Genomic DNA, 144,179 nt, shown 5'->3' with positions numbered 1-144,179 from the left:
TGACATGTTGTTTAAAAGAAGCCAACGTTACAGTGAGATTCTTTACATAGTTTTAGTAGAGTGGAGATATCATCAGGAGAAACTGTCGGAAGATGAGGAGAGCAACTACAAAAAGACATTTACATTTTGAGCAAGCCATGTTTTAACCTCAGCCAAGCAGCTTACGGAGCACATTGACAAGTGTTAATTAGGGTTAGGTCGGGGCAAGAATGTTGTTGTCATTGATCCAAACATGAGCAGCAAAAGCTAATTTAGATTGTGACACATCTAAACATCCCTCTCTGTGACTCCACAACTACTGTACGTCACCAAGAATTTCTGACCGGATTTTATTTTTTCTTCAAACAAATAAAGCTGTCATTTTATCTTTGGGAGTGAGTCTCTACTGAAATGATGCATTCACTTGTTGCTGAGGCTAACACGCAGCAACAGTGTCTTCTAAACAGAGGACGGAATTCATCAGTTCAGCATTGTCTCAGTAGATAACTGGAAGAATCTGGAACAGATCTGACGTTGTACTTCTAAAAATACATCCATGTTCTGCTCATCGGTGCAGCCGCCTGACAAAATCAAAGTTTCCTCAGCGGTTGATATAAAGTTTTTGGACAGGTACATGAAGGAATGTGGAGAACTCTGACAAGCATAAAACAGTGTCTCCTTCTCTACAACACTTGCATATTATTTCATTTTTTTTCAAAGTGCTGTCGGCTGGATTCCTGTGAAGCGGATAAACGCTTGTCATATTTTTATTTCACTTTGGTTTCTCACTGTACACTTGCTTTCTTCCAGCTATCGCTTTTCTATAAAGCACAAACAGACATACCAATGAAACTGAAAAGTGCGTCTGAAAATGGCTGGCACTGAAAGAGTTAACAATGTTACCATTTAACAGATTGATTTTGCATGCCAGTGAAAGCCTCACTAGTTGCTCTTGGCTTATGCTCAAATTCCCAGTGGATCAAATGACAACTCCCTGCTGCAGACGCCTGTCTGCACCCAAATGGTTCCATGGAAGTAGATTAAAGAGGAAAAATAAGCCTGAACTTTAGACAGTCCCACGACTGCCTCAAATATGGCAAACATTTTCTGTCTGTTTACAGTTTGCTCCCCCCCCCCCCCCCCACACACACACAGTTCATCTTTCTCTGAGATTTAAATCCATGAAACAGCATTTGACACCACAGCACAGTGAGGCGTGTATTTCAGTTATCTCTTCTTTTAAAATGAGAAATTTTGAGGGATATTTCTACTCTGCTGTACCCAAGATTGTCCTGCAAACCTATATGTTACTGTCTGCACAAATGGAAGTGTTTCTTCTTTTTTTTTTTGCTTTCAGTATGTAGCAAATACTGTGTCTGTAACATGTCAGCACGGAGCTGATTGAGCTGCAAGGCCTGCAAAAATCCTGTGGAATTGAGACACTGGTAGTGGTGATGGTGGCTGATGAATCTGCTAAAACTGATAAAACCTCTGAATTTAGTGAATCAGCAGAATCTTTGAGTTGTGGAAAGGCATGCAGAACAAAAACCCACTGGACAATAATGCTATTCTCACCTAAATATTAGGACTGACAGAATTAGAAAGCATGTAGTTTATTCTACAGAAACCCTGCAGTTCCCTCACTGGCTATCTTTTAACAGGTTGAAACTTGGAGCAGATGGTGAAAGATGGATGGGTCTGTGCTTTGACTCATTTGATTTAAAGGCAGGGAGACAGAATGAGGGAGATATACTAAAAATAGATTTCATTATTGCAATACGTATATATAATAACCACTACAACAACTATAATAATAATAATAGCCATCATTATATTCGTCATAGCAACGTTTCCCCTAACAAATCAAGAGAAGAGCAGCAAAGCTCAAGGCAAGCAGCCCAGAGAATGACCGAAAAGTCACTTTTATCTGGAAGGCAAAAACCAAAATCTGTCTTAAACACCAGCTCAGAAGGGAACAACTAACTCACTGCATCCAGGAGATGAGCTAGCTGCACCGAAAACAAAGGAGACAAGACAGGTGCAAAGCCAAATATGCATTTCGATAATTGCTCTTGAGTTGCGTGGCCATGAGTGTGCACTTCTGTTTTGGGGAAATCAACGAATATGGAGACAGATGGTCTCAGTCAGCGTCCCGATCTTCCCACCACGCCTGCAACACAACCAGAGTCCGGGGAGAAAGGAAGGGCTTCTGAGGAGAGCACGCAGACCTAGATACCGCACTGCACATCATCGGCCAGTAATTAGGTACGGGTGAATTACCTGACAGGCGGGCTATGATTGGACCAAAAGGAAAAGACCCGTCCTGCTGCTCCAGGCATCATAGTTAGAACAATTGACCAGAATAATAATAATAAGATTTGTTACAGTAAGTGACCTGCTGTTCAGTCATTCTTTAGCCAGAAAGTGAGACAAACAAATGTGTTGAATGAATGTTTACAATTTCCCAACAGATTGCTGAGGGAAGCTGATAGATGAGAAGCAGTTGGTCGGGGTTAACTCAGCCTGCTAATCAATAATGCAGATTTTGTAAGCCTTCACGTTACATTTTCATTCTTTTGCATTATTCATGTTAAGAGAATGTCATTATCTTACTTTCGGTGTTCAAGTTTTTCCTTTTAAACCTGTGGTTGATATAATCGTATAAGATTAATGAATGTATAGCAACAATTTAAAACGTAAGATAAACGTGAAGTTGTGTCTCCCTTTGCTGCGTGTGTGTGTGTGAATTTAGCAGAAATCTAGGAATTGTGCTAACACAATACGACTGCTCATGCTCACCCAAAAGAAGATGAAACATGTATGCATGTGTGTGTGTGTGTGCACGCACGCATACACCCACACAAAGTCCCGCAATCCTCATCTACAGCCGTTTATCCACCTTGTTGGTCATGGGTCTGCAGGAGCCTATCCCAGCTGACTACGGGCAAGAGGCGGGGTACACTCTGGATGAGACACCAGCTCATTGAAAAACAGCCAGGCACACCCACACCTCTGTGACAGTTCAGAGGTAGGAGGAAGCTAGAGAACCCACAGAGACACACCCAGTTCAGGGAACTAATTCAAGCAATATCAGAGGGACTGTGACTTAGACGTAGACTGTACCATTGTGTTTTGACACAAAAAAGAATCACCTGTCCTAATCAATTACCACCCCCATTTCAATTTTCAATTCTTAATGATAATTCAGAAAAGACAAATTAGGTCCATTACGCTTTGTGCACACCCATGACGGAGTGTAAATGACGCTATTACCACAATGATCCACATGGTTACTGAGCAGAAAAAGTCATTTTGAAGCATATTCTTCTGAAGAAAGTGTGATTCTAAGGGAGCAGATAGTGAATCTGCAATCAGTCAGTATCCTGCAAAATAATATATTCAGTTAAAAATTACCAGGCCCCTCAAAAGAATATATTATAACAAGTGGCGGATAAAGTGGAACGAAATGGTCCGTAGCTGCACCAGCACCTCTCAATGATGAACCTGATTGGAAGTTTCAAACTTAATAAAGTCAAGTCTTTTGTCATTCATTGTTTTGTGTTTTGCCGCATCCTGTCATTCAGATCAGAAATTAATGGCACTCTAAGCCTCCGACTGGGAGAGGAGGAGGACCACCACCCGACCCCTCGTCCTGTGCAGGCTGCTGTGTCCTGTTTCTTTAGGGAATGGATGGGTACTGCTCATCTAGCCCCCCAGATGGTCCTTCAAATGAAGTGTTTTAGCTGCAGAATCAACATGGAGTGGCAGAAGAAAAATCCCAGACTGCTTTGTAAACAGAGGAAGTGTAAATGAAAGATGGCGAACAGGCCATGAAATGAAGTCTCTGTTTTGAGTCAAAAAGTGAGGGGCTCAGTTAAAAAAGAGGAAGTGGGATTGGACTATCTCACTGGTTCAGGCATTTTATTATTTGCTCTTATGGGAGGTCAACTTAGAAGCAACTTGTCTGCAACTGCTGTCTCAGATTAATATCAAGTCTCTCGCTACAATCCGTTTTTATGGATTTCCTGATCATCGTCTTCATTACTCCATGCTTTGCGGAGAATTGGACGAGCATTGCTGTTCAGCGTCTCTTCTTATCATTGCACTGATTTTCCCAGATTTTCTCAAATCAGCTTTCCTCCTTTCTCCTCATTATGTATCTGGCATTCTTAGTACAATCTTTAATTCTCCTTTCTTTGACATATTCTACTTCCTCGCCCTCCACCTCTGTCATCATAATTTTTATTTTCTCCTCAGTCCTGATCTCTCATTTCCTGCTCTTCCTTTTGTTCCTAAATCAGAAGCTTGGGTGAGTTCAGGCTGGTTGGTATCGTGTTTGAATAGTGTCAAGGTGTTTATAGCAGGGACAGCTTAGTGTGTATCATCTATACACAAGTTATTCTTCCATTAATTTTCAAATTGCCAAAAACGAGTTTGAGGGGAATCACCACCTGGAAGTGAGTTTCTAAATCATTCACACTTTCAAGGAATGGCACGCAAATGTCAAATATCCTGCAGCTGTCAGCAGCTGCCTTGTAGGGGATTAGCGATGTATGTACAGTGTTCTATGGCCCTGTGAGTTTAAACTGGTCATTAGTGTGGCAGAGATGCAGTAATTTAGCAGATAAAGCCCAGCTTCCTTTAGATATGTGAAAGGTGTGTGCAAATCCCTTTCCCATATCTCTCGTCTCCTCTGTCTCATTCCGTTTCCTTTACACATCTTGTTTGATCCTCCTCATTCATGTCAGCGTTTCCCCTCTCTCCCCTCTACCATTTCCAGCTCCTTCCTCCCTTCCTTCCTCCTTCATTTCTCTCCTGCTTGCTTGATTGTGTGACCAACTCCATGTCAAAACCTTTGCCCCTCTCTTCCTTTTTCCTTGTCCTCCTTTCAAATTCCATGTACTTTTAAAGATTTACAACTGACACAATTGTCGATCAGAACTTTCTCACCGTTGCTACGACTGCCCACATCTCCTGCAGAGGTTGCGAGGAAAAGCTGACAGTCCTGTTTGTGTGTATGCAAGTCCGGTGTTGCTACTGTACTGTAATGTTGCTGACAACATTACAGTACAGACAACTTTGACTGAAAATTAATAGCAGTAAATAATTATTTATTTATTTGCTGATAAGGGACTATGCAAATTAATGAATATTTTCCTTTAAGAAAAAGAAAATGTGAATGAACACAATTGCAACCATAGGCTGATTTCAATTGTCAGTCCCTCTGTCAGATGGTACAGGCGAGTTCCTAAAATAAAACAACTCAAAATTAAACATTACAAAATGAAATTAAAATAAAAAACACAACATAGTAAATACATAAAAACATTGAAACAATTCAAGCAAAGGCATCGACATGCAGTATTTTATTTAATTTTTTCAACCATCCTAGCACATAGCTTAAAAAGCTACCTTTTTAAGCTGTAATGAATCCAGGGTTATGATTTCAATCAACAGTTTAATATCCAAAGAACAAAATACAGAATTTTTATAGTTGTAAAATGTAGCATGTTTCTTTTACATCCAGGTCATGTGATATGAATCTAGGATGTATCTGAGACAAGTTTGTTCCACAGCCACATTTATGAAAATGTATTTACCGGGCATAAAAATCTGACTTTTTAAATAAAGGCTGCTAAGTATTTCATCAACCAGATGTTGATCCTGAACATTTAGTTTGATTCATGAGTCATGATGATTTTAGGTGAACACAGGCCACTAAGTGAATGTGGCTATAGGCGTATGAATGACGATCATATCTGACTCTACATGATGAAAAACTTTGCATGTGTTCGTGGCTTTTCAAAGCATGTGTGTTTCCTGTGGTCTTGCTTATGTGTCAGTGTACGTGGGCTGAGTGAAGGGTAATTTGGATACAACAGTAATTATAGCTGTCAGTCATCAGCTTGATCCCAGTCTAATCACATAATGGCTTAAAAGGCTTTCAAAGAGAGAGAGAGAGAGAGAGGATATCAGAGCTAGATGATTAATTGTTCCAAGAGGAAGACATTAACATGGTATCACTGTTCTATCTGGATCCCAAATAAACTCAGCCAGGCTTATGGAATACACGTCTTTGTTTCTTTCACAGGAATGTGCCAGTTGTCATGAATCATGATCTTAGTAATTAAACAGATCAAAACGGAATCAGGTTTCTTTTGTTTTTCTTCTGAATTTGATTAGCTAGTTATCTTCCATTTCACATGTTCACTCTTTATTTTAATTTTAATAAGAGGAATTGCAATATTGGACAATTTCTCTCAGCTCAAGAAAACTTTATTTCATTCATTCATCCTCTTCAAGATAAGACTACTGCGATCGTAGTCTCCAGCCGCTTATCGGAAGTGCGGCTTGCGGGCATTGCTGGAGCCTTTCCCAGCTGACTACGGGTCAGTGGTGGGGAACACCGTGAATGAGACACTGGCTCTTTGCAGGACGACACAAAATACAGACAACTAGGGAGCAGTTTGCCTAAGCTGCATATTTTTGGTGAGGGAGAACCTGGAGAAAACCCACACAAACACAGAGAGAACATACAAACTCAGACAATCCCCAGGTGGAACTGAACTCACACTGCACTGCACCACTGTGCTGCCTCAATTGTTTTACTAATGATCAATAACGTGCAGAGTGATATAACTTGCTAAGAACAGTTACCACTCCTGTGCATTCTGAATTTGAACTTAATTTAATGTTTGAACATTGATGAGGATGTAAATCATCTGGTATGAACATTATTCTGAGGGGTTCTTCAAATCCATTTCAGATGCTAAGATTGTTCAGCAAATGTATTGCAGGGCAAGAAAGTATTTTTGCATTGACTGAACCACCAGCACCTCCAGATCTGAGGTGAAGGGAGACGAAAGTCATTTTCATGTCCACTTTATCCGACTTACGGCTTACGGCTCGCGGGTGTTGCATGAGCCTATCCCAGCTTTTCTACACCCCAAAAGCATCACTAGCACACTGTGGGTCCACATAAAGGACAATCAACCGCTCACACACACATACACACACACACACATACCTACAGACAGTTTGCCCATTTCACCTAAATTGCGTGTTTTTGGAGGTGAGAGGAAATCAGAGAACCTGGAAAGAACTAGTGCTGACAGGAAATAACATTCAAAGTCCACACAGGTAGGACACAAACCCGGTACATTCTTACTGTGAGGCGACTGCGCTACTCACTACACCACTGTGCTCTTTCATGAAAATCTGAACATCTGATCATGGAAAATCTGTATAATTTAAAAAATATCAAACTTCCTCTGGAAAGACTCGACAGATCCCATCAGATCACACACAGCAGCTCAGCTGTTTGATCCGTTTTCTATTCAAAGCAATACCATGGTGTCTGACAAGCCCACACATTCACTAATGAGGTCATCAGATATCGCTGCCCACTATGGCCATCCAGGCAAATAAGGTCCTCTTCAGCATCTGAAAGTGACCTGCAAAACAATTCTGTAATGCAGCCTGGTTGGGGAAAAACAAACAATTGGTTTACAGAACATTACACATGTGTTAAACCTTATAGGGCTAAGGAAGCATTGATGCATTTTTCAAAGCTTCTTTTAATATCTCAGTGATAAAATGCCATAGAAATGTTAATGGTATCAGCAGACTCGCCAAAGCACAAGAAAGTTCTACATTAACTTCTAACAAATATTCAGTCATTATAGTCACTTCAAGTTTATCTAAATCCCTTTGACATATGGTGAAATAGGAAGGAAACTATTTTACAAAATATAATTTGATTTTTATTTTAAATGATATTCACAGTGCTTTTAAGAACCTTTGAAGACTGTGGCAAAACCAACTTCAAGCATGAAAATAATACATCCACACGAGTAAAAGGGTGCTTTTGAAAAATAGGTCAAAATTCCAGTTGCACTTTGTGCAGCAAATTGTGATACAACACACAAGATGATGCCATTAAAAATGAGAATAGATACTTTGTGTTATTGTGTTAAGTGTGATCAAACTGTTGACTTCCTGGGAATCGGGCTCAACACATTGTCATCACAGATCACATGTAATTGGCAATAGGAAGGAAGTTAGTGCTAGTTTCTGCATAAAAACCTAAATTACCTTGTAGTACATGATGATTTGCATAAAAAATAACTAACTAACAAGGACTAATTTACTAGAAATGTTTTTTTTGTTTTACTTGGCCATATCTTTAATAGCTTTAATAGCCTGTCTGCACTGTTTTGTAATTGCCCTTAATTAACCTTGAAAGCCAATCCTAATGGGAAAACAGAGCAACAATATAGATAACAATTAATGAGTAATCATGAACTTATGGAGTTTGGGAAAGTCACTATTTCCTCTGTGCTGGCTTGTAAGAGTTATTGTTATGAAAGACCAATATTCCAGGTTCCAGGAAACCTTGCCGTCACTTGAGGTGTTGCATGTTCTGCCTAAAGCCACTCACCTTGCTTCACGGATATTCATCTCCAGGCCCGTGACATCTTGAGACAACCAGTAATCCTCTGGGCCACATATCAATATTTCAGTACCGGATCTTGCTCACATTCATTTGTGTTTTGTGTTAAAGAGCGATTTATTTGCTTTATTGTACCATCTTTAGCATATTAAAATATACTCTGCGCTGCTGAGTACATCGGCACAAAGCCATTTTAAATATTATAAACCTAACAATTAATTTGTTGTTTGAGACAACATGTTTATCAGGTCACAGGAAAGCTAAGAATGTGTGCAACCTTGTGGCTCAATTGAAGGTTGGTGATATGTTCTTCTGAGAATTGAGTCTCGGCCAGTGTCCTTGAGCAGATAGTGAATGATGTATTATTTACGTGTGCTAATGTGTTTTCTGGACATCTCAGGGGAAACTGAATGGCCATTAAACTTTCCCCGAGTTGCTCCAAGGCACCGAGCTGAATACAAGCACACTGCAATCTTTGCAACATCTGTCCGAAATCATCCCATCTCTTACAGTCTATCGCCCAAAAACCAATAAAGCAGAAAGAGTAAGTTGATTTATTTTTGAAGAAGTCCAGGGACGATAAAGTTGATCCATTCTGATGTCAGTATCATGACATTTGTAACCACCGTGCTGTGCAGCTGGTGGTCACAAATTTCATATATCACACAGTACAACATCTGGATGGGCCGATTATATTTCCAGAAATTTATTGAATATCTTCGGGTGAGACAAAAATGAATGAAAAACGCATTTAGTATTTCTGCTGTAGCCTTCATTTCTGAGTGTAAAGACCTTTGAAATGGCTTTCCCACTTCATAATTTGCAGTGTGTGTGTGTGTGTGTGTCAGAAATGATGATGATGTAAGGGAAGACTGGAAAAGTAAATCCCTTCACCTGATGTCTTATGTGCACATTGTGTGTGATAGGTTATTTGACATATAGAAATATTTAAGAAAAAAATAAAATAACAATTTGGGTAAATCTAATCTTGTCATTTCAGTATGTTTAAAACCCTCCCATACATTTGTGTGATGTAAATACCTGTTTAGTATGCATGTCAATGACACTGTGACAGGGACAGGTGATGCAGACATGTCCCTGGCCCAAGGACGGTTTATCCTCACAAAATCAATCCTTTCACCTGGTCGTCATCATTTCTCCATCAGCAGCATTTGCGTCAATATTTGTGCTCTCTTCTGCATCCTTAATCTTTATTGTTCTTCATGTGCTTGACAGGACTATAATCATTTATTTCCTGTAACAGACGCAGGAAGTTCATTATTGTTGGAACATCCTCAGTGGAGGAAGCAATTATGGCTGGTGAGAAATGATTATTATTCAATATTGACATTGATGCTGCAAGTTTGTTAACCATGGACAGCATGAAATAGATCTCACTTAGTGAAAATACTCAGCTCATAGCCTCCTATCACACTGTCCGTGGTGTACAGCCATCTGCTCAAGTTTACCAGATTTAATGGGGGAAAATAATTTTAATGATTTTTAACTTAGCTTTTCACTAATGTTGCACAAGCACACTCATACATGTTTCCCCGTACTGTAAATCTAAATAAGTAACTATTTATTTATGTTGCATATAATGGGGTCTGTTGAGGCTCTAAAGGTGAATATCAGTTTAAGTGAAGAGGAGAGGCATCCTGTGTAGGGATTCCCCAATCCTATGCATTTGTGTCAAATTCCATAAACATCGGTCAATAATGAATCATGATATTGAGGAACAAATTTTGAAGCTCCTTTTACTGCGATGTTAAGGAACATGTTAATGTCTCCAGAATCCAGGATCTCTTCTGGATCATCACTAAAATGTAATAATCTGCTCCTGGTAACACTCCCAACATTTCCTGTAAGTGTCATCAAGATCTGTTTGTAACTTTTTGAGTTATGTTGCTAACAGACAGACAGCTAATACATAACCTCCTTGGCGGAGGCAATAAGAATAAGACGTGTCTTTTCGGGGCTAACATTGTCTATATTAGCCACTGAGGATGGCATGGAGACGTTTTCAGTGCCATGTTGCATTAATTTTTTTTTCTATCGTACTGCATTGAGAAGAGTGTAATCAAAGAAATAAAGGACTCCAAAATCAGAGCAGAGAGTTTTACACAGCAAAGGGAAAACTGAAAAGGATGGAATTATATGGTGGAAATTACTTTACAAACTGAACAAGGTTGAGTCCCAAAGAGGCCTTTTTCATTGTGTTATGATGTTCCATAAAAATTAACACTTTTAGAGAAGCACGAAAAAAGAGAAATCTGAAAAATGTAATAAAAATGTGTGTGTGTCTGCACCGTTTGCTTATTAATGACGAAAAAGCTTTTTAATGTTTTAGAGAATTCATCCATGTATTTATTGACTGGGACGTTCTGCTGACTATAGCTATCCTCATGTGGATTGGATATGAGAAAACCTTGAGCGGGTCATGCGGGTCATCGCAGCTATCGGCTCAACAGAAGCTTTTGTTTTCATAAATAAGTTCCAGCAGGGCGCATGTTCAGGTGGAGATATTCTCTGACTGCCTTCAGTCGTCCTGTCAGTTCCTCTCAACTCAGCTGGACAGGTCTGTCCTGAGCTGCAGATTGCTTCCATTCTATATTAGATAATAATTTGCTGGCTATAAAAAGTGAAGTTCACGTACTGTACTTACAGATCCTCTGATATTGTATTCATTTCTGACAAACACCAAAGGTAGGCAAACCGTTTTTTTTGCTTTCTATCATTCTATATCTGGTCTTCTGCTGGTTTTTCTACTGCTGTCGATACACCAGCGTCACCAAGGGACACTTGGCAGGTGAGGGAACGTAAAATTACAGAGTAGAGCGTGGGGATATGGTGCAACAGATCGTAGAAAGCTGAGATAAGTATGAGTTGCATTGTTTCGCTCCTCTTAACGGGATTCTAATCGGCAGTTCCATTTCTGAAAGCAGACCTCAGAGGAGAACTTGCTGTTGCGTGAAAGGTTCAGCCCTTGGATTGGGAGACAAGAAAGAGGATCCAGGCAAAGGAGGTGGAGCACATGTTGTGACTGAAGCTCTAACCTGCAGAATTATAGTCTCGATAGCTACTGAAATATAGTCCTAAATGCAATGAATAACTTCCTCAAGCTTTCTATTTTAGTTGAAATGAGATGCAAAATGTTGAAAACTCTCAGGGGATCCTTAAGACTCTGGACGAGTTCATCATCAATTAGCTCACAGTTGCTTTTAATTAAAGATCCCTCACATCTATTGATGATATTGGAATGTAGACCCAACCGAGAGTCTGGATTTCATCTAACATGCATTGGGGCAGTAACACACTGTTGTTGTGTTGTGTTGAGTCATGTTGCGTTTTTCCTTTCTGCTTTTAGTGTGTGTATATAAATGCATTATTTAATATTTACATGTCTAGAACAGCTGCTAAGTAGGATTGACAGCTCGCAATCCTGACACGAGAGGAGAGTGGAGAGACAGCATAGAGACACGTGATAAAGACAGTGAAGAGAGGAAAAAGGAAATAATCAGATTCAGGGTCAGGCAGGGTAGAAAAATACCGCAATCCACCGGGAAGATGAGCGCCCGCCAGCAGGAGTTCAGGAACAAGTGTGAGAATGTTTCACAATTAATGCTCATATCCAGCAGTGCAACAGCTGTGGTCAAAAAATATATATAATGCATGGCATGCTTCAGAACAAGAAGGGGTTAATGAACCTCGTAAAGGGTCGCTCCTTCCATACCTGTGGTCTATGGGATGAGAGGAAGTCAAAGTTCTTCACACAAGCTGCGGTCACTGTTGGAGTGCGCAAGGGGGTCTTTACCAAATCGTATGAGATGGGGTCGGGGATTTCTTTGTGCATAGTCTGTGTCTGTTGCCCACGTCTTTGAAAACCGCAGAAGGTCATCTGATCACATGGTTCCTCATTTCAAGACGCAAGGAAGCTTTTGGTTGTGCAAGAACAACTATTAAGGAGATATGTAGTGAAAATAGCATTTGTCTTTACTCAATGGGCCGCATGAAGAAAAGACTGCCGACGTTATGGAGGTTATGCAGATACAGAGAGGGGAAAAAAAGGAAGAGGTAAGGAGATGTATTGTGCATGGTGAGACGAGGTAGAAGGACCAGGTGATGGCACAGTTCAAGGAACAGTAGATTAGAGGAAGGGGAACAGGGTGCGGAAAAAAAGCAGAAATAGGTTTGAAGAGAAATGGAACAAGTGGGGGGATTGATCCCTGTGGAAATCTACGATAGAGGAACATTCCTTTCCCCCCTATTTACTGATGGGATGCCAGCTCTCGCTCTCCCTCTCTCTGTAACACACACCTGCACACTTTCAGTTAATAAGCACATTAACCAGGCTGTAGAGATAATTGCCTCTTGGGACAAAGAGAGCTTCGGTGCTGGATTGACAGGCAGACCAGTGCGCAGAGAAGCAGAGAATGATTTCGATAGCAAAGTGTAAATACACACAAACACTTTTACACAGCCACAACCAAACTCACACAAACATGTAAACGTCCATCATCAAACACATAAATGCAAGCAATTGAAGCGTAGTGGACATAATTGGCTCTTATGGGCGATAGATAAAGTAGATGAGTCGGTGCGCACATACACACACACACACACACACAATGGCAGCATAAATAGCCATGCACACACAAATACACACATGCACATGTGATCTCCGGTTGTCAGTGAGTGTGTGGAAACACAATCTAATCAAAGTGCCAGTGTGGGATATGTTATTAGTTTATAGTCAGATTATGAATTCAAGCGAGGCTGTAATTAAAGCTCCACATGAAACAACAAGCCACCTGCTCATTGGACATGTCTGATAGTCAGTAATCACACCCATCTTTTACTAAATAACTTTGTCTGACGCATCCCTGACAAAGAAGCAATTCAAATCCATTTACTTTCAAATTTGAAGTAAAAAGTAAATACTTGAGTTTTGCAATAAATTGGAACATTATGTTATACATTATGTTCTCATTTCTAAGCACTTTTATGCTTACAGTCAAGGTGGGGCCAAGGGAGTTGGGGAACAAATGAAACACCTGCCATCACAAAATGTAGGAATAAATTAGTCATCATCTCAGCTCGACTTTCTCTTTGAAGTCAGATTTTGGTAATTTACCAATTTCTTGGACCTTGTACTGTATGAAAGGTAAATGCAATATCTCTGATTTAAATTCCAGATGCTTCACCTTTGGAGTTAGCTCCAATTTATCACTGACAAAGAAGTGTTAATAACACCTCAGCAAACTTTTGCACATTTACATTTTTATTAATTTGTTATATCTTACATTCTTTCTGATGAATAGATACAGAAAAAAAATCATCACAACAGTTTCAGCTAGAATTTCATCTCAGTCTGAAGCATGGCAACACTGCAGATGTTGTGACCGCTGTCCAATGTCGCTGTCCATGTCATGGTCCAATTTCCCTCCTGCCCTGAAAGAGACCCCCATAACTGAGGCAACAATTCACCCCCAACCTGGAGGGACCAATCCACCGATGGCCATCAGAACCATACAAATGGAAAAGGTAATTCAAAACTCACCTTCTGTACTCAGAGCTGCTAAAAAATGTACTCTACTTGTCTTTAGCCCTGCACAAAATTTCAACATAATCCTCTAGAAGGTTCACGCAAAACGTCGATTTACCTGTTGATTCCATCAAGGAGGTGTCGTCACCACAGAAAGACACTGATACAATTTGAAAAAGCAATACGTCAGCTTTTCTCATGTTGAGCTCACAATGTGTTGAGACAGAATCCTGTTTGAATATTAAAACATCAATAGAAACATTATTATTAGTCTGACTCTGCACATGCATACATTACAGTATGCGTACTTGCATTGGAGGAGTGTGGGTGAACAAGGAGCCTTTTAAGATCCCATTTCTACCTGTCTGCGTCTATTTCCTTCTTTACTTCTGTTATGCTCTCTGTCTGTCCCTCAGCTTAGCAGTATGTTCCTCCAAAGGTTCTTCAGAGTCACTGATCAAATGTGTTTGCTTGAGGGACAGTTTTCTGTCACAGGGATATAGTATCTTGATCTGCTACCCACCTTAAACTCACCCTCCTGTTTGCTTTACTTGCTGCAGGGGCGTTGCACCTATTCTATATGATGGGCTCAGGTCTCACTGGGACAAATGGAAGCAAATGAAAGAAAGAAATATCCAGTGAAAGTAAAATCTAAAAACAAAATTACTCCAATGCGGCCTTGTGGTGAAAGTCATTACATTACTTTACTGTAGCTGAATATATTTTTTCCAATATTTTATCCAATATTGAGAGAAAATGTTTTCTAAATAATTGCAACTACTTTCTTTGTTGAATCTAATCAGTGAAAATAAAAAAGTAGCAGCATCAGAGAGCTGAGCAGAGAAGCCTATGCAACATTTACACGTCTGTGGATGAAAAGCCAAACTAAATTTCATTTAAGGTTTTTCTGAAAGCCATAATGCAGATTAATCACATCAACCTGTGCATTTCAAATCGCACAATGGTCATATTGCTTTATCCTGCTGCCATTTGTGTGAACCGTTGCTACACTGGTTCAGCGGTCAGCTGTTAGACTTCTGCAGCCATTACCAGCTGGTGACTGACGGATGCAGCATGGTGGCTAATGAGGATCGACTTCTCAGTGAAGAAATCCTTGCACTGAGTGCGGAGCGTGTCTGTGTTTTTGAGCTGGTGTCAGTGGCACAGTGAGCGGAAAGGTGTAAAGTTGTTCATTTTCCTGGTCAGTCAGAATGTGCAGCACTCCTGTAGAGAATTCAAACTCAAATGGCTGATTATGTTTAAAGGCATTATTCAGAAAATGTATCTGAACTTTGAACAAGTAAAAAAAAAAACCCACATACTTATTTCTGAAGATACTTTATCTATAACTGTGTGAAATGGACTTTCAACGGAAACAAGACCGCAAGGGCTTTTTTGAAATGCTCCTCTTAGACGGGATGTTTGACCTTATTTGTACTGTAATACATGCTACTGTGTGACTGTACTTGTACTCTAACATTCTATCTAATAAATATATTCATCATCAAATGTTGAATTGCAGAAACAAAGCGACACACAATAGGTTTGAAAGATTCCATTCTGTTTAGCAGAGCAGATGAAAACCCTTCAATGAACGCGAGGATGTGTTAAAATGAATTCTGAGCAGCACCATGTTGACTGGAATGTGAAGGTCACATTTACTCTGTAATTAAAGCAGCACCCGAACAGAAAACAGGGTGAAATTTCTTTATGCAAATAAAAAAGGGGCCTTCTTTTCAGCACAGAATGTGCTGTTTGAATGTTTTGCTGAGGAGAAATGGATTTGTTCAGCTCGCACATTGACGTCTAGAACCAGCTATTCCACGGCTCCCCCTCCTTGTGCTGCTCGTATTAAGTTTACACTCTGGAGTTGGGGCATAATGTGATGCTCAGAACTTTCCCTCTTTTTTGAATTGAAAAGAAATTACTCCATTCATGAAAACAACACCACCTGCATTAATGCTCCAATGTGCTCCTTTAGATCCTCAGGTTTGGACCAGCCAGTCCTGGACCAGAGAGGAAATGATCACGCCGGCTACCATATCCTAGGTTCGAGGGTAATCATGGCTTTATAAATTGTGTCCTCTTCTGCTGTTTTTCCTATTAAACTAACATCACTTGTGGTTTCTCCTCAGATGTTTGGTTTGTCAAGCATCATTTCCATCAGGCTTAAGTGTTCCGAAACAAAATCATCCCAAGGGCCCTCTGTGCCTTACTGGCTTTAATCCCACTGGGGAGTGTCTATAGATGCAAATGCAGTTGTTGTCATTGGAAACCAGGCCAGCGTCTGGTCTTCATTAAAGCAAAGTTTATAAACTGGCTGGTGCTGCCATCTAGGGGCGAATGTAGGAGTAAACGGGCGAGAGGCGGGGTACACCCTGGACAAGTCGCCAGTCATCCCAGAGCCACACATGGACAGACAATCATTCACACATACACTGTTAGGCAACAGCGCACGCCACTGCGCCACCGTGCTGCACAACATCTATTATATTACAGACAGTATATTGTATATTATTAGAACTATTATCTATTAAAATATACTCAGATTTCAATCTTTGTTCATTAGATGCTTCTTGAGTCATTGCAAATGTTAAAGAAAGGTATTTCTACATTATCACTCAGCCCCGCGACGTTCAGCATCCTGCTGCACTGAACAAGCGTCTTCATACCAGAGGGGGGTGCTAGCTTCCTACGCTTAACTCAGAGCGCCTCCGACTGACTGTATCTGGTTAGAGCGTTTATTCGTCTTTATTAATACAGGTAAGACATTTGGGACACAACTATATTTTTGTTCTTGAAGATGTTGTGCAATATTACACATTCTAAAATACATCATTTTCTGAATGACTGCAACGCAACACAAAAATGTTCCTTGAAGAAATTATTGGAACATAATATTAGAACTTTGTCGCAAATAAAATATATTTGGGCAATATAATAATAATGGCTCATAAGCCAATTTGTTCCATGTTAAGACACATGCTAAGAAATATTACAATTCTGATTTCATTCAGTTCACTTTCGCTGTTGTCAGAAGTATTTAAATGGAATACAAAGGTTTAGTGTTCTCATTCCCATTGTCATCTAAGTTCTATGAGTCACTCTGTTAAAGGTGGGGAGTGTCGGAAGTAAAATGTATTTTCTCTATTACAATTGATTGCGTGATTCCACAAATTAATCCAACAGTTCTATCCATCCTCATAGCAATCAACCTTTAATGCCGAAAAATAACCCTAATGTAATATACACTAATGAATCTCACTGGACTGAGCTAATTAATGGCTATAATTAGATATTATAGTTAAAAGCAGGTCAGTGGCTGATCTTATGAGCAGCCGCCGTGGACAATGATCCGTGTTGTATTAATAAGCAAGAGGTCTGTTCTTGTTACATTTTACTTCAGCTTGGTCATTAATCGTATTCCCAATAATGAATCTCAGAAAAGATCATTATTTGGCTCAATCTATTTTTTATTAGTGACACAAGTTTGGTTATGTAATGAAAACTGGCAATAAAAGGAACACAGGTTTGCGTTTTGTTTTCAAGCTGATCTGTGCGTGGCTCAACCTCCTGTTGCTGACTTTCACCCTCTGAAGTGTCTGAACTAAACAAGAACCTGCAGCCATCATGCTTTCCACTTGCAGTGAGACTGGGCTAAACGTTCACGTGTTTGCTAAATAAAAAGTTTCAATTAATAGCAAATTAAAAACACATTTTGTGTTTATCGATAACATCAGGGCTGTCAATGTTCGCTAAGATGTTTAACAAGCTGTACTGATAGTTGTGGCACTTTAAAGCTGGTTGGAGGATATTCATGGAATTACTACATTTGTAAATAATTAGACATCTGATTAGAAACTGACTCATCTAGTTTAGTGTGTTTGTGTGTGTGCATTATTTAAATGGCAGTCAAAAGGCTCAATAAAGAGCTCCATCTGGTTGTATGACATGAGTATTAGTTTCTCTCTCTCTCTGTCTCTGTCTCTGTCTCTCTCTCTCTCTGCACTGTTAAAATGTTAAAAACATGTTTACAAATATTGCAAGAATTGGGGTTTTATACATTGACATCTGTCTCTGTCCTCTGCAGCATTGATAATCAGAACAAGAAAACTAAAAATAAAACAGGCCACTCATCAGAGACACTGGATAGAGGACTGAGACTCAGCCGACCTCTGGAGACCTGAATGTGTGATATTTGAGGGAAAACCTGTTACAATATCTTTCTGTTAATGCACCTTGAATACGATCTGCTCCCACCTGCTCATCTGTCCGACTATCCTGGGGGGTTAGAAGATAATTACGCCTTTACGGATGGACAATGTGATTGGGGACCGGGGATCACATGTGATGGAAAGAATAGTAAGAGAGCCACAGAGAGAGAAACCCAACCCTTTGGGTAGCAGATCATTAATGACTGCTGGGGTCACTCGGATCCAGACGCTAATATAATGTATTCTACCTGGACATGGAAGCACTAATCAGACCATGGTCTCATCATCAGTTGATGAGGCTGTCAGTCTGAATTCTTAATGGCGTTGACCCAGAAATGCAGAAAACTTTGTGGAATATCATTACAAGTTGATGAACAAAGTTCCATACTTGCTTCGCACTGGGATGTGGCACATTGTTGGTGCTCATAAACCTGCAGTGCGGAACGTTTGTCTTCCTTCCCTGGTAATTAGGAGTAATTACACAGTTGCTCCTGATGCCACAGACCATAATGAGAGTTCCTGTGGCCGACTCCATTCTCACTCTCACCCTCAGCTGGCCTTCTGCAATAACAAAGGCCTCATGTCGGACAGATCAATAAGCATTTGTGGGTTAACTGAGACTTTTAAAAGTCAACCCCGGCTGTAATGTTAGCTCACCTGTCTGAGTGTTATTAGCTTGGCGAGCTCGTCTGTGCGTTCTGTTAGGTAGCATGACCATTCAAAAACACTAGCATTAGCTTCAAAATCCCAAGTAGCATAAACAAGAGAACGTTTGGTGGAGGTGAGATTTAGCTTCAGACGTTCTCATACCAATTTGAATTGGGTTCTTTATCATGAATTCAAAATAAAATTAAAATTTCTTTCAATCATAATTCACATTTCAGGTGTGGAAAAAGTACTAACATTTAAATTGTTCAAGGCATTCACATATATGATTCTGGACACACTGTCAGGTTACATCTAGGATTGTAACCCGACAGTTTACCTGCATGAAAAGTGCTAAATTATCCAAATGAAATAACCTTCCTTTCTCCCGATCACAATACAAATCTTGGTTATTCATTTTTTATTTTGCTTCTTCTTTGTCTTGACAAAGCAGGCTTTTCTCGACCAGCTGAAGAAATCCTCTTTTGTGCCTGACTTAAAGCGTTTTGCTGACTTAATGTGAAGAAAGCAAAAAATAATAATAATTGAAAAGTAATTAAGTGTGTGGACTCTTCAGGCTTTTATAGCCTCCTTAGAAAATAAAAGAATAAAGAACATGAAGTGCCACACAAAGAATGAGCATCTGCTGCAGTGAAAACAGGCCAATTTAACACTGATCAGTGTCCAGAAGCAATTAACGCTCTCTGGAAGTGAGATGGGAAGCCGAACAATGAAAAGAGAGGGGCAGCAGCCAAGCTCACAGAAGGAGACGGCGCTCACCTGAGACCGAGACCAGCGCACTGTACAGGAAATTCAGAGTTCACACTCTCAGATGACAGGAAATGAAGGAACCGGGGTAGATAAACAAAGGAATTCAAAAGATGAAACAGAAAGTGGACGGAGAGGCAAGGAGGGGGGAGAACAGAGTTACGAACCAAAGGGGGGAGAAAACATCCCAGATGGCAGAGCATACGGTGAGATGTGTGGTAGACAAAGCTGGAAGGCTGATGTGACTCATATATGAATAAAGGGACAGTGTGTGTGTGTGTGTGTGTGTGTGTGTGTGTGTGTGGGTGTGTGTGAGGAAGTCTTTGATCATCCCTACTCTCTTTGCCCCAATCTCAGAGCACTCAGAGAGCGCAGACCTCCGCCAAGCAGCGCCTTCCCCTCCAAATTGGATTGACACCGTCCACATGGTGATCTGGATCATCACCAAAAGGTTATAAATTGTTCTTGGTATCGTTATACACCAACCATGAAAGGTTTATTCAAGATTCAAGATACTTTATTATCATTATGCGAACATAATAAAATCGTGTGAAGGCCCACGGTACACATCGGAACATAATCAAAATAATAATCAAAAACAAAAACTAAATTCTCTCTCTTAACCCTTGTGTGATGTTCAATATACAATATATATATATATATACACAGAGAGTGAGAATCACAAGAAATATGTGAAAGTAAATCACAGTTGGATCCATAAATAGAGTTTTCAATGTTAAAATTGAATATATCTTTTCCTGACGTCATTCTGGATCAGATTCAGAAGACGTTTTGCATGATAGTGCTTTTTTTTTTATAGACCGACAGACAAACGGCGTCAAAAATATAACCTCCTTCACAGAGGTAGCTATAAAATAAAACAAAATTTATATACAGTTTAACGATAATGCACATACACCCTACCCTATCTGCAGTGTTATGTACTGTATTTAATGTCGTGTTCTTTCTATGAATAGTTTTATTAACCTGCAGAGGGCAATGAAAGACTACAATGTTTCTCATTCAATTTTCCCGCACAGGAAGAAACATGAATTTATTTATGTGAGAATCTGGATTTAAATTATTTGCATGTTGTATAGTTGCATTTGTGAGTATGCGTGTGGCTCCCACGAACGACACTGAGGATGCCCTGCCTCTGCTGCATCTTTCCATGATGATGTCATTTTCTTGATTGCTCTCTCGGGGATATTTAGCAGTTCTGTCTGCCTGCTATGCTGTAAAAACAGAAGGTTTGATTGATTTGTAACAATGGCGCTCCTGACTAATTAATAATGGATCAACTTGTGCTAAACGCTGATGTGATTTTATCACCTGAACTCCTATACTTGGGTAATGACAGATTTGTTTCCTGTATTAACTACAAATTTTCATGTTTTATTGGGTGCTGCAATTTCAGGGCTTTGTTGTAGTGTGATAATTGTAAATTTAATTTAGAGGATTTTCAGTTATCATTTTGTTTGGAAGGGCGGATATTAGCATAATACATTTATTGCCTAACTAGTCTTGCTGCTTACTTATTAAAGGTGCCCTTAAAATGTAGAATAAATAAATACTCTACAACTATTCATCTCATTATCAGTAGTTAACATGACAAATGAGGAATGTCACACCTTAACAAGTAAACACATAACTGGAGGTGATCAACAACAAAATAAATTTCCCCATTGACTCTTCTCCCACTCCTTCCCAATTTTATGCTCTTCCTCCTTGCCCCCTCTTCCTCTCTCCAAAACTGCCCTGCTCCTTTTCCCTAAAATGTATCCTTATCCTCCTCCTCTTCTTCCTCTCCCCCAAACCTCCTCCCCAGTCCTCCTAATTTCATCCTCTTCCTTCTCGACTTCCTTTTCACCTCTTGACCCTCCTCTTTCTATCCAGTTTTATCGTCCATCTCCTCCTCCTCTACATCCTCCCATCCTCCATCCTTTGAATCTTTAATTTGCGCCCCCACCCCGCCCCGCCCCGCCCCTCCCTCCTCCAAGCTCATAGTTATGGTCTCTTCTCTGCCTCCTCCCCTACATCCTCTTTTGTATTCTCCACTCTTTCTTAGCGTTTACCCTTTTTTAGATCCCCCCCCCCTCCCCCCCTCTTTCTCATCTTCTAACATTAGAGCGTGGTCTCCTTTCGTTCTCTTCCACCTCCATCTTTACCTACTCACTGTCCTGTATTCCTCCTGCATAGTCCATAGACAATACTACCGCTGCTACTATTACGCGCAATAAGCCATTATATTGTTTGTCATTTCTGATTTAAATTTGTTTTATTGATTTGGCCGGCATTTGAGCAGCTGCTATGCTGGCTAAAGCTCTGTAGTGTCGGCGCTATCACATTAGCACATACCAATTCCAAATATGATTTGCTAGTGTAAGTAAATACTAAATACTTTTTATCGATTTGTCCCTCGGAGGGCAATTTGATTTACAGCAGTTACACTTTCTTACTGTAGTCTTTTTCTGGTCGCCGCGTGCGCCCAGGCAATGTGGGTGAAGCATTCTGCCTAAGGACACAACGAGTGCCTGAGCCGGGAATCAAACCGCCAACCTCTTGACCATAGGATGACCTTCTACACCACCTGCGCCACCATCCAGTATGATTCGCTATTGTAAATGCTCAATAGCACTCGATAGTTTTGGTTAAATAATTAACCCAATAGCATTAGTACGAGAGCCATTTAGTGTTTTGTAGTTATCAAGTGCAGATAAGTCAATTAACTTTCTCCCATAGCCTAAAATTGTGAAGAAGAAGAAGAAGCAGGTCTGTGAATGGTGGATTTGATGACAGTATTTTTTAATCTTTGTTTGCAAAATCCAAAAGAAGAATCAAGGTCACACAAAAGGCCAAATGGTGTCAGGAAGTGGAAGTCATTTATTGATTAGTCCAGTGCATTGATACAGACACCCCAGACTGAGGACCAGCTGGTGTGTGACGCATGTAAAGACGAAACAGAGAATATTTCTTGTCCATTTCGTATCCCGTTATTTTGATTGTCTCTTTAGGATCGTGGGATTCTATTTGAGTGTGTATCTTTATTTCTTATAGCTGTGCACTCTATTCAATATAAGCGGCTGATGTTAAACGTCTTGTTTAATTTGTTATTGACTATTGTAATGTCAGCACTCCACACCAGATGAGAAGAATGCAGACTCAGATGCAGCTTTGTTGTTCAGGACGTGGAGACGTATCAGCTCAACCTCAATTTCCTGAAAATAAGCCAAGGAATGTGGAAGAATTCCCACCTAAAATTCCAACCTTTGTCTTTCAAGTTACAGAAATGCTGTGGAGATTCTGGGCATCAGTGCATCCATCCATCCATAAAACTCAGATTGATTTACAACAGGATGTTGTTTTATTATCACCCTTCAAAGTAAATTTGAGTCAACAGTATGTTTGAATTCTAATGTAAACAGTTCACAAATCAAAATGAAACGTTTCCTTTGCATCAAGGGGGAAATGACTACTTAATGTCAAGATAAGCAGCATGTTGCACATGTCATGCATCAAGTTGCTCATAGCATCATGCAACGATATTTAGGAATCAAAAAGAAGATCAGTATGTGAACAAACATGTTGTCTGGGGGGTTCAGGGGTGTGTTTGTGTGTTTCTGTTAAATTCAGGAGACATCTGGCATCCCATAACCCCGGTCCTCTATCCCAGCATAGACACACACAGGCACACACACACACACACACTCACAGATGTGAATAATGAGGTGTCATGCCTCTCTGACACCCTGGGACCTCCATTCATGCCTCATCCATTCATGCCATCTTCCACATCCATCTCTGGTGTTGCAGCTCTTCCTCTCGCCGTCACGCATAGAATGACACACAAACCTGCATATAATGACACAGAAGGAATTCACACAATGTCATGAAGGAGGTCAGGTCAGGGTGCTGAGAGATGACACTTCTGCTGTGAGTAATTACAGATGAGGATTGGCCACGCCTTGGTTTCATCAGTATAGGGGTTTCTAATTGGCTGGACTTTCTCCCCCTTGGCCTACCAGCTGCCCTGTTTGTCTCGGGTGGTGAAGGCGATTATTATGATTAATGAAGACATTATTTATCGTAGCTGATAATTTGACAGCGGAGTTGGCTCTTGCTGCTTTGTTACAAAGGCTGGCAATATTAATGTTCTCTACTTTGCATCTGTCTTGCATTCTCCTGTGTAAATGTCCATACACTGAGGTGAAATTAGAGTTATTGTTGAGACTAGCGTGGCATTGCCTTGTTGTCTTCGTTCTGACTTATTCAGTTTACAGTTTACATCTTCTATTTTTGCACCGTGAAATATCTTTATCGTGCTGTCTCTAAATGCTTGCCAGCTGGTTGCACGACAAAAACTGGCCAACTGTTTGTAGTTATTAAAAAAAAAATACCCAGAGTGCTCAGATAACAATAAAGTTGTATTTATTGTGCCTATATGCTCATATATAACAACCAAGTGTCCATGTTCTTGCAACTTAAAAGGAAGCAGCTGCCCTCTTTGGGTAAATCTACATTATTGATGATGTGTTTCTGTGTTCGTGTCTATTCTACGTTTATCTATCAATAACAGCATCCCTGCAAAATGTTGCATTCACACAACCGCTTCCACATCCAGCATGTCTATGTGTGTGTGTGTGTGAGAGAGAGAGAGAGCATTGCCACACACCCCCCCCCCCCCCCCCCCCCCTCTGGTTCTGTGTTGATGTATCCTTGTTCTCTCTATTGTGATGTTTTTATCTCTGCGTGATCGCTACAGTTCCCCTCAGCCAAAACACACAGCTCTCCAAAGGCACACAGTGCCAGCTTTAGCCGACCTCCAAGGAGTATACGTCAATAAAATATGAGCTCGGGCATACACACAGCCCAGCAAACACTAACCCTAACCACACATTAGCAGACACACTGAAGCCTGCCTCAGCCTTTGAGTTTACACTGCTGTGAACATGAACACTAAGTGGACATTTGCACGCAAACATGGCGGCCACAGGAGTTACCTCGGGCCAGTTGCTCCGTCATCCAAGACATCCCCGTTGTTCCCTGCCCATCATCGTTGAATCTGATTTGACCGTCGTGTGCGCCGCTTTTCCATTCATATCTTCGACTGGATCGTTCAAAATCAGAGTCAACGGTTAGTTCACTGTTCTATAACCAAGACCAAATCATCATGAATCCAATTGGTTGTAGCCTTTTTTCCAGCACCCAGGATATTACTGTTGTTTACTTGAGTTTGTGTTGCTTAATGATAGTTAGAAAAAAATAAAAAAGACATTTAGGTGGAGTTTTTTTTTTCTTCAGATTGAGTTCCCCCACTACACAATTACACAAACTCTGTATATGGTAGTCTAGTATAAATATAAATATGTATCATTTTGCTTAAGAAAACCACAACAAACATCTGCGCTCTCGGGTTCCCTGTTACAGTGTCGGCAACCTTTACAGATTACCATCAACAATGAGTTGGACTTTTTAATCAATATGCTGGCATGTACACACAATTGGAATCAAGGGCCATAACTCCTCCAAAACCTGTTTATCTATAGCAATTTTTTAAACATCCAGAGCACAGACTAAAGCTCATCCTACCTATTTGTTGCAGGTTCTGAGAAAACTTGTTCAGCCATTAAGTGTTATGCAAACACAGCTGGAAACCATTGCTATTCCCAACGACTTCATGGTGGAGGATAATAATCTCATCAGATGTGTTTGTTTATTGTCAGGAATTGAGCTGCGTTTAATGTGCGTCCTTTGATACATGTCTAAGGAGTCCAGAGGGAGACTCAAGAGAGGGGGGGGGGGGGGGGGGTTCTGCAATAATATACCTCCCAGAACAACTCTAGGGCCACTCAGTTCAACTTTATTTCAATTTACCAAATACATTGTGATATACAAGCTCTTTATGTAAAATTCTAACTCTAGTATTTTCCTGAGAAGACCATGTGTGAAAGATGCATCTCAAATAAGCTACAAACACACTCATTCAACGAACAGAACAACACAATGGCCTTATTTTAAGTTTGAAGCTCTGTGCCCTGTAGCAGTTCTGTCAAACTTTACTCATTAGTATTGACAATGAGAGTTGGACTTCTATTAATGAGTCCCTTATCACTTTAGATCCAGACTATTGGTCTGGCTGGGGGGGACATCATGCATGGATTGACGTTTGCAGACTTTTATAAGCTTGATGCTCAGACACAAATTAGGCCAGAGCTACTGAGCAACTTTTTTTTCTGGCCATAAGTAAAATGTATTCTGAAACTGTAATGTGCTTAAAATGACTAATGGTCATTACCATAACACAAATTGATGGTTGAGTTTGATGTCCTTCTGCTGACCACACGTAACAGCTGTTTGTTTCTTCTTTCATCTTCTTCTCGATACTTCGCTCCCTCTCTTTCTCACCTCACTCTGAGCGATGCTCATTAAGGCCATACTTTATCATTTAATGAAGCCTGTGGATTAGAGGCGATGCATTGACCGGTCAAAGGAGCGAGAGGAAAGTAGCAAGTAGGTGAAGGAAATGACCTGCTTGTATCGCCAAATACGTGTGTTTTATCAATATTAATTAGTCTGTACAAAATAAATTGTCAACAACGCCTTAATTTATTTCGGATTATTGATGATAAATAATTTATCACTTTCAAGAAAGAACTCGAAACCCATCTGTTCAACATTGCTTTTAATGTCTTAATTTTACTTTTTACATTTCATCTAATTTATTCTCATGCTCATATTTTATTGTCTGTTTTTATCTTATGTACTTTATGTAAAGCGACTTTGAGTGTCTAGAAAAGCGCTATATAAATATTTTTTATTATTATTATTAAATACCAAGCTGTATTGTTTCTATCCTCAAAACCAGACTACAGCTGTATGGGAAAATGCATGCATTATATCCAGCTGAATTCATGGTATCGTTTCACACAGCTGCGTATTCCATTGCTCTGCAGCAACACAGTAGATTGCAGGCTGCTGCAGCCATTGGCTTGCATTCAAATTTGGCATTCTTGCTGAAGGTGTTATCAGACTTCCACCTGAAGTCGAAAATAACGCTGAGGGGCTGCAGGAAAGGGCAGTAGTATAATAAACAGGCAGTGGGAGAAATGGGAAATTGCTGCAGCTTAATTACAACCTCAATTAGGGTACCGGTAGTTATGAGTGAAGACAAATGGGGATGATTGGGATTGTCGTATGTTCTGTATACAACACAGCGAGGCTGTATTTAAAATTTTTTTCAATTAAAAAGGCAATTATTTGTTCCATTCAATTCTTTTTTTTCATCTGCTGAAAACGTTTTAGACAGAGTATAGTACAATTCTAACCTATCCATGATCTACTATTGACCAAATAGTTTTATAGCATTAACAGATTGCTTATTTTTAAAATTAATTTCTCTTACTTCTTCTTTCCCTCTTCTTGACCCTCTTCTGCTTTTCTCTCCTTCCTCTCTTTCTCTGTTCTCTCTTTCTCCCGGCCCCCCCCACCCAATAGGGATACACTCAGTGGAATTACCATCCTCTTGATCTATAATTACAACACAACTTTCTTTACCCCGTGCTCCTTTTCTCGTGGATTCGGTCACAGCATGGCATACACAGGCGGTCTCAGATTGTACATAGTATACATACAGAACACAATATATTCTTTTCTTTTTTTTGTATAACAGTTATGAGTGAAAGAAGTGGACCACATACTGCTAAATAGTTACATGACAGCATGTTCTACACCCGGCGAGAGCCGTTACAGAAAGCACTCGGCTTGATTACCATCCAATAGCGAATGCACGCTTTCGCAAACATGATCTTTGCTCTTTCATGTAAATTTAACATCTAATCATGCTAAAGTCAACTCATAACCTTTTCCTATTCCTATTCCGATGCACAAAGCAAATATTTGCCCTTATACCCTCTTTTTCCAATTCTGATTTTAAGGCTCTGGGTGATGCAGTGTTTGGTTTGGCATGTATTATTTTCAAACTTTGCAACATTGCACTTCCTTGAATGTGTCATCTTTAGTTTTGCAGATGTTATATCTGTGATATCAACGTGGAGCTCCACAGATATTATACATTAATTAGCAAATAGTTATTTGAAAATGATTTTACTGTAAACCTACCTACTGTCTCAAACCTACTGTAAGAGTGCAAATGTTGGGGTTGAAGTAAAATCATATATATACCGGTGTGTATATATATATATATATATATATATATATATTGGTTTATGAAGTTAGACAGAAGTGCATTTAAATGAAACATCAATCAATATAATATATCTCCATCAAATTTGCACCAATGCAAAAGAGAGAACTTAAAAGTTTTCTTTTGAGTATCATATCACTGATTTAATTATCTTCTTTTTGGAGCAATAAATGCTCAACATAGAAGAGATGCTCAAATTACATAAGAAATCAAGTGGAATGAGAGATATGCAACTTTCCAATTACCATTGCCAAACCATTCGTATAAGTGTAACAACGGGGCGGGAGTTAGGGCGTGTTTGATAAAATACATTTCCAATAAAGATTGTTGTCTAAAAAGATGTGAGGCAGTGACCCAGTATAGATGCACTCCCATCTATACAGGTTAGGGGTCACGCCAGTTGCCTGTTTCTTGACAGCTTGTTACTTTATAAATTGAGTCAATCAGCCAGTTTAACTGTGATGAAATCAATAAGGCATTCGATGAGGTGCTGAGGGTAAACACAGTTTGTAACCTACACTTCCATTCTCCTCAACATCTATTATTCATTTGTGAAGATGACTCTTTCATGAGGCAAGCTAGTTGCACATAATTCATAACGCAGGCTGTGGAAACTAGGACAGAGTGAGATGCGGGGGGGAAGGGTGAGAGTGCTCGGTTAGAAACAGAGTGATGCAAAAGATGAAGACAGAGTGGATGACAGCATGAGGAGAGGATTTGAGCTTACGCAGACACAATCAAAAAATATTTGGGGGGGGGAAACATGCAGCACAGTTTGTTCAAGTTTGCCACAGAAGGAAAAATAAATAGAACTTGGGAAATTAAAGGCATGAGAAAAAGATGGTGCCAGTCAGAGAGGCAGAGAAAGCAGGGGAGGGGATAGACATCTCTATCAGGCAGTGGGAAGAGGGGTCTCTTGTGGAGACAGAAGTTTAACATGGGTCCTTTGTTTTACCAATGTAAGAGGAGAATACATTTTTTCAGGCTGCAGACTGGTATTTCTTTTTTCCTGCTGTAGCAATAAGCATCCATCTGAAAAATTGATGCTTATTGATAATGGGACTAAGGTTTGGGCTGCTTCTCTTTGGTCTGGTGCTGGTAGTGATCAGGATTTAAATGTGTGTGTGTGTGTGTGTGTGTGTTAACAGACAGACAGAGAGATAGAGCGAGTGATCGCAAAGAGTGTGTGCACTCTTTCCACAGCTATATAGCTCTGAGCTGTGTACAAAGCAGAAAGTCACGACCCCAAAGTACAGTACGTGGCTTGAATGCCAATGACGTTTTGGCAGAGATAGACCATATGTGAACGTGTGTGTGTGTGTGTGTGTGTGTGTGGACAGGATGATGTGTATACGTATATGGGCAGCAGTCCTATGGGAGCTGAGAGCAGAGAAACAGAATGCTGAATTGTGACAATGACACACGACCCTGGTACACACAAACATAAATAAACACACATACAATATTCAGCAGTCACTCTTTAAAAGAGGCGGGATGGCAGGTCAGGACAAGGTGACCGCAAATGAAGTTGGAGCAAAACCAACCATTTTGGCGACTGCCTCCTTGCAGCGATGCCAGTATGCTGAGAGCAAAATGCGGAAAGCACATTTTAAAATAGAGCGTTATCGCTGAAGGCTATTGTTTTATTTGTCATGCGGTGCCATTTAGTAGCGGCTCTGGGTACACAGACGCATAAACGGAGTTTCCCCAAATCGTTACTTTGGCCGTAGTTTTTTGAAACCATCGTTTTCAATGACAGAAATCTGTGACTTTGTGTGGATGATAGACCAACTCGTAGAACAATGTCTTTGTCTATTGAGGTACCCGGCTAGGTGAGTACATGGCCTTAGACTGAGTTTCTACTCATGACAAGGACTACCAAAAGGCTTCGCCAAAATCAGGTTGACATTATAAGCATTGTCTTCCTCGCGGGCTTGTTCTCTCTAACTTAGCCGACAGATTCAACATTCAAGATACTTTATTATCATTATGCGAACATAATAAAATCGTGAGATGATGAATGAAGGATGAATGAAGCAAGGAAATACCATGAGTGTGTTTTATTTACAGTGTGAGAAATGGAACAATGGAAAAGAGAGAGATTTGGGCGATGTCTTGTGGGTGGGAGATCGGGTAGGGGGAGGAGGCAGAGACAAGGACAAGTGACAGCCTGGAAAAGGGTCAAAGGTTAAAACCATTAATTATTTTGACAGAAGGTGGTTTTCTATATCTCTCACGTGGGAAAACATAATTTTGCATGATATAAATCATTTACATTTTGATACCCTTTAATGCACCTCTTGTATGACATCCTTCTGGTAAACAGGAGTTTTGTTAATATGTCCCCACCTAATTTTTATATTAAACATGGGGGAGACTTTATGGAACTTATCAAACTCTCTTGAGTTCTGCTTGTTTTGTAACATTCACAGGGGGGGGGGGAATTGGAAGGAAGCCTATGTCAAACCTCAAACCTACTGTAAGAATTCAAGAACCCACCTCACTTTGGTGAGTTAGGTGACAAAAGCATCCATTCCATTCTGTAAAAATAACAACAACAACAAACAACACAAACAAAAAAGCATATGGAAAAAACTTGCCTCAAAGAGATTTCTTTTGTATCTCTCTTTGGTAAAACAAACACAAACACGCAGTGAAAACTGGAAAACTCACGACGTCATGGTTTATTTCTTCCTCACTTTGAAACATTACACCATTTTTTATTTTGATCCGTTACTTCACCAGGATTTAGTAAGAGTCAATGGCATTATAAACCCCTATGCAAATTTTTGTGGATTTGAAAAGCGTCCTGATTGATTTTGGTTGATATTAGTTTCCTCTTCTCTCCATTTACTTTTCATTATATTTGAGTAAATGGATGTGTGCCAGTCTCTATGTATAAGCTAATTATTATATTCCCTGTCTTGCTTTTTGAATACACGCATATAGTATATTCAAATCTGCGCTTATGTGCTATAGTTATATGTAGATGCTGGCTTGGACAGTGCTGAAATATTTCTGCTCCTCTCTAACAACATTGGTCGAAAGCATTTGGGTGTCTGAGACACAGTGAACCATGGCGGTCTGGGTTTCTCATATTACAGTAGAATTTACTTGCAATGTAAACTCTTCTCTGGCTTCTCCGAATAAAATCCCATTTGAGCCTCGCAGAGATCAGATGTTCAAAAAAAGCCAACATTATTTATGTTGTAAATTTAACACGTCATGATTCCCAGCAACTTTTCAGTTTCTTAGAAACTATACTTTACTTAAAATAAGTGTGCAGCAGTGTGGTAGACAGTGATCAGTGCCACCGCACAGAATGTACAGCCTGTGGAGTTCTCCGGGTGATCTGGAGAACAGTGATACCCCCCCTCCCCCCCGGACAACCCCGGACACTATGGGTGATACGTCTATTAATTAAACTTACAGATAACGCTCCCTTATGCTGTGTCTGTCATTTTAATTTTAAAATCTTGCTGTGTTTGGACAAATGTACATTACAGTTGCTCATATGGGATCCGGAAAAAAATGTGGTCTCAAAGCGACGACTGAAATGTCTTTCCTCCTTCTTAAGGGTCTATTCTGTCAATTCATTTAAAAATCAAAACAAAACACACACCACAGCACAAGAATGAGTTACAGCGATGGCCGCCAAGGCTAATTTAGTTGTTATAAAGGTCACAGAGGGCGAGCACCTGAGGTCATAACTAAAAGTCTCATGTTATTTTAGAAGCATGGTTTCTTCCTTCATTTACTTAAAACCCTCAGCTTTGCACTCAGCTGAAACTTTAGAGGACCTTCTGGCCACTATTACACCCACTTAAAATCAATAGGTGGAGATACAGCTCCTTTAAAGAGATCAATAGTGGCACTTAATGGAGGGTTTTAGTGAGGTCTTCTTTTGTTCTACTTTGTCAAGATTTACAGAGAAAAAACATTGCAGTTTAAATTTTGCTCGATGAAAATAATCCAGTGACGTAATCCTGACCATAGCATATGTGCTACATGTATATGCTGTGCACTATATTTAAGTTAAATACCAGTTTTATATTAGCTCATTCACGGTTCTGTGTAAAAAGATGTTTCGACCAAATCAGAATTAACTGTCATATCAAATATACTGAACTGTTCGTCCAGGCATATTTGTTCATTGATTTATTGTGACGGGACAAACAAGGAAGTGCTGCGACAATCCAAAACAGTCAAATCTGTGAAAACAACAGAAGATTTATTTACTAATATTACTTGCTGTTTTAAATTAACAGTAAATTCTTCAGGGATTAATTTCTTCAGAATCCACCCTATTCAATTGAAACATTTGTAATATTGTAAAGATGAATCACAAGAAGTGTTGTAAAAGGAAATGTTGGAACAATGATATAATTATGTTTTTGTCTTCCTCATGTGACTCTACTTATACAACAGCTATTTAGTGGCAGCTTATATTCATCTGCACAACTTTGCCAATAAAAATCCAGAGTCTGTGAACCCTCATTGACAATGGCAATAAAGTACATCTGATTCTGATCAGAGACTTTGGACCCGGTGCTAACTATTTATCTCAATCTATTATCTCTTCCTCTCCGCTTCCATTTATTTTCTCTGATCCCAGTGTGAAAGTAGGTTGACACCCCCTCAGAGAAAACTGCATGTAGCATTTAAAACGATGACTCAGGCATCAGAATGATGTGTGTGTGTTCACTTTACTGCTTAATTCCTTCCTCTTCATGCTCTTAAAAGAAGTGATCTCTCCCTCCCCAATCACCAACCATGTCCTGTCCCATTTTTCCTTGTATCTTTTTTCTGTATCTTATTTATCCTATCCTATCCTAAAAACGCATAGCAGTCTGTTAGTGCGCATGCGCCTGAATTTCCTACTGGGATCAATAAAGTATTCTGATTCTGATTTGACATCGCAACTTGGTCTCCCCTTTTCATTTTTTTTCTAAATCTCCCCATTTATCCCCATTCCTCAACCGCAATTTGTTTTGGTTTGTCCTTTAATCTCACTTTCTCCCTTCCTCTCCACCCAGTATCTTTTTCAACATCCCATTCTGTTCTCTTTATCTCCATCACTTCTCTCTTCCTCTCTTTCCTTTAAAAATAGAGGGATTATGGAGATGAGAATGTGTTTTGTCTGGGAGAGGGCCAGCCTGTGATGGCCTGTAATAAATAAAAAAAATATCATTTCCCCTAACTGGTGGGACCTGCATCACCAGGATAAAAAGCATGTGGGTGTCAGACCCATGCAAACATGCATACTGACTAATATGCTGCTGAAAGAGTGACAATATATACACAAATGCATACCTCACGTACACAAACTGACAGTGAAATATATTCTAAAATAGACGTAAAACAAACATCTGCAGCTGCAGTATTAAGGCTGATTTAATGGTTATCCACCCGGGGTTATTATAGCATAGGAGCAGGGTTTCTATCCCTCCTTGTATTTATCTTAAAATTTCAATTTCCTTCTCCTCATGTTTGCTGGTGTTCTATGTAAAATAGGAGCAGAGAGAGAAAAAGCAGGCAGAGAATAAATATAATGTGAATCATTTGATTGCAGTTACAGGCTGCACTGATATAGAGGAGCATTTTATAATCCAATAAATTCTAGCATACAATATTTGCATAAATAAGTAATTGGGAAAAATGTGTATTATTTTTAATGAAGCATGGGACCATATTAAGAAACATGAAACAGACAGTGATAATAAATGATGCATTTTAATTCAGTGATGCCGCGTACATTTTAGCAACATGAAAGAAAATACAATGCAGTCTGCCAGAAAGTAAAAGGCACCACTTCATATTATGTGATGCATATAATATATATGCATCATGATCACTCATGTTCATGGTGACAGCAGTTCCTGCTTGTGCTGTTGTGTCTAAAAGAGACAATTACCGTAAGTATTTAGATGTAATAATTGTACAACACAGTCTAAACTTATAAAGACTCAATTTTTTGTTCACCATTCCACTCTCGATGGCTGGAGAACAGATATCCGATTAAAATGATATACAGTATATATATTTTGGACCAATATAGAATGAAAAAGGGCTGTATTAAATAGTTGGTGTTCCAGCTAGTTATTGATTGGCGAGCTAATCAGTGACTTATGCTTAATTAAACTGCCTCAACATTTTTCACATTTTTGACTCAGTGATAATTATTTTTTCATTGAAATTCTAATTCATTGATGAGTAGATAAACGGCATGTTCCATATATATTCACATTTATACACTGGTATTGAATGTTCTCAAGCCCCTCCTGCAGTATAATTCTCTCAGCGTGTTGAATATGTGCAGAAATATGCCACTTGTGCTTCTTGCATTTGAAGATTTGAGTAGTAAGCGAGCAAAAAGAAACTTCAAGAGCAAAAACTGTTTGTTATTTCTTCAAAGCACTCATCCATTTCTCAGTGTGTTACTCTTGGTTCGTGTGTCTGTGACGGTGGACAACTGGCAGCAAACGCACCTGTGCGTCATTATCCAATCGGCTCCATCTGTACTTGACCCCCGTCTCAGCCTAAACTTCTCATCATTCAGGCTATTCCTCCTGCAGTGTAGATTTCAGGGTCCTGTTGATCCAGATTTTTATTTAATTCCTACCAGGAATTTCCTAGTGATTGCTGCACTCATCTGTTTTTTGTTTTTTTTCCTTGAGCTTCAGATCTTGGAAGATACAAGTAAGACCATCTGCTTCCTATATCTAATGTTTCACCATGTACAAAACTCATTTGTACGTCGTCTCAGACCGTCTGAACCAAGCAACCACCCACAACCAGCCTTTTCCAGAAGCTTACTCCAGAGATGACTCGCATAATCTTCCTGATTCTACATCCTAAATATTAAGCTTGTCTGATTTTAATTAGGGCAGGATTGATGAATCGGTCTGAAGTATCCTCTTCAATAGCTTTCCAAAAAATATGATCCCTCGGTAAGGAATCCAACAACGGAGCGGACGCCCAGCGTTTGTTGCATTGTTTTAACAAACGGCAAAAGTCCTGCAAAAGTTTATTGTTGTGATTAACTAGATAAAAAAAAAAACATAATTTAATCAATACAGTCTTTATTGACATCTGGCATTCAGAATGTGTTTTTTTTATTATCTGTTCAGTGTTAGTTTAGCCTGTGTCATGCTTGTATCTTTGTTTTAGCTGGTTGCTCAGACAATATCAGATTTTAAACTGGAAGGTTAGTGGTCAGGGGCTTTTAATTTTTTTTATTCTTATTTTGATGAGGGGGGGGGGTTCTTAATGTGCAAAATTAATCGAATCATATAGGCTTTGATTAACATATTAACATTGGTGGTTTCAGCATATTTGCCTGCAGTGTCTCTGAGCACATGAAAAAAGAAAACATAAAGCATGAGGTCTCTTTATGTCTCTCTCCATCGCTGTCCTACGTCTAGATGCAAGCTGTCGTCCCCACACAACTGCAGTGTCACCAGCTGTGCCATTGCTCCCTTGGCAGGTAAATGATGAAGCCTGATGAGACGAGATAGCATCATAACGGCAGTTTGGTTTCAAGTAAAGAAAGATGTGGCTGCATTTACCATAAAATATGGGTAGTATAATATCTAATGACATATGGTTAATAGACGGGGTCACAAACATAAAAAAAAACTAAACATGACAATATTGACCTTCAGGAATCATTGGAAAGCGCAATAAACAAGCAATTCAAAGCAAGGTGTTTCACTGTTTTCCATTCAAAATGAAACTATTCAATTCAATTTGTCGTGCTAATACTAATGAGGTAGTGAGTTTCACATTGACCGCCGTCTTAAGTTAATCTTTTTGATGATGTTTTAGTCATTATTAAGCATCCGAATGCCACGTGGTGTAAATGTAAAAGCAATCATTTGATCCATTGAGCAAAACCGTCTTCATCGTTCAGCGATGCGCAGTGAAAGTCCACTGTGCCAGCAGACAAGCTGTTATCAGGGAGCCTCTACAGAGTCTTCCAGTTGTAACCGCTCTTCCTTGGCAGTCGCAAAAACCATCTGTGTCTGTGGGCAATCAGCCAGCAGCACCAGTACAGTTTAGGAAGCAACCACTGGTTCATCCACAGCTCCAATCACAGAGCAAATAATGTCACTCTGTTGAAAAAAAAAAATACAAGTTGGCTGCTATCGACTTACCCACTGTACATCTTTGACTTCTTTCTCTGTTTTTGTCCAAGATGATTTTATATTTTTGCATCACGTCGAATCAAGTGCAGTTAAGCCTGGATAAAATGCAGAGTTGGATGTTCCTCTTTTTTCTGGTGATGTAAGGAGAATTTATATAATAACACTGCAAGGCATGAAACCAGAAGAAATGCTTCAAAAGGAGCTTAAGAAAGAATTCTGCTGAAAAATGTAGCCCCTGACCCAGCTATTGTGGCCTTAATTATTGGCACATTTTTGCCATACAGTAGCATGATGAATCAATTTTGCATGGTACTGAAAAATATGGATCCCTTGTGGGAATGGCAGACAGTCCTGCATAAAAGACCACTGCAGACGGCCAGACTGTTGTACTCTGGAGGATCGCAACATGAAATAAACTGCACGTCCAACAAGCTCAGAAAATTCGCTTTTTGACGGAAATTTCATCGATTCGCCGTTTAAAATTCACTGTAATGTTGTGTACGATTTCAATTTGTCCTGTTTTAAAACCTTACATTTTGAGCGTTTTTTTTAACACTGTATTCATTTCCAAAATGAAAATCAATAACTTCATTTGAAATGTTTTGGTTAATTTGGCTGCCATCTTTCTCAAATGTCACAAACCACTGCAGATTCAAAATTGTCTGCCATTTATCTGCTGTGTCTGCATAGCCCTTGATATTAAATGAACAGTACGAGGAATCGTTTGCTCCCTCAATGATAAAGAAACAAATAGGAGTATGGTAGCACTCTGCTTTTCATATAGGGATAAATAGTGGGTGACTTTCGCCCTTGCATGTGAACTTCTCTACTTTCTCCTTGTCCTGTCAGGGGTGGCCACAGCAACCCAACATTCTCCACTTCACCCTGTCCTTTGCATCGTCCTCCCCAACACCAGCCACTCTCATGTCCTCCCTCACAACGTCCATGTATCTTCTCCTGGGTCGACCTCTAGCCCTGTTCCCTGGCAGTTCCATCCTCAGCATCCTTCTACCGATATAGTCCCTGTCTCTCCTCTGGACATGTCCAAACCATCAAAGTCTGTCCTCTCTGACCTCGTCTCCAAAACGTCTAACCTTCACTGTCCCTCTTATTGTCTCATTTCTAATCATATCCAACCTGGTCACTCCCAAGGAGAACCTCGGCATCTTCATCGCCGCCGCTTCTAGCTCCGGCTCCTGTCTTTTCCTCAGAGGTGATGATGATGAATATGTAATACATTAAAACCCAGTAGAGCCACTGTGAATGTGAAAATCAGCCTTATAATCCCGTAACAAAGGCAGACGCTACAAATAGTGTGATTTGTTGATGGTGGGACTTTCATCTGGAGTAATTAGGGTTGGGTGATAAATGCAGAATGGGTCTCTGAATGGCAAAAATAGAATGTAAATGGTGGGTGGAATTAATATGACATCTTGCTCAACTAGTAATGACAGCCGTTCAGCTCCACCGTGTTTCTCATCAAGTCCCGTCACCCCAAATTCAGACAAAATGGTCTCTCTCTCTCTCTAACGCACACACACACACACACACACCACTACTCGGTGGTGTACGTTACAATATAACTGTCTCTATTGTGTGTAACTGGAATGATGTATGTTTATTCCCCAGGGAACCACTAGCCCTACGCTCTCTCCATTAAACTCATCCACACACACACACACACACACACACACACACACACCATGCTCTTATTACTCTCCCAGGGCCCATTCATTTTCACGTTACATTCAAGGTAAGCCAGCAGGTGTAGGAAGTGGGTTGCTGGATGTATGTAGCTCAGGAATACTGATCGATTTCCTATGTGGAACTTTCATCTGTCAGCAAATACCTGCTGTGACTGACGCTCTGGTGAACACCAAACTCGTACTGAGATCGTACAAGTTTGGTGTTCACCAGAAAAATGTTGCTTTATGTCCACAAAGCAGTTTGCTTTGAAAGATTTGTCTTGGCTGTTACTCTGTAAGCGTTGGTTAAAATATAAAAAATTACAAAATACAATTATTAAATCTAGTAATTAGCATATGTGTTTGATGTTCCTATTTAACCCTCTACGGATGTATGGTAAAGGGTCACGTGTATCTTTTGTGTACTGTGTGTAGATGTGGTCACACAGTCCTTATGTGCTGAGCTGTTCGATAACGGAAGCCACTGAGCAAATACTGTAAGGCATCTTGAAGGGAAACCTTTTCTTTTCAACCAGTGGCTAATAATTGTTAACATAACTGTTCTTTAAAGGCTTCTCCTTCTTCATTTACCATGATGACATTTATTTGCAAATGATCTCCCAATTTTCTATATTATTACTATATTATTTGCTATCTTTTGATGAAAAATGCACATAAATTGCTGACATCATGTACGTGACAGACATTTCAATAGTTTTTTTTTCTTTTAAAATGTTTCTGCTGGTGAGGGCAGAGTGACTAATCCAAAGATCTGCTGACGGTGCCTCACTGGCTTATCATTGTGTCACTTGGTTCAGATGTCAGATCGATGCTATTGATTCTGTTATGCTGTCGTAAAGCAATATGTCTTTCTGCATTGTCCCTTTCATTCTTTTTCAAATAACGGAGTGGCGAAAACTGCTTAGAGATATTGTTAAAATAATGCAGGTTATTAATTATGATCAGCTTTAATGCTCACATGCGTGGTGATGCTACACTGTGTAAATCCTGTGTGTACTGTTTTTCCATTACGCAATAAGACAAATAAACCCAGTTGTGTTTCTCGAACAAATTGTATTTTGAACACAAGGTGACTTGTTGTTATTGCTTTTGCCCTGCGAGTGAGATGGAAAGATACAGATGGAGAGAAATTTAAAGAAGTACCAGCAATTTGTGACACCATTGAACTGGACAGGACAAACAGCTGATTGGATTGCCATGGACAACCAGTGTGTGTGTGTGTGTGCGTGTGTGTGTGTGTGTGTGTGTGTGTGTGTGTGTGTGTGTGTTAGTTAACCTACAACTTCCACATTATTGTGTCTAAGAAAAAGAGGAGGCTTTAAGGACGGGATGAGGTGTGTGACTGAAAGTGAATGGATAAAGACAAATATTAGATTTTTTCATGACTTTAAGGTACAAGTCTTTTTTAACTTTTTTTCAGAAACTCTCCAAACGCTAGAAGACACTATACAATGAAATTCTTTATACAATGCAATCCCAAATTAAGAGGAATTAGAAAGAAGTATAATTTCAAAGACCAAAGAAGATACAGAATGGAGGCAGAAAAGAAAGGTTAGCATCCATCTAAAGCTTTATTTAAAATACTAATGGGGAGAAAGTGACAAGAACATGTGGTGGAGGGTTTGGAGAAAGGTTGGAAAGACAAAGCCCCCCCCCCCCCACACACACACACACGCTGGAGGAATCAAATCAAAGCACTTTATTTGAATATATATATGTGACTCATATTGGCTCCGCGGGCATTGTTTTCTTCATGGATTACCTTGACGTTATCCCCCCTAGTCCCTGCTCACTTTTTCTTTTTTCTTTTTTTTTACATGAAGTATATATTCTGTAGGTCCTGAGTCGGGAGATAAAATGTATGAAAAGAGAGCAGTAGGATTTGGAGCAGCATGCAGAAGGGAGCAGCCAAAATAGAGCTAGAATATCAGCAGCACTGCCTGCCAGCCTCGCTGAGCTGCTAAGCAGGGCTTAACGATGCCCACGGGGTTGTGTATGCGTGTGTACGTGTCTGTCAGTGCGAGTGTGTATTCCTTTTTTCATGTATGCATGTGTGTGCTTTCCCTCTTTACAATCCCAGAACAAATACTCCATGTTTTGGGGTCAAATAAAGGCCAGCAACTAATACTGAACTTATTTTAGAGGAAGTAGTTAGTAGGCCATCAAAAATAGACGCAGGTTATGTTAATTGCAGTAAGATCATAGAAGGAATATTTCTTCTTGCATGTTCGTCGCCATTTAAGATTACATATCAGGCAACTTAACAGTCCTATACAGGTCGTATCTCCTTTACATGACCTTGTGTCTCTCCTCTATCAATCTCTTCTTGACTTGCCAGATGACAACGCAGACGTCACATCTTTTTGCCTCGAAAAAACATACGTAGGTGTCATTTCCAACACAAACGGAGGCTCTTTCACATCTAAGTGCGACGGTATTCCGTGCCAATGAGCCGTCATGCACAATAACAAAGCCCTGGAATTGGGACGTCTGAATGGAATGCAGCCATGTCTCCTGTTTGTAATTAGACACATGCTTTTGCCACTACGAGATGCTCAAACGTCTGCATCGAAAAGGGGCTATTATCCTTTCTCAGCTGGAACACCTCAAATCATGTCTGCCACTCAAATATAATTCATTCAGGCTCAAAGGGGCGAAGCATTCTGCTGCTTTCCAGTTAATTTAACTCAAACTGTGATTTCAAATATAAACTTTTCCTGAACACCGACAGCTTTCATTAAATTCTTCCTAGCCACCAAATTAAAAAATAATGGAGAAGAATGCGGATTAATAGTTACAGTTTCACACAGTGTTTGTGTGAACTGTGAAGAGCATCAAAAAGCATCTGAGTTACTGTAATAAAGCTGTCAGTGCTCTGGAGGCCTATTGTGCATTCTGCTATGAGGAGAATCCCCAGCCAGCTGGTCAGCCCCAAAGCTGATTATTATGGGTATAGGGGTGTGTGTGTGTGTGTGTGTGTGTGTCTATGTGTGTGTGCTCGTGCGTGTGCGCGTGAGTGGGGAATTCCTCGACTATCAATTTCACCTCGTGGTTGTTTGGCCTGGCCTGTCAGACATCGTTATGAAACGTATCAATTCTGTGTCACATTAATCACACAACCATTCCTGTTTCATAGAACAGGAGTCCAATTTAAATTTCAAGAGGTCAATTTAGTTACCCCCCCCCCCCTCCCCTGCTGAGGTTTGACCTTTCAGACACCAACAAATTTGGACTCGTGCTTTTTACCTGACTGAAGACGTTCGTTTTTATTTAAAGGATACTTAATGAGCAGTATAAGAAAACTACGAGTTGTACTTAACATCAACAAGACTGATGTAGATGGTTTCCTACTGGCATTTGAGCTCATTTATTTTCGTGTCCTTACCTCAGACTTATGCAAGTCAGTTTCCTCCAAATGCCCGTGTCTTATTTCATCATGCCTTTTTAATATTTCCGCATCTGACAACCACACGTGCCTTGTAAAGCTTGGTGCAGGAAGAATAAATGAATCGGCTTCTGTCCAGTCAAATTGGAAGACTCGGACTTCACTTTCAAGATATTTACATTTTGGTAATACAGTACCATCATTTATGAATCTGTGCTTGTGTGCCTCAGTTTGCTGAACATAGCAAAAGGCATATGTGGTAGCATATGTTAGCAGTCTTGCAGCAGCAGAAACCCAGATGGCTCTACATCTATCTATCTATATTTAGAATAGAAAAGAGTTCACATTTATGTAAAATACCCAGATTTTCAGTTTTATATATATTGTATAATGTTGTGCAATCTGTAAAATTAATCCCAGACATTTTACCAAATAAGAAAAAATACAAAATTTCTGCAGAAGTTCATGCCCTTATTATTTATAATAATATTTCCAGGTCAGTATTTATATGGTCTCCAGATATCATGTCACTAAACTCTGAGTTATTCATAGAATATTAAATTCTTTGGAGTTTATATGAGTTTAGTGATAAGGAGGAAGAGACAAACCATCATCGTGTATCTCCTTCTCAAACACCATGTGCAGATGGAAAATTGTGAACGCTTCATAATGTTTGTTTGTTTGTTTGTTAGTAAGTTTGTTTGTTTGAATTAGGACAGGGCATATTTATTAATCAATGTGTCAGCAAACAGCTTCAACTTGAACCCCACCCCCACCCCAAAGGAAAAACACATTGCCAATCAAATGTAACCATTACTGACTGCTGACTGGTTTAGAGACATATTGTACTTACCTTTCCTTCATTTTCATTTAATATAATTATGCAGACGACGCCTCCAGGAGACAACAACGGCTTCTGGCATCCCAGAACCACCTCCACACTCGCTGTCGGGGCTGATCAGCCCCTTGCATGTCTGTGATGCACCACGACCACTGCGTTGGCATTACACCAACAATTACAGTTGTGCATGGAAATCGTATTAATAGTTCAATGTAACAGAGGACTGCATTTGAGATTTGAAAAAACAATTAATTTGTGCAGAAAATAGGAGGCGGACATTTATGAGTTTTGCAGCAAAAGTCAGAGTGGGAACTCTGAAAATCCAGCGTCTCTAGCTTCCATGGGTACCTGAGGAATTAAACTACCGGTATGCATGCATGTATGAGTATGTATGTACACAAGGAGCGTAGGAGGTGTCAGCGCTTCAGCACAGGAATATCACCCTCAATCCCTCACTGATCAAAGAACAGAATTGAACCATAGGTGGTAACAGGAAAAATAGAAAGAATAGAATAGAATATAGAATAAAAAGCATAAATAGGTCACATAGGAAGGAATGAAGGAAACAATCAATATGCTATGAGTGAATGTTTTATGTTTTTTATGTTTTATGGGTCTTTAAATAAAAATTTGTTCAAGATTTCGCACTGGACAGTAATGACAACATAACTCATGGATTTAAATGGATAACTATGGGAGTAAATAAGTAAAACCATGCTTCAATAAGCACTTCAAAACAAGGATTAAAAAGTGGTTCATGGCGGCAGGTCAAATAAAGACTGATGGAAGGAAGATTGTAGCCGTGCCTGTATGGTTGGTTTACATATACCGGTAGTAAAAATCAGGACAGGGACATATGGTGTTAAGAAAAGGCAAATTGCCCAAAATATATATTTAAATATATTTAAAATTTCATCATGATGGTGAATAATTTCCGTGAGTGTTTCCTAACACTAACATTGTTTTTTTATATTAAAAAAAAACAATGAATAGCTGTCAGAATTATTTACAGAGTTCCACACTGGTAAATCTACATTAAACAAGTCTCGGCTACAGTTACTGATTGCAACACATTTAATGGCATTCACAATTTAATTAGGCTAACCTTAAATGTATTATCCCTATCTCTGTGATGCAGAACGCAGCAGCAAAAAAATAAAATAAAATATTGGTTGTAAATAACTGGTCATAATTAAGTTTGTAAAGGTACAAGCCTCGTTTATAATTCCGTACAGAAGAGCAGCTCGAACGACAGGGGGGGGCGCGCTCCAGAGATACGCGTTACATCTGGCGCAAGTAACGTGCGCGCAGGAATCGATTCCCGCTGCAAAGTGGTTCACCTGTGGAGGGTCTGTGATTGGAGAGACTCGAGCTACTCCCCCCCCCCCCCCCCCCCCCCCCCCCCCACGGCAAGGCGCGCTGCCCGCCTCTCCAAACCGAGAGCGCACCCGGCTCGTCGTCAGTCCCTTCCTCTCCCCGCAGCATAGCAGGAGCTGTCTCCACTCTCCACGCCGACCGGACGCGTTACGTTACAGATGGTCTCGTTAGGCTACCCGGCTCCAAGCTGACCCAAACCGCACTTTAGGAAACATTCTGCCCCTGCTTCCCGTTGTGTCTTTCGGATGCGCCATGCAGCCTCGCAGGTGGGCTACCGGCATTCGGCTGGCGGCGTGGACGTGGATTTGGAGTCTGGCATGTCTTGGAGCATATTGCATCCCCGCAAATGAAGGTAAAAGCCCGCAACGAGACGGCTCGGAGGTAATGACGCCGCCGGTGAGCGCGCACCTGGGCTTTAATTGGCGCTGACCAGTTGTCCGTCTCTTTGCGCGCCACTGAACGTGCAGTTCCGACTCCGTTTGATCGCCTGTAGAATTAGTTTCAGCTTTAAAAGTTCTTGGAACTCGGTTCCCTTGAACCTGCGTTGTCTGTGTGAAGCGAGGACTTTGCACTGCGTCTCTCTCCAGTCCTCTGGTTCACTTGGCAGACGCGCAGTGCGCTCCAGAATCATTGTCTGGATTTCAAGCGCTTTCCTCCATGCATGTGAAAGTGTTTTCAGTTGCCCGTGATTATTAATGTCATATAATAATATGGACTTTATTGATTTTTACCGCTGCTAATCCCTTTTAATTCATTTCAACTTCCAGTGTTGCCTGTAACTATATTTAAAGATGCGAATTTAGTCTTTTTATCCTCCGAATCGAGTTTGCCCCCCCCCCCCCCCCCCCCCCCCCCCCTGCAGCCGCTTGACACGGCAGCGCTAAGAAGTATATTGGAATTTGTCACCTCATAATTTCGTTCAAATATTTCCAGTGTTTACAGAGGGTTACAAATATTATTATTTTTAAATATGAATCATTGCACCTATACAGCCAAATGTCAAATGTGGACATTCTCCAATGATTTAAATATAAGTAAAAAAAGAAAAGAGAATGTATGAAACATGTCAGATATTGTTCCCACGCTATTGTACATGGACAATGCAGCATTTTAATGGCTTGGCATGAATGCCATTGTTTGGGCCTATTAGACGACATTATCCAGGAGAGAGAGGACATTCGTCAACCTGCTATTCTTCACGTGGCAGATTTATTTGGTCCGAGATTAGATTCACAAAAGTGTGACAGTGGGACACTTTCTGAGCATTTGTAAGGCATGCTGAGACGCTACAATACAATAGTCTACAATAGTCAAGGTTCACCTAGGTTACATATTTTGGCACTTTAAATGTCCTATGAATTCAATGAAGACAACAGGAGGTTGAGGTTTCGCGTTTGCTTCTTACTCGAAAGAAAAGTTCACTTCACCGAAACTCGTGCTGGTTCCTGTTTGACTTTGAATCCAATAAGATTAAGGCCGTGACTGAATGTTGATGATTGGATCATAAGTTTACTTTATTGATGCTCGAGAGACTTCAACATCCTCAACATCAAATTTTTATCCATTGTTTCTTTCCCATCTTCATTTTTCAAACTTGTCCTTTGAGTGATTTTCCTGTTCCTCCTCAAGTTGACCAAAAAAAAGTTTTATACGTCGCTAAATAAAACACATACTTCTACTTAGTAAGACACATACAATGGTTAAACACCTAACCTCTTAAGAATTTAGATTAATTTGGCATAAATTTGCATTGCAATGGCTCATTTTACATTTCATGCATAATTAGAGACCCCAGTGAAGCCCATAACCACTGAACTCTCATTGGGCTAATTTATTGTAATCGAATGAGTAACACGGAGCCATTTTTCTATTCACTCTTGAATGTCTTTCAGGAATCATTTGGGGCTTAATGCACTTCCTCATCTGCATTCTTGTCCCGACATCAGGCTATATATCGTTCAGTGTAAGGTGTCCTCACCTTTCATTTGCATCCATGTGCCAGGTTTGTACCCTGAAGTGATTTGGTATAAAAAAAACAAAAGAATAATGTAGAAAAGTTCTCATAGCTCTGTAATAAAATAGCATAACTTATACAGTGAGGACGGCCGTGCTGAATTGAAGCTCCATCACTGATGAATGATGCAGAGGAAAAACTACCCACAGTGCCATCTTGATTAATTTCCTCTCCGGGAGCCAATCCATTCTTATTTAAATTGCTCAATTTCTGAGAATACCTCCAGAGCCAGATGCCTCACATTTGTTCTCGTCATTTTTTTGTGTGTATTGATTAATAATAAAGTCTGACTAATGAGAATGATCTCAGGTGTGTGTGAGCCTGTGCTTTAGCGCTTTGGATCCCATCAATTTGCTTTTTGGCAGAATTATATTGCGTATTTATGATCACTGTGCTAAATGGTTTAACAGCAGCTGCTTTCCTCTGTGTCCATTTGTAAAAGATGAGACGATAAGTCTGGGAGTGATTCATTCCAACTTCCAAAATTAAACGTCAGTAAATGCAGATTGAACTAAAGGCTCAGATGTTGTGACTTGCTGTAATGTAAAGCCAAGCGAGCAGGAGATGAGATTGCATCACTGATTGTCACGTTGATACTTAAACGTATTACTTGTAGAGGAACTAAATTTGTGCAATTAAATATAAAACACCCCAGCAGCCCTTTGCTTCCCTGATCCGACACGTAATCTACCCACTTCAAGCAGAAGTATCAGTGTGTAACACTACCCCAAGCCGAACATCCACTTCAGCCTATTTGGATACTTCGAGTATCCTTGAGGTAATGTCACTGGAAGCTCTTAAATCACTCGGTTCACTCCATGGCGAGAGCTTTTAATAATACCTTCTGTAGATCATTGTCACGGCTGAGTTTGGTGGTTTGATCCTTATAGAGAGTGAAAGAGGTAACGTGTCCCTTATGATCTAGTTCAGCATCACTTATCTCTCTTTATGGCCTAATTACTCGTCTAATCTCCTCCTAAGGACATCTTTTATTATTCTCTGCAGAGCAGTTGAGACTGTAGGACTACAGTGTGTGTGTGTCAGTAAGAGTCACGGAACTAGTTCTGTTCCGCTTACCTCGTCTCGGTGCCAATCCTTTGTTGATGTTGAACACAGTGCATACGATTATCACCTGTTTTATGACGTCTTATCACGAATACATGGGACTGGAAATGTTGCACTCAGCACCTGGGTTGAATTTTATTTATGGGCTGAATCAACGGTCGATTCAAGCTATTGCGTACAGCGGTATTGTTTGCTCTGGTCTGTGCTCAAATGACTCTCGGGGTTATTTACAAATATGGGTTGCAATAGAAAGAAAATGTAATATTAATTCACCTGAAAGGTAGGGAACAAAAAAATATTATTTTTATAACGAGCATACCAATAGTCTGTGGCTTACGCACGGACACACACAATTTTAATTTGTGCTGTGTGAAAATGAGAAACCTCGAAGTGATGTCATGCAGTGACGCAGCTAGTTTGTGTGAAGATGCTCACCAGAGATGGACTAGATCACCTTTAAGGTATGTTAATCACAAATGACTAGCTTGGATTCACTGAAACGGGCTTAAATGAAGCAGCAGCCTTTGAGAATTTTATTTCCCTTTTATGCACAAATAACTGATTTATTTTTGGACTAGTTGCTCTTTGATTGTACAGGATAAATGAACATGCTTCTAGCTGGTGTCTATGTGGAAGTGTCACACACACACACACACACGACACATCACCATTCAATGTGTATCATGTTTAATTGTTCTGTAGTAATTCCGGGACACTGTTGCACTAATGATTGTAACTAGCGAACAGGCGCTGAACCAAACCTGAGGAAAATATAGGCTTCATGTCAAACATCTAGTTTGAGTTAACCTAACAAATGAGTCGTTGCTAAGACGATTCCATAAGGACCATTCAAGCTCACCTAAGTGGGCTGGTTGTCAAGCTTGGTTCGGCTAGTCAAGATAAGCTTGTGCTGCTCTAAAGCATGCTGAGAGGTTGAGCGTGGATCTGTTTGATCTGCCCGCTGTAGCAAGCAGCAGATATTTAAAGGGAAGGCGGTGATGCTCAGACCAGTTTAGATGCGTGTTAAATAAGAGAGCCTATCCTGGTGGGTCGATGGATAGACATGGATAAATGTGTGGAGAATAAAATGTATGTTTTAATTCATGCAGACAGGTAAAGACATATTCCATTATTAGAGGCCTATTCATATAATCTATCTCAGGCAGGTTAAATGTTTTAATTTATTGTTGAATTATTTAGTTCTGTTATATTTTTTTCAAAAGCGTGATTGTGGTTAATGGCAAATGATATCTATGGCGGCACACCAGAGTCGTCTCCTTTCTGTCCACAGTTTCAGGAACTCTGGTTATGAACTACTGACGCACAGCCTGGCAGTTAGCATAAGTTACCATGGTAACTGAGCTTTAACTATGTTGAACATGTGTTTCGGGACTTAATCAAGTGAACAAAGACAAACTAACCTGAAAAAGCCTGTTTTATTCCAATAAACATCATAGAACTGGCCGCGGGCCACGGCAACTGTCAGCTCAGCATATTATAAAGGGGACTAAAACTCAAAATTATGTTCTTTACATTTTGTCTGGGAGCAGATCAGAGAATTGACATTTATGCATATCAAAAGTCCCTTTATTATCCTTAATTTCTTAAGTACCATTGTGTCAATTATAATAACTGCCGTTTGAATGTGCACAGCCGTCAGCCGTTGTGATGCACCGGGAACAATTTATCCTTCAAAACCTGTTTTAAATTCTAATAAACATGATAACCTGACTAGAACTGATCCCAATGACACGTCTAAACAGAGATCAAACAACGATGGCGTTGGAAGCTGGTTTACGGGATGAGGATGTCAGCATTTTGTCATGTTAGTTTTTTTTCTGTTGGTAAGACTGTGTTTTGAATCTTTAACAGTGAACCTGCTGGATTCTCGCTCTGTGATGGGGGACCCAGGATGGGTGGCCTATCCCAAGAATGGGGTGAGTGTTTCTATACTAGTTAATTATGTAAAATGGCGATTAAGACATTAGAAACATGTACTGTGTGTGCTGAGGTGTTTTTGTGTTGGTACATGTATTTGTCATTGAGTCCCTTATGTGCTTTTTCTCCGTTTCCACTATGCAGTAATGGGTCTACCCACCTTTTTTTTTTTTTTTTGCATTTCATTAGGTAAACTGTACCTTAGTACTTCCTCTGTTACATTTCTCAGCAAGACACGCTGGTATTTAAAGGTCATGTGAAATGTTACAGGTCACTGCTCGGCATGTACGAGATATTGCACGGCACGAATTGATGGCCCCACGGCCAAGCTTGTTTGGTGGCGTGATCCTTTTAAAGTGCTGCTAAACTTGGGATGTGTGGACGGTCCTGTTCTACACAGACAATGCGGGGGGGTTATTGGAGGTGGACAAGATGGATCTCACGCTGCAGATTATTCTACAGCAGTTTGGCAAGGCATCATTTACCCTTAGATGGGAAAGTACCCAATGCCAAATGAGCTGAGCCCCTACTAAGCAGTGGACAAGTGGCTGAATATAAAGCCATTCTTATTCCCATTCTGAGGAGACTGAGACGGGTGGAGACGAGCTAAAATGTCCACACGTAGGTGTATAGTCATGTTATTTGTACATCTTCCCTTGCTAGAAATAAGTGTTGCACTTTACCTAACTGACCTTTTCCAGGGCTTTTCTGTGGTCCATTACGTTTCCCGGCACGAAGTTCCCACCCGAAATGTGTGGCTGAAGCTACGGAAGCTACATGCCACCAATTGGCATCAACCTTCCACTTTTTACTGACTAAAAAATGTTTATAACAAGTAACAAGAAATGAAATGAAAATCCCCACTTGCACAACTGGCTGTAGACGTTCCTGTGTCACTTCGGCAGAAGACACTGCATCCTCAATCATCACTCATCCATCAACATGCCTCCCAAGCTTTTTAAATAAATTCAAATTACATAATGTATTCTTTTTCGGAACAGCTATACAATGCCCAGACGTGATCGAATGGAAACGCTGCTGCCTGTAACCAGTTGTAAACCCTTATGCAAGGCTTTTCCTTGGTTTCGTCAACTTTAAAGGTGGTTTAATTTCTGAGAAGTTCCAGTTCATTATACATCATTGAATTTTTGAATAAAATATCAAAATTCCCAAGAACATATTAATTGCTAATTAGAGAATGACTTACAAGAATTAATAAAATGGTGGTTGCACAATATTATCTTTCATTTTAACGAAAAATGGAGTGGAGAAAATACTTGTATATTCCTGTTTTACCTCAACGCATGAGATAGTAGAAACACCTTTCCTTCAAAAAAACCAAAAATTACAAATCCCTCGCCTACATAGGATTGACAGTCGTATGATTGGTTTTAACAGGAATTCTTTTGTGCATCCATTTTATCTACAATGAAAATCTCTCGTACAATCACAATTCCTATTGGCAGACATGCAGCTATACACACCGGACCAGTAGTGCTGACCACAGTGTTTTCTCAGCTCTGGTTATTCAAATTGCAGCCCACTCTGTCGCTGTATGTAGATGGTGGGGAGAGATGGTGCTGACAAAAGCAGCTGTGTGCACAATCATATTAATGAAGATGTGATTATGGTGTGCGTTTTCTGCTGTGCAACTGCATAAATAACTGCATTCAGGTAGAGAATAAAAGATACCAGACAATGCATGGATTTTATGACATCCTTTCCTTATTCTTTCATCTCCAGTTTAAGGTGAATTTAATGTCTTCATCTCAATTTATGATGGCCTGTTTGGCATTTTAAATAATAGGCACTGTCTTTGTTGGTCATTATTATTCTTATTGTGGTCAATATTTGTATAACAGAATATACAGCATATTATTCAGTGCCTGAATAAGATGTTGAATTTATTTTGTTCTATCTCGTGTTCCAGATGGCTTGTTTCATCCCTCATTTTCTCCTCCTCCACCTCATCTCATTCTTCACTTTTTTTTATCTGCCTCAGGTCCCATCCTCGTCCCTCCCATCGCTTCTTGTCCCTAGACATTCATTTTACTCGTCATCCTCATTTTCCGCTTTCTCCTGTCATCTGCTGCTCTCTGTTATCGCGCCATCTTCCTGTTTCTGTTTGCCTCTTCCAAAGCTTCTCTGTCCTTTCAAAATTCTTGGCGCGTGTGTTTAAGCGGAAGGATGATGGGGTAAGATAGCTATTTGATGGATGACCTTGAAGACTTCCGGCATATTTCAGTAAACAGCGACACACAGACGCTACAGATTATAAAATGTGGCTTGATTTAAGATCTTAAGTGGTCAGTGAAAATGCTTCTCTCCTCCTCCTATGACAACAAACATGAACTTCAGTGATGAGTTAGAACTTCTCTTATAAACATTTTTTTTGTACAGAGGAATTTAATTTACTAATTAATTTAATTTAGATACTTTATTAATCTCACAAGGAGAAAATATTTATGCTTTTAATAAATCCCAAAAGGAACCTGGGTTTCAGCATCTTGCATCCGACCTTCTGATAAGTGCACAGCGTTCTTAGCACTGAAGCTATAGTGGCCTCAAACAATGAATAACAATTATACAGGTTGCTGAAGATTTACGGGTGCCATAAACACACGCACCCACCAGTAATGTGTCTGTAATCATTCAGTCTATCAAGCTAAAATTGATGCGAGGTGATCAGCTAATCACTTTTATCGATCGCCTCAGTTAATCGAGCGTGCTCAGTTGACCAAAACAAACTAGCATCATGGAAGGTGCTAAATATATCCTGGACAAATGTCATGTGTGGATGCTCATTGATGCCCTATTGATTGCTCACTGTTAACTTGTCAATCAGGGCCCCAAATGGGTGTTCCTAATGTAGAAGGGGAGGCACTGAACAGATGAAGGGCTTTCACGTATAAATTAATTGTGCTATAGCTCATGCACAATTTATCAGATTCCACCAGCATTGGAATGTTAGAGGATGGAGAGCTGAATGAGGAAAGGTGAATCAAAGGAGGAGAGGAGCAGGAATAGGGGACAAGGAATAAGTGGGCCAGATGAATGAGTAACCAGCGAAAGCAGCAAGGAGGGGACACGATGGCAGGTGTGGCTGAAATGAAAAGGCAGAGGATTGACTCACGAGGAGAGACAATGAGACACACATTTTGTAGAAAGAGATGGAGGGGATCTGTGGATCTTGTGTGGTTAAGGAGTGAGAGGCACGGTTCTGTAGTGTGTCATGACGGTCAACAGTAATCAGTGGTAATACGAAGATGGCGACAGCTTTATAGACTGAGAGCCAGGAGGGCACTCTGCACAGCCACAGGGGGGGGTCCTGCCGAAAGATGTGACAGGCACACACACACACACACACACACACACACAAGTCAACACACAAGTCAACAAAACAAACACACGCTAATGAGGAGCTAGAGGGATGCCAACAGGGACGGCTCAGTGTTTGGACTGAGGAGGAAAGTGTGTAGAAAGGTGAATGAAAGGTTAAGACTGCATAAGGCCATGCACACACGTAGCCGGCTGACATTTTAAACCAAATATCCTTCCCCCTGCATGTCGAAAAAGGAATTGCATCCATATGACCTCGTTTTTTCGGGGGGGGTTAACTCCACATTAAGCACATTCATAAGCATGCTAAACCAATCGGTGGCATAGTTAACCAACTCTTATCCAATCAGAACGCTCCGTCTCCCGTTGTCACTTTTGCAAAACATGGCGCCAGGCTCGTTCGTGTCGACCGACAAGGAGGCAGAATTTCTCCTAAATGTTGTTTCTGAATATAAAGTCGACAAGTAAGCGATATAACATAATATGACATAAATCTGCGGTTTTGTGTCGATGATTGGGCCAAACCGTAGAAAAATATATTTGTTTTTGGAGATAGAGACAGTGAACAACTCTTAGGATATTGATTGAAGTAAAGAAGGAGCAGAGATCCCGAGAGTATCTGTATGGTTAATACCATAAGGGTTGAGTGGGGAAATATCTTTTTCTCGGGCATTTAGGTGAAGTGACCCTTTAAAGAAGCTGTGTGAATTTCAGAGAGGTGTGTGCACTTTAAAGTCCAATAATTCTTCTCTAAAACATCTTGAAAGTGGATTTGTGATTAGTTTGAGGGACCATTGGTTAAGGCTGAAGTATAGCTGTACTGTAACATAAACATGAAGGCTTTAAGCCCTATTCCTGATTTTGTTAGCACATTACTTCACATTAACACAGCTACAGTGTTAGTGTGCTCTTTAAACCCAAAGGCCCTTATCCACCTTATACTATGCACAGTAAACTGTCAAGCTCCCATGAAATATGAACTTGACCCAACTGTTCTTGATTTTCCACTTTTCAACAACGTTCTGTGTCAAAAGGAAATGCATCAAATCAAGAAAAGGAGAATCCCATTATGGAAAGAGAAGATGTGGAACGCCCCTCCTCCCTGGATGTGCTCGTTTAATTTTTCATGGGAAATGACTCGTTTTAAATCGGTTTGATAAGTCAAATTTTTAGCTTTAGCGAGCGATGTGTCCCATTTACGTTAATATTGAAACAGTATTAATAAAGTAGAACAATGCAGACAGTCGGAGGACTTTCAGTGGCAGCAGCACCTCTGCCTGAAACGAAAAACCTGAACCAATTTGTTCTAGGAAAAACTAGACTTGTCAGTTTAACTCCCTGTTGGGTTACCAATAATGATGTGTGTGTGTGTGTGTGTGTTAAGCTGCATAAAGCTCAGAACGGCTGGTGGGTCTGTGTGATCTAACCAGTAAGAGGCTTAATGTCCGCACTGGGACTGACTGAAGCACAGTCTGGGAGATGTGTAAGGACTCAGTCACACACAAATGCATACAGACATGGCTTTGTATCTGCAGTGTTACCATCATGTAACATAATGCATTTCAATAAGGAGACGAGTGGCTGAAGTAAATAAGATTTTTTATTTTTTTTGCATCGTGATTTGTGATAAGTGTTGTATTAAGTAAAGAAACTTTTCATATCACAAAGCCTTTGGTGCTTAGACTCTCCAGGGAGATTGGAATCGAAGGACTGTGTCCTCAGCAGCAGCGAGAGACTGTATGTCCTCCATTGGAGTCCAGAAACTGGTGGCTGATGGGCCAGATGATTGGTAATGTTGGTGAATCTTTGATGACTGGACAGTGACAGAGAGGTGGAGGGTGTGCTAATCAGCAGCTTATGATTATGCCAGATGTGATCAGGTGATTAGAAACGGCAGATCCCACAATTGGCAGCCCCAGAGATTGCAGGAAAATGCAATTGAGCATGTGAAATGACTTAAATGTGACCCTAAACAAAACTTTTTTTTAACTTGAATTGAAAGTAATACTCTTAAGAGGAATAATAGTCACACACACACACACACACAAAAACCTGCATTTTATACATTTTACAGAAGAGCTATTTTTGAAGACAGAAAATACACCTGGTTTATTTCAACATATTCCAATGTTGCCCGCTTTTATTTTTGGTCTGTAAAGGATGCCCTCCTCCTACAGATTTATTGTGCATCATTGTTCTTTAGATTTTTCTTTCCCCAAGTGGTTTTTCACGCTGAAGGTAAAGCATCAAAATTATAATAGAACAGATCAACCACAGTTTCTGTTACTATAATTACTGCATATGCCACTTTAATGAAATGTATTACTGCTATTATTACTAACTAGTACTTCTACTAATGGTAATGTATTTACTAATACTGTGATGCAGAATTTATTTTTATTTATTTATTTTACCTTGACAGCATTTATATATACATTTTAAGATGATCAAATCCTGTCAGTCCAGTTTATGAATAGCAGTTACACTATTCTGTCAGTAGACTAATTTTGCTACACAGTTCTTACTACAATGATTGAACTACTGGAAATGGAACCGGCTGCTCATCAAATTTGTCTATTAATGTTGCCAGGCAATATGCATCCTGTCATAGTGCAATAAAAAAAAAATGGGAGTCGCTGGTGGAATTTTCATTCAGATCTTTAAGACTATTATTTATCAGCTCCAATTTGGGACACAACTTTGGTCCAATAGGTTGAGAATGCCTTCATTCACTCACAAAAGGTTCAGGTACTGAAGAACTACCAAACAAGTGAGGGAGTTGAAAGACACAAAAAAAAACAGATGGAGAAAAGACAAAGCCAGGAGGTTGTACACAATGGCTGCATCACTAATTTATTAATATGGGTTATTAAGCTATAACACCAGATGATAGTCGGGTCCCTCTGGCCATATTATGGTGACATGATGAAGTGCCTGTATTAGCCATGGGAGAGTGCTAGTGATGCAGATAATAGGCACCTCCTAGGAGACCTGCAGAGGGAATTAATGCTGCTGTCTGACACACACACAGGCATGGATGCAGACACAACTGTGCAAGCTAGAATGCTGAAAGAACACTTAAATAAACTTAGATATAATAGTTATTCCTCTGGAAGGCTTTGTGTTCTTGGTAGCATCCTTCTGTTTGAGGATTTATCGTCGCTCGTTCGTACTGTCGTGCGAAATCACTTACGCGGACACCACGGCCATGCTGATCTATAATTACATGCTTCATCTCCATCGTCACCATGCAGTTTTTTCTTCTCACTGCCATCCTTACCGCTTGATTTCTTTGGGCCCATCACTTACCTATAAGGATATTCACAGATAAATCAATGAAGCGCGCTTGGAGCGCTCGTCCATCGAGCATCAGCATCTGGAATCGTGCTCTTATCTCAAATGTATGCATCTCAAAGCAACATATGGCTCATAGGTGCTTGCTCGTATCGCTGAACACTCGTATGTAGAGGTGTTACTGTACTTCTTCCACCCCTGTCTTTCAGCTGGGGAAAAAAAAGAACAAAAGTTTTGTCTTATTCCAACCGTTGTGCTTTCTGTTTGTCAATGTCCCTCTTTTCCTTTTCCTTCAGTGGGAAGAGATTGGGGAAGTAGACGAGGACTATGCTCCCATCCACACCTATCAAGTCTGCCGGGTCATGGAGCAGAACCAGAACAACTGGCTCCACACTAACTGGATCCTGACTGAGGGTGCCCAACGAGTCTTTATTGAACTCAAGTTCACCCTGAGAGATTGCAACAGTCTGCCTGGGGGCGTCGGGACATGCAAGGAGACGTTCAATATGTATTACTATGAAACAAACGGCTATGAGGAGGACCTGGAGGAAGGAGAGATGAGTGATGGAACTGGTATGACGGAGGAGGAAGATAGGGTGATGAAGGAGAGCAGGTACATCAAAATCGACACCATAGCAGCTGATGAGAGCTTCACAGAGCTGGATTTGGGGGACCGAGTGATGAAGCTCAACACTGAAGTCCGTGATTTAGGTCCCTTGACCCAGAAGGGCTTCTACCTGGCATTTCAGGATTTGGGGGCCTGTATTGCTTTAGTGTCGGTGCGTGTTTTCTACAAACGCTGCCCGTTTCTGGTCAAGAGTTTAGCTGAGTTCCCTGGCACCATCCCGGGTTCAGAGGCCTCGCAGCTGGTGGAGGTAGTGGGCCATTGCATCAATAACTCCCTGCCTCTGTATGAGCCTCCCAGGATGCATTGCAGCACTGAGGGCGAGTGGCTGGTACCCATTGGGAAATGCGTGTGCCAGACTGGATTTGAGGAAATCAATGGATCCTGTCAAGGTAAGAATATGTAAAAGCAAACACAGTCCGATAGTTGAATATTACTTGGATCGAAATGTTGGTTTTTGATTTTTAAATTATGTCTGGTTTTAAACTGTCTAGTTATGTGAGGGCACATGCATGTGTGTTTCCTGTGGGCTCATTTTCACCCCGTTTGCTCCCGTTTCTAACCATGCATGTTTGTTTTTAGTATTGTGGGCTTAAGTGTTTGCATAGCTCTGTTTATTCTTATTCCAAGAGTGTTTCTTACTGGGCAAATGCCTGTCTGCTCCTCCTGAGCTGAGTGGAGGGTATTCCCCGGAGTCCTGCAGCACTTTGCAGTTCATGTACGACTGCTGTTCTGCTCCGACTCCAGCCCAAACATTTCCATCACCTACCTTTCCACGGGTGGCGGGGGCCTTTCTATTTTTCTCTTTTTGACTCATCTCCAATTTTCTTTTGTGCTATCTTTTGAATTGCTCAGTTTTTGTTTTTGCACACTAGACCCGAGTTGTGCAACCCACGGTGATCCTGAGTGGCAAATATTGGTCACAAAAGCTAAGCTGCACTAACAAAAAAGTCTTGAATGACTCGTACAGTGATTTACTTACTGAATTGTTTGTGTATATCATGCATGGGTGTGGGTGCATAGACTGTCTAGATATTTAATAGTATTCCACTGCCATTCTGCTCTTGTGATTGCATACAATGGAAGCTTGGCATGCATTGCAGCTGTGGTTTATGATAGCATCACCCCCCCCCCCCCCCCCCCCCAGATGCCAAAACCTCTCGTCTATGATCATGGAGTCCGTGTCGGACAGATGTGTGGATACATGACACTGGCCTGCCTGGATTCCTGTTCCCACTGACGAGGCAAAAAATAAAAACGGGCTGCTGCCACAAGGATAAACAAACAGCTAAAATATAACTAAATAAGTGAGGAAAAACAGGAGACATGTATGGAATAATGAACATATCTCACATAGGATTATTATATAACATTCTTATGACTGTACTTATGTATATAATATATATATTTCCATGGTCCATATGTACTAAAACACAAGATAAACAAACCTAAAAGTAAGAGTAGGAAACGCTCCCGGTAATTAATGAAGCTAAAGGGCTGTTTTGTTTTTCTTCAGAGTTTCATATGCAGATGAGGCTATTAAACTGCCAGCCTTTGAAATGGTCTACAGAGACAAACATGGCGGGGCTTCCTCTCTTTCAGCTTTGTTACCTTATGTCTTCAGTGCCTCAGCAAACACATTTTCATGTGGGCTTCAGTCAGTCGCGTCAGAGTGGGGAATGTGGAATCCTGGTTTTCAGACACTGAATGAATCCCTGGGCTGCGTACTGTGAGGAGTTGTGTAATCAGTGTATTGGGTGGATGGGTGGTGGTGGTGGGGGGTTGCCTTTCAGATGTGAACATCTGCTGATCTGATTTAGAGAAATTCATTTCCACTCTATTATGTTTAATTTCCCTTCCATTGAATATCAATGTGGTTCCCAGAAGAGTTGAGCTCCTTAATAGTTGACATTTATTTCAGCTTCTCTTCTCGTTCACTTTGTCAGATCGTGCTTAAACATGTTTGTACAGTGGGATATACAAGATAGTATATGTAATGCATATTACACATCATGTACTGTACTTGTAGATGGAACAGATGTTGGTCACTCCTGGAGGGTATAGTTTAATGCAGCCTTTGTGAATGCAGGACGGGACACGTGGACATGCTTTGTCCTACGTCCCTCTGTCTTACGCCTAGTCATTTTCTCATTTTCTGTTGCTCTTTATTGTTGCTCGTGAAATTGGCACCCCCCTTGTCTTTGACACTCCTCACTCCATTTACCACTCCCTCGTCTCTGAAAAGATTTCCATCAAAAGTCCAATTTTGTCTTTTACACACACACACATTCCTGTTTTAGCCTGTATGATCGACCATATTTTGTCACCTTTGCCAAAGAGTTTGTTTTTTATTCATAGGAAATGGTTTCCTGTACAGCACGGTGGCGTAGTGGTTAGCGCTGTCGCCTCACAGCAAGAAAGTACCGAGTTTGAATCCTATCTGAGCGCCGTTTGCATGTTCTCCCCGTGTCCGCATGGTTTTTCTGCAGGTTCTCCGGTTTCCTCCCACCTCCCAAAAACATTCAATTTAGGTGAATTGATTACCCCGAGTTGTGCGTAGTGTGCAGGTGCGTGCGTGGGCAGCTGTTTGTCTCTGCGTGGCCCCGTGATGCGCTGGCAATACATTCGGGGTGTACCCCGCCTCTCGCCCATAACAAGCTGGGTTAGGCCCCAGCAACTCCCGTGACCTGCAAGGAAGGGAGAAAATGGTTTCCTATGAATACAGCAGTCATGTAATATCTTCATAGCTTTGGTGTCGGTGCATCATAAGTCAAAGGTGTCCAGAGAGTAAATGTATTTACATACGTAAGTCAGGCTGCTGTCCTGTCTTGTTATCCCACTGATGCCACTGGGACAGTTGATATCTTTAGATGCTACATGTGTTTGTGTGACGTATACGCACACGACTTCAGCTGAGATAACTGGTGATGGCCAGCAGCACCGTCAAGCTGAAGAGAGCGAGGAGGGGAGAACAACCATTTGTAGATGGATGGATAGATGGGAGGATTACAGCGAGAAGTGATGGCGAAACAAAGGGACGCGAGATAAATTGAAGATTGCTCAGCACAGGCTCCGAGGGCAGAACGATGGATGAGTGTTGTTTCAGCGGTGCAGGCGGTGGGGGAAGGATAACTGAGGATGGGAGTGGACAGATGGATGGAGCGATAGACCGGGGTGGATATAGATTTAGCTCAGCCCACCCCAGATGTGACTTAGTCGAAATAAATGCTTGGAGTACTGAGGAAGTATTGCCTGAATTGAGCGATTTGGACTGAATGGTAAGTTCCTGACGTGAGAAGTGAAGACAGCGCTGAATGGTTTGGATCATATTCAAACAGGATGTTTGCTTGAGAGACATCAATATTTAAGTTATTTTATACATGAAAAGCAATTAAGGAAGAACCACTTTAAAGCCTCTGCACCTTCGAAATCACTTGGTAGTACAAAATAAGAATGAATACACTGACTAAATATTAATAATCATGCATATTTTTCATCGAAGGGCAAATCATATTCATTTGTTTGCTCTTAATATTCGTTTCTTGCTTGAGATTTATGTGATTTATATTATTGGAATCTCATCAATTGGCCACAACTAATCTTCTTAGCTTCCAAAGAAAATACCAAAGCAACATTTGTGTAACAGAACAGTCCAATAAATAGTTAAATGTTAGTAAATGGTTGATTGGAATGCTTGCTGGACTTCCACCCATCCATCCATTTTCTTGTCGATGAGACGACCACAATGATGTTGCCTACAGAGGCCTCCCCGCCGTACGGGTCACGGGTCTGCTGCAGCCTATCACAGCTTGCTACAGGTGAAAGACGGGGAACACCCCGGACAAGGTGACACCTCTTCGCAGGACAGTTTGCCGGACTTTCCTTGAATCATTGAATATGCATGATATAATTTACTGATAATCAAAGAGCTCAGTGGAGTGATGGAATACAAGTCAGGGAATAATTAATATGGGCTAAATTGAATGTTGGAGAAAGGTCTACAAGACAGTGGTGAGGCCAGCCGTGATGGACAGCTTAGAGACAGTGGCTCTGAGGAATAGACAGGAGGCGGAGCTCGAAGTGGCGGAGATGAAGATGCTGAGGTTCTCCTTGGGAGTGACCAGGGTTCGACGGTGAAGGTTAGATGTTTTGGAGACGAGGTCAGAGAGGACAGACTTTGATGGTTTGGACATGTCCAGAGGAGAGACGGGGACGACATCGGTAGAAGGATGCTGAGGATGGAACTGCCAGGGAAACGGGACTAGAGGTCGACCCAGGAGAAGATACATGGACGCAGTGAGGGAGGACATGAGAGTGGCTGGTGTTGGGGAGGACGATGCAAAGGACAGGGTGAAGTGGAGAATGTTGATTTGCTGCGGCGACACCTGATGGGGAAAAATTGAAAGAAGAAATTGAATGTTGCAAAGATGGAATAAGGAATGATTTATTGGAATAGCACTTTGACACAGTAAAAAAAAGAGCCGAATGGATGCCAGGATTGACAGCTTTGTGATATTGGGACTTAGGCAGCACTGCATTGACATAACAGAATAAGAACTTGGAAGACTTGGAAGCAACAGCAAGAGGCAGCATCGATGTGTGTGGAAAAGACAAGAAAAGAATGACAGATGAAAAAGACAGAGGAAACCAGGGCCGACTGTTCTGAAAAGATTTGCGTGGAATAACATGCTATTACTAGTGGAACAATAAAAGTGCAGAACATTTCATTCCGGGGGGTGTCTCCTAAGGGTCATTGGCAAAGCCGGATTTCCCCTGACAAGACGTTGCTCTTTCGATGTTACTCTTTGTTTGCCTGCCTGTCAGACGTCACTGCGGCATATGTCAAACTCGATCTGGTCATGGTGGTGGCACAGCCATCAGCCGTCATTGTGTTTCCCTGCCTTCCTGCACGGGGGAATGAGGGAGAACAAGCGGCTCACGCTTCCAGTGTGAGGCTTGTGGTTGGCGGTGTGGTGACAGGGGCATCAGTCAGAGCACATCAAAGCTGGTGCTTCTGTTATTTCAGTAAGGTTAGTCATATGTGCTTTCAATTTATCATATTATTTTCTAAGGTACAATTAGAAAGCAGGACATCAGGGCCCAAGGCTGCATAATTATTCACTTTGATTACAGATGTGTTTGTATGTGTTGGGTGAGTTACTCATCACCAGCTCTGTGAGCAGGCTGGTCATTTCTTTCTTTTTTCCGTCCTATCAAAAGAGGTATCGAGTATCATTTTCTATCCCAGGGTTGCTGAGGAGACAGAAGAACGTGATGAATCACGGATCGCTGCAAGAATGTGCTCGTGGCAGGAGGCCTTTTTAATCCCATCATTTCCTGAAATGTGAATCGACTGGATTTATTGCACAAAGCGTTGCCATTCATCTTTTAAGATCACATTCACTCAGAACCCTCTGCTGGTTTCTTTCACGCTGCTCCCTCTCTCTCTCTCTCTCTCTCTCTCTGGTCTCCAGCATCTCTTTCTCGCTCCCTCTTCCGTCTTTATGCCCGGCATCTCTCCATCATCTCAACATGGTGATACTGTCATGACAACTAAAGTGCTTCCTGAGTGCTTGTTGGGTAAACTGACTTTCCCAGAAGTGCTTCCTCTCTTTTATACCCTCCCCTCTGCTAACATGCACACGCATTGACATGCTTCTTCTACACTTGCAGCAGGGTGTTCTCACACCAGCCATATCTTGCCTATAACCTCCTTTGTCAGATCCTCAACCGAAATGTGATTCTAACCCTGCTTCTAAAATCAAGTCGACAATTTTGAACGGCTTGGAAGAAAGGTTTCCCGGTGACAATGTCCTCTCAAAGATAGAAATGCCAGCCCAAACACATTCCGGCAGTTATTTAAATATTAATACAATGCTTAATTATGCAGAGACAGTTTCTTTCCAGTCAGCAGCGGCTTGTTAAACTGGTGGCTATTGGTACTTCTAATCTAATGAATGTAGGTCAGCTAATAGATTTCCTCAATGATACAGTTCACTGAACAATTTGTGCAGTTTTATGAAGTTACTCATTGTTGGAATTTTCCATTCCATCTTTCCAGAGGGAGAGAACGTGTAAACATCATGGGATTAGAAGTAGATGGGGCTGAATTTTGCATCTATTAATGGTCGTTTGCAAATAAATATGTGCAGCGCATGTATACCTCATACATGAGGAATATTTTACACGTTCATTTTATCCGCTTCATTTTAGATTTGAGGCAAACTTTTTAAATATTAAACCTGAGAAGGATTTTACAGATACATTAAAAGATATCCAAGCATCGTAATAAATTTTCAATCCTGATAAGAATTGTAAAATGTGCCTGGAAACGTGTGTTTTAAATGTGTCAAAATAAAATCCATGCCGGGCAACTGGAATAGGCTCCAGCATCAGAGGCTGAAGAGGAGATGATTACTTGTTTGTATCATCTTCAAGACGATGAATGAATGAAAATTCATGCCCATGCACTTCTTATGAATGTCTGATCTGATCCATATACTCTGGAGTTTTCTAATGGCACTACGATCCCGGCCTTTGAACACCCACTTTGTTGGTTTTATCATAATTTTAATGGATTGTTTTAATTATTATTTACCCCAAATGGTCTACATAACGTGATGCTTGATTTATCTTAATTTATTTTCTTCTGCGTTTTGGCCTTGACGAGGCCAATAAATTGGTTTATGTAATGAAACCAGCTTGACCCCCTTGGGTTCTGCTTGCGGCCTGATAGCGAGAATGAACGGGTGCAGAACAATCACCTTCTCTGCCATCCGACGCAAGAAAACCCCCATTGACATGATTGTATACAGTCATTTGAGGTATGAGCTTGTCATTCGTGAATACATAGAAATGGAGACGCACACATGCTTTGTTTATGTTTCTTGGGCCAGTAGCTCGCCGTGGGACAAATACAGGAAGAGGATATTTACTTTGCTTTCTTGCCTGGTTTATTGGTTCACAATAGAAACTCTTAGAACATGGGCGTTGCATTGAAGCTGAGATTTACGATTGTTGCATTTCTTCTGCAAAAGTTTACTTTTATGTCAGACTTGATGAATCTGTGTACAGCTGGAAGACCTTTAGGGGAGATGGAGAATATAATTGAATGTCACATCCAACAAAATATTAGGTGGCGCTGTCGTCTCACAGCAAGAAGGTTGCGGGTTTGATTCCTATTTGTGCGGTGTTTGTAAGTTCTGCCTTGGGTTCTCTCTTGGTTCTCTGGCTTCCAACTTAGATGAATTAGTCCATCGGTGTGAGCGTGTGTGTTTGTCTCAGACGTGGCCCCGTGATCAGCTGGCGTCTCACCTGGGGTGTGACCCACCTCTCACCCATTGCCAGCTGGGATAAGCTCCAGCAGACCCTTGACCCACAAGTGTACCCCCCCCCCCCCCCCCCCTCTTACATAACTTCTGTGTTTATTCAACAAAATGCACCTGTGCGGGGATGCAGAGTATTTTTTTCTTGGATTTAATTGATTTATTTTTTGTCTGGAATAAAATATTTAGTTTCATACTGCATCTCTGACCTCCACAAATGAATTGATATCCAGTGTTCTATTGATGCACGTCACTGGACCTTTGCCTTTAACTTCAATTTCATCCCCCGTTCCAGTACGTCGCGCTCCCCCCTGCCTGAATCGTTTACTCCCTCTGATCCCATCAAATGACAGCCAGTCTTATAAATCAACATGTTTACAATGAAATGTTTCCAATTAAAGAGGACGCTCATTAAGAAGCATCAACGGGCACCGCTGGATCTGTAATTGCCTGGGAAGCCAGTGTGTGATGCATATTAATTGCGTATTAACCTCACACACACACACACAAACTCATGCAAATGTATTAGTGTGAATTGCATATTAATTACCTATTACCCTTTGTGTTGTGCATTAAGAGCTGTGTGACATTAAAAAGACAGCTTTGCCCAAGGGCAACACATACACGCACGCACACACAGGTATACCACCAAGCCTGTCTATTCAGAGTGCATTCACAATGATGAATGAGCCATTACAGCCAGTCAGCCATGACCATAACAAATCTCACTGTGACTGTCTGTGTTTTAAATGAACAGATGTGTGTGTGTGTGGTGTGTAGGTGTGTCCCTTCAAGACAATCAAAGAGGTAAAGCACCTGATCCTTGGCTCTAACAGCCTGCCTGTCCTTGGAAGTGGAGACGCTTCATCGCAGGACAGCTAACAAGATAAATAATGAATTACATTAGAGGAAGAATTCAGTCACTGACAAATATATTATTTACTGTTCCTGCTGATAATCAGTAAGGTAGAACTACATGGTTGTATAGTATCCTCAACATAATCATTTAATATTATTAAGTGGAGTCGGTAGCGTTGATTGTTATGACAGCTGTTAACTGTGTGAAATCTAACAAACAGGAAAAATTAAAACCAGCAAGGATGTCGGCAACTTTTATGAAGGCCATGTTGGGAGGGCTGTGTTGGCGCCGTTTATTACAGACGGATGTCTGCACACAGAACGCGCACCAGGATGCACGGCAGCACTGCGAACCCATCTGCCCTTAACATTGCTGCAGACAGATTACATCACCATGGTATTCTCAGATACTCTTTCAGTGGGTTTACGCTGCCACGATGGAAAAGTGGTAAGGAAGTTCAAAAATTCTCAAATTCTTCATTCTGGTCACGCATCTATGGGACGTGCTAGAACAGCATCATCTTGGGAGGTCCCAACTCCCAACTTGAAGGACGCAAAGGATCTCCTGCTAATGTCTTGGCGCCAGATACCACAGCACACCTATTGTGAAGGCACTGCCTTCACAAAATGATCAGAGCTGTGTTTGGCAGCTAGATCGTATCCTCGCAACACTGTGCATCACTAGTGTTGTGGCTGATTCATTTTGAATGCATTATTTCATGATTTATATTCAAATTAAAGCTGTGACTAATTTGCATACATCGATCCAGATCCCATTTAACAGTCACTAGAATGTATTTTGTGCTTGTCCCGGCTGCCGCACTAATGGCTTCCAGGCTGCCCTTCGCTCACCGGACAGACATGTCCGTATTGACCGTCTGTGGCCTTTCAGTCACTTCGTCCCAGTTTCAGCTGGATAGCATGACCTTTCTCAGCCACTCCTGCGTGCGTGAATTCAATCCATTGACATGTAAGCGTCACAACAACAGTCAATCAGAAGCAGTCCCAAATGGAACATTATGCGTACATGCTTGTAGTTGAACCCTGTGTTTAGAGCATAGATAATCTTTTCATCATTATATGGTAATGAGGCAGAATTAATGATGATTAATACTTGAACATGTTAGTCAACTGGAATTGGCTTTCATCTAGATGAGATAATATGGATCAGTTTGCACATTTTAATTAGCAAATATTTGTCAAATATTGCAACTTCAAGGGGAAATAAATGCGAATGTACATACATCTATTTGAATACTGTGTAGGTATTATCTCATTTTATAAAAACAGCTCTGACCCATTGACGTGCAGCCCAGTCGTCTGGGGGTGTCTTGTGTTGTCTGGCCATGACATGTTGGCAATAGTTGTTTGTGGTGCATCCAATCATTGCTCAAACATGTTAGCGTCTTAGCATATTCTGATTTCTGAAACAATGTATGGGTAGATGCCAAATTAGAATCCGCAGAACTGTCAGTATCCAAGGTGTCCCAGCAAAGCATTGCATTACAATGGGATGTTCTGTTATCTTTCTATATCAGTGGATTCATTGTTATGGATGCCGTGTGTGTGTTCCTGGTGTGTATGGAATAAATCTAATCCAGGATGGCCCGCAGGCACTATGGCCAGAAAACGCGAATAATGCTCACAAAGGAAAAAAGCCGATCGACTGGAAATGCAATAATTAAGTGATCATACTACCCGCAGTGTACTGTTTGATTGACAGGTATGCTGATGCACATCAGAGGGTGATAGCATAGCACCAGATATTAAAAAGAAAATCTGTGTGTGTGTGTGTGTGTGTAGATATATAATCTATAAATTTGCCTGCTACTTAAATTCCTTTAATTTACTCCACTCGGTGCCTGCGGTCTTTGTGTCTGTGTGTGTGAAACGAGCTGACACCCCGTTTTTATTGAATTGGCCATGAGGGCTTGAAGGTTGAAGTCAAGGAGGACGGAACACCAGACTCGGGCAATAAATCTCTATGGAACCATAAATGCGTGTGGAGTCGAGGGCTGAAGCAGACAAAGGAGCAGGTGTGTCCTCCTGCCCTGATTGCTCCACTCCCTTATCACCCAATCTGAGCCTCGCCTCACACGTACATGTAGGACGCCACACGTACCCTAACACCAGCAGATTTGTTTTTTATACACAACCGTTAAAGATGTTTGAGGTGTGTGCGTGTGTGTGGTAGAGGTGTGCTCTAAGAGCCATCCAGGGCAAAGGGAGATTTCTTTCTGGCCTAATGTCCCATGACAATGGACCAAGGTTCTGTCAAGGGGAATCAGTGCTACTACCGCCTAACCACTGGCATACACACACACACACACAAACGTACAGAGTCTCCACTCCTCCTGTATTCTTCTCTTTTCAGTTCCCCTCATAAACTTGACTTTCTTTCTTCTCTCTTTTCTCTTATCGTATTTCCTCTTTACCGTCTTTTATTTTCCATCGTCTTGTTATTTATCGTCCTGTCCTGTTACCTGAGGTTTGATTTTGTAATTCTTAATCACAGTCGCGGCCTGAATGGGCTGACTGCCCTGTTAGGAAACAATGGCTTAAACACAATACCGCCAAACCGCGATTGGTTGACTTGGGGGCGCAGCCATGGCGACAGAGGTTGTTGATGTATTCTGGCGCGTTGACATTCTGAGCATGTCACCCTGCTGTCTACCTGCCACACTTAGATCAAGCATCTGAGGGTTTGTTTGGAGAAGAAAGTGATTACGCCTCTTTCTGTACTTGTATTATTTCGTGTACCTTTCACATATGGGGTTGGGAAGGCACGATATTATGCAGCCGGTGCTACGACCAGTGAATGAGATAAATTAAAAGGACACCCCGCAAAAAAAACCTCTTGGTGAAGATAATAAAATATGAATGAAGGGAGTAGAGTAACACCGTTTGGATAAAAGCGACAATCCCTTGAGGCGTATAAGAAGTCAGACTTTAAAGGGAGCAAAGAACAAATACAAAAAGCTGTGTGACAAATGCTTCTTTAATTATAACTGTGAGGAACCTCAACTCAACTGCGACCACCACAGGAAGCTTTTTGTTTTGATTCTGACCCCCCCCCCCCCATGGGTTCTCACCATGTCTTTCCCCTTCCTCCTTTTCCCTCATGACATCCTTCCCTTTCCAACGTCTATGTCTACTCTTATCACCAAACTTCTTTACAACTCTCTATTCCCATCCTTGTCACTATCAGTCTGCAGGGTGGGGTTTTATCGCTCGCTGCTGGAGTCTTCGTCCTGCAGTAAGTGTCCACCTCACAGTGTGGCCGGACAGACGGGCGCCACTGCCTGCACTTGTGCGGAAGGGTACTACAAGATTGACTCGGATCCTCCCAACATGTCTTGTACACGTGAGGATGGAGCCTTTCTACTTGTACATTCTCAATTAAATATTGAGATCAAATACAATGTTATTTATAATGCTGGAAGTACTTTGTCCCCGCCCCCTCAGGTCCCCCCTCTGCTCCCCGTAATGCCATCTCCAATGTCAACGAGACCAGCGTCTTCCTGGAGTGGTCGATCCCCATGGAAACGGGTGGCAGGAAGGATGTGCGCTACAACATCCTGTGCCGGCAGGTCTCACCAGATGGGAGGGGCCTGGAAGAATGTGGCCCAAATGTGCGCTTTCTGCCTCGTCGCGTCGGCCTGTCAAACACCTCTGTGATGGTGGCAGACCTGCAGTCCCACACCAACTACAGCTTCCTGCTGGAGGCTGTCAACGGGGTGTCGGAGCTGGCCAAGGGCCACGCAAAGCAGTACGTGTCACTCAACGTAACAACCAATCAGGCAGGTATGTACCAAAGCTGTCAATAGTTCCTGGGTCGCCCATGACGGCGATCAGCACCACAGCCGTGTCTCTTTATTTTCCATCATTCAAGCTAATTTTCACTCTCCTAATCATCACCATTTTGTCTTGTGTTTTTTTTTTTGTCCTATTCTTTGCCTCATTCTAACCTGTGCATCAGATTTCTAATGTGAATATCTTTGCACGTTAACAAAGATGCCAGATGATCAAATTATCACAATATTTGTCCCGCGAATCTTCCACTATTAATTTTAGTTTTGTGCTATTCCTGCAGTGGGTGAGACAACATAGCACATTTGCTGCAACACATTTCATCAGCAAGGTTTGCAGGATTCTGTGGTTCTTCACTGTGTTGTGTGTGTGTGTGTGTGTGTGGCAGAATCTGTTGTTCTGCATTGCTATCAATTGTCGTAAATCAGGGCGATGTTAAAGTTTTTAAAATTATTATTGATGAACTGAGCAAAAAAAAACCTAAAGCGATTCAACCGGTTTAATGTTTTGCTCTGCAGATTATAATTACACAGATTATCTAGGCTGCTCTAGCATCACGGATAAAATAAAGCATTCTTGGCCCCTAAACCAACAGCACAGCGAGCAGCACAGCGGCCCAACATATAAGATTGCTCTAATATTGGGCAATCGAAGCATCCAGCTATTCCCCATAGTTGTAAATATTGAAGCTTTGTTGGGTTTCCTTTCAAATGGAGATTCAAATTATGCTTTGGGAAACCCATTTTAATGTTTATGGGAGGTACGCGTTTTTATAGTTTATATTATTTGTTGGTAGCGCTCAGTGCAATGAAATGAGGAAAAACATGAGCTTAATGTTCTGTTTCCCAAGGCTTCCATCTGTAGGGAAGGCGAGGGGGAAAAAACAAAATCTGCGTGTTCCTGTTTGTTGAGCAGATGGCTCATTGGCAGTCTGGTCATAGAAGATGGTAGTTGTAGCAGGACTAACCGGGTAATGGGATGGATATCGCATGTGTGTGGAGGAGAGGCAGACGGTTGAGGGTATACCGACGGCCCTCATGATTGTGTTGTCACTGTCGCTGTCAGTAGTCTGACTGGATTACACCAGTCTGCAGGACTCGCATTTAGATTCTTGGAGTTTCTTCCTGGATTACAGATAGCCAGTCACTGGGCCAAGTGGGGAGATTAGGGATTACTCTAGATCGCACATGACTGGCAAAGAGAGACAAATGGAATGTGCTGCTCTTTGGGTTGAATGTGATGAAGTGTTTTTTTTTTTTTTTTTTCTGTTATACGAAACACATCAATGAGCGTGAAACATTAACAGGTTATATAAAGTGGAAACACGGTTGATATACTCCAAACAGCTGCACCAGTTGTTTGGCTGTATCGCCATTCCTCATATCTGGAATGCAGTACATGCAAACATACGTGGTTCCAGGCAAATGCTAATAGTGTTTATCTGGAGCATTTACAGTTCATTCTCATCAAGGCAAATGTGTCTTGCTTCTTAATGTTAAGTTTCTCCTCAATATCCCATGTTCAACCGTTGCTAGTGATAAATAAATAAATAAATAAATGAAGCACTTAACCAGAAGAACCATTGTCCATGTTTGACACTCTTACCCAACAAGGATGTCAAATTCTATTCTGTAATTTCTTGTCAGGCCGTTTCCAAAGGTAAGGAGGAGGAGAACTAGTTTTAACGATAATCCTAAATCAGTATTATTCTGAACTCTTTGACATATTCTGAGAAGACTTTCTCCTCCATATAAAAAAAAATGCAGTTGCCTCAGGGTGATTTATTTAGCCATTAAAAACACGATCAGGATTTGTCTTCGCCCGTCCATTCTGCAGCAAACTGCCCGACTACAGAGAGACGGGGCAACTCTGACAAACAGAGACGGCGAAAGCGTCCGGGACTCTGCCGTTTGAAGTGCTGGAAGCGTCACACTCGATAAGGGATCTATGAAATAGATTTCACAGTGTGCCGGTGAAGCCCTGCTGAATAAAAAACTGTTGGTGCTCACGAGGGGGAGAGGTGAAGGGAAGGTGGGACAAGGAGAGAGCAGGACAGAAGTGGAGGGGACGGGACACAAAAGTCGGGACATTGGAAGGAGAACAAGTTAAAGGGACGAGTGAGGAAGGAAGGCGCTGAACATTTACCGCTTGTGCACATTCAAACACACTCAAATGTCTGGAGCTGAGCTGTTTTTAAAATTCAAGTCATGAATTTGTGCTGCTTTGATGTTTCCTTCCACACCAATACAGTTTGCTGATAAAGCAGGTAGCCAGAAACCACTGATAAATTGCAGAAATGTATTTAACAAGAAAAATAAGACGATAACCGAAGAATTACAGACAATTATTTTTGCAGTCTGATTGGGTTAATTTTTAAAATGTTAACTTGCATTTGTGGCAACAATCTACATTTTGCTGATGCGACACGACAGTAAAATGTCATCCATGGATCCAAATCATAGAAGCGAAAAGGTTGTGAAATGTAATTTGGAACGAATTATTAATAATCATTAAAAGGCCTGTCTTGTGTTACTCAAAAAGCTTTTTATATAAGTTTGTACACAAGATCAGGGCTTTGGCTTTATTTATTCAGGTGGCTTTTTCATGTTGTTTGGGAGCAGAGTGTGGAAACTGCACACTAAATGCTGCAATACATTGTCCTTGTTGTTGTAGACTATTAATCAAATGAATCATGATGCATTACCCCGTGGGTGGAGAAAATAAGTGCACAGCCTGGTGCCCATTCCTCTTACTTTTGTTATTTGGGCAGATATATGAAAGTAGTGGAGTCACTGGAGGACTTGAACTGAAACTGAAATTAACTGAACTTAGCATAAGAGTGGTTGGACTTCTTTTTTTTTTGGGGGGGGGGGGGGGGGGGGTTATGCAAATATTTCTTATTTGGGGGAAATTTCTTATCCTGTTTAAGTAAACAGTTGTTGTTGTTTTTGTTGTTTTTTACATCTTATTGCTTTCCCCACAGGTTTCCCTTTTGTTAAAATAATTATCAGTTTGCATTAATTCGAGTCCTCAGGTGACTGACGTTTGCAGCTCTCAGTATATATTGCAAGATCGGTTTTAGGCTTCTCACTGCAGCAAGTGGACAAAGTAAAGAGTGGCATGAGATAAAACTAGGGGTCATGCTGCAAATAAAGTAGACAAGAACATTCCATTTCACAACCTTAACAAAGCAATGCGTCTGTGTCTCTTATCTCTGCTTCAGTCTGTCTGTGGATCTGTCTTGCTGTCAATTTCTGAGGATGGTTAAAGGATAATAAACTAGATAGTTGAAGGGCTGCATCGATCTTGGCGATGCTTCAGACAGATAGTGCTCTGAGAGGCTTATGTTCTGGCTGATGATAACATTGTCTTATCTGAGGCCAGAGTTGTTCCACTGCAGGGATGGACTCATCTGCTGAATAAACCTTCTCAGCCCCTTTCCTCACCTTTCTCTCAGGAAGAAGAATATGATGTAATTTTTGTTTTACTAGAAAGTCAGAAAACGTTATCACATATGTATGTAAATCATGAGGCAAATGCTAACTTCTTGCATAAAAATATAAGAACTTATTAGTAGCTGTAACAAACCAGGAGGTGTGATTCCACCGTCGTCCCTGTTGCTAAACTGAAAGTGTTGCTTGGGCCTGTCTTCACTCCTTAAATATGTCCTGTCCTTGATGTCTCACATTTTCTCGCTTTTCTTCCTATTTGATGTCAACCCACTCAGTTTTCTCGGCGTCTCGGGTTCTCGGTTCTTCCTCTTCCATCACCTCCCTTTCTCTGTCTGCATTGGTGTTTCTCAGTCACTTGCTTAGTCAGAGTCGCTAAATCACGGCACAAAAATGTCTCTCATTGTGCTGAAATGTGATTTGGATTTTGCCGTACACCGGTGCCGCTGGGATTTTGCGAAACTGGGAAGGTTGGGGGAAAAGGTAGCGCCAGAAATGTGCTTCCGATATCTGAGCAGGTGCTTATGTGTTATACAAGTAAAAGAACAGCATGTTGGAACAAAGAAAACTATAAAAGTTCTCATTCCAACCTGTAGTTTTCTCTTTTCTGACATTTTATGTATTAGAAAAAGCAGATAAGCAATTAGAAAATACAAAGTTTTCAGCCCAAGTTCAATTTAATTTTAAATGACACATCCTATCTATATAATCTAAAATCAAGTATGAACATATAATGCATGTAACACCACAGGTCATCGTACCTGCAGGCCTGATTCAACTGTTAATCAAATGCACCTTGGAAAACTGCATCGCTTTCTGGGGGATTTATACTTAGACGTGTATTGTTACCTGTTACGCTGCTGGGAAAAAAAGCCCCGTCTCTCATCATCACATCCCAGCATTTTTGCCGTTTAACCATTGAGTGTGTGATTTGGCTTCTGGTTTCAGGCTTTTAAGATGTTGCAGATAACACTTCTGCGTGACCGTTCACTCAGGATACAGTTACTGTGTTTGTAGCGATGATTTATACCCTGTGGAGTTCTGCTGAGGCAATTGAAACCGAAACACTGTTAAGCATTTGCAGTAGAGGCACACACACACACACACACACACACACACACACACACACGCATGCAGGATACTGCCCGAGGGAGCATTTTGCCTGGTGAAAAGCTCTTTATGTGTCAGACTCTCCAACTGTCCCTCAGAGAGATGGCGCGATGGTTCAGGTTACAACAAGATGGCTCGCTGATTGATGCAAACTCTCACACACTTGACTTCAGAGCTTCCAGTATAAATCACCAGAACAACAATGATGGAGGAGGAGACGTTAAAACAAACAGCGGGGAATGCACTGTGGAAAGGAAGAAAGTTTCCTCGAATGAAATCGTTTTGTTTTTTATACATAAAGAATTGTCAGCGTTTTAAAGGAGAGAATTTGAAAGGAATGCTAATTCCTCTAATATTTGATGTGGACCACGTTGAATTAGTTAGATTCTTCATTCTGTCGCTAAAGTAGAGCTATTTTAAAATGTGTGGGGGAGCATCTTGCAGTAAGTTCACACCAAAGGCTCCAGTTGATATCACCGGCTCGTTCGCCAATATCTTCTGACAAGATTTATTATTGTTCAACTCAACTCAGTTCTACTTTGGAGCCAGATTGCATACGTCTTTTTTTGCACAGCATCGGAGCTCCTTTGGAACCAAGAATGTTCTCTGCGGTTTAATTACAGCTCAGTGGACTGCGTAGCCTCGGAGGAAATATACCGGTAGTTCCTAACAATTTTGACTTGTCTTTCTTCCCCTTGTTCAATCAGGGTGACACAACAGGAACACAACTGTGTACGGCAATATGGAGAAAATGGAAACAACTGCCATCAAAATCATTTTCAGTTTTGTTTGTTTTTTTATTATTTATATTTCATTTTAATTTACATTTTTCTATGTACAACAATAACAGTGAGCATTAAAAATCATCTAAACATGTCTCCTACATGCTGATGGTACCCGACAGATTTTTACAACCGGAGCAATTACTTTTGTGTTTAATCACTGCTTATTATGGGTTGAATCATATAAAACTGCTTGAATTTTACCACCAAAGCAAAGTAATATGTTTTAAATTGTTTTGTGTTTGTGTGTGGGTGCAGCTCCTTCTCCAGTGAGTGTGGTGAGAAAAGGTCACACAGGGAAGAGCAGCATCGCCCTTTCTTGGGCGGAGCCTGATCGTGCCAACGGCATCATCCTAGAGTATGAGATCAAGTATTTTGAAAAGGTAATATAATACAGACGTGTTTTCTTTCTTTTCTTTAGACAAGCCTTTCATGTCTGTGTGGCCTGTCTAAAAGCTTGTGAGCGTATGATACACTGTATTTCTCATGCGCAGTGTATCCTGCTTCCCCTCCGACTACCGATATGCTGGCCAAGAAACCTTTAGCGAAATGCGTTAGTATAATCATAGACAGCGATATAGTCTGCTCAATTCAATACTGAGCAGATTATATAGTTGCCCGCATCAAAGACGTTTTTGAACTGCCTTATAACAGCCCCATTTTCCATGTTATTTGCAGATGCTTAGTCCTCAGAGTGAATAAGCAGCTACATTTACATTTTATTTTCTTTCTAAATGAAGAAAACCTCAGAGCAATGATTTTTAGGGCGAGAGAGCTTTTTCTGCCTTAATTTAGATTCTGATAGCGACTGCAATTTGATCCTTGTGTTCAGATCATTGTTCCTGTGTCCTCCTTTATTCCCCTTCGTTGTGTAATGTCTTCTTTTCTGGGAAGGTCAAAATAAAGGTGCGCATAGCAGAGCGGAGTTTGTGGTCAGCGGTTAGCTAATGGCTTCTGGCTAATGGAGGGGGCATTTAGAGTTGTTTAACCCTGATGTGCTTACAGTTAGAGAATCTGATCCCGACACACGCACGCACACTCACGCACACTCAAGCACACACACACACGCTGTTATAGCACAGGTGGCCTTGCCATAAGTATATTCATAGAAATGAGAAACGAGGCAGACTTGTGTAAAATCGTGTAGAATAATGACTCTGTTTAAGTCGTGTGAATGAATTTCAGTAGTTCTGCCTGCCTTTCTTCTGCTACAGGAGCAGGACTCCAGTTACACGATTATAAAATCCAAGGAGACAGAGATGGCGGTGGAAGGCCTGAAGCCCTCTTCAGTCTATATCTTCCAGGTCGAGCTTCTTTTTGTTAAATTTTTACCAAAAAACTGACAAAATTGTGTAAACAAAATAAAAATACAATAATTATTATTATGTTTGTGCCAGCGTTTATCTGTCTGTCTGTCAATTAGCAACATAGCTCAAAACCTTACAGGCAGATCTTTATGACATTTTCAGGAAATGTTGGGAATGTTGGCAGGAAAAGATGATTCAATGTTGGTGATGATTAAGAAGAGATCCTGGGTCTTAACATTGCAGTCAATGGAGCTTCAAAATGTGTTCCTCAATATCTCAGGTGATTAGTGATCGGTTTGATACAGTCCTCTAGGGTGGGGATCTCTATGCTACCACCGAATTTCATCTGGATCGGATCCAGATTCCGGATATTATCAAGACTTAAAAAAAAAATGGGAGCACACTTGCATTTCAGCCTGTTGTGCATTTAAAATTAGAAATAAAGATGTTTAACAGGCGTCGTCTTACAGCTGAGTCAATTAGTCGTGGGCAAACTGATTTATTGTATCTTCAAAGGCTATGGATCTCGATCCAGAAGAATCCAACATTACAGTTTTTGTGAATAACTTCTAAACTAATAATGATATCAATGTGAATCAAATCTAAAAGTTTGTTTTCATGGTTAAGGAATCTAAAAATAGAGATAAAAAAAATGTATGACAGTAATTTTTGGTCTAAATCACAATGTGGGGCGATTGAGGTGCTTGGCAGAGGTCTTTGCTCTCCGAGTGTTTTTCTAGTTTCTAAATATTTAGTCATGGGAAAATGTTAATGTGCCCAGATGAAAAGAGACAAATAAGTATTACCAAATATTTGTTGGGTAAAAGTTAGCGCCTGTGAATATATTTGAAAATATGCTGATAATGATATTTACTGCACATTTATTTTTACAGTATCTGTGTGATTCCTTACAGGTCAGAGCGAGGACCTCAGCAGGTTATGGCGCGTTCAGCCGGCGTTTTGAGTTCCAGACCAGTCCTTACTGTGAGTGCGACTGAGAGGGAACGCATGATGATGTGACAAACTTCAACTTGACCTCCACCTGCTTTTGGAGGCTGCATCATCAGCACATGCGAGCTGCTGTGTGTGCGTGTGTGCCATGCGTGACGGATCCCTTCTCGTTTGTTTGACAGTAACGGCCACCAGCGAGCGCGCTCAAGCATCGATTGTAGCGGTCGCCATCACCTTGGCTCTGGTCCTGCTGGCAGTAGTTGCTGGATTCCTGCTCAGTGGACGGTAAGTCTTGGATACACAGATACAAATTATGTTTCCAGCAACATGACTTTGAGGAAAAAAATAGACTATTTGAATACCAATAGCTTTAAAAGCTGACGTCAAAAGAACAAACTTGTTTTAAATATTTTGGTGGGGGAAGTTGTGCAAATGAAATTCTTATGCAATAAACTGATCAGAGTGTGGATCTCAGATTTATTATGAGGATTGAAGCACACCAGAAATAAACCCCATCTCTGAGTGTGAGAGGTAAGTCAGAGGAAATCCTTCTGTCATATCACAAGTCATTTCTAACCCAGATACTGTGTGTTGTTGAGCAGCATTATGGGATTAGATGGCTCGAGGGCTGACTTTTGTAATCGGTCAGGATTACAGGTTACTTTGGATTCTCTTCAAATCGGGTGACACAGCTTTGCTTTTTTGCAGCGTCAGCGCCCTTTACCCAGTGTGGAGGATGATGAGTCTAAAGAACATTTGTGAACAAAAACCAATAATCTGTTTTATAGTTTTAATTCATTCATGTTTTATTCTTTAGGATAGTTTTACTTTTTGTATACGTCCCATTTTTGATTTTGGAATACTGATTAAAATGTTCCGAACTTTGACAGGGTGTCCATTCAGTGGTCAGCCAGTAGACAGAACTGTTCTGTAAATCATCAAACAGAAGTAGCTGCGGTGACATGCATGTCCTTGTGTGATATTATATCGTTAATGTCCCTCAGATCCTTTTATCCGTGACATTTTCTTGAACTCTTGAACCTTTTCCATATCTAATTTCATCTTCTTTAACCACATATTGCTGTGACACATATCTAATTAAGTTAATCACTGCCTACATGCGTCGCATCCTGTCAGTGAACCATATTTAACAGGGCTGAGGGCTGGTTGTAAGGATTCCTACATGCACAGACGTTCAGAAAGTGGACGCCCAAATGCATTGATGTGTGTGCATGGATTAAAACACACAGACACCCACATGCAGGAAGTTTGGAGGGCAGGCTGTGTATTGAGCTTGTTCAAACCCCTTGACTGAACAGATCCGGCAAACTAAAGACCCTCCGGCAGAGAGACACATAAAACACCCCCCCGCTTGTTCACACACACACACACACACACACACACACACACACACAGACACAGAGTCATGTTCAACCACTTCTAATCAAGTCTCTCTGTTGGACAGCCAGGTTTAGTTGGAGGGGTTTGGCGTGGGCAGCTGGATAGTCAGTGTGTGTGTGTGTGTGCGCGTGCACACTCGTGCACTGATGTCTCCATTCACTTTTACTTTTGTCTGTACTCCAAATTCAGTCAAGTAAAGGGATCCAATCAATTAAAAACATATGAATATATGTGTGTGAGGGTACGTGGGTATGTGTTCAGGCATGTATGTTCCACCAGCCTCATATGTTGTCACAATTGTTTGTGTTTGTGTTTATTCTTATTTGATCCTTGTCATCTGCGATTATGTGTAAAGCTGTTGAAAATTGGCACAGTGAAGCTTTGAGCAGATGGATGTCGATCTGTGTGGCAAACAGGTCTGGTCCTCCACATCAGAGGAGAGGCAAAGGACAGAAGGGTGCAAGCGTTTCCCCTTATACATCTTTATTGCTTTAATAACCTAATTAAAAACTTTTTATATGGACTTTTGGAAAAGTTGAGATTTTATCATGGGCTTTATTGGGAAAGATTATGACTTTAAAACTGCAGTTCTTTGCAAAAACCTTTTTCAGTAATATTTATTTGGACCTTGAAATGAAAGTTTGGAGAACCTGCAGCTAAATAAAATAAAAAAGCTTGCACTGCACTTGGAAGTGTGATTATGCCCTATTGTTCACAATGATTTAATCTTTGTCTCGATTGTCTTGTGGTACCTTGAGGTCTCTTAGTGTTATCTTTTATTTTTCTCTCTAACCGTGGCCGTTGGCACGTTTTGTTTTTCAGATATTTGTGCAGATACAATTCTTAAGATTTGGTTATACATGAATGAATGAAGTTTTCTTCACAAATGGTTTACAGTCATTGATAAATAACATAACTGTGGACAGCAGCTACAATTTACCCATCAAACGGAATGTTTCCGAAGGTGTCATGAAATAAAAATCAAACCGCTATGTGCTGCCTGCTGAAAACACCGCTAATTAGTGACCTTTATAGAGTTGATCAAATTAATCGCACGTTATTGCAAATGGTGTGTTTCATTGTTTTTTCTCCTATCGCCCCGTAAAGCGATGAAAGGTTTTCTGCAGCGACAAAAAGCAGCACTCGTAACTGTGTCCTTCTCTTCAGGCGGTGCGGTTACAGCAAAGCAAAGCAGGATCCTGAGGAGGAGAAGATGCACTTCCACAATGGTCACAGTAAGTTAAGAGTGTGTGCGTGTGTGCGTACACGTGTGGGCGGGCAAGGTCAGAGACATTTTCCAGTACATGCACAGTAGGGTTGAGTCAGTGGTCACGTCTGTATGAGTTCGTTCATCACCGTGTGTGTCACTAGTCCAGTTGGCAATGTTTTGTGTTCAGATCTATTATTTGAATGACAAATGCGCTCCTTTGCGTCTGTGTTTGCAGAGGACACACAAAGCCGTGATGATTTATAGGCCGTGACAGCTTAATTTACTTGGCAACAGTTTTTGGCTTTGTGTCCAGTTGTCCATCTGTTGGCACCGGGGCTGAATGTAATGAGTCCGTCGGCTCTGGAGAAATCAAAAATACCAAGTAGCAGTCTGTGTGATGAATCGATTCAAACCAGGAAAGACATTACTTTAAAATTAGTGTCATTATGTATAAATCCCAAAAGTGACTGACTGAAGGTGTGAAACACTGAGTTTTGCTCTCTAAACATGGTATTTGTTGTTGTTTGGGTGGAGCTTTATGTAGGTCTGTTTTGCTGAATCACATGGACACACTATGAAAAACATATTTATATATAATATAATATAATAAAGATATTTTAAAACAGATTATTCTACATCTATAACATGATTAACAGCAAATTATGCAAATTCACATGGAGGGGGGGGGGAATACTGATGAAATTACATTGTTATGTATGCATTAGTAGTGTTAGCATTACAGGTCTGTTTGGTTATAATCAATTTAAAGGCATGCCTTTTGTGTCTGCAGTAAAGTTCCCAGGGGTGCGTACCTACATCGACCCGCTGACCTATGAAGATCCCAATCAGGCAGTGCATGAATTTGCGCAGGAGATTGACGTCTCCTTCATCTCCATAGAGAGGATCATTGGAGCCGGTGAGTGCAGGCGTTCAGCAAATGTGTGTGATTCTTCTGATTCTTGTACTCTGTTACCGGAGGAGTTATTTGCAATAATGTTTTACAGAATTCCTCATTGTTCTTTTCTAAAATGAACCTGAAGCTTCCTCATGTAAAACACTTTTAACAGCCTCATCTGGTATGAAAACAGACTTGATGTTTGGTTAAAAAAAAAAAAAGAGTAAGTCTCGCCTAATTTTGTCATGTCGTTTAGAATTTTGCCATTTTCTCATTACCGCCCCAAAATTGCACCATATTTCCGTTAACCCTCATAAACCTGTCACATTCATAATTGGGTGTCATGTAGACAAACATTTAGACATGGTCAATTAAGCCAAAAACTGTGCTAGGAAATAGCGTCCTTAAATAGCGCCTGTGCTCTGTAGAGAACCAGTGTGAAATAGCAAGGAAAGGAGTCGGGTTGCAAATAAGTGTCAAAGTTAGCATGAACAATCCAAAGAAATGAAAACTCGAAAGCAAATGTGGTAAGATAAAGGTCCGCACCCTACACGATTGTCTCAAATTCCATAAACAACGGTCAATAATCAACCGAGATACTGAGGAACATCAATCATCTGTTCCTGGTAACATTCCCAACATTTCCTGAAAACTTCATCAAGATGAGTTATCTTACTAACGGTCAGACAGACAGACGGAAAAACGCTGGCAAAAACATAACCGCCGTGGCGGAGGTAATAAAAAAGTTGGCTTTTTTGTTTCACAATTTGACAACGCCTTTGCAAGCCAGGATGGGATGAAATGTTTGGGGCAACGTTCAGCTTTGTCTCTACCTCAGGAGAGTTTGGTGAGGTGTGCAGCGGACCGCTGAGGCTGCCGGGGAAGAGAGAGATGCAGGTCGCCATTAAGACGTTGAAGGCGGGCTACACAGAGCAGCAGAGACGGGACTTCCTGTGGGAGGCGTCAATCATGGGCCAGTTCAACCATCCAAACATCATCCGTCTGGAGGGAGTGGTTACCAAGAGTGAGTCATCAGCGTGTCGGCCTCCTGTCAGAATTACTTTACTTTATATTTGACAAGTTAAGACTAAAGTATGTTCTGGGTTTTCTGTTTTCTTTCCCAGGCAAGCCAGTAATGATCATAACTGAGTACATGGAGAATGGATCACTAGACACTTTTCTCAAGGTAGGACAGGGGAGAAGGAAGCACAGGGGAATATAGGGAGAAGGAAGCAAATGAGTTAAAGAGAGAAGATTATGTGATAGTGAGTGTTTACATAAAAATCACTCAGAAACACTGTTGAAAAATGGAATAAAAAAATTAGATCAGAGTAACAATAAATAATAGCAAAAGCAGCCCAGTTCAGTGTCAGATCTTACACCTGCTTCAGAAATATTTAAAGGTTTACTAGCCCGGACTCTGAGATGGATCGCTTTGCCAGAAAATATCAAAGAAATCTGAGCGCTCGGGGCTGGAATCATGGCTGTGCTGGCAGGAGACTTTGGATTTCAGTGAGGAGAGAAGGTGGACTATGATGAAGAGGCTGGCTGGCAAATCTCTGAGTTAAGTGATCTCACTCCAGAGCACTTCATTCTGCTCGCCGGTAACGGAGGCGCGACGCTCAGCTGGCCGACGAGGCCTGAATCCTACATGAACAGTGGCTAAACTCCTGCAGCAGATGGCTCATGGAGAGATGAGAGAAACGAGGTCACGCAACTGCAAGATGGTGGAGCCATATTTCAGAACAGCAGTTATGGAGATTGTAGGGAAGGTGAAAATAAAACTGTGGCATGCTTTAGAGTGGAGACTGGAAAGGACCTTTGCGTGAACAAGATGTGAACAGTGCGGGTGGGTAACTATAAGACAAAAAAATCTTATTGAAGAGGGATGGAGGAGAGGCACTGTGGTTACCCAAAACTGCTGACGTGACTGTTCATTGTGCCTTTGGGAGTAATCCCGATGACAAAGGGGAGGAAGAGGAGCTGGGGAACCAGCAAGTGGAGCAGCACAGAAAAACCCCGTGAAGTAATTACATGGATGGCTGGTGCACTGAGGCCGTTGTGGGTGGAGCGTCACAAGTGTCACACATACGGACAAAGCACTGTTGGGATGATAACTGAGATCTCAGGCTTAACATCTCATTTCACCTGCGAGCATGATGTCCTGCTGAAGATGGATGATTGGAGCGTGGATGAGAAGTCGCTGAGGCTTAAATGACCAGTGAGAGCTGGTGGGGGTTATGATTGTTTTTCATCGGAACAAGCATGTTATAAAACTGTAGTTCGGTGTCGGCAGAAAGGAGTAGCACTGCATTGATATGTTACATAGCAAAGTACAGGCAGGGCACCCTGCGGTGATAGGAAAATTCATGTTTGAATGTACTTGTACTTTAGTGAATATTCTACCATGTTTTCTTTAAAAATACTTCAACCATATATCAAGAATAATGTTGTTCCCTTCTTTTCTTCAGAGAAATGATGGTCAGTTTACTGTGATTCAGCTGGTTGGTATGCTGCGAGGCATCGCATCTGGCATGAGGTACACACACGCGCACACACACACACACGGCACATTACAAACCACAATATTCAGGTGCAGCGTTTAGGTTTAGCTCTCTCTGTCTTTATAAATGCAGATACTTGTCAGACATGGGCTACGTCCACCGGGATCTCGCAGCCCGTAACATCCTGGTCAACAGTAACCTTGTTTGTAAGGTTTCGGATTTTGGCCTGTCCCGAGTTCTGGAGGACGATGCAGAGGCGGCATACACCACTCGGGTAAGAGGGTGAAAGGGGTCACCTTTGCTCGTACAATCCTTCTGCGTCCTCAAAAGCTGCTGTACAAAATTCAATGACATTTCGCGCACTCTTTCGAGGAGCTCTAAGGCTGGGCATCTCATTTATCGATTTATCTAGAGCCACCTAATTTATTAAATATATTTTTGCTAAATGAAAATTATATGAAAGCGGAAATCAGCGAATCCCCACAGCGATATTTTTTTTAATGTTTTGCTCAATAAACATCTGAAACGGTTCAAATTCTCCCGATGGATTAATCGTCACGGATGAACTGAGGCACACACTGCTGTGTTGATCCCAATGTGCATGTCTGCGTGAGAGCAGCCGCTGTGGCATATCAAACTTCGGATTAAGTGAAAACTCACAAGCGTCTGGCTCAAGATGAATTAAACATGCTTACATTCTCATGCATTCACACACACTCACACACTGAGAAGGCAGCAGCAGGTTTTAAATTGAGCTACTTGTCCCAGGCTGGGTTGCGTCCTGTCAGTCAGAGATCGGCTGCTTCCTGCAGGAGGAGGGCCAATTATTACTGGGCTCAGACTCTGCAACACTCAATTAGCACCGAGTCTTGCTGTCTCGGCGCCAAATATCCTGCCACTCACCTCGCGCTGCCAGTCTCTTCTTGCCTCGTCCCCTCGCTTTCCTATTCTGGTTGTCTGGCTCTCTTTCACTCACAGAGCGGTGTGAAAAACATAATTCACACCCTTCAAATAAGCACACCCTGAGATATCCCGCTGTTATGTTCATCAATACTGCGTCGAGCTAATTTCACCACTCATCAGCTGAAAACACATTTTCCTCTGGAACTCAGCAGTCGTCCTGTGAACTTTTCTACGCTCGCACTGAAAGTGCAATAATGAAGATGAGAAACACAAGTAGGAGTATCTCAGGCCCCCCGACAGTTAGGACGGGGGATTTGTAAAAGAAAGTGTAAAGCGGTGCCATAAATGTGTTCCTAAATTGGTATTCATTAGTGAGCTTGTGGGTTGGACCACATGCTGCAGGAGTGTGTCAATTAAGGTCTGTTCCTGATCTCCATCTTTGTGCAACGAAAGCAGGGAACTTTAGAATGACTGCAGCTGTGTTTATGCACCGAGTTGTTTTTGCTGCAGTGTAAATAATAACATGGCATTAAGGAAAATCTTTCATCTCGTCACAGGGCGGGAAGATTCCTATTCGCTGGACGGCTCCAGAGGCAATAGCGTACCGGAAGTTCACCTCAGCCAGCGACGTGTGGAGCTACGGCATTGTCGTGTGGGAAGTGATGTCGTACGGAGAGAGGCCATATTGGGAGATGTCCAATCAAGATGTGAGTTTTTGCAAGTGGAAATCTTTTGTTCAATGCTGTATGTATTGATTTTATACAATTTGAATTGTGTACCCTACAATCTCACCACCCAGTGGAATTATTTTAACATTTAGGTGATGCATTTAAGGACAGGAGGTGAACTATCCAGTAGCCATAACCCATTTTGTCCACTTACCAAATTGTATTACTCGGCAAAATCATCTACTTTTAGCCCTCTAACATTTCTGATGTTTTTTATTTAATATTTTGCGATGCTTTTCTAGCAGTATCTATGAACCAAATATATAAACACTTATATTTCCCCACCTGTTCGGCTCAGGCTTGGTTCCGTTTCTTGTCAGTAAACCATTCCTGAAATCTGCTGGAAATTTTAACCCTTTAAAGCATGAATCAAATTAAATGTGTAGCCACTTTTAAATGGGCCGGTAGGTGTTTTTTGTTTTAATTTTTTAGAGCTACCTTGATTGTTTGCCACATGTTTCCTATCCGGCTCTTGAATACATTTTTATATGTAACCAACAGCTATCGGATGTACTTTCAGCTCTCTTCTTACAGTAACCGCAGTAATCATCATGGATTTCTGATTGCAGAAATAATAATAATAATAAAAATCATTAGCTTCAGAAACGTGCATTTACTTCAGTGAGGTGGGGAAATGTTAGCACAAGGCGAAGTGCATTGTTCTGTGTGAGATGCCAGTGGAGACATCCAACAAAGACATCAGGAGGCTGACGGCTGACTGAGATCGAGAGCGTGGGCAATGACAACGGATAGCTTTGAGGGAGACACACAGAGAGAGTTGTTGTTTGGTGACAGAAAGGTGTGCGTAAGCAAAAGAGTGAAACAGGTGAATACGCATAGAGATGCAGCGCTAAGCAGAAAATGTAGCAGGCTGCACACTCACGTCGCACTCACATGTCAGCCATTAGTGCTTTTAGTATTTCGATCATTTCTATTTCATATTTCGGCATATTTCTGAAATATTTTGCCAAATATAACCTTCTAAAAATGTGTAAAGGAGCAGCTGGGGAGTGACTGCTAGTGCTTAGCGCTACTCAGTGAGTACACAGATCATCGGAATGTGTCTGAGTCATCGGGAGGGAAGAGGCTGATGAGCAGGCAAGCGGAGGGTAGAGAGCAGCTCAGAATTAATTTTAAAGAAGGAGAAGTGCAATTTTGTTTCATGGCGATGAGCAAGAATGTAGCATTTGATTCTGACACCGCATGTGCGCTTTTTTCATGCATAGACACACACCTTACACACAGGCAGCATATGCACGAACAGCACTCCAGTGACCTCTTCATCCCCTGCTTCAGACCCCTCCTCCTCCTCCTGGTTATTAGGCTGTCTGTCTCAGGGAAGTCTGGAGCGAGGGAGGAGAGGAGAAGACGTTTGATGTTTAATTGAAAGCTTTACGCCGGATTTTCTCTGATCTGTGCAAGGAAGCGGAGGCTCTCATACACTCCTGTTTCCCATTTCTACCTCTTTCCTCCTCACCTCTTCCTCTCGTCTGCTCCTTTGTCGCTCAAGAATATTACCTCTTTCTATAGTCCTCCTTGCCTCGTGTCTACCCTCTGTCTTTCACCCACCTCACTTTCCTCTTCTGATCTTTCCTCACTGCCAGCCAGCTGTCTGCGCTTCTTTTCCCTCTCGGCACACAGTAATGATTTGGCGCTATGCTCCTCTCTTGAGGCTTGCTGCGTGCGCACATGCGCTTTCATGCATGCATGAGTATTGCAGCTCAATCTTGTCAGTCTTTTATTAGAATTTGACACAAGTAAAGGCTGTCATGAACTCAACCAACCCAATCCGCCCCAGTGTCTTGCACTGTAAGAACCAGCCTGAGAACAGCTGTCTTCCCACTGCAGGGTCTAACGAAGAGTTTATTAATTATTCATCCAACCCAAAAAACATTTTTGTTATTCTGGGCTGCATCTTCTTGCTCTGGGAGATGATTAAATAGGCTATGCAGTGAATCAAATGCACATAATTCCTCGAGGCAGGATCGTTTTTGCTTGCAAACTTCATGGAGGTTTGATTTTAAGGTCAAACAGAGAGCAGAAGCATCCCCGTAGCTAAATAACAAGATTCAGGTTCTTGCTCGGGGTAACTCGGATTAGGAATTTAAAGTTGTTGTCCTGCTCTGAGAAAAATATTACAGCAAAAAGTAGTGTCCTTTTTGTAGCCTAGAAATGATTGTCTTCTTTCTTTCTTATACTGTAGTTTCCATCTTATTTCTGTTGTCGCCTTTCTCTTTAACAGTTATTGTAGCTCTAATTTTCAACTCTGCAGTCTGTGTATTGTTGCACGTCGTTATTATAATTGGATTGATCAGATTTTGTATTCCTCAGAATTGTTATTAATTTCTTGAACGAAATGTAAACGGATCGTTTTAGATTCAGTGACAGTTCATTTTACAATCAGGTCACCAAATACTAAGTTTGGTTATTATTGATAAGTGATGATGATGATAGTTATAATGGTAATCTTGCTTTTAACAATGAGCGACTGGATGAGAAACGATGATGCCTGGAGGGATCGTTTTTGCTGGTTGTTGGCTGGTGTGTATCGAGCAGTGGACTTCAGAAAACTAGCCTGTATCTGTTTCTCTCCATCCCCCTCTCTGTCTGCAGGTCATAAAGGCGGTAGAGGAGAGCTATAGGTTGCCGGGTCCCATGGACTGCCCCGAGGCTCTATACCACCTAATGATGGACTGTTGGCAGCGAGAACGCAGCAGCCGCCCCAAGTTTGATGAGATCGTCTGTCTACTAGACAAACTCATTCGCAACCCCAGCTCATTAAAAAAGCTGGTCAACTCGTCACACAGGTCTGAATTTATGCCGAAAAGCATTCCTACTTAGAATGTCATGTTTTTTTTTTAATAGAAATTAGGTCAATATCCAAAATACGCATGGCTGTCTAAAGCTGTCAGCACAAATGTTTTGTTTTGTTTTTAAAATCTATGATTGTTGTTGCTCCACATTGGTAAAGAGTTTAATGAAGGAATTATCACACCAGAGTGTACGAATTGTAATTTATTTTTCAGAAGTTGGCTTTTTCAACTTTTTTTTTTAGTTTTGGAAATTCACTGTATTTTAATTGAGCTATTCATTTGTAGAAGAATTAAACCCAGAATCACAAGGTAATAGACTCATCATCGTTCAGATGAAAATGAGTCTTGTATAGATGCATAATTAAATGAGGGTGGACATAGTTGCTAACGGCTTCATGCTGGCGAAGGAGAGGGGAGAAATAAATGAAAGTAGCTTCATTTTCTTAAAAGGACACGTTAATGCGAAGCGCATTCAGTGGGGTATCTTCTGTTTATCGAAACATTTCAACAGGCAATTAGTATTTCCTCACTACGCGTTGCATTAGTGTATAATGGCATCCCATCGCCTTATTTTCTTCGCAGAGATAATGAAATAATGTGGGAGTTGTGAAATCCTTTGTCTTTTCAATGCACATCCCCACCAACGTGCACGCACACAGAAACAAGAAGGGTCCACGGAATAATGTAGAGTTACACGTGAAAGCCAAAACAGCATTTCATCTTTGCAGGATGCTGCTGAACCAGCTTTACAAAGCCTCATTGGGCATCAAATTGTTGCTGACTGCAGTCGCCCACTCTTGATTTGTTATAATGATGTGAAGTAAAGTTGATGCAGATTACTTTTAATTTCCTTTTGCTACATCCTGACTATTGACACCAAAGCATTGTGTTTAAATCTGCTTCCTGTTCTATTCCTTTTTCTTTTTTGCTCCATCTACACTCCAGAGTCTCCAACCTGCTGGTGGAACATGCCAGTGAAGACGGAGATTGCAGCACTCGAAGTCAGACCATCGGGGAGTGGCTCGACTCCATCAAGATGGGTCGCTACACTGAGCTCTTTGATGAAGGAGGTTACACTTCATTGGAGACAGTGACTCAGATGACATCAGAGTAAGACCACAAATGCATGTACAGACACAAGCAGGTGCATCATCGAGGCATGTTTGATTTGATTTCAGTCGCTCAGGTTTTAAAGTATCTTCAGTTCTGGTGTTTGTGACGATTTGAAAATCTCCTCGTGTCTGTGCACAATCAGCAAACATCACTGTCGCTTATGAATTATTCAGTGAAACTTTGGGTGGAAAGATTCATTCATTTTAAGTATTTACTATAATGTCATGAATCACACTGACACCAACTACTCAAAGTTACAGCTACTTATTGGCAACTCGAATCAATAAATGAAAGAATTGGGACAGACAATGAAATCAAAAATGGAAAAAAGATGGAAAATTTGAAATAGTTCTCTGTTTGGATATGAGAGAACGTGAGAGCAATGATGTCTGAACAGAAGAAAACTTTTAACAAGCGACATGTGAAAAAACAGAATGTAACCAATAAAAAGTTTGTGTTTCCACACGAATAGACAGCATTCAAAACAAAACAATTATTGCGTTAATCAGCATATCTGCAGTTTAAGAACTGAGCCCTGTGATGATAGATTACAAAATAAATGTATTTGTTTAAAATGTTTAAATCTCGTAATTCTTTTTTTTAATTCCATGGATCATATACTTCTTTTTTACTTGACAAATAAGGGCGTGTTGTCTGTGTCCTATTTTTCAGGGATTTGCGAAGAGTCGGAGTGAATCTGGCCGGACATCAGAAAAAGATCATCACGAGTATTCAGGAGATGAGAGTCCATATGAACAACACCAACTCTACCGTAAACATCTGAAGCTTCTGTACAAACACACTCTGTCATTCACACACACAAACACATATATGGACCTAGTTGTGACAAAAAAGACTCGGATTGCTGTTGGACCTAGAGCGGCTTAGCACTTTTTACAGACGAGAAAACTCCGTGTCCGTGGATCTAAAGTAGATGGCCCACTTTTTAGAGGCTATTTTGTGGACTCTGCTTGTGGTGTCATTGGGGAGATTTGACATTGGAACACTGAACTGAGAGGTGCTAAATGAAAAGAAGATGATGATGATAAACTGAAGTGGTCGCCAATGAAAACGTTTCATTCTACTGATAACATTTGTTTGAATCTTGGGAATTCCGATTTCTCCGTGCACTGTTTGCATTTTCTCAGATAAAAACTGAAACTGCAGATCTGGCTCTGAGAGAAACCAGCAATGTTGCTCTTCAGTTTCATGTAGCGGGCTCAAACGGAACGTTTTCAGCCTGTCTCAGGTGACATGAACCCATTGGATCTGAATAGTCCACAATTTCTGTGAACATTTTCTCCGGCATTGCATTTCCATCAAGAGTAATTTAATCGAACAGGTTAACAGGTAATAAAGGGATTGTGAGCATTTTAATTTTACTCTTTGCTTTGCCATGTAGATCTCGCATGGAAACTTGCCAAAATAACAACATTTTATTTATTTTATAGTTAATTTATTTAAAATTTTGTATCACTACTGAATCCAAGGCAAACAAAACCAGTCCTTATACAGTTTGTGAAAGATATAGGTGCTCATATTCAGCATCATATACTTCATTATCTTCCAAAGTATTGCAAGAAAAGATTACATAATACAATTTAAATATTTTAAAGGGGATGAATTTAAAAATAGACCATCATTTGTAACAATTTGGATTTTCTTAAACCAACAGAACCGTAGAAAGATAACTTTGTATTAAAAGAAACTAACTTTGGAACACATTTTTCCTACAAAATTCCACTTTTGTGTATTTTGTGGGAACATCACACGTTCAAATCTGTCCGTTTCCCTCAGAATCACACAGAACTATTCACTGAGATCTTCCTAGAACCTTTGCGTAGATTTTAATATACGTTTCACCCAAATTTTGACAAGCCCTCATGCAGGTTTTACAGTTTCTTTTTTTCTGATGGAATTTTTGCAGCATCAGCATCAGTATCAGCTTCCAGTAGGATTGAGAGGGATTCAATCCAATGGAACATTCCATCTAAGGAAATTCTTGCTGAGTTCAGTTAATCATAATGAACTGTTTCTTTGTCCAGTCGCGGAACTGGACACTCAGATTCTCGTGGAAAGGATCAGCCAGATTGTAGTGCAACTGTTTACTGTCATTTTGATGGAACCTTTCTCCACATTCTGCTGGACTTCTTTGTCAGATCCCGCTGCAGCCTTCACTCCAGAGTGCACTCAGATTTTCATGGAGCCTTTACTCGAAACCAACAACCTTCAGGTACCGAACGAAAAACCCTCAATCTATTCAGCTCTCCAGTCTCTCCATCACATCGACACCACACCACAATAAACCTTACTCTTATTGGACTGCTGATAATAAGGAGGCACTATTCATCATCCTGATATTCATTTAGTTGCTTATATATTTTTGGGTAGAAACTAGCAAAAACTATGTAGATAGCTTGTTTCATCTAAATAGTTTCTCATGGACGAACTGAGCAGCTCTGCCTTTATGTCTTTCATGTATATAATGTATTAAATATTTAAAGCAGGGAGCATCGTTCTTTTGTCTACCACCATGTGGACAATTTGGATTTGGTCAAGCATCTCAAAGTAGTACACATTAGTAAATAGTGACATATATTCTGAATCAACGTTTCTGCGACTTCACCTTGGGACGCTGTCAGGTGGGGACAACTGGCACCCTGAAGGGTCTGCAGATTGGTTAAATATTCATGTGATGTCGTTGGTGATTGTGTTCCATTTCAAGTTTTGATGCAAGACCTGGGAATATTTTTAATGGCCCAAAATGAACGTGTGCACAGACTGATGTAAGAACATATAGGTATAAAATGATGTCAAAGATCAAACCTTTGCTTTAGTTTATGTGCTATGGCATGTTGTGCATTGCTACTCAGTGCTTTATTGTTTAAACTTGACCTAGGCAGGAAATGACAGCATATAAAAGTACATCATTTTTGCAGATGACATTCTCATATTTTTCTTGGTTAGATGCTGTGTTCTGCTGGCACTGTTCTAGCAAAATGAGATTGTAAAGAGAGTTTTATAAGAGGGTGGAGTCACTTGACTGTTTGAAAAGCACAAGCAAGAATGTAAGGTTTTAAATGGGGTATTTCACTTATAAGTGACATCTGAGTCCGAGATGAGTCAAAGTAAAAGCCCTCATCAGTTGTATTAAAACGGCTTCACTTAGATTTGTCCACTGGCTGTCAAGATAAAGATCGTACTTGGTTTCCTGAAAAAAATGGGAGTGGACAAAGGTCACGAATGTTTTAAATACATAGGTCTTTAAAAGTCTAAATCTTTTGCCCGAGTGACCGTTAGGTAAGAAAAATAAATGTCTGCATTGTCTCTTTGGTCTATTAATCTCTGTTGGGACTTCAATTTGTACGTAAAAACATTATTTTGTCATTTTAATGGGTGAGGTGGGCGGCGGCACCCATTTAGCATCAATAGATTAGCGGTACCGTACCATTTTAAGCCACAGTCAAACATACGCTCAGTATGTAGACTGTCATGACAATGCAGATGTTTAGTTTAGTGGGGGAATGCATCAATAATATGGTAACTTTTATATTACAAGATAGGCATGTACAGTAAAAGTAATTGTGAGGTCAGTTTAATTTGCCAAAAATGTTTTCAATTCAAGCTTCTTCAATCAGATCATTGGCGTTTACTGAAATGAAGCAAAGTTTCGATTCTGCCCACCTTTCATGGAAGTGGCTTTCTGCGGGCCGTTTTGACTTAATTTTTGACTTAAGCACATGCCTGGGGGGTGAACAATTGATGAATAGTACACCCTTGTAAGTGCCTCACATCTTCCAGCACCATCATTTCCTCCCCTGCCAAAACGCTAGCCGATGCCCCAACTGTGCTCCAATTTTTTATGTATTTACTTTTCGCCAAAAAAATATCTGCAGGCAATAAGAGGAATGTCAGACAATGTTTATGTTGGAACTAAATTAATTTGCACTTTATTAATAACAAAAACTGTTGCCCTTTTTGTTTCAACTACAAATATCTATAGGTGACCTTTTTGTTTTAATAACATTTAATTCTTTGTTATGCATTTACTATAATTGCTGTTCCCTTATCACTTATTGTCAATGCTTATATATACATATATACAAATTTTAAAAGGATCTTGTTTACGTTATAATGATACACCTTGGGAATGTAAACACAGGGTTTGATATGTACATGGTCTATTGCAGTCGTCCTTGATGTCAACAGACCATCCCCCCTTTTTTTTGTATTTGCGGTATTTTTGCATTACGACTAAGTACAACGTTTATACTGGTATTGTCTTGTTTTCAATGGCAAGAACATTGCCTCCTCAGCAGAGGTAAGACACACACGGTTTAGTTGTTCAATGTTGCTGCTCATAAATCTCCATTAATTCAGATTATTTATTCTCAGCACTTTGCAATGGCGTGACTCCAATCCGGCCATTTCCAAGCAATTCTCTAGAAAGCATGGAACAGAGGTAGATTTATTGATGCTGCTACCAGACAACAGCTGGGATTATATCAGACATGTATTGAAGTGTTTATACTGCAGCTCATTATTTTGAGTTTAATTTGACATTTGAATTAACATCTGAATCAATTTTGTCGATTTATTTACTACTTCTCATATTAGTCAGATTAAACATTGGAGTGAGCTGGAATTGGCTCCATAATAAAAGCACAGCGTCGAGTTGAAATCTAAAAGATTTACAAAAGCAATACCTGTTTATAGCAACAACAAAAAAGTATCTTCTTACAAAACATAGATCAAGATGCAAGTCCATTTTACACCTGATATGAAAACATTTAAATAAAGTGGGCAGGGTTATAGTTGGGCCAGGATCAGGGCAGTAGAAGTTCAAATCAGTTGACAGTATCACTGTTTTTTCTTTAAAGACAGTTTAAGCATTTACAAATAATTCATTAGAATGAATCATCAACTGTTGCAGATTAAAAATTTAGGGGCACAGAACTTTACGCCAAGGGGCTCTTCTTGCCGACTTTGTTGTCATGGTAACGGGCAAGGAGGCATGTATGTATCACGTATTTTTTTGCCACTGAACTTTAATGAAGTTATTGATGGCGCCGGTGTTTTAGGTGTTTAAGCAGTTTTTTCTAAAAATCAACATCCTAATTCATATTTGCGGTGGGAAAACACTTGTGTTGCCAGTTGCCCTTTGGGCTTGATATCTGTGTCGTTAACTTCTCAGGAAGTGGAAAGGGGGAGGTGCATTTATTTGGGTCATAACATTTGATGTTGGAGGGGGAAATGTGCAGCTTTCACTCAAAGTGTCGACGTATAAAAGCAGGTGTGCGACCTGGTTTGTGTCGTCGTTTGATTTCCCCAAGGTCGGTTACTCACGCATAAAGTTTAAAAGCAACTGAATAATGTTTTGTGATTCTTTAAAAGCACAGTAAAAAAATACTTATTGTCTTTGAGACTGTCATGTACTATGTTTGTGTTGATGTTTTTGTAGTGTGTTCTCAAATTCTATATTTTTGCAATAAAACGTTTCAAAAATATATCTTGTTGCTGGTTTGACACACGTACATTAAAAAATGAAAGCCTCTTCAGGTCTGACCTTTCATTTCCTTGTGGTCAACAAGGGGCAGAGATGTCCATGCTGCCCCCTTAATGGTGTTTAGTTGCTCACAAGAGAGCAGCCTTCAGGCTGAAATAAAGGCCCAGTGCATCAGTAACAAATCTGATTAAATGCTCACTAACTGACATTTATAAAGCCACATAAAACATAACAAATGAAATGAAATGGCGATCACAGATCTGCAGCTTCTGATTGTTCTTCACATCCCACTAGCAGTTCAGACCTTTCACTCCTTTGATGAAGAAGATTCTCAACATTCAGTTTGAACAATGTTTAGTCGTAGAATATGATTTATATGAAGATTTCTTTTAATGATCAATATCGCATAAAACATTTTTTTATTGCGTTATTCAGCAAATGCTGGAAAGCTAACATACCAAGATAGTGCATATGGTAAAACACTGTATACCTGCTATTGTTAGCGTGATGGCATTCTGAGCATCGCGAAGAACCTCGGAGTCGCGGACATGGCTGTCGATCTTTACTGCCATCCTCGCTGACAAAGCGCTGCTGATTGGAATTGCAAATTGCTGACGTGTAGTCGCTTGCCTTGCTGGTTTTAGCAGCAATAAATAGAACTGAACATGAATTAAATTGGTAATTAAATGTTTATAGGTACAGCTATGTGTATTGTAGCGTCCTGCTGTTATTGCTGTTCATCTTCCCGAGTTTAATAGAGAGAACGGCTGGTTGTTAACTTTATTATAAGGTGCTTTGTAAGTAAGTGTGTGATTTGTTCTCCTGTGTTGTATCCCTTGTTGGTTCCTGTATAATGAGCTGCTGTATTTTTTTTTTGTCGCCATTGTAATTACTGAAAGCAGTGCTATTAAGTATGGTTTATTGGTTGAGATACCGATTGTCAGGGTAACAAGGGAGCCAGTTAAGAGTTTGGCTCCGTGGATGCAGAACGGGAGGAAAGGGAGGGAGGCGGGGGGGATCAAAGTGTGAGAAATAAATGAGCACAGGCGATTTCTGAACCAGGAAGCAAATCAAATACATCCAGAGTAATAGAATGTCTAAATAACATGGTGTCCATCTTGGTGTTGAGTGGTTCACACTGGTAAATAACAGAATCCAGCAGACTACAGTTCACCGCTGGGTTAGAGCAATAATAAAATACAGGATGTTTTAAAACCCCATGATGCAAGGCCCAGTAATGGCGAGTCTGTCAGTGGTTGCTGCTGATGCCAGCAGCTCGCGCTTATTCATATGTAATCCCATTCCTACAAAGGAGAGAATCGCGTCAACGCCTCGCTAACAATGTGCTAAAGACCAGTAAAACTGATTTCATTTATAAACCACGCGCAGCATGTGGTGGGTGGCCATTATGGGGGATTTCCTCCTAAATCCTTTCAACGGGTTTCACAATGGAAACCGGTTTCCTTAATCTTCTTAGCGAGACGTGAAAAAAAAAAAAAAATCCCCAAGTTTCACGTCTGTTAATGATTTCTGCACTAACCTTGAATCGCGTGAATGTCGTGCTCGGTTCTGACAGCTACAGTAGTTTATATGTAAATAGCAGCACGAAACGACTGTGCACGTGTCTATTACCTGGGTGATCTCTGGGGAATCCCTGCTTGTACTGCTACACACACACACACACACACGCAGAAGGTGTATGAAGGTGAGATTAGCCATCACACCATCAGTGTGGTTATTTCCAAAACCTCTATCAGCGGCTTGAAGAAAGGAGCTGCAGGGTCTGTGTGTGTGTGTGTGCATGCTGGGATTGTGCTGGGGCGATATTCCCAGTGGTGCTGACTGGTATTGTTCTTGGATGGGTGGATGGCTTTCTGGCTTTGGGCACCCCTGGCTGTCTCTCAGTACCATGTGCATGTCTTCACATACCTGGCTGACGCTCCTTGTTTTTGTTTTAGGTCTTCCTGTCTGGCTTTCGGTCTGCCCTTACGTCTCCGTCTCCAATCTGGTGCTCTTGACTGTCTGGCTGCCTGTTAGACCGTCACTGTGTCATTCTCTAGTCCGTTATCCCAGGGCACCATAAAGTCATTTTCTATTGAAGAGTTGTCCGCGGTCGCATCGTCCCCAGGGTCATTTGAAAATCATTGCCGAGATGCCTCTTTAATCACTATGAATGACCTTCAGCAGAGTCTTGCTGTCAGTTCGGCGTCTTTATGAGTCTGTGGGTTTGTACCCATGTCGGCGCTCATGCATGCTTGCGGGTCACATGAATGCATCTACATTTGTGCTCTGTGCACATCGACACTGATGCATACTGATGATTGATGTTTGGGTAAGTTGTTTATGACGTTTTGTAAAGTGCTATCAAAAGAATCTGCAGGCAGTACTTTGCAATCAAATGTGCATCGGGAGCAGGTGCAGATGAAGTGTAGGCAGTTTTAAAGTGTTTGTGCTGTTTTAATGCAGGCTTTACCTCGCAATTAAAAATGCAAATGCCTGTATATGCTTGAAGCGCGTTATTTATTCCAGGAAGTAATAATTCTCTGAGCGAAAGTTGTAATTGTTGGGGTCTTGCATCTATTAGTGATCGTCGATAAATAATAATTGCCACTTGGAAAGTTCAGTTAGATTTCCCCCCCCTCCCATGTCCAGGTCGCGACCTCTTTTAAAATCAATGATCATGCTGAAGTGATCTCAAGGTTTTCACGGCCAGACAGAACTGATCGCCTCTGTGTGGCAGCCACCTTCAACACCCAGTAATGTGCTGCAGAAGGTTCTGACCCGGGCCAACTAAGCTGCTGGTAAATATCCTTATCCATTCTGCTACTGAAGCCTGCCATGAGAGGGCTGTGTGATGTCAAGTGGCTAGCAAGGACACACATTTAGTGACACACACACTCGCACTGAAACCTTGACGGCAGCAGGAGCCCCATGGCAGCCCCTTGTGTAGCGATGGAGATAACACCCCCCCCCCCCCCCCCACACACACACACACCATATAATCCGTCTCCTTCACACAACGGCAGCTCGAGGTACGTATTTGTCACTTGCCCAGATGTTTTTCCAAGGTCCTTTATTCGAAGCAGTCAATCATTTGGGCAGAAATGTCCCTAATGTGAAGTCCCTTCAGTGCAATTGCTCTGTGTGGGTGGAAGGTCAGTCAAGGTGACACGAAAGTGGAGACCAGGTAGAGACGGATGATATATTTATAACACTCCTGCACATGCATATATATATATATATATAGTTGATGAGATCTGCCACCATGACACACGTGCAAAAATACACCGATTTTAAGGGATGTGGATTTGCACAAGCTCTTTGTTCCTATTTTCCCCATAGAAATGAGAATCGGGCATCTTTATCCGATCACATTCACGGTTCATACGAACGCTCACCCGCTTGTGTGTCGAGTGATGAAATCAGCCGCAATGACGTCTGAGAGGTGAAGAAGAGTATATCAGAATTATCGCTCAATCGTTCGTCACGTTACTGTTAAGTCAGCGATCAACAATGGAATACGGTAGATGTAATTAGAATGCATCATGTGGACAGTAAAATGCGCATCATCAAAATGCTGCGAGCAGGAGAAGGAGAATCAGGAGACATCGAGCTGGACAGCCGGGACATAACCGCTGCAAGCAAGAAAGGCTTTTTAATAAAGAAGCAAAACTAGATAAAGATGAAACGGATTTTAAGAGCTTTGCGTCAACCTTGTGTGGTGTGTGTGTGCGCTGCCTCATTTGGAGGATGTTACCCTGCCCCCCTCCCCCAAACATGCCCCATAATGAAGAGGTGTTGCTTTGCCACTGAGCTGTCTGCTCTGATAATTATTTTGACATTACCCACTGAGAACAGGAAGAGAATTATCCTCCGCAGTGTCTGCTTGCCGTACATTCTCCATTATGAGCCCGGCCATGCAGGGCTAAATGTGTGCCTGAGTGAAAGTGTGATGTTAATGCACGTCTTGTCTTTATGTTTACAATATGCGTGCAAGACTAAATTCAACTCTTGGCGGGCCACCCAAGCAGCATTATTGGATATTGTGCGCAATCGATTAAATGTGCCACTCATGATGCGATTGTGAAGCAGCTCTGTTAGCGCTGCGGCGTGGCTTTGCTGGCTGTACCCTGGATGCAGGGGCTTTGTTCCCTCGGTTTCAGCTTGTGAGGAGAAGAATGCAACCAGCAGAGACCTGAGCGGAGCCTTCAATAGAGGAGGGTGGGGGGGGGGGGGTTAAAGCAGGTTTTTCCTCGTGTTAATCCAGATAACATTGTTTATTTACCTTGTAATGCTTGCACGATGTATAATAATTCCGACTGAATTAAGCATCGTGCATTCACTGATGCAAAACAGTAGCCCGTCTCTGAAAGCATCCTGAGGGACAGCAGGGCCGGCCATTCTGGTCCACACCGTGCATTTCGATGCTGGTGGTGGTGTAAAATGTACATTTCTGTTCATCACAGTCCAATAACTTCAGTGTAATTCAGTTAAATTCAAACCATATTAGCAAAGGACAAATGTTGTGATTTTGCAACATGCTGGTATGAAAGATGATCTGTTCCACATGCAGCTGAAAGTCCTTTAACACAACTGCCTTTCTCTACAATAGGCAATATGAAAATTACATATGTATAACCTGGAGTTAATAGCAGTGAGTGCCTCGGTGTCTGTAAGAAACCTCCCATTTGTCTTCGTATCATATATACTGTGCTCTGCACAGACACACTAATGACTGCAATGCATCACCTGGATATCATATTTCAGTAAAAACTGTGAGAGCGCGAGAGAGAGAGATGAAGTTTTCTGTTTGAGATTTAAATACAAAAAATACTTACATTAAAATCAAATTAAGTGAATATTTATAATATGAAATTTAAATCTGTGAGATACGACAGTTATTGAAGTAAAATGTGTGAACAAGTTATTTTTTTAAGAATTAGGGGTTTGATAGTGTAGCAAAGATGAATTAACCAATAATAATAATAATAATAAAAAAAAACACTGAACATGAACACAAATCTCAGAAAAACTGTTTCCCATCTGACCTTTTCTTCGATGGTAGCAATCACTGAGTAATAAGTCATTACGAAGGCATGTTTCTAAAACGACAATTGATTTTGTCTCACAGCAAAGTAGAGCTACCAATGACGAGGACAAAATGCACAGATAGAGATCTGAGTGACGTTTCTATGACAACGATCCCAGCAAATGATAAGATATCGTCCAGACCCAGTGATGGATCACTTTACTGTACTTGATCTCTTTTTCCTGGTGACCCTCTTGAGGTATTTGTCTCTTGTTCTAGAATCAATGCATGAACTACTTATAAAGGATGAGACCTCTGAATGGATAACTGAAAGAACAGCAGTGTGTAATAGATGAAGATGAAGATGCAGGTCAGAGCCCTCCATCCTGACATCTCTCTTACAGAGAAGACATTCTTAACTTATTTGACCTCCTTTGACTGATTACGTCTCATGATGTGTTTTACTGTTCTAATGCGGTTATTATACAGGCCTGCATACGTTTGGTTAAAAGCTTACGTGTGCGTCGACACGTTTAGCTCAGTGTCAGACCTTCGGAAAGTGTCATAATACACTCAAGTCCATTAATGCCTGACAATGAAACTGAATCTGAAAAAGGACACGTACACACAAACTTGTGAGTGCACTCGCACATGCACAAAAGAAAACCCCACACACAATGCTGTGCTGTCTCTGATAGCTTCTATTATCTAGGTCTCCCTCCTGGCTGCACATCAAACATGGATGAGCTCCAACCATAAAAGGCTCCATTTTCCTTTGATTTATACAAGGAATAAAAATCGGAAAGGTGAAAAGTCCAAACCATGCATATTTTATCAGCTTGCTGACACCAAAGGCAAGACGGAACAAATTCCAGCAAAGAACAAAACTTAGAATAGACCTTGATAGGACCGAAAACAGGAGCCGCGAACCTGAACCCTCTGACCTCATTGGCAAAAGGTCTCCTAACTTCATCCTGTATTGACAAAAGCTTGTCTTGAAGCACAAATAAAAGTGAGTTTGGAGGATTTAACAGGCAGGTTTGACTTTTCTTGATTAATTTTTCAGTTATGACTCATGGTTAGTCGTCCCTGCTGGTTAGGCTGTGAAACTCAAAGGCCAAAACTTCGGCATGTGGGCTCATGACTAAGAAGATAATATGTGCAACACAATTCGACCTTAATACAGTGTTTAAAAACTACAAAACTACATTTATATAATATATGCATTTCCTGCAGTAGATGATAGCGGTGCAGAAAAATGTCCTAATTTACTGAGAGTTGGAAATGCCAATGCATTTGTGCTTAATGGAGATGTGAGGCAGTGTGTCGGTGCCAAAGGAGTACAAGTTCCACTTTGACACAAAACATGAAGCCAAGTATGCTAACTGATGGTGCACGCCACTGGGTGGAGTAATCCCCTTCTACAGTATTCTCTATTTATTGTCTAACGTAGATCTGTGGATGTGTTGCTATGGTTTTTGCTTAAGGAAACTACCACATAGGTAGTTTGTATTCCCAGAGGGCAAGCTCAACAAACGTTTTCTTGGATCTGTCAACTTGTTTTAAGACAGGTGGTAAATGGAACGTACCATTAGCCACCAAGAACACCAACTAAAAGATGGACAATTTGGGAACCTTTCAGCAAAACATTATGTCAGTCATAGCAGGCAAAATATCTCAGTCTTTGTTTTTCAGAAGATATATTTTTGGAGCAAAGTATGCTAAAGATATGTAAATAGCTCCAGTTGGTGCCATTACGTTTAGTAGACACCCACTTTGAGATGTTTTTATTGATTAAGATATTCTTACGCGCATGTCCTCCCTCACTACGTCCATGTCTCTTCTCCTGGGTCGTCCTCTAGCCCTGTTCCCTGGCAGTTCCATCCTCAGCATCCTTCTACCGATATAGTCCCTGTCTCTCCTCTGGACATGTCCAAACCATTGAAGTCTGTCCTCTCTGAACTAATCTCCAAAACATCTAACCTTCACTGTCCCTCTTATTGTCTAATTTATAATTCTATCACTCCCAAGGAGAACCTCAGCATCGTCATCGCCGCCATCTTCATCTGTAAGACTTAACTTTAAAGAAAGTAACGGAACAATTATATTTACATGAGGTTAAACTTTTCTTCACATGACAGGAAATGCTGCTGTAAGATCAAACAATAGTCTCTGGGGCCCACTTTGTCTTGTCTCTTGCTAAAGACAGTGGTGATTACAGATTGAAGATAGGCCTTATCTCTGTCTCCATGGTGCTTCCACTAATAGTAATGGCAGAGAGGGGTGGGGGCAGTGTGAAAGGATTATATATATTATATTATATTGTATATACAGTATATATCCAACCTCGTCTCCCCTCATTACAACCATCCATCTGGACTGTTCAGCTATCAGCACTTCTCTCCTTCCACCACTCTATTCATAAATCTCTCCATACAAAGCCCTCTCCCATCTCCACTGTCCCTCATTTGTCTAATCATTCCTTCTTTAACCCCTCCTGTTCTCACTCCCCACTTTCTCCTCTTCCTATTTTTCATCCATCCCTCCTGTTTGAATAATGCAGTGGGCACACATGCTGGACTACCATTGTACCTGCCCCAGAGTTGTGTCCTTGTCACAATTATTGGGTCACGAGCATCCATCACAGCTAATCATTTTTATACAGATGTGTGGACAAAAAAAAGCATTATGAAGAACAAAGGCATGCAAAGAATAAATGTGCTCGTGAAGCGTGGAAAGATTTTCTGCATTATGACGCTCTTGCTAATTCGCATAAGGCATTTAAAAAAAGAAAAAACACACAACAAGATAGCATTCTGTAAATAAACAAGAATACATATATTTGCATTGTTTGTTCAAAAGCTTGTCTTCGATAAACTGAGGGTGAAAAAAATCTATTTATATTTTCAGGTGTCAAATGTCATAATTTCTTTAAAATCAGTTTGGAAAAAGGGCAAATTTGGTGCGGTTTTATATTTTGACAAAACCAATAAAGGGTCTATTTATCCATATCAACAAAAAAACATATCCTCAATTTAACAACAGTAATTGTAAAGGTGTAAAAAAAAAATCATATTTGTCAACACAGATCAAGAGAATGAAGATCATTTGTGATGGAGGACGGCCCTTGATCTGTATTATTGGTTTCATTTTGATCAAACAAACACTTTGGCATTGATTTTGCTGCTGTGAAGAATTTGTGCATGAGCTGACAGATGGGCTCTAATGTGGATTAGGTTTAACAAATCCATTAAAACATGAAAGGTTGTTGATGGCTGTTGTGGGAGTATCACACATATCCTCTAAGTCTAAGAGACCATCAGCTGGAGGGTGTTTGCGTCCGTGCGTGCGTGTTACTGTGTGCACGTGCTGCAAATGAATCAATCGTGATGAGGGCGATACGGATTACATTACCTGTTTAATTATCTGCCACCAAACAAACATGAGAGCAACTCGAGATCACTTAGACCGTCCTTAGCGACGCGCGCTCCTTTTCATGGAGCGAGAGAGAGATGACATAAAAGTAGAGGTCACTTTCACTTTTACTGTCGTGGGAAAATAAAAACCAACAAATGTCACGCATAAAACCGATTGTTTAATTAATCTGAGTAGTGGCGAGGAAACACTCAGCCAATCAGGCTGAATATTTTTTATATTTTATTTTATATTTGGCCTCGTGCTGCTGAGGATCAGGTCATAATATCAATATAGATGATTACTTATCAACAGGAAACAAAACAGGTTTGGATGCAGCAGCTGGGAAAGAGCAGCATGGCCTCTGTGTGTGTGTGTGTGGGGGGGGGGTCTGATTAGGCTTGAGAGCCTCTCTCTCACCGCTATGATTACATAACAGGAGATCTGCAGTGAAATCGGTGCGTGTGCTTTATGTGTATGTACAGTATGCACGTGCCATGCAGAATGAGTGTGTGTGTGTGTGTGTGTGAGTATGTTTGATCCAGAAACATCAGTCTCCCATGGATTCATTAGCGCACAAACCAAAAGTTCGGAACCTATAACCTTCATATTATCATCCTATTTGCTCCCAGCAGCTGTATGTGGGTGTGTGTGCGTGTGTGGGTGTGCGTGTGTGTTTTTTTTTTACCCTGTGCAACTGCTCTGCTCCTTTTCTCCCCTCATTTTTCTAATTTATTATCACGCCAACTTGTCACGGTTTTCTTTATGCCTCTGCCCTGATGCGTTTTCTCTTTGTCATTCCACTTCACAGAGTTACAAAATAGGAGCGACTGGTGCTTCTTTAAGGATTCTCTCTCTCTAAATTTCAGAATAATGGCATCCTCAATGTTCCTTTAAACCAGAGTGAGACAACTAGAACTGCCATGCACACACACACACACACAATTGGCCTCATTCTCCTCAAACACCAACAACACACACCCTCCCAACTGGTGGACTAGTTAAGCTGCAACAATTTCCCATCCCTCCCTCTGTATGTGAATGCAACTGCTGCTCCATGTTCACTCCCAGGGCCACCGCCGACCCCACTAGAACCGCCCACCCCAGCATCCACCTGCAGACTGACATTAGTGGGTTCAAGAGGACTCTTTTGTTATTGTAGTTTCCCTTAATAACAACTTACTGAAGGTTGCCGCAGTCATTGTTACAATAAACATGTCACATAATGAGCGTTGATTTCATGTGTTGGAGCCTCAACACCTCCTGACATGACCTCCCCCACCTTAGGTCTTCATGGCTCTCAAGCAGCAGCAGCCAACCTCAGAGGGATTAGGATTCTGTTGAAAAGCTCCTGTAGATGTGGGAACTTAAATTGTCCCACACAAGCCCTCAACAGGACTTCTTGAACACTTTGTCACTCGGGTAGATTTGAGGACTTCCTAAAAAACACGGATGCTGCCATTTCGGTGTTTTCGTGTCGGCGGTCAAAACCGGCATGGCGCTTTGACGCTGAATTGATTTAGACTGTTTCATCTCCGGTGCGCCGTTTGTAGCGACGCATTTGAAATGTTCCCTAGCAGATTCAACTAGCAGTATTGCACCTTATCTTTGCATGTGCGCCAATGCCAGTCGCTTAATTGTCTATGCAGAAAATGGACAGCACTTTTCCTACAGTAGCTCCACAGTTTATGCCTAATATAGCACCTCCTCTTTTGCACCTCCATAATAGAGATAAGAAAGGCAACGCGGGAGACTTATCAGTTCCAGGACCACTGCAGCATTTCACTCCCTCCTTCTCACTCACCCTTCACTTTTTTTCTCCTTTGCCGAGTCCTGCCTCTTTCTCTCTTCCCACTCTTCCGCTGCTTTCTCATCTTTCTCCCCCCCCCCTGCTGCATCCTCTCCCACTCTCTACCTCTCTTTCCCTCCTCCCCACATGTCTGTCTGTTCAAAACTAGAGCAACGTCTTAATCGAGGCTCGGAGACGTGACAGGAATTTCCGAGCAACCTCAGCTCTGCGGCACAGACTCTAACACACACACACACACACACATGCACATTCTGCTTGGCAGCCAATTAACAGCCTGCGATCCTGAGCCAAAGGAATAACTGCATGTTGATGAGATGGCAGATATATATATGTGTGGATGTGTGTGTTGGTGATGAGCCGGTGGCCGTCAGAACTACTTGCACGGATATGAAGATGTCTCTTTCATGTGTTCGGGGGGGGGGGGGGGGGGCGATGATGGAGCATTAAAACCCCAGGAACAGGAACAAGGAAGTGGGACTTTGTTCCCAAGATTCTTTGTTCTCTAGCATTAAGAGAACAATGCAGATGATTTACATGAAGCTGAGTTTGGCTTTCTCCTCCTCATCATACTCTTCATCTTATTTTTCTTACCTTTTCGCTTTCCTCCTCCTCCTCACTTCTAGCTTGCCTTCACTTTGGGGAGTTCATCCAGAGGTGAACGCCTCACACAAAAAAAGTACCTCTAGCTACAGTTACCCCCTCAAAAAACTCACATATTCTCTTTACCTGTCAAAAATATTGACACCAGACTTGACATAATATCCCCAAGCAGCAGAGCGCCGTGTTTGCCAGTCCAGGTTTCATCATCCAACCTTGTTCCCTTTTTTTGAGAGAGATAGAATATGTTGAAAAGAAAACTGTGGGTTCAAAATCTGCCTCCTGTGTTGTTGCCCTACTTTCCTGCACCGTCATCCATGTCAATCTTCTCGCTGCACTCTTCGTAAATCAACACAGAATTAGCAAAGGAAATGCAGATTAATTGCTATTAAATTATTATTTAAAATTAAAAAGTAAGATGGTCATCACACACATTCCAGTTTGATTATTTTCAGGTTTGCTGAAAATGAATCCAATAATTTTAGAATAAGTGAATTAATTGCAGTGAAAGTTACTCTTTATGTAACAATTTGCAGTAGGGACCTTTTCTTGAATTTAGTGGGGGACGTTTTTCCCATATTACAAAGATTAGGATGACAACTGTTGGCAAAAATGTTGCTGGAATGAGGAGGAATTGATTATCAGTATTAATGGAAGCAAATGCTGCCCTCTTGCGGAGACACACACAAACTACAGGGTTCCGAAGAAACGACTCTGACCTGTACTGAGATGTCAACTTCCAAAGGATAGGCCATTTATGAACCAGTTTCTAATAGATTCCAATTTTCTTTCCAATAAAAAACACATGTCTGTATTATACAGGTATATTTTACCATTACATTATTCCGTTCATTTCTTTCCACTCGTCAAATGAGCACAATAACCGACCATTTATTAGCTTGGATCTTTTGGATTTAAACCAATTTTAAAAGTGTGATTTGTTTAAACAATATCTGAAACGGAGTATTTTTGTACAGCAAGGCATACATAGCAATATAACAGTAAATAAAAGAAGATCTCTTCTTACAATGCCATGTGAAATAGGAAACCGGATTGTTTTAAAGATATATTGATCTAATACAAGATAAATACCGAAGACACTGGAAAAGGCCAGACACAAATCGTTACAAAATAAAAGATAGAGAGTAAAAGAAAAGTTGTGATTTGATAGAATATATATATATATATATATATATATATATATATATATGCGTGTGACGTCATCACTCGTGAGCAACAGCGATCCTCACTGGAAACCTGTTGTAACGACTGGAAACTTCCAGATCAAACAGGAATGTTCAGGAGACATCAGAGCTCAAGCTCCACCCAGTGGAAAGTTGTGGTAACGACTGGAATCTTCCTGAAGATTCTGCAGCTCCTCCAGTCAGAATATAAAAGCTGCGTCTGTCCCACTGCTGAGACAGAAAGCAACGCAAACTACACAGAAGAGAACATCTCAACAGTGTGCATCTGACAACACGAGGACTTAACTCTGATCCCAGTGAAGATGCTGTGCTCTCATGGATTCCAGTCATCCCTCAGTCCAGTCATGAGCTTCTACTGGCCTGTACGCCGCCTGAGACCAGAGGTTGGACCTCTGCTCTGCCTGAACAGAAACCGACAGAAGCTCTGCAGCAGTCTGGAGCTGATGCACAAACTTCAACGCGACATCCTGGAGGAGATGGAGCCTTTCCAAAGCGGCGTGGAGGTGCAGCCAGCCTCCCAACAGCTGGAGAAGGAGGGGGAACACCTTGGACTGACCCTGGACACTCGGGGCTTCTCTCCAGAGGAGCTCTCTGTCAGGCAGGTGGGCAGGAAGCTGAGAGTCAGCGGGAGGACAGAGAAGAAGCAGGGAGAGAAGGAGAACGGCCCCTACTCCTACCGACTCCAGGAGTTCAGACGGGAGTTTGATCTGCCTGAAGGAACGGACCCCGAAGGCATCACCTGCTACCTGGATCCAGACGGGAAGCTCCACATCCAGGCGGCTAAAGCTTCACACGGGGAGGAGGCTGAGAGAGAGCTGGCTATCAAGAGGAGCTCGGAGGAGAACCCAGAGCAGAGTGTGTGTTCAGAGGGAGAAGGCAGCAGCAAGGAGACACACGGCAGCACCCAGGACAAACCTTAAAAACACGGACTCCTCTACAGGCTGGATTTTATGTCTTAGATAATTATTAAATATCATGTATTTTCATGTACGAGTCCAATAAATAAACACATTTAAACGGAAAGAAGAGTTTCTCTCATTTGTTTAGATTTTTTTCCCCAGATAAATTAGGTTTACAATCTCTTAGTCTCCTGAATATTCCTGTTTAATCAGGAAGTTTCCAGTCGTTACCACGGTTCTCCACTGGGTGGCGCTATTTGTTAATAACGACAGATTCAAGGGTTCATGTTCATGTTTCCAGGAACTCCAGCGTTTAACACTAATTAACGCACAAATTCTTTCATAAGGGCGTCATTAAATGCAAGGGTCGTTTTTTCATTAACCTCCAATTAAAATTGACTTCGTTTGTATCTGACAAACAAAACAAAACTCATGGTAGTGCACGAAGCTAAAACGTGTATAGTTTGTGTGTTCAATCATGATTACACAAAATCGACTCCATCTCCTCTTATCAGTGCTCAGTTGTCTCCTTGTCTTCCTCTCTGCAATCATATTACGCTGAAGCCACCGTCTGGCTATTAGTACCAAAAATCAATGCTAAAGACCAGACACCCAGAGGCTTTATTACAATAGATGAGAGGAACTCAAGAACAATTGCATTTTAATACAATGTTTTAGACGTGTTTACATGAGACACAATGCCAGCCAGCGTCTTCTGGGTTTGGTGTGTGTGTTTTTTCTCCTGCTTTCACTCCCCGGAGGAGACTCACCTCCTGGGGCAAGTCGTCCAAACTCCTCCTCCTCCTGTTCCTCACTTTAAATGAAGACAGACGGTAGTTTCCCTGGTTTTAACATAATATTGGTAACACTATATATAAACTAATGTACTTCCTGATTCTCTCTTTCCCAGTATAAGTTTTCCTGATGAGATATATTCCTGTTTAGCCACACATGCAAAGCGTGCTCTTTGCTGTGACAAAAATATGTAGTTTGTGCACATGCACACAGCCGTTAATTTGTAGCTTGTAGTCGGACACAATTTCCTATGTGATAGGAGAGTGTCAGCGAGGATGAAGGGAAAGGTCTACAAGACAAGGGTGAGGACAGCCATGATGGACGGCTTAGAGACAGTGACTCTGAGGAAAAGACAGGAGGCGGAGCTAGAAGTGGCGGAGATTAAGATGCTGAGGTTCTCCTTGGGAGTGACCAGGTTGGACAGGATTAGAAATGAGACAATGAGAGTGGCTGGTGTTGGAGAGGACGATGCAAAGGACAGGGTGAAGTGGAGAGAGTTGCTTTGCTGTGGCAACCCCTGACGGGACAAGCTGAGAGTACAGTAGTAGAAGTAGAACAGACTGAATACAAGTTATAATTGCCCAATTGCATGCTCATACTACATACATACAAAATGCACAAGAGGATACGATATGAGGATATTCACTAAAACGTTTTCATGGACGTTTTCAGACCTTCAATTTTATGTAATGTTTCAATCTATGGGTAAATAAACAAATAGCCTTCCTGCAGGTTGCGTTTCTTTCCAGTGACACCACCATCCCCTCCGTTTCTTTGAAATGATCTAAATTGTACTTATATCTCAAGTCACTCGTATGAAATCTTGTCATATCGCCAGAGCAGAAAAAATAATAATTTTAGAGACAATAAGAAGAAGGACACTTTTTAATTAGCAGCGTGTTTTGCAGTAAAAAAAAAAAAGTTGAAATAAAAACTTTATGTGCACTGCGTCCATCCTGGCTACGTGATAATCAATGATAAGCAAGCATTGCTATGAATTATCATTTTAAGTATTGGGCTGGTATGAAAATATTTTAAAATACATTCTGAAAATAGTAGTCTGATCCGAGTTGAAGAGAATTTGATTTTGATATAGAGAAAGCATTAATTCATGTTCACCGGGGAACAAATCATAAAACTAGACCTACACTAATCCAATCAAACGTCTTGTTTCCTCTGGGTGGCAATAAATGAAAGCTTCTACCATACATTGAAAGGATACACATATATATTCAGATTTTAAACAGGCCCATGTTTATACCTGTATTATGTAATGCCCTCGTGAACTGCACCCTTTGAGGTAGCTCTGACACCTCAGGGTGATGAAACGCTTTGGAGTACAGGTGCAGCTGATTGCGTGTGAACACGACAAGGTACCACCATGCTCCACATGAAGATTAGTCAAGAAGATGGATGCGTTTTCCAAATGAGTGCGCCTGCTTTCAATGAGTCCTATTTGTCAGGCAAATGAGACTCAGCATTGACGAGGCAGACTCTGGAGCTGCTTCCACAGAGTCAGCATCTCCTTGGGATCCCGTCTGTGAACGAGCAGGACGGACTTGTAAGCGCATGGATTGGCCCTGTCCATCTCCGGGAGGTCAAAAGTTAAAAACCCTGGGTGGCGGCCTGGTGAGAACCCGAGTCTGTGCAGGCACATGCCCAGATACACGTCATCTATTGGGAAGAGGTGCACCCTCTCGGACACCTCCTTCAATCGCATTGCAAGGGAGACGGAATACACCACTCCGCCACCGCCGGCATATGGCGGGTACACGCCTTTGTAGAAACGTTCTGGAATGTAGTATTTAGTGGACGGCTCCCGGTTTGGCATTGCGTTATTGATAACATCCCCCACAAAGAGGTCCAAAGTCCTTTCAGTGTCATTTGTAGAGACTCTCAACAGGTTGTGCTCATCCCACTGCTTGTGTAAGTAATCCAGAAGGGCGCCCGTTCGAACAAAGACATCATCATCCCCTTTGAACACAAAAATGGCGTTGGGGCAGTGCTGCTGGAGCCAGTGCCAAAACAACAGGTCCTTTAGGGTCAAGTTAAAGAAGGCATCTCTGAAATCCCACTGCAGGATGTCCCTGTATTTCTGATTCTCGAGATCTAAGAGGTTTTTCAGGTCTGGGTGAGGACCTGTACTCGAGTCCTGCCGTCCCAGCAGAAATATTGTGCGTACTAATCTACTTTTCTTACCATCTTCCCCCCTGACCAGCCCGCTGCGGCCCCACGTTTCACGGATAGCCTGCCTGTTTTCAAAGTTCCCCACTTGAGATTTGATGGCCATGATGAGCATAGGAGAATCTCTGTTGTTCCTCCCACACATATCAGGCTGATTGATAAGAAGGGGATATTCCCTGCAGTGCATTGACCAAACAAATGCTTTAATTTGTTCTGGCATGGAGTTTAAATCATCTATCTGAGGAACTGAACACTTGCATGACAAGCAGTCAGTCGGGCTTTCGTCTCCCGTTGTATTTCTTCGCAGTATCGGATTGTGCAGACGGTCCAAAGCGTGTTGCAACTGGTTCCACAAGGCACCGTCCTCAAGACGAAGGTTCCAGAAGGGCTCGAGTGGGTGAGAGGCCAACGTGGAGGTGTTGACAGAAATCCCAGGAGCAATATAGTGAATGATTATTTTCGGGGGAGGAGTGTAGGACATGGTGACAAATATAGACACCATAACATAGATCAGAAGGTGGCTGGTCATCATGCAAGGCAGCAGGCACATGCACAGCAGTCTCCCATTGCGTTTGCAGCATCTGCCCATTGCCTGTAGATTAGAATTCAGACGTGCACCTGCACACACATAAAATGATAAAGCAAAAGAGGTATTTTATTGTCACGACAAAAACCCCACCTTTGATACATTTAAACCACCACTACAGTGACATGGGTCGACGTCGGAGTGTTCATCATCAACACAGCAGACAACCGTCACTGTTCCCCTGGTGATGGATCCAGTGAGGGTTATTATCGGCTTTTGTCTACACAATCAGAGCATCACCCAGCGAGCCTATAGCGAACCAGCACACAGCCCCTGTAGACACAGTGTGGAACATTTAATATGCAACAAAGACATGAGCTCCCTTTTTCCTCGCTCTCAAAAGTTGTGCAAACACAGCAAGACTATTTTGCCCTTGGCGTTCAAAGAGTATTTGATCAGGGCTTTACACGCACGGCGACATCATCCACCCCAGCGTGTGATTTTAGTATTGAATTGACTCATTTCACTTAAAACATTTGCTGCTCACCAAATAGCCTCTTTTAAGCCTTTTTTTTTTAGCCTATGCGACACATAATCGAGTCAGCTTCTTCTGATTTCAAGCAAGATTCAACACAAGGATTCAACACAAAACACGAAAATACTTACAGACGTCTTGGCTGGTTAATCCGACAGAGCTAAGAGACGCTGTGAATTGTTCTGCCCACTCTCCTTTTTCTAAACACGACTATAACGAGGCCGTGGCGGATCATTAATGCTCATAACGACGAAGGATAAACAGCATCCGTTAAACAAACAGACGATCTCTCTAAGCTGCAGCTGAGCAACAGGTCCCAGGTGAGTCGATGCGCTGAGCATGCGTGCTTTTCTCCGCTCCGTGGGGTGATGATGATGATGATGATGAGGGCTGGACGTGGCAGGATGCTACCTGTACCTGTGCTGCCAGACTGACACGAGCTCTGAAAGCAGGACTTTATGATCTATTCACAGAGTGGGAGGCCGTGATTTGCATGCACGTACTACAGGTGCATATATTTGCTTATTTGCATGATGCGGCCACAAAGCCTCTGAAAAGAATGGTTGACTTAACCGCAACTGTCTGGTCATTGAATTTAAACTTACTGGTTTGAGTTTTCACTTCTATCTCTAACCCAATCCATGTTATGATTTAGGAAGGTAATATATGCTTCTTCCTTTTTTCTTCTTTAAAAAAAAAAAGGTTTTAGAGTTAATTGTTGTGGCTAATGTGGAAAAAGTTGCCCTTTTGAACAAATAGGATCAATATACTGTATTTTGTTTAATGATGAGTACTGATGCTGTATACTAAATCTGGCATATACACTCATACAATTAGTTTGAAAAGGATTAGCGTTATAATAAATAAGAGCTAACACAGTTGTACTCTTCTGTGAATATTTTACTTTATTGTATTCTTTATTTATTGACAAATTGTCTACGATTAATTTGTCAAAGCACAAGCGTGGTACCATAACACGCGTAACACTATCAGTGACGTCACAAGACGGACATGATCTCCAGCCAATAGAAAACACATATGGCAACAGGTTATCGGGTTTGCCGGGAATTTAGCCAATGGAAAGCCAGAGAAGGCGGGGCCTAATAGCGTCATTTTTGTTTTTTGTTTAGCTCGAAGCGGACACGGTTCGGTTGTGCTTTGAATGAGGAGCCATCGTCCCGGCGGGTCGGAGGTGCAGTTTGGAGTCTCCCTGCTTGAATTAGCGAGCAGCCCGGCTTTGTTGACATTTACCCGGATGACCATTCAACGCATTTTCGCATTTGCTTCGGGGTAAGTGTGTTTAACTTTGGAGCCGAGCCGGAACTGTTAGCGCGCAGCCGTGCGAGCGGGTCTGTTTATTTGTCCGTAACACAAAGTAGCGAGCTTTGCTAGCGAATGTTTTTCGTACAGTACTCTTCTGTTTTTTTTGGGACGCATTGGGAGGAAGAAGAGGAGGAGGAGGAGGAGGAGGAGGGGGGGCAGCCCGTCATTTTGAGACAAAAGAAGCCTGTGTATTTCCACTGTATCTTTAGAATGTCAGATTAGGACCGCGTTTTACGCTTTTCGTAGCTTGTCAAGGTCCGAATTCGCCTTTTTTTGCAGCGTTTGCGTGTTTTGTTTTGTGTATTTTTTATCGCGCCGGAGAAGAAGTAGCCCAAACAGACAGTTTCTCACAACAAAAGACCAAACGCCGAAGACAAAATAAGGTCGCTTGTTTTGCCAATAGGGCCCTGATAGTCGTGGTCAGCGTTCGGAGCAGAGGCGCTCGTCAGCACGCGTTGTGCTTTTTTTATTCTGTTCCTTTGCGTTTAAGACTTCGTTCAGTTCCGGAGCTCTCACGTCTGGTCCCCGCAGGAGCCGCACGTCGGCGGAGGATTTGATATTTGCGTGTCCAACTTGAGCACGATAAGGAACCAACGCGCCTTCGTCTAAATTAAAACGATCGATCGATCGACATGGCGGCCCAGCATTCCCTCACTGAAGCTGCTGCGCTCGTTCCATATGGAGGAGGCGACAGGAAGAAGCTGCAGCTTCTGATTTCACGTTAGTGAGCAGTTCAAGGGTTAATCCTCTGAGATGAGTTCTTTGAAGGGGCTTGGACTTTCAGAATAATAACCCCTGTTTGTCTCCTTTATCATTAACCAGCTCTATAAATCTATGCACGAGGAAAACACGTTTGAGGCTTTGGATTTGCGATTGTGATGTTTAAATTGGAGCGTTCTCTGTGCGCCCTTTTGGGATTTGCTCTGTTTAAGGATCTGCTTTTCCTTTTAGCTCATGCCGACACCCGAGAATGATGTTTGTGTATTGTGGTCAGTGAATTCTAGCCTTCTCTGACTTCCTGTCTAAACAGCTGGAAGTTTAACACTTGGAGAGCAGATGGATGGTCTGACTTGTGAAACTTGGGACACGTGTGTGTGTGTGTGTGTGTGTGGTGAAAAGATCATGACCTTCTGCCTGGCCAAGAGAGGGGGGGGGGGGGGGGGTGACTCCCTGTAATGGGTTTACATTAGGATTATTTCCTATATAAATAGCTTTTAATTATTATTATTTTTTAACAGCGGACCAGTTAAATAATTTAGAACCCGTTTGATGATATATGCGTTTTTGAAAATATAGGCTACATCAGCTGACCTTAAAATTAACAAAATGAAATATTGACCTTTTACAGTAAATGTGTCTGCTAAGTGGAATGTTTCCGTTCTAACCTGACAGATAGATCAGCATTCGCTCATTCACGTACACGGCAGGGGCTGGGGGGGGGGGGGGGTAGAACTAACACGTGGACAGCTGCTCACCTTCCGAGGCGCAGTGATGAAATGCCACATTTAATCGGGTTAAAGGGTCGCGAGTAAAATGTGAATCCCTCAAATCTTTGCGTAATTTATCGATATTAGGAAATGCTTTGTAAGCGATTGTCACCCTTTGTCAAACAAGTGATCATCTAAAAAAAAAAAAAAAAAATCTGCCTGAGTTAACCGATGTAAACAAGCCATGGTGGCTTTGCAAGATGGCAAACCTGTTTGTGCTGTTCTCATCAAAAAGCGCTGAACAGCCACAAATACGAAGCAGCATTCGAGGACAGCGGAGTCGTTGATGTGAGCCGCTACGAGTGGCTGAAACATGGGGGGGGGGGGTAGTATGACGTGTGGGCATATTTGTCAGAATCATTTCAGTAAACTAATTGTTAATGTGTCCTTTTATCTTTGTCCTTTCTTGTTTCTTAGGTGTCCTTGGATGGACTACGTTCCACTCTCTCTGTTGTGTGCTTTTCATCAGATGTTTTGCCTTCTGACGAGACATTAACGTAAAAAGATACAGTCATATACTCTGTAAATATAGATTTTCAATCCTCTAGTTGAAATCCAGGCAACAACCCATCACCCACACCCCGCCCCCCCCCCTTCTACATCAGATTGCAAGGGGCATCCACTCACATTTAAGGACACGCAAACGGAAGCATACATACGCACAAGCCATCATGTCCATCCTTCCCTTCACTCCCCCGGTGGTGAAACGCCTCCTGGGTTGGAAGAAGACTCCGGCGGGGAGCGGAGGAACAGGGGGAGGAATTGTCGGAGTCGGGGAGCAGAACGGAGGGGGACAGGAGGAGAAATGGTGCGAGAAAGCGGTGAAGAGCTTGGTGAAGAAGCTGAAGAAGACGGGGCAGTTGGATGAGCTGGAGAAAGCCATCAGCACGCAGAACAGCAACACAAAGTGTGTCACTATACCCAGGTGAGCTACGCACACACACTTCCTGTCTTGTTGACGTTGATGCACAATGTGGTCATCATGACAACAACAACAAGCTTATCTGCAAAGATGCACCCCGGAGATAGTGGGGGGGGTACGGGCACGCGAAGGCGAGTCGGAGGGTGAAGGCGAGTCGGAGGGCGAGGGCGAGTCGGAGGGCGAAGGCGAGTCGGAGGGCGAAGGCGAGTCGGAGGGCGAAGGCGAGTCGGAGGGCGAAGGCGAGTCGGAGGGCGAAGGCGAGTCGGAGGGTGAGGGCGAGTCGGAGGGTGAGGGCGAGTCGGAGGGCGAAGACGAGTCGGAGGGCGAAGGCGAGTCGGAGGGCGAAGGCGAGTCGGAGGGCGAAGGCGAGTCGGAGGGCGAAGGCGAGTCGGAGGGCGAGGGCGAGTCGGAGGGTGAGGGCGAGTCGGAGGGTGAGGGCGAGTCGGAGGGCGAGGGCGAGTCGGAGGGCGAGGGCGAGTCGGAGGGCGAGGGCGAGTCGGAGGGCGAGGGCGAGTCGGAGGGCGAGGGCGAGTCGGGGGGCGAAGGCGAGTCGGAGGGCGAAGGCGAGTCGGAGGGTGAAGGCGAGTCGGAGGGTGAAGGCGCCCACGGCTTTGCAGAACGAAAGAGGCTCTTTTGTGCAACAAGTCCACTTCCCCATAATGTTGTTCCGTAGCTCAGCAAGGCAGCAGAAATGAAACCCGATTGGAGGAAGCAGATGTCCCACGCGTGATGCCGAGCGAATTGCCTTCGCGTTGAGCTTTTATCGGTTTTCATGCGCTGCTTTCAGAAAGAGTATCCTTTTTACTCGCATCGTGTGCAGCGAGTCTGAAGTCTTGCACCACTCTCGAGTGATCACACAAGCATGACTGGTCCTATTTGGGTTCACCCTGTGGTCTCTTTCATCTGGAAAACTCTGAACCACCAAAAATGTTGCCGTTTTGCCTTTGGTCCAAAATATAAAACGCAACATGAAAGGATGTGATTAGATGGAAAGTATCGCGTTTGGCTCTGGTCACCTCCCTACGGTAGAAAATATGAACGACCATCAGTGATACAAGAAGAATTAGCTCATTGCCTGGACAGCTCACACAAAGGTCAGAGTTCAAACCTCCCAACGTGATCAGTATGTCACATTGCATTTGGCTCAAAGGATGCAGATCTATGGTTGTTCCATCAGAGGAGAATTTATGAATGAGTATATTTTCAAAATGATTCCACCCTGTACTCGAAATTCCGATAATTGTTAATGTGAGCTGCAATGACACAGCAGGCAATCTAAGCGGGTGCCATGTTCCATCCACCTATCCATCCTCTTCCACTGACCCGGAGCCGGGTCGGAGTTCAAAAGGCCCAAGAATAGACATAAATCAAGCACCGTGACGTCGCCTCGGATGGCACGGCCGGGGCCCCACCCTGGAGGCATTCCTGGGCTCGGGGCTTGAATGCGAGTGCCTGGTGGCCGGGCCCAGCCCAGCCCGAAAGGACAGCGTGGGCCCGACCTCCGGTGGATTCACCAAGGGAACCATAGGATGCAATGTGGATTGGGGGCTCGACGACACAGAGACGAGCTCCTGGGGCATCCTGGGGCATCCATGTCTGACAACAGAAAACCTCAAATGATATCTACCGTGTGGATTCACAGGGGGGGGGCATTTTGCACAAGTGACTGAGTGTGACTTGTAAGCGTTGTTCTCTTTGTGACGGGACAGTCGACACTCGGCTCGGATCTTTGCAAGTCACGTGGCTTCCAGTATAGATTTCCCCTGCGATGCGTGACTAGATACCCGAACCAAGTCACCAGACCAGGTGAAACCTTATCATGACAAAGATAGAAATGTTGCTGTGGGCTCATGACAAGCATGTGATTAATGGCGATCAATCCACCCAGCAGCAGCAGCAGGAGGAGGAGGAGCTAGCTAGGCTCTGCCTTTGAAGCTTTAATGAGCTGCCTTTCTCAAATGTTTTTTTTTTTTTTGTGTTTCATAATTACAAACTATCAATAATGGAACTTATCCCCGCAGGGAAACGTTTCCACACCGTGTCAGTCGCAGCACTAAAGGTTGACATGGATTCCGTGCACTCGTAAAAGCCGCTTCAACGGGGTAGCTTGTTTTTAGAATAGTCCTCTACTTGGGTCTTTCACTGAGGAATGCTATTCTCGACCGCCATGCTGCTTCCTATGATTCATGTGTGACAAATGGGACCGAGCACGGCAATCGAGGCTTTGTTTTAACTGGGAATTATAGTTGTGATGCGGTCTTGGTAAATCTGGCATACATTTGTATATTGCTGTTGTATTGCTTTTTTAGGGTCGACGATGGAGGCGGTAAGTTGGTAAGGAGGTATAAGCTTAGCTTATTAGCTGTGCTAGAATAATGCAAACATCAAATAAGTTGGAGGCTGAGGTGCTCCTTGCTGGATGTTTGAGTGAGACTTGATACTGCTGCTGAAGAATCTGAATATTTCATGCCATTAGAAAAAGGCTCGTTTCACCTTCTTATCGATCAGATTGATGGTGGCTTGATTCGAATGTTCGCAATCGGATCTTGATCCCAAATTCACTACTTGACATTTGCCCGTAGTTTTTTTCTTGTGCATGACCCCTCCAGCCTTTGGAATCATAGATCACTTCCTTTTGAGCACAGATTGACAGGAACAGGAAGTGTGAAGATGCTAAGTGCTTCATGCTGGATACATTTTTGTCAGATACCAGTGATTTGTCGTTCTGTGTTTTTGTGTGTCTGTTCAAACTCGGCGATGAGAGGACTTGGCGTGCTAACGTTTTTAGCTTTGATCCGGGGGTTTGTGGCAACAAATGTCGGGATTGTTAGGATGATCTTTAAGTAAGAGAGGTTGAGACGCGACGTATTATTGATGTGGGGAGAACTCCGAGTCAGCAGATGGTTGTCAGGATCATGTTTTATCAGATTCGTTGCTCCAATCAGGCATCAGAATCTCCTCTCCGTGTGAGTTCGTCTTTCCTGTCGCGTCTCGGCACACATTGTATGTTTTATCGACTTCATTAATTTCATTCACATGTCATTTATACATTTCCTGTTTGCTTCATTTGTCACCTCTAGGGGGAAGTACTAAGTAACCCCCCCCCCCCCCCAGAAATGCTCTTGATGAACATGATCTTGTTTAAATGTTTTAACAGACAGCGGCCTGCATCACCTGCTCATCATCTGTCACCCTGTTGGTGTCTCTTATTGATCACGTCCTCCTTCGACCAATAAGAGACCAGCTGTACACGTTTGTGATTTCATCTGACTGATTTGGAATGAAACGCCTCATGTTTGCCATCGTTTTGATTTCCTTTTATCCTTTTTGCATCTTGTTCGTCTGTGTGTGTGTTTGTGTGTGTGTGTGTGTGTTTGTGTGTGTAGTAATTGCTCAGATCTGTGGGGTCTCAGCTCGGGCCACACAATAGAGCATTGGGAGTCTTCAGGCATGTATGGATATCCTGATCATGGCAGGTGAATATGCTCACACATTCTCGAACACACAGCAAGTCAACAATTGACATCTTTAGATCGCTTCAAACGATGTGCAGGAAAGCCGTCGCTGCGTTGCCGTTTCTATTTTAGCTCCCGCTGCCGTTCCCATTAAGCTTTATAAAATGTGTCGCAAGAGGAGTTGCCACAAACAAAATCTAATAAGTGAGGATTGTATGCAGGAGTATTGATCACTCATCAGATAAACAAAGATTAGTTTCAGAATGTGTTGCTTAGAGTATGATTAGGTTTAATCTTTAATTAGGCTCACTTCACTTTGCAAAGGAACAGAAAAGATTAATGTGAAATTAATATTATTATTGTTCAGATTGCTCATCAGTTCCTTTCAGCACCTTTTCTGTGTCTTTAAAATACATAAATGAGTATATCTATTGGGACTATTTGAAAGGATTCCTTGGCATATCCTACCAAACCAGAAGGCCAAGACGACACGGACTTCTTTGTGCGTCTCGGCTGTCGGGACTTTTGCGTCACGGCGCTTTAACCTTTTCTCCACCCAACGCTCTCAGGTCACTGGACGGGCGTCTCCAGGTGTCCCATCGCAAAGGCCTGCCCCACGTCATCTACTGCCGCCTGTGGAGATGGCCTGACCTCCACAGCCACCACGAGCTGAGGGCCATTGACGCTTGCCAGTATGCCTTTAACCTCAAAAAGTATCAAGTGTGTGTCAATCCCTACCATTACCAGAGGGTGGAGACACCCGGTAAGGATCATTTCGACCTCCCTCTCTCTCTCTCTCTCTCTCTTCCTCTGTGTGTGTGTAACTTTACTCTTGATGCTGCCTTTGGCTGTAATCATCAAGGTGCTCCTGTAAGTCTATAATTGCATGCGCCATGATTTTTTATTTACACCTGTAGTGCCACCTTATGTGGTGAGAAATGTGTTCACTCTTGGATTTTAATAAGGAGCAGAATGTTGTTGCATGAGCAACTCGGTCGTAAAGTTCTTATTTCTATGGCCGATTTTATTTGCGTTTGTCAGCAACGCTTCTTTTTGCTGTCCAGTGCTGCCGCCGGTGTTGGTGCCGCGCCACACGGAGATCCTGACTGAGCTTCCTGCTCTGGACGACTTCACAAACTCCATCCCTGAAAACACCAACTTCCCTGCTGGCATAGAGCCGCCTAATAACTATATACCAGGTCTGTAGGCTGGGCAGGAGCTGCTTCTCATTCTTCCACGGAGACACCTGGGTCTTCGCTGTACTTACTCGTGTGTCCCGTGTCTTTCCACAGAGACGCCTCCGCCTGGCTACATCAGTGAAGATGGAGAGACGAGCGACCAGCAGATGAATCCAAGTATGGAAGCAGGTAGACTAGGGTAACGTGCAGCTGTGTCGCGCGCTATTTGGGAAAAGGCAGGGCAGATCAATTCTGTAATCTAAAATCATACCGCTGCGTTAGTGGACGTAATATTCACAAACCGTATCGGTAGCATGAAACGATGGCTAACGGTACAGTTGAATTTGTCTTCTCCCAGGCTCACCTGCAGAAATGTCACCGAGCGCTCTGTCACCTGTCAATCATGGCCTGGGTGAGGCACTGCTCTTTCTGTTTCTACTTCAATGCAAGTGCTGTTTAAAACAAAAAACAAAAGAGTTGTTTAGAAAATTGTGATTTTCAAATTTTGCATTTGAGAAATGGACCAAAGTCTTGAACACATTTTTGCTCAAGAAAAGCTGCAACATTTCAGTAGCAAAACTGAAAATGTGGCGTATTCTAAGTGAGAGAGACTATTTGAACTGTGTCCCTGACTCTTCTCAGACCTGCAGCCGGTGACCTACAGCGAGCCTGCGTTCTGGTGCTCGATAGCGTACTATGAGCTGAACCAGCGGGTTGGAGAGACGTTCCACGCCTCGCAGCCGTCGCTGACGGTCGACGGCTTCACCGACCCCTCGAACTCGGAACGCTTCTGTCTCGGGCTTCTCAGCAATGTCAACAGGAATGCAACCGTTGAAATGACAAGAAGACATATAGGTACCGGCCACGCATCATCACGCGCTCGCTTGCCCCGTCTGTCTATGCGGCTGTACACAGGCGCAGCTTTTCATGACGGGGGAATCACCTCTGCGTCTCCTCGGAACCACCTGGACAGAATTTAATAACGCCTGCGTTGTAGACGTTCTAAATTTGTGCATCTCAAAGTTGGTCTCTGAAATGTGCTGTTTTTTTTAATATGTTGGGGGGGGGGGTTTATTTGATCTGGGCAATAAGCATGTTATCATTTCTTCCTATTGAACTGCGCAGGTCGGGGCGTGAGGCTGTACTACATCGGAGGGGAGGTGTTTGCCGAGTGTCTCAGCGACAGCGCCATCTTTGTCCAGAGTCCCAACTGCAACCAGCGATACGGCTGGCACCCGGCCACAGTCTGCAAGATCCCTCCGGGTTTGTTCACATGCGTTTGACTTCCCCCCCCCCCCCCCCCCCCTCTGTTCAGATGGCAAAAATCCTTCCCCTCTCATCGGTGGCAGTTTTGCAACGCTGTAATCATCCCTTGAGAGAACGCTCAAAATCACGGATAACAAAAATCCACGCGTTTTAATGGCTGGAATGTTTTTAAATTCAGCAACATTTTTAAACGCGTTCCCACAAACGTAGCAGGATTTCGCCCCAGCCGTCCGACCACCAATATTAAGTAAACTCAAATTAGCTCTTTGCCTCGCACCTTTTTATTTATTTTTTATTTTTTAGGATGTAATCTGAAGATATTCAACAATCAGGAGTTTGCTGCCCTGCTGGCCCAGTCAGTCAATCAGGGGTTTGAAGCAGTCTACCAGCTAACCAGGATGTGCACCATCAGAATGAGCTTCGTCAAGGGCTGGGGAGCAGAGTACAGGTATTTATCGTTCTCTCTCCGGTGAATGGAGGCTGTGTGTGCTTTTTAGAAAGAAGGCAAAGACGGAAAGATGACATGTGGCCTGTGCTCAGTGGTTTATATCGACCCTCCCGTTTCTAATCACTAAGAGAAGTGTATTATTATTATTATTATGAATGTTTATTCACCTGACAGTGTAACTCATGGATTCCTATTCGTTACCTTTGCTTTTATCTGGTCCTGCTTCTTGTGTTTTATTCCTGCAGACGTCAAACGGTAACCAGCACGCCCTGCTGGATCGAGCTTCACCTCAACGGCCCCCTCCAGTGGCTGGATAAGGTGCTGACCCAGATGGGCTCACCATCAGTGCGCTGCTCCAGTATGTCCTAAACAGGATTCTGCTGCAGCTCGCAGATTTGAACTGGTAATTACCAATATTAAAACATGACGACGACAAAGAAAGGATGGCAGGTCCCCCCCCCCACTGATAAACAATAGTGGGTGTTAACAGTGATCTGAGAGTGGGGGGGGGGGGGTTCTGTTGGATTAACGTTCCAGTATTCATGGACCTAATAATTGAAATCTATCTGCAGTATCGCGATGACCAGACTCCATTTGAACTCTGATCTAGAAACACAATACGGGCCTGAGTTTCACTGTCCTGCTCAGTGACGGCCGGCTGTTTGAGAGCACCTGATCCTCCAGCTACAGGGCAGGCGCCCGCCCCGCCCCTCCCCGCCCCGCCACGCCCCGCCTTGACCTTGTCCGGCTCCAGCTGCACATTAATATTGATGATTTCCATCGCGTTCTCGTCTCTTGCTTCACACACACACACCATCAGATTGTTGGTCTCGTTCCATCTTGAGCATGTGACACAGGTGAACGAAGAAGTTTTCACTTGTTCCTCGGGGAGGACATTTGAAAGTGTCTGACCTCTAGAGGCGTGAGGGATGATCAGTTCGGGCGTTTAGGACGCATCACTCCACCTGACATTCAGACACGTCTTTAAACGCTGGCCACAATCAACAGTTTGCTCTTCTGGTTGACGCTTTGCACCGTCTCAGCTTCCGCTCTGCATGCTCCTCCTCCTCGACCCTTTATCCACGATGTCATGTTGCTTATGAGCGAATGTGAAATGTTGGAATGATGCAGAGTTTGGTGTCTATAAATGTAGCGTCGCCCTCTACTGTCTAACAGACGAAAGGAGAAACACCTTTTGTCGTTGCAGAGGTGTTTTTATCGTTTTGGTTGGACTGATGGGTTCTCCATTATTGAAATGTTTTTTTTTGGACGGGAAGACGTCCTGCAGTGTGGGACTTTAAATCAATTCAATCGTCAATTTAAGACAGAAAAATTCCAAAAATATAAAGTAGAAATAAACGCTATGTACTTACTTTCTCTCAATTGACTTATTAAAGAATGTCCCTTTGATAGCCTCGATGTATAGACCAGCTAATACCTATATCGGTATTTTACAATCCAAATCTTTTTGAAATCAATGTTAAAGCTTTAAATTTATACAGCACAAGTATTTTTATTTTCATTCACACATTGTTTTAGCTAAATTTTAGCATTTCCACGTATTTTTTTTCTAAATGAATATATTTAAAATGGTCAAAGCTTTCTTTTTTTAAATTAAAATTGTCTATTTTTTTTAGAATATGCTCCATTTGAGATGATTACAGCAGATGAAGTAATTCTGTTCTAACAGTTCTTCACCTCAAGCTGCTCATGATTGCATCTTCCTGAAACCAAAATGTTCGGGTAATGATTATAGCTGTTAAAACCGAGAACATCTCTCAGCAAAGCGTGTTTTAACGTTCACGTTGTGATAAACTAAGTATCGGCATAAACCCGATCGCTCCACTTTGGTCTGATTGTAAGATTCAAACTTTCGCATGTATTTTTGATTAGCTGCATTTTCTTTCATGCAGAAATGAGATCTGTTTTAAGAAACTCCTTCAGCACACCCTAAACAGTAAAGCTCCAGCCCGCCAGCTGGGCAGTCCAGAATTAGCTCCTCGGCATCAAAGCTCAGGAACTAATTGAATGCTCTTATTTTGGAAGGTGAGCTCGTTGACATTCGTGTAAAAACCACCGATTATGTATAGTTACACACTGTTACTCCATTGTTAGTGTGTTTACATGCACATGGCAATGTGATATGTTGTCATAAAGCACCATTTAAAAATGTGACTCAGTGTAAACCTTTATAGACTGGTCTGGGTGTGGAATGAACCATCTCATCTCATTCCAGAGCTCCTTGTCTTCGATAACGGCGTCATGCATGTAAACAATTCTCATTTCTTGTTCGACTGCAGCGCGTGGAGGAGGGGGGGGGGGGGGGGGTGCATTCATAAATTAGCTGCACAACTCCAAGATAGTTTTAGTTTGGTTGTCTAATATTGATGCTTCTCAAACAAATGTGAGCCAATGATGGTCCTGCGGCTTTCCTGTCGGGTTCGCCGGCCGTTTCCTTCAGAGTCGGTGTCGATAACGTCCTCTTGTGATTGTAACCAGATTGCCGGTAGCAATCTGCAGTGATGTTTGTCTGCCTGCGTGCGTCCGTATCCGTCTATACACCTGTTGTCCTGTTTTGTTTTTTATTTCCTCTGGCATTGACGAGGCCGGGACACACGCTAAATGAAAAAGGTTTGTCGTCTCGCACCAGCTCAGATTTGTTCTATGCAGCGGCGTGAGAAATAAACATTGTTTTCTGTTTTCTGGTCACTGGACCTGCAGTTTTCTGCATGTAGCCTGGTTCCTGTAAATTCCAAGGCTGCATCCACAGATTTTGAAGGCAGACATTCCGACTTCCAGATAGAATAGATTTTCTGTCTTTTTTTAATTTTATTGTGATGACAATTGTGTATTCCCAAATAAGTCTATTTTCTGATTAATTCACAAGAAGGTTGCTTTTTGGTGAAAGTGAAGTTTTTACACTCGTGCCGTTGCTGTATAGTTGTACTTTTTATTTTACCATGCCGTTAATTTTCCTTGCTATCAACAGAAAATATTCCATTAGTCTTCAGATGCTTTTGATCTTTCCAGCTATTCTTCATATACAGACAACTTCCTACAGTGTACACTAATAAAGCTGTTTTAATGAAACTGAAAGCCATGTCTCATGTTTGTACTTGATACTTACACATGAGTAGCCTCCCTTTTATTTGGGACAATTTTAATGATGGTCACATACGGCCAGAAAGTTAATGTTCCGGTGCTCTGTAATATCAACTTATTACATAGTAAGTACTTTGTAATAACAGGGCAGGTTTCCTCACCTCCACGGTGGCATAGTTGGCAGCATTGTTGAGGGGGGCAAAATGGCCCTGGTATCGAATCCCACTACGGGAATGAGATGGAGCAGGGGCAACAGGGTAGGCCCAGGGCACGCCTGAGCGGAGTGGAGTGGACCAGTGGTCCAGTTCACTCCGCCCAGGCAAGGCCCTGGGCCTACCCTGCCACCCCTACTCCACCCCCACTCCCACAGCTGGATGCGAACCCAGTTCCTCTGGCAGTAGACCGGCAACCCCACCGACTACGCCACCGCATAGGTGAGGGGACTTGAGGTATTACTAAAGTCGTACCTGTCAAATAATAAGTTGATATCTCGGACCACAGCGTGTTGTTGTGTTGTTGTGTTGTTATGTTGTTGTGTTGTTGTGTTGTTCTGTGTTGCTGTGTTGTTATGTTGTGCTTTTTCCTTTTGTGTTATGTGGAGTGGGCGTCTCTCTGACCAGGTGATGTCGTACTGGATTCAAAACCAGTGCCTCTGGTCTAAAGTCAACAATGATGCTGTCTATTTATCCTAATGTTCAATGGGGCAACATCTAGGTGGTGTAGTGGGTAGTGCACTTGACTCTCTGCTAGAAGATCCTGGGTTTGAAACCAAGGCGTGCAGCATTCGGGTCTTTTACAAGAATTTGAGGTTTGTTGTTTGCTCCTCTGCAGCTGTATTGGATCAGCTGATTGATCCAGTCGTTCTTTGCCTCTGCACTTCGTGATAGTGCTGGAGAGAGACTGAGTTTGGGTGTGAGAGGCATTGCGTGTGTGACACTCGATTCATGTCACTGTGTGTAGTTGTGATGGTGAGATGAAGCCTAAACTACCGCCTGCCTCCGCATTCGGCCCCTAAATGTTTAGGCACTCCTGCCATCATCACACCTTTCCTACAAACTGGCCCCGGCCCTCCATCAGAGAAGGGAAAAGTGATGTGGCCCTCACAGGAAAAAGTTTGGGGACCCCTGGTATACGGTGTACCCCAAAACATACCTCACATATTTAATGTTAAACATAACGTCAGACTTCAACAGTTATGCATCTTTTTCTAGAATCATAGCCAGTAAATACAGATTGTATCAATTGTATCGGGCAAGTCCTTCGTTTTAAACCAAACTGAACACGAGGTAGCTGGAACTAATAGCCAGCAGAGGGAGATAGAGGTCTATTAATAGACCTGCAGTGAGCTGACGCGGGTATAATCGGTGTGACTATTAATCCCTTCCGTTCGAAATGGAAGCATATTTCGTTATAACTGCAAAACAGACGTGCCAGCCAACATAATGTTAATTTAATAGTGTTACTTTCCTTGTGAGTTGAGAAAAAAAAATACAAATAAATGACCAACATATTTGTCAAAAACGAGTTTGTGTTTTGTGACTTTTATCGAAACATTAACTTTATTTTTGTTGAATGCATATTTTTTATAGAATAAAAATGTGTCTTTCTCCTTGTAACAGATTCTCCTTTCCAGACATTGGAAAGACAGAGATTATAACCTGGAATAAAAAATAAAGAGTGTTCGTTGTCCACAACCTGAACCAATCAAGTGGTTTTTTTTCTCAGAAATGTAAATCACATTTCAAGACTCCCGGATAAACGACACGAGTCTGATCAGTTCAGCCTGGCTGTAATACCAACTCAAAGACTCCCTATTCTGCCTGCACTTCCCGACTCACGCGCACGGAGCTCTGCGTTATAACAAATAAATACAATGTTAATTGCTCCATCTGAATTATTTAGATTTGTTTACTGTCACTGGGTAAAACCTGCAGCTCCTCCCTCCTGTGCGCAGAGAGGCAGGCTACTTAACGGAATAACGGCCTCGCAGTTAAACATCCCAGAGACATTAGAACAGGGTAAAAACCTTTACAGTTAAAAGGTTTGGACTCGGGAGTGAAAGACTTTGGCCTTTATGTGCATCTGTATGGCTCGTATTTACTTAATAGGTGAACCGCCTTGAGAATATTGGGTCATTTTTATCAGCTGTTTACTTATTTGGATCATTTCTGCTCATTTGCATACATGTGTCATACCTCAATATTTGCCCCCTTCTCTCCTCGCCCGTGTGTGTGCATGTGCATGTGCATGTGTGTGTGTGCAGTGTGCGTTTGCCTGTCAGAGTGAGTCCTCTTTCTAAGTGATCCAACTTGTACTCCATTACCAGAGCATCATTAGGCTGTTGTTGTTGATGCTCGCCCTCCTTCCTTAGGGTTTGGCCTTGGATCTCATCAGTTCCCCCGGAGACCTATCACAGCACAGAGCAGTAAGCATTTCCCAAACAAATTAATACCATATCCTGAGTGTGCCTAAACTTTCTGGAAGTGTAATATAGACTGGTAATGGTGGCAGTCATTTTGATCTCCTTGCGGTTGCAGAACGGATTTCGGCTCAGGTTTATGTTTCTGGATGCTTTATAGCATGTTAATTCCTGTGACTGTGGCGTCTGCTTTATGGGCTGGGCATCGATCAGGCGTGCAGCGACTACGCTGTCTTGTGCAGCGGCTGCAAACTCAAAATGCTTTCCAATAACCGTGAGAGTAATTCAGGTTGGTAAATGACACTCTGCAGCATAAATGTGTGCCCTGTACATTGCAACAGCAAACTTCCACCAGCCTGTTCGTCTGCAGTATATTATGGATTTCACGAAGTTTTCCAGGTGCATGAGAATGATGGCAGGTTTTAATTTCTTTGCTGGTAAGCATCCGCTCCTGAATAAGGGTAGATGATTAGAGTGTAATGAGGTTTTTCATTGGTCTTAATGAGAAGACGATGCACTCAGGATCATTCTTGCCATTGTGAATACAGACATGTAAATATAGCTTCTTCTTTTTTTATACCGAGCTGTGGTGACACAGAGTCTCTTGTATATTTATATCCATATCTCTCTGTCTTTACACCTTTGTCTGCTTATTTAAGGTAAAAAACAACAACGAATCCAGCCTTTTCATGCATGGTGGAGGGTCTTTAAAAACACATTTGACTTTCCCTTTTCCTGGTGACAGCAAATGTGGTTCTTGACATATAACCCGAGCTCTGGCCCCAGACTGTCATACATCATTAAGGTGACTTTTGTTTCTCGCGTTGTTTTTGTGCCGTCTGACGTCTCGGGGTAAGGTTCCTCCCAGGGTTCCTTACATTTCACCTGCCTGACCCCCTTGAATCCAAACCTAAGGCCTGACGTGCGAGCGTATCTCTGCGAGGTCATCGCATCCCCTTTTCTCCTCACTCTTTAACTTTGCTACTTGAGGCGCTTTGTATTGGGGCGTGTGTCTTTGGGGCCCATCGGGCCTGAAGAAGGGTAAGCATGTATAAGTTATGTCAACTAATTAAGACTGGGCCCTAACCTATGCCTGACCCCGGGGAAATAACAATGCACCGTCTAACAGCCTTTGTAGCGTACCCGCGGCCCCTTGGCCACGCCGGAGTGTTGGATGTCCTCTGTATGTGTGTTCTGGCTGGCCGGGAGCGCTGGGCTGCCTTGATCTGGTAACTGGAGCACTGAGGGAGGAAAGAAACGAGAGAGCAAAGAGAAAAGGACAGCAAGTGAAGGAAGGGGGTGAAAAAAAAGAAAGTGCCTCTTCTCTGAAAGAAAGGACGAGAGGTAGAAGCCTTGCCCGTGTAATTAGGCCTAAATGAGTTTTCCACTGACTCAGAGGGTTGAGACGAAGCGGTGCCGGGACAAAGATAGACCGGAGGTCAGGGAGTCTTCGGGCCGGTGAGATGGGGCATTGCTCTATTCCGATGCGAAGAGAAGGATGATGAATCTGTAAAACTCCTCTGTTCCCACTAAAATGCAGGGGAGGGGGGGGGGGGGGGGAATGCCACATACCAGTTTAATTAATGCTTTAGAGCTATGCAGAGTAAGATATTTTATGTGAATAAAGCACCCGTCCTACCGGCTTCACTATATGGCGCCTCATTGGAGAAATCCTACCCATAATTCTCTTAATTAAAGGCCCTGAACACCCACAGCGCACTCAGACATGTGATTTGACTCGCTGCAGATGATTGGGCTCATCAGGACTCTGTGCTAATATTGCTGCTGTCCTGTTCGCCGGTGTAATAAATGCAAAGATGACCAAATGAGCTCACAGCCTGCCACGGGGCTTTGACCTGCCCTTTGAATTCAGAAACTGAAATTCAGATTAACTATTTCAATTTTCGGTACACAAGTTGCAATACGCATCTTTTCTTTCTTTTTAAACTTTCTTTTAATTATCCTTTATGTAGCTGGGATCTCTTCTTCCACAAATCCTCGTGGGGTTTTTCTGCTACTATTTCATATCAATGCTTTTGTTGGCTGTTTAGGTCACGTGTTTTATGTGCATCAATGTATTTCTCTTTGGTCACATTTTGGTTTTATACCAACCTCTCCAACTCACCTCGTGTGAATCTTTCTTGCATTTCCACTCCGGTTTTGTACGCCCGAAATTGAAAATTTGCAAAGATTTAAACCGCGGTTTGACCCACGAACTAATTTCATCGTGGAGTCAGACCCGCAGATGTAGTCGCAGGGTAAGAGAAAGACAGGGAGGTGCTATTTGCTTGCTGCTCTATGGGTCAGAAAGCATTGTTGGCAATGCAGTGGACATTGTACGTCTTTGTTTGTCCCCTACCTGCAAATCGCACTCCAGAGACTCATCCCAAAATGTTAAAGGCCCACGCTCAATGGCCAAAGCCCAGAAGTGTTCCTGTTAGAACCATTAAGTAAACCACAACCAGTCCGCTCCAGTACCATTCAGCCTGCGTCCCAAATGGATGACTCAAAAACAATCAGGCTCCTAACTAACCAGCTGCTCTTTAATCTGGAACACAAATAGCCAAACTGCTCCGGAATTGTTGATCTTTTCGAAATGCTAAAAATAAAAATCATAATATGAATAGTTTATCTTTGATTAGTTTGTCCCAAATCAATTTTGCAAAAGTGGACTTGAAGCATGTTTTATTCTTATTGGTCACCTGTGAGTTCTGAATAGTCCTCAATTCACCGCAGGCCATCATTACCTGTTGGTGACCAGCAGTCATGGTGGGTTCAGAAGGTCACGGGACAACAGCCGTGGTCGTTGGAGGGATGGGGGGGGGGGGGGGCAGAAGAGGTCGGCTCATTTTGTAGATATGAAATGTCCGGTTATCTAGAAATCTGAAAATGTTCTTTGCCTCAAACGAATAATTTGCTTACTAATTAAAATGCAGTTTATCTGATGTTTACTTTGTAACCTGGGGGGTTTGTCTCTGGTGACGCTACGACGTTGACTTTTAGGTTTATAAGTCTCAATGACTATTAGATTGATTGTCATAACCTTTGCTGATCCCAGACTTCCTTCAGGTCAATCATCAGGTCAGAATGCGACGTTGATCAGATTAAGAGCCTTCCAATTGTTGTTTTTCAATGACTAAAATCTACAGCGTCTTCTTAGCAATGAGGCGGGCGTACATTCACACCTGTCTCTGTCATCACACACACACACCTCCACCCCGCCACTATTGCATACCTCCTTCCTCCTCCATATACGCTACATGGAGGGGTGTGTGTGTGGGGTTATGAAAACAGTCAGGCTTAATAATTGATGTTCTGCATTTCAATCAATTTCACCACAGTGTTAGGCTAATTAAGGTTAGCTCCATCCTCCCAGGGGCTGTGTGTGTGTGTGTGTGTGTGTGTGTGTGTGTGTGAGAGAGAGAGAGAGAGAGAGAATGTGTGTTTTCCTTCTCCTGAGGACTTGATGCTCCATTTTATATCTCAAAATACATGAGAATTCTCTATTTCAGGAAAAGAGAGTTTCTTTCTCTCCCTCTCTTTGCCCCCCCCCACCACTCACACACCCACCTCCTCCCCTCCCCAGACAGACTCCTAAATGCAATTAACGCAGCCGCTTTACTGCCTGCTAATTATTATCTCTCTCACTCACACACACACACACACACTGGACTAATTTAAAGTTCATTGACGATTGCTTTAATTAATTAAATAAGAAAAGTACACACTTTAAAAATGGTACAGCTGCCAGGCGGGCACTACAAGCCTTTGTATATAAAGGTAATAATTATCCTGCGTGTGTGTGTCCAACTTCAGTTCTGTGCATAGTTCACCCAGTGCTTCAACTTAAAGGTGTGTGTGTGTAAACTATCTCTCCAAGTATTTAATATTAAGAGGAATGACTAAAGAGTCCAATTAGGAAGCAGAGACTTCTTTATGCATGCAGATGTGTTTCTATTATTAAATAGCTAGCATGCTTCCCAGAAGAGACCCGACCGCACTGACTCTAGATCAGCGTAATTTGTTTCTGTCCAGTAAATACATTTGGTAAGTTCCATGTTCAGATATTCACATGGGATCCAAAATGACGTTTGTTTCTCCCAACCCTGATCAAATGTGCTTTTCATCCGACAGGTGGTCCTCCCTCCAGTAGAAAAACATATAATCACACTCACTGAGTCTCTCCCGACGCTCTCCTGCCACTGAGCTTTGTTTATTTAATCCCAGGAGGACATTTCCAAATTCTTACGTACTCTGACAAATCAATTCCACTATAAGTCATGTTTCCTGTCCCCACCTGCACCCACCGTCCCTGGAGACACTATCCCGTTCCGGATAGCATAAACTACATGACTGGGATGCTAGCCGGAGACGTCTGTGTTACAGGACTAATGGTCCATGTTGCAAGTGTCCCCCTGATGGTTTTATCCTGGCATCAGTGTCTAGGCCCAGAGGAATCACACGTCGGAGGAGACAGAGAGTACCCACCATTTTATGAAAGTTTATCTTTTAATACCAAGTCAGACTGAGAGTCCAGCGTCTCATTATTTACGTGGATACTTCTACTTGTGCACTGAAGAGCTGATCTTTTGCTGTCCTGTTCTAAGAGGGTGGAGACTGTGTGTGTCCTGAAGTGGACCAGACACCAGGTGTGTGTGTGTGTGTGTTTAATGATGTCAAAGGAAACGAGTAGAAGCACACAAAAGAGACAGGCGCGTAATCGAACTACAGGACCAATGAGCAGTCAGAGTCCTCGTATGGATGGACATGTGTGTGTACGAGCGTGTGGGGGACTCAGGTGTTAGAGTATGCTTCCATTACACATACAAGTTGTGAGACACAAGGCCAAAGACACAGAGCCACCGTCCTCCAGCCTCCTGACCTCGTTGTCTTTCATTAGCTGCTCTTGTGTCTTTTTGTCTTTCAGCCCTGTCTCTTTAATACTCGCTACAAATAATTACGGTAAACTGTTCTTGTGAACATTGTCACTACTTTCTTATTCCTTTTAGATGTTGTGGCAAAAGGAGTTGGTAATGATGAGCTCGATGTTCTCTTTAGAGCTGCAACCAGCAAGCGATCACGTTGTCGCTCTGGTTGTTGTTGCAGACTCGAGTCCTGTTAGCTCATTTAGGCTGGACATCATATATGTGCTGAAATAAATGATTTTGGGGGGGAGCAGAATGTGGGGCCATGACTGGAGACTTTTCAGGGGTATTCTGGGAAATGTAGTTCATTTCTAAACACTGGCACTTTGTTCACCGCAGCCTTATTCACATGTTCTATTCTCATCCTTCCAGACAGAGATGACAACAAAGCGAGCAAAGCTGATGGAACTATAATGGTTTTAATTCATTTACTTGTTGTGATGTAACTTTATTGTAATCCAATATTAAACAATGAAATGCTTCCTTTAGTTAACGCTAAATATAGGTTCTATTTGTTTTGTTTTGTTTTCTTTCTGTACCTTTTTATTAGCACCCGATTGACATTTACCAACACATTTGAGATGTTTTAACAAACATACAAACCTCTGCCATCTTTTTATACTCGCACCGTTTTTATGATTTGCTTCTGTTTTTGCCATTTCCCTCATTATCTCTCCATTTCACCGTGCTTCTTATGGAAACTACTGTGTTTCCTATTAATTCATCTCTTATTACCTCATTTTGGCTGTCACTAAAACACAGAGGCGCTGAAGCAAGGGCTGTAGGAAGATGCAGGGTCCGGGGGGGGGGTGTCTCGGGCCGGAGGGTACACAGACATATTGTGAGGGTTTTTCTTTTTTTTTGTTCCTCCGTTTGCACTCCTCCTTTAGCCTGACCACCTTTTGTGGTCTCCGAATGAATGCATGAATACGTCACATATGGGGATCTATTTGTGCACGTTTGTGTGCATTTGTGTCAATGAACGCATGTGTGTGTGTGTGTGTGTATGTGTGTGCGTATTTGAATGGAGCCCCCTGGTCAGGCCATACGTTATTGATGCTCTTGCCTTAGGGTATGTCGGGGAAATAGATGCGTGTGTGTGTGTGTGTGTGTGTGTGTGTGTGTGTGTGTGTGTGTGTGCAGGGGGTCACGTCGTGTCGTCAGACGGCGGCTGGTGAAAGATGGCCACCGCTGATATGATCAGTCATCTGTTGATCAAGATGTACTGCTGCCGCCTCGACGCAGTTCCTCCCTTTGAATTTCACCGCTAAATGTTTTCTGTCACTTCCGTCCCTCTCCCTCACTCTTTGTGTCTTTTTCTGTTTGTCCCTCTCAATGTCTCTTTTTGTTTGTCTTTGAAATTCACCGCTACTCGCTTTGTGTCTTTTCACAGTATGTTTGATTTCTGGTAAATTAAATAGTATGTTGTTATTAAAGAAGATAGTAGAAAACACAGACGAGGTAAGTTCTTGGAAAAACGACGTGAAAGTTGGTTTTCTATCATCAACAACAACAAAAAAGATCTAAATATCTCCGTATTTCATTTTCAGGCAATGCTTTTGCTCTGTTTCTCTGTTTCCGGACCCCCCCTGTCACTCACTGTAACATAGTCTGGGTATTATCTTGCCTTTCAGATGTGACTTTGCGGTTTGACAGTATTGATGTCCATGTGTGTTGTTTGTCTGTGTCGCCCCCCCCCTCTTAGGTCGCTCAATATTGTTCTCCTCTGTCGTCTTTCTCCCTTCATGCCTCCGTCTCTTTCTCCTCGTTCTTTCTCTTGCTTTCATTAAAGGCTCATGTTACATGCGCGCATACACATTTGTTAGAAAACACACAGTCGAACAAGCTCAGCCGTACGGAAGTTCAAATACACGCACACACACACACACATCATCATCAGGGAGATGGAGACGGGCATAAACGAAATGAGAGAGACAAGCACAAGCACACTCGGGCCTAGAAGTACACACACTCTTTGGTAAGAAGGTAATGTGTTTTAGAACCAGTGGTTAACTGTAAAACGCCAGTCTTAAGTGCTCTGCTATGTGGTGAATAGCTAATGGGATTCAGGGAGTTTGGGGTGTTTTACCTCAAGGCGCTGTTGTTTTCTGTGGTTAAAAGATAATGGGGTTTTACTGTGTGGTTAAGATGTGCATGTGTGCGTGTGCATGTGTGTGTGTGTGTTGTACATGTCAAGAGAGCAGTGCCAGCTGTAATCTCATCGGAATTGCAAACAAATGATTTTTGCGAAGCATTAAAAGAAATATAATGTCTTGTGTTGATTGTTAAGGCATTAAGCATTTCACTAGAAGTCTGATTTAGGAAAAGCAAACAAGCAAACCCACCAAATTACTCTGGATTTTCACAGTTAGTTGAAGATGACAGCTTTGTAAGAAATATAAGCCACTCATCTTGTTACGTAACGCCTGTAAGAATTCATTGTGAGTTTGCTTTGTGGAAGCCGTTTGACATGTTTAAAGGCCATTTTCCATTAAGAGGAAAGTAGTCGTTATCAGAAAAATCCAAAATGTCTCTTTTAAGGTGCTCAGAATCATGAGATTCAGTTGAATGTAAAATTAAGACGAAAGATTAGTCTTCAGTTTTCATTTGTTGCATTGAGTATTAAATCTTTTTTTAAATATCCTGCAAATATGTGTATGCTTGCAACTGTAGGTCCACAGCATGGATATATTTAATACTGTATGCTGTTAGTTATCAGTGTGAATGCTCAATGCTGCCTATTTACATTACTGTGTGTGTGTGTAATATATACCCACTTGTCTTCTTAAATCACTCACCACTGTGTTGGCATTGTTTTTGGTGGGAAACACATAATGTCTTTACAATGTGTGGTTAGATTTGAGACCAGCACAGTTGACCTTGCCCTGACCCCATCTGCTGCATAATGTAGCAGCGCTGACCACACTGATGTATGAGTGGACTAAATGACTGGATTAATGGTGCTCACTGCAGGGAGGGAGGGGGGAGGCACTCAGAGGCTTGAAAAGTGCTTTAAATGAAGGTGTGGAACAGTGATTGGCTTTGACGGGGTGAGTGTGTGTGTGTGTGTCAGAGTTAGTTTAGTACATGCGAGCTTTTGATGTTTTTGAAATATGGAATGTGATTTTTAAAAGATTTTTACCAAGTCAATTACACACAATACAATTATGGTCTCATCCTATATGTGTCGTTTTATTGTTGTATTCTTGTATGGTTGCAGCGCCACATTACATGGGTGCATGTATTGTGCGCATGCTTGTGTAAGAGATTTTGTGTGTTTCTGCGGATGTGATCTCTCCTTGTCATTCTATTTGTCCCCTGTTGTGTAACATCATCTTAAATATACTGCGTATAGAATTTTCCCTACGTTTTTCCCACTCTTAACTTTCTTTTCCTCTCCCTCCTCACCTTCCCTCTTCGTCAGTTTTCTTCCATTCATCCATCCCTCATCCCCCTCTCCGCACACCGCCTTAGTTCTCAGTGTCTGGCACGAGTTGTAAGCAACTGTCATATCTGGCCCTCTTAAATAGCCTTCACAGTCCACGTACACACACATTCATATCTCATCAATGTTTCAGAGGGAGGGCTGAATATCAGCCAGCTATACCCCATACCTAGCCCTCACTTATTTACATCCGGCTGCCCCCGTGCCACTGAAACCTCAACGGCAACATCAATGATTCATCAGACAAAATGCATGCCTCTTCTGTCGATATACTGTAGAGGAGGAAGGAACTGATGGGAGAAGAGAGAGAGAGAGATGAGGAAGAATTCAAGAGAGGGTCCAGAGAAAGGAAAATTGACATAAGGTGTGTAAGGATGATAAAGGTAGGAAGAGAGTAGCAACGGGATGGTAAATAGATTAGATAATATGAAAATGCAATACTAGGATAAATGGAATAAAAGGCCTGAAAACAGTGAGGAAAATAAAGGAAAGAAAAATGTAAGACATAAAAATACATACGGGTGAAGTCCATGAAAAAAGGAGAACTGGGACATTAAAATTGAAAGATCAGAAGAAAGGAATAAAGGAGTCAGGAAGGGGCAACTGTGAAAGTTTGGAAGAGGGGAGGAAACGTAAGTTCATTCATCCATCCATTCATCGTCTGAACCGCTTCGTCCATTACCGGGTCACGGGTCGTGCTGGAGCCCATCCCAGCAGTCAGTGGGCGAGAGGCGGAGTACACCCTGGACAAGCCGCCAGTTCACTGCAGTGCGGAAATATAAGTTAAGGTTGATAATTACAGGAAGTGGAAAAAAAGCAGGACACCAGCAAAGAGAGGAGGATGCATACGATCCATGCATCCATTTTCTTCCGCTTTGCGGGTCACGGGTGTTGCTGGAACCGATCCCAGTTTGCTATAGGCGAGAGGCGGAGTACACCCCGAATGTGTCGCCAGCGCATTGCAGGTCCACACAGAGACAGACATGCACTCATACGCTATGGAACATTTTGCGTATTCAATCCACCTAAATTGCATGTTTTTGGAGGCGGGAGGAAACTGGAGAACCCGGAGAAAACGAAGCGGGGAGCCAATGATCAATTAGGATAAAACAATGTATCCTTCCCCTCCGTCATCTCCCCCCTCTTTTTTCTTTCCACTTAATCCACCTTTTATAGATGAAACATGGTCTTTGGTCATCTCACTTTTGTCATAAATCAATGACATTCTGCAGACACACACAGACACGGGAGTCCTGCATGTCTTTTACTATTTGGATTTCAGTAGAACATGACCCCACTTCCCTCCTGGGGCTTTATAAGAGTTTAAGGACATTTATGCATTGATTTTAAAAATGTACCTGCATTTTGTGTATGTTGGTTTTGTGGTGTATGATTACATAAGACATGAAACAGAGAAACTCTGAAGACAAATGAGCAGGAAGTGCCTCGTCGCTATAGGATACAGTAGGAAAACCATGCACGAGCATTTTACCTTCGACTTCTCCACTTCCTCTTTTTATCTTAAAACCATTAATCAAAGCAGGTGATACACTATGTGAGAGGAGAGTGTCAGCAAAGATGAAAGGAAAGGTCTACAAGACAGTGGTGAGGCCAGCCATGATGGACGGCTTGGAGACAGTGGCTCTGAGAAAAAGACAGGAGGCGGAGCTAGAAGTGGCGGAGATGAAGATGCTGAGGTTCTCCTTGGGAGTGATCAGGTTGGACAGGATTAGATATGAGACAATAAGAGGGACAGTGAAGGTTAGACGTTCTGGAGATAAGGTCAAAGAGGACATACTTCGATGGATTGGACATGTCCAGCACACTAGAGTCCTCTTCGGGTCCACTTGCAACTAGTCAGATGATTGCCGCCTTGTGTTGAGCCCGTAGCAGCACCTGGACTTATCGTGCCGTAGCGGTTTTTGGAACTCCACCATCACTGATAAGTCTTGCTGTGCAGGTTGACTGAAGTCATACAGCACGACTGGTCACTGAAGTCTCGTTACGATGCCATGGCAAATGCACTGCGTGTGTACGGTACCCTCCAAATGAATGAGCGAGAGAGAGAGAGAAAGGGGGGGGGGGGGGTAGTTGGCCTTGACTTTGAGGCTGAGTTGTTTCAGGGTAACAAGGACGAGACACCACTGCTGTGTTTCGCTTTCTCCCTCTCTCTTTCTCGTTCTCTATTTTTTCTGTCATTTGGCGCCCAGGGAGAAATTATGATAATAAGAGAAAGGAAAAGCTATTACTGTGGCTGCTCTCTCATTATGTAAATGATATTAAACAGGCCCTCTGCGTGTGTTATGTGTGTGTGATCCTGGTACGTATGCAAGCCCGAGCAGTTGTGCAGCTAGGGGCACATGATCATCTTTGTGCTTCTCTGTGTGAACACTTAAGTGTTTGTTTGGCTCGCTGTGCATTTCTAAAAATGTTTTTATCCAACTGTGTGTGCGTTTGTGTGTGTGTGTGTGAGTAGGTGTGTGTGTGAGTGTGTGTCCTGGGGCTATGGGTGCTAATCTCCATGCAGTGATTACAAGGTGTCAAACGCCCCCACATTGATTATGACATGTTAATTATAAACCAAATTTCCACCTGCTCTGAGGACACAACACACACATTAAAAGGTCGTCTTTAATTCTGAGTTTGTGTTTGTTTATTCAATTTGAGCACAAGACATCTTTGAATGTTTCACAGTGGAAATGGGATGTCTGATTTAAATGTCATTGATTCCAACTTCATATTAAATATTGCGTGGATGAACAGATCCCCACCAGTGTCAGCAGCTTTGGGATTATGTAACTCCAATCAGTTGGGCTGTTCCAATGTTTTTCCCTGGTTTGATGATTTTGTGGCCAAAATTGGCACATTACACACATATAAAACAGCATAGAAGTGATTTGCAATGAGTTTGACCAAGACCCCGACTCTAACGACAAGGAAGACAGCAAATTCCTGCAGGGTAAGAAAGGCATAAAGCAGGAGAGAAGCGAGAGTGAGGTCAGCACCCACCGGTTTATCTCTCTGCATAATAGACTTTGTGTGATTCTGTCACTTCACACTTGCATGGATTGCTTGTTTCCACATATATATGCAAAACCGTAAGCAGGATCTCTGAACACTGCACACTCATATGTGCATGTGTGCGTGAGCATGGCTGTGTGTGTGCGCGAACACCTTATTTTCTGATTAAATCAGATCTTTTCTACGCTCTTTATTTAATGATTAGCTGATTAGCAAATATCTTCATCAGTGGTCATTTTAAAACAATAAAACTAACTTAAGTAAATAATCTAAAATATTCACGCTCTATGTTGCACTGACTGAACTGGATGATATATATCATATTTATGTTAGTCTCGGGCCAGACGCTCCTGTAAAAGAGATTTCAGATTCCAGATTGGGACTTTTTCCTCCCTAAATAAGGTTTAAAATAAATTACCTGTACGTACCAGTGATGACAACGCGGACTGACAGAGCCGCCACTTTGGGGGCTGCAGTTTCGAGTCTCCTCGGTGGAAACATGGACTTGTGATGCTCTCAAGCACAATAAATTATCACTCTTCATTGAATACACTTCAGAAACACTGTAAAACTATAAGGTATAAACGATTTCCCCTTCTTGAAACAGTTCCCTTGTGACTTCAACTCTTTCCCTGAGCATTCCAGCCACCTCCACCTCTGCACCTCACAGGATTCATAGTGTGGCTCCTAAAGTGTGACTCATCTGATGCCTGCATTAAGTGATGCATGCACTCTTTTTCCTGCGGGGACAAATACACGTAAACCAATAAAGAATAATTGTAAACAATATTGGAGCAGAAATAATAAAAAGAAAGAAAAAAGAAAGAAAAACCAGCTCCAAAGTGAGAGCCTAGAAATAACTTCAGTGTTCCTATTTGGTAAGTTGGTATTTTTAGCCTAACAGGACTTCTGATAATGAATATATTCACATAAACATGGATAATTCTATTCAAGCAACCCTTGAAATGTTCCTTTTAGCTGATTTGATAACCACTGTCGCACCATCGAGCCAGTAATACAACGCAGAGTCGTGATGATAATCAATAGTCATTGTTTCACTTGACTTCGCACAGAGTGAATTTGAATTGCTTTAAACTACTCACACAGGGAGCTATTCTGATCCACTAATTACTACATTCTTTATGTAATTATGAAATTTTCTGAAAATTATTGATTATCTATGTGAACTGCGGCACTACGTCTCTGGCCCCTCTTGGTCCCTCCTCTTATTTCAATTTTATATACGGTACGTGCTTCATTGCATTTGCACTTTAATATTTTTCAATGCATGTGCCTGCTTGGTGATTTGTCCGGCTCTTCTCCGTTGCTTGTTTATATGCTTCATACCACAAGTCCTCTGGGGTTTATAAATATTGATCATTACAAAAGATGGATAGATGCTTGATAGCCTGTCCAGACCCTGGGAATACTCACACACACACACACACACAGCCCAATACTTTCAACACTGCTCTCTCTATAATGTTTTACTTTAAAAAAAAAACACGTCCACTATTTTTAAGTGGCAGCGATACTAAAAGGAGCGAGCGAGTGAGCGAGCATGGCTTTTAATGTGTTTAATGTCTTAGTGTTTTTACAACTCCACTCCTGAATTTCTATTTCTATTTTAAAAGTAAAATTGTTTATTTTACATGAACGCTGAAGGATGAACCTAAATGATCACAGCCTCTGATCTATGGGGTAGAACCTATACCCCCATACTATGGCTCCAGGATGTCTGCTCTGTTACAGTTACATCTCATATCATGGCCATGTTAGAGAAAACACTGATAAAACAGCAGACTGATTTCATTTCTGTTTGTCACTTGTGGCCAGAAACCGTCTGTTTGTTGAACTTTCTGCATCTTTCTCCTCGTGATCGCGCTGTGGTTTTTGATTCAACTTGAACTTGAGGCAACTGAGTTTTAGCAAACGCAGCCGCATCTTTCCGAGAAGGAGAGGACCCTCTACTTCAGAGTAATTCTGAAGATGAACGCTTTGAACTAAGTGTTTTTAGTTTTTAGTTCTAAATCTCAGTAGGCATGTCCATCGGTAAATGACATTTCAATAATCTCTCTTTCTTTGCATCACTTGCAAATAAACATAGTGTCTTTTTTTTTTGCAGCTTTCTTCCTATTTTTACATCGCAGTGAGGCCCATGGCCCGCAGCAGAGACTTTTGTAGAAGTAATTTTATTCAGCATCATTGTTGGCTATATGTGAATGCTGCCACACATTTTCAAAGGCTTAGAGAGAGTGAGGCAATCCCCCCCCCCCCCCCCCCCCCCAGAGCACGCAATAGATTTATATGATTGGATTGAGGCTTGGCTAAAAGTGCAGCAAGACCACTTGAAGAGGCTGAGTGCCCGAACTGGAATAATAAGACAGCGAGATCAGACGCTGTGTTACCGCGCTCCCATCTGCTCTGCCAGATACTTCTAAACACTCCATAAACCATCTTTCTTCCACGCTTCCTTCAAAGGTCTCCTGTGTGAGGAGAGAACGGAAGGCCAGAAAAGAAAGGGATGGGCCGCATGTCCACAACTGGCTGATCCTACTAGACACTTGTAAACACTCCACAGTTCCCATACATCCCCCCCCCCGCCCAATCACGCATGTTAAATTATTGCCTGCTTCCATTTGAGGTGAGCATTGCAGTTACATTAGTGAGCTCCTGCTGGGATGTATGACAGAAGAACCACAATGGGCATTCATCTTATAATACATATAAATAATTAGTGTCCATATGGTTGCCTCATGTAGTGCAACAACGTGTGTGTGTGTGTGTGTGTCCCAACTCATCGCTCAAGGTTTGTGTTAGTGTCTAATTCCCAGTGACAGATAACTGGTCAGAGCAGTACTATGTCAGCTCTGTTTAGCCAGGACAGGCCTCCTGGAAAGTAGACTTAACTCATAACCACATACACCAATTGTCCTTCCACACACACACGCACACACACACACACACACACACACATTCAGAGATATAAATTCACCTTCTCAACAAATTTGGACAGATACACATGCAAAAAGAAATGTACAGTTTCAGGTACACACCAACTCTGTTAACGTTCCTGCATGGCCAAAAACACACAAACTTATTCAGTACCTGTCACCTCAGCTTAATAAATAAGATTCTGGTTGTGTGTGTGTGTGTGTGTGTGTGTGTGTGAGGAGATTGTAAATGCATGTGTTCATTTGTATGTGTTTGAGAGCGAGACACAGCGGTGGGGATGAGCGGAGGAGTGCAGCTGTCTAGATTAACCATCTAGTCGCTGTGGTCAGGCCCCTTAATGAAAACCAATAGAGATTCACTCTCATTTAATGAACATCACACACACCTCACAGTCGCAATTTACACCTGCAATGAAGCTCTGCCACTCACCTTCCATATGTGTGTGCGTTTGTGACCGAGAGAGGGTGGAAGAGGGGAAAAGAGCTCTTGCTCTCTTTTTCTCTTTGCATCCTCCTTTCTTCTATTTTCTTTCCTCTTTGTTGTTTTTTTTTTGATACATATATTTTCAGCTTTTCTCTGTGTGTATGCTGGTAAGTCTTAGAGTTGCGTGTGCGTGCGCGTGCGTGTGTGTGTGAACCTTGCAGAGTCAATCTGATAGGTGACACCCCGGATCGGGCTCCTATAACCAGTAAGCAACCCAGGCAATCAGAAGCCGTCAAATTAGCTACCACCTGTGTGTGTGTGTGTGTGTGTGTGTGTCAGGGCTTCAGAGGTTACACACACACTTGACTCGACTACATCATGTGCAAACTGTGGACTGTTTTGGGTCGTTTCTTTCTGTATTTCTTTTCATTGTCTTCGGCACCCGTCCATCTCGTGTCGGTTCCGTCATTGTCCTCTGCAGACCAAACGCAGCAGATGATGCTATCATCATTCTGGATCAGTATTGATCCTCCCAAAAGGTTGGCTGCATTGAAACAAAAACTAATCAGTGAAGTGTAGCGCATCCTCGTGTCCTTTTGTTATGCAGCGATATGAAGCCCAAAGCCTCTTTACCAAGAAATCAATTACTCAAACAATCATCCAAAACCAGCAGTCAGATTTAAACTCGGAGTTCTGGTTATAGTGCAAAGGATCATCATTTGAGATTACTTTTATAGTCAAATGACATTTTCATGATGTTATGCTTCGCTTTATAACACACACTTGTATTCATGCTTCTATCCCTATTCGTCTGCTTGCTGTAGACCATTTTGGGATGGCATGAGTTGACTGTGTTTCACTGATTAGAGTAAAAAAATATATAAGCTTACAGAGCCAAATCTATTCGGATTGGTCACCAGATGTTGCTGCTTAGACATTTAGAATAAAGTTGGGATACTGTGTAAAATGTACGTGAAACAATATAAGCACTTGCAAACAAATATTGTACTGTTACAAGCTCATGTTCCATAAGGTGGGGAACCTTTACGTCATCTTTGCTTGAACGACTGAGCCTTTCAGCGATACTCTATGCCATCCCCTCTTTAATAATTCACTTTAACTTTCAATTGTCAAATGGAAGGATTTTAAAGTCTTTTAATAGCTGCCTATTCTAATGTGTATTATTATTATTGTGGCTGCTGCTGTTGTGTGTGTTCCAGTCGGAGCGGAAGCCGTCATGCCCTCACCTTCAGCCGAATGGCAAACTCGGCCTGAGCCACGGTTTGATGGGGAATTAGCATTCTGCTTGAGAAGTCAGCTGTTTGCTTCGGTGGCGCCTCTCACCCCCTCCTTGCTCTTCGCCCCTCTCTGATAACGGTAACAGGTCACACTGTGTTACCTGAACAGGTATTTGACCCATCTGACCTGACTATGTTACAACTTTACCGGCAACATGAGCCGGGCCGGGCCGGGGAACGGACCTATGACTGACTTATTCAACAGCCAGACTCACAAGGTTAGATGGGTAGATAGTGTGTGTGTGTGTGTGTGTTACTGGACATGATTTGCACAAAGGCGGTAAACACAGATATAGGATATATTGCATGCCTCTAATGAGTTAGAAATGTAACTACAGCACCATCTCCCCTCAGTATCACCTTTATACAAACAAATAATCCAAAAACCCTCATCATGCGCCGTCCTGGGTTTCTCCCTCTCTCTAATATTACTTTGAAATTTACTATTTTAATTCTGCCATAAGACGACTGTTGCTGCAGCGCACTGCTGCGACTGACTGCTGCGACTGATCGCCACTTCCACTGTTATTGCTATTACTGTCATAATTGCGTGCTGCTATAATATCGAATGCAGCTACTGCTGCTGCAGGATGTCAGGGGTTATGCACAAGCAAGCGCATTCAGCACTGATACATGTCGTGAGTTGCTCTGTAATTCTGCAAGCAATTCCATATTTGACTCCACAATGAGTGTTTACCTTAAAATAAGCATAGGGAGCCTTGTTTTACAGAACTCAATGTGAGCACCTGTGCAAAAACAAGAATGCAATGCACATGGAATACAATGTGCACACTATGGTGAGCTGGTTAACAACAACAACAACATTTGTGTTCAGCTCAGTCACTTTGTGGTTGTGATCTTAGTGTCAGAACATCATTCAGTGCCTTTAGTTTGCTTTCACTGAAAATGTTGTAACAAACTATCCAGCCATCCAATTTCTGCTACTATCTTGGATTAACGCGTGCGCACACACACACACACACACTTTCACTTGCTTCTCAGGTACGCGGCCAGACAGGTGAAACACAAAGCTGCAAACACAACACCTGAGCCACCTCGGGTATACACACTATTCCCTTCCACTCTGCTACCTTACCTTCACACAGTGTGACCTTTCTTCATAATTACCTGAGCTTACACAGACACACTGAGGGCTCACATGCGGATTAGCTGTGCAGCAGAGCACGTAGTCGTAGAGCATCACAACACCAGCAGCCATCCAGGAATCCAAAAGCCTTTTAAGGTCACAGTTCTAATAATCCAGTCGTATTTGATTTGTTTTCTGTAATAATCATTCATAACTCTAATAAGTATTTTTGTCCCACGCTGTGACAGTCGCCTGCAGAGAACAAACGACACAAATGTAAAATGTCAAGGTGTCCCTTTTTAACAACTCTGGCACATTTCTTATGACAGACACGCTAAGGAAACGCCACTAATGCCATCAAGGTCTAATTACGAGGCAGCTCTGACTGCGCTCCAGGCGTCATCCATCTTACTCTGCGCTGATACTGTCTCTGCCCATATAAGCGCTGGTAATCATGTTGTGTCTCACGTGCCATTTGTCATCCTCAACAGCTGGCTGGGCTTCTGCTAATCAGTGCTATTACAGCCTTATCAGTGCACCTAAGCAGCCTCTTAGGGATTCATCCTACATACATGCAACGTTTATGTTGTTGCTTTTGCAATCAAGAGTCAACCACAAGAAGGAAATAGTGGTTTTTTTTTTGTAATTCTAAATATTTGGATTGTAATTAGAATTAAAACTTTGTATTTATTTACATGTTCATCATAATTCCAATCATTATCTTTATTAATCCATGATTCCATTAATATTGACTAATAATTCAACCCACGCTGCTTCAGGATGATGGAGGGAGGGATTATAGGGGATGTGAGCGAATCAGAGGCCTTAGGGGATGACCTCTGACTTTCTATCATTCAGCCGCCTTCTCTCATGTTGCCCTCTTTTATATTCCGATTGCCCTCCACGACTTGGACATCCCTTATGCATCCCCCCCCCCCCCCCATCTTCCCTTTGTGTGCTCAGCCTCGTATTTCTCACTCTCCTCCATCCTCCTGCCTTCCATCCTCTTCTCCTCTTTCATTGTTCCCTAATGCCTCAGGCTGCTCTCTTGGTCTGATGGCTCCCAGCAGGAGGCACGAGTCAGGATGCAAGGAGTATAGCGCGAACCCACAGAAGGCAAAAACACAGGACGCTGTAGTCACTGGACTGCTTTGGATAATAAAGTTTACATTCAAATGTTACAAATAGCGTCAGCCGTCGAGCAAAATCCTTCCGAGGAATGATAGCAATATTTATTCACAGCGGTATTTCTCATTTTAACAGGTGGAAATCTTCAAATGATAACACTAATTCAAATGACCAATAGCATGATTTGTGGGCGCATGATCTTTTTGGAGTCCTTTTAAATCTCATCTTTGAAGTCCTTTTAAATCAACATCGGCTGCGTTAAATGGCTGAAATATAAAATGAACGTTTTGCGTGTTTATCTCAGCCCCTCAGTGCCGCGCCTCGACTGCGCTGCATTGCAAAGTAATAAAGCAGTGCTCAGTTTTCACAGAGAGCTAGTAATTATGGGAGCGCTGTTATGAGACGGTTTACTCCAGATAGACTAGATTGGCCATTCATTACCAGCCCTACACACACACTCTCTCTCTCACACACGCACACACACACACTGCTGCTGCAGAGAGACAATGAAGGGCTGACTGATTCAATCTGGGCCTATATTTACAGACAACAATGAACTAATCAAGTAGAGCATTGGACCACACAGCACAGTGCTATAGTATGTGTGTGTCAAATTGTTGAACTCATTCTTGCTATCGCCATCGAGACCAAATCGCTTTTTGCACAAGGCTTTAAACATGTTTATTTCTGCTGTAAAGCAGGACATTTTAACACACGGTTTTATAGAACTGAGTGGTTCCAGCCTCAGGCTCTCATTTGACCCGTCGTGGCTTTCTTTGAATTCATTTTTCAAATCCAGATGTCGCTGCTTTGTGTAATGCCTTTGATTTAGTCAATTTTACACACAATCCTTCAAATAAAGTATCTTTTGTTTATCATATTAAACACCTCATTGCTAATTAGTAATAATTTCACTGCAGCTGCTGAATCAATCAAAATCTGCCCCAAATCAGAAATGCATGGATTAATTGAAGAAAATCTGTTGGTTTAATCCTAAATTAACAGAAAATGTACAGTTTCACATTTTCTAAATCGAACCTTAACAATTCAAGGTTGTATTAAATGTTAAATAAACAAGGTGATGAACAAGAATGAAAAAGA

At 42.0% G+C, this 144,179-nt stretch overlaps 4 protein-coding genes across 4 annotated transcripts; 3 read left to right on the top strand and 1 right to left on the bottom strand.

Moving 5' to 3' along the window:
• Positions 1-43,514: 43,514 nt before the first annotated feature.
• On the top strand, positions 43,515-87,480 carry LOC137908167 (ephrin type-A receptor 5). The gene is made up of 19 exons (XM_068752523.1): positions 43,515-43,614; positions 48,214-48,278; positions 55,209-55,929; positions 66,929-67,084; positions 67,186-67,524; positions 73,130-73,254; positions 74,086-74,175; positions 75,093-75,162; positions 75,312-75,414; positions 77,698-77,765; positions 78,531-78,656; positions 79,474-79,659; positions 79,760-79,821; positions 81,107-81,174; positions 81,272-81,413; positions 82,600-82,749; positions 85,384-85,577; positions 86,529-86,693; positions 87,369-87,480. The coding sequence occupies exons 1-19, from the start codon at positions 43,515-43,517 to the stop codon at positions 87,478-87,480; spliced, it is 3,042 nt and encodes a 1,013-aa protein (XP_068608624.1).
• A 17,004-nt stretch (positions 87,481-104,484) lies between these two features.
• Positions 104,485-105,274, top strand: LOC137908455 (heat shock protein 30-like). Its single transcript, XM_068752859.1, has one exon. The coding sequence runs from the start codon at positions 104,560-104,562 to the stop codon at positions 105,175-105,177; it is 618 nt and encodes a 205-aa protein (XP_068608960.1). The 5' UTR covers positions 104,485-104,559; the 3' UTR covers positions 105,178-105,274.
• A 2,151-nt stretch (positions 105,275-107,425) lies between these two features.
• Positions 107,426-108,724, bottom strand: si:dkey-175m17.6 (N-acetyllactosaminide beta-1,3-N-acetylglucosaminyltransferase 2). Its single transcript, XM_068752950.1, has one exon. The coding sequence runs from the start codon at positions 108,722-108,724 to the stop codon at positions 107,426-107,428; it is 1,299 nt and encodes a 432-aa protein (XP_068609051.1).
• Positions 108,725-112,655: 3,931 nt separating this feature from the next.
• Positions 112,656-120,000, top strand: smad2 (SMAD family member 2). The gene is made up of 10 exons (XM_068753095.1): positions 112,656-112,931; positions 116,315-116,404; positions 116,953-117,146; positions 117,448-117,582; positions 117,676-117,750; positions 117,920-117,973; positions 118,204-118,416; positions 118,687-118,824; positions 119,131-119,275; positions 119,521-120,000. The coding sequence occupies exons 1-10, from the start codon at positions 112,678-112,680 to the stop codon at positions 119,642-119,644; spliced, it is 1,422 nt and encodes a 473-aa protein (XP_068609196.1). The 5' UTR covers positions 112,656-112,677; the 3' UTR covers positions 119,645-120,000.
• Positions 120,001-144,179: the final 24,179 nt, after the last annotated feature.

This window comes from Brachionichthys hirsutus, chromosome 19 (genome assembly GCF_040956055.1).
Source record: "Brachionichthys hirsutus isolate HB-005 chromosome 19, CSIRO-AGI_Bhir_v1, whole genome shotgun sequence".
Lineage (NCBI taxonomy): Eukaryota > Metazoa > Chordata > Actinopteri > Lophiiformes > Brachionichthyidae > Brachionichthys > Brachionichthys hirsutus.
This window is presented reverse-complemented; position numbering and strand designations above follow the sequence as displayed.

Coding starts and splice junctions, on each gene's coding strand:
- LOC137908167 (XM_068752523.1), top strand. CDS start 43,515: ATGCAGCCTCGCAGGTGGGCTACCGGCATTCGGCTGGCGGCGTGGACG. Junction 75,163..75,311: donor GTTCCAGACCAGTCCTTACT/GTGAGTGCGACT, acceptor TTTGTTTGACAG/TAACGGCCACCAGCGAGCGC. Junction 78,657..79,473: donor AGAGAGGATCATTGGAGCCG/GTGAGTGCAGGC, acceptor TCTCTACCTCAG/GAGAGTTTGGTGAGGTGTGC.
- LOC137908455 (XM_068752859.1), top strand. CDS start 104,560: ATGCTGTGCTCTCATGGATTCCAGTCATCCCTCAGTCCAGTCATGAGC.
- si:dkey-175m17.6 (XM_068752950.1), bottom strand. CDS start 108,724: ATGGGCAGATGCTGCAAACGCAATGGGAGACTGCTGTGCATGTGCCTG.
- smad2 (XM_068753095.1), top strand. CDS start 112,678: ATGTCCATCCTTCCCTTCACTCCCCCGGTGGTGAAACGCCTCCTGGGT. Junction 117,147..117,447: donor CCAGAGGGTGGAGACACCCG/GTAAGGATCATT, acceptor TTTGCTGTCCAG/TGCTGCCGCCGGTGTTGGTG. Junction 117,974..118,203: donor ACCTGTCAATCATGGCCTGG/GTGAGGCACTGC, acceptor GACTCTTCTCAG/ACCTGCAGCCGGTGACCTAC.